At 41.6% G+C, this 144179-nt stretch overlaps 3 protein-coding genes across 4 annotated transcripts in view; 1 reads left to right on the forward strand and 2 right to left on the reverse strand.

Moving 5' to 3' along the window:
• The first annotated feature begins 17236 nt into the window (after positions 1-17236).
• On the forward strand, positions 17237-114204 carry CATSPERD (cation channel sperm associated auxiliary subunit delta). The gene is made up of 21 exons (XM_036739760.1): positions 17237-17307; positions 17692-17764; positions 20357-20471; positions 31014-31081; positions 33175-33288; positions 36237-36320; positions 47979-48132; positions 64433-64525; positions 67058-67144; positions 69975-69980; positions 77126-77292; positions 80292-80405; positions 81286-81375; positions 89518-89576; positions 95504-95582; positions 96832-96884; positions 99504-99578; positions 106544-106678; positions 109731-109914; positions 113180-113337; positions 113925-114204. The coding sequence occupies exons 1-21, from the start codon at positions 17237-17239 to the stop codon at positions 114169-114171; spliced, it is 2226 nt and encodes a 741-aa protein (XP_036595655.1). The 3' UTR covers positions 114172-114204.
• A 16235-nt stretch (positions 114205-130439) lies between these two features.
• On the reverse strand, positions 130440-133300 carry PRR22 (proline rich 22). Its single transcript, XM_036751884.1, has 3 exons — positions 133127-133300; positions 132479-132541; positions 130440-131773 (listed from the first exon to the last, which is right to left on the reverse strand). Exons 1-3 carry the CDS (start codon positions 133248-133250, stop codon positions 130548-130550), a joined length of 1413 nt encoding a protein of 470 aa, XP_036607779.1. The 5' UTR covers positions 133251-133300; the 3' UTR covers positions 130440-130547.
• A 3369-nt stretch (positions 133301-136669) lies between these two features.
• DUS3L (dihydrouridine synthase 3 like) overlaps positions 136670-144179 on the reverse strand; it is an 18393-nt gene continuing 10883 nt past the window's right edge. For both annotated transcript variants that reach the window (XM_036767955.1, XM_036767964.1), the window contains 7 exons: positions 143294-143359; positions 143094-143204; positions 142013-142109; positions 140420-140495; positions 137950-138138; positions 137586-137714; positions 136670-136870 (listed from right to left, as the gene is read on the reverse strand). In XM_036767955.1, coding sequence (XP_036623850.1) covers positions 136798-136870; positions 137586-137714; positions 137950-138138; positions 140420-140495; positions 142013-142109; positions 143094-143204; positions 143294-143359 — 741 coding nt within the window. In that variant the 3' untranslated portion in view covers positions 136670-136797. The remainder of the gene's footprint in view (positions 136871-137585; positions 137715-137949; positions 138139-140419; positions 140496-142012; positions 142110-143093; positions 143205-143293; positions 143360-144179) is intronic.

A 144179-nucleotide genomic window follows, 5' to 3' on the forward strand; every position in this document is an offset into this window, starting at 1 on the left:
TGAAGGAAATGGAATACTATTGTCCCATAAGAAATGGGGATGATACGGACTTCATAACAACCTGGAAAAACCTACACGACATAATGCTGAGTGAGCGGAGCAGAGCCAGGAGAACATTATACACAACCACAGATATATGGATTCTGTGAGGACCAACCCTGACAGACTTGCCTCTTCTCAGTAACACAAGGTACAAAGACAACTCCAAAGGACTCACGATGGAGAATGCTATCTACATCCAGAGAAAGAACTATGAAGTTTGAATGCAGATTGAGGCATACTTCATGCTCGCCTTTTTTTTCTTCTCTTTTGTTTTTGTTTTTGTGTTTTTTTTTTTGGTTCTGTTTCTTCTTTCACATGATTCATTCCATTGGTCATAATTCTTCTCCACAACTTGACTAGTGTATAAATTAATTCAATGCGAAGTTATACGTGGTAGTTATATGAGATTCCATGCTGTCTTGGGGAGGGAGGGGGGAGAGAGGGGAGAAAATCTGGAACTCAAAATTATGTAGAACTGTGTGTTGTAAACTAAAAATAAAAAAAAATTTTAAAAAAGTTTTAGCTAAGTTCAGTTCTCTTGAGAACCATCTTGGAAAAGATGAAAAAGAGCACCATTGAAGCAAAGATTCAATAAAAACAAAGAGAAATAGCAGCAGGCTCCTCCCAGGATTATGAAAGAAGATGACTGGACTCCTGTGAGCATTCTGGTTCAGAGCCCACTATTGTGTCCTAAAGCCAATGCAAGTTCCAGCAAATGGGGCTTGAAGTCAGTGGGATCTCATTCCTGGTCTGTTGGAGTCACCCTATCTTGAATCAAAGCTGTGGAAGAAGGCAGGGATGGGGCCCAGGATCCAACCACCCCATCCAGAACTGTAGCAAGGCAGCAGCAGTGGTATCTATACTGCAAAGGATATATGACAAGGCCCGGACACCCCATCTAAGAGCGCTGGAAGGGGACAAAGTTATGGCTATAGCATAAAGTCCCAGTTTAGGAACTGGGTCTGGAGACATAAGTGAACAGAAGAAAGCTCACAATATGAAGAAAGAATACTATGAGTTAAGAGAAGCCCAGGAGGTAAACTCAGAAGATAAGAAAACCTTCACAACAAATACAAGTACAGAAAAAAGAATGGCCTGGTCTCAAGGACTTTTAAGACTGGACAAAAAAAAAAACACCCAAAAATGTAAAAATAAAATTAGAACTTTTGAAGAAAAATGAGAATAAATAGCTTACACTAGAAAGTGGAAAACTTTACCTGAGTAGGTAGTCCAATAATTCTTAAATTTTCTCTCCTCAATCTATTTTCTAGGTCGGTTGTCTTTCCAATGAGATATTTTATATTTTCTTCTATTTTTTTCATTTTTTGACTTTGTTTTATTGTTCCTTGAAGTCTCATGGAGTTATTAGTTTCCAGTTACCCAGTGTTAATTTTTAAGGAATTATTTCCTTCAGAGATTTTGTACCTCTTTTTTCATTTGGCCAATTCTGCTTTTAAAGGAGTCCTTTTCTTCAGTGAGTTTTTGTGCCTCTTTTACCATTAGACTAATTCTGTTATTTAAGGTACATTTTCTTCAGTATTTTTAGTGCCTCTTTTACCAAGCTATTAATTGTCTTTTCTCTTACTTTAACTCTTCTATGAATTCTTGTTGGACTTGTGTCCAATTAGTATGTTTCTTTGAGGCTTTTGGTTATAGTTGTTTTCATGTTGTTGTCCTCTTCTAGATTTTGTTGTGGTATTCCCTGCCACTGTAGTAGCTTTTTATGGTCAAGTTCTTTTTGTCATTTGCTCATTTTCCGAGCCTACTTCTTCACTTTAGACTTTATGTTGAAATTGAGTTGTGCTCATCTGAGGGTGGGGTAGCACTGTGTCAAGCTTTAGGCTTTTTCATGCTCCTATTTTCAGAGCTAGTTCTGGGAGTCTGCAAGTTTTCGATGCTTTCAAGGTGATGTTATCCTGGCAGAGATGTGGATACTGCTCTCCTGGTCTGCGTTCTGGTCTTTTTCCAGGAAGGGCCCCTGCTCCCCTGCAGCTGCAAATACTAGTGCCCTTCTTTGCCCTGGAACTGTGCCCAGGGTCCCCTGCTCCCTTGTGATCAATCACAGGTACTTCTCTCAGTCCTAGAACTATGACCCAGAACTGCTTATGGGCAATAGAGTTGCCATTTAGTGTCAGTTTTACCAGTGCCAGCAAAGCATCCCCTATAATCTCTTTTTGACCAGTTATCTGACCCCCTTACCATTTCTGGGCTGAGAGCTCCTAAAGCTGCTGTTTTTGTTGCTGTCCAGGCTGCCTCCAAGGCTTATCACTGGTGTTCCTCCTGAGCTCCAGGCCTGCCTCAACCCTGGAGTTATACAACCCTTTCCTGTGGACCTCCTAGGTTATTTTAGGCTGGAAAAATGTCTTCCTCTGACCTTTTTTGTTGGCTCTGTTGCTTCAAAATTAGATTGGAGGTGTATTTTAAAGTTGTTTGGAGGGGAATATTGGGAGAATTCAGCTGGTCTGAGCCTGTACTCTGCCATCTAGGCTCTGCCCTTTTCCAGTCTTCCAAATAATTTTTAACAATTACTGCTTTATAGTACAGTTTGAGATTTGATATTGATAGACTCCTTTCTTTCTCACTTTTTTCATTATTGCCCTTGAGATTCTTGACCTTTTGTTCCTCCATATAATTTACATTACTATTTTTCTAGGTCTCTAAAATATTCTTTAAGTATTTTGATTGGTTCAGAACTGAATAAAAAATCAATTTAGATAGTATTGTCTTTTTTATTATATTGGCTCAACCTATCCACAAGCAATTAGTGTTTCCCAGTTATTTAGATCCATTTTTACTTCTGCAAAGTGTTTTATAGTTGGATTCACATAGTTCCTGGTAGATTTTGGTAGATACATTCCTGAATATTTTCTAGCTTCTGCAGCTATTTTGAATGTAATTTCTCAAAGTTTAAGGACATTTCCCTGCCCCGGATAATGCATGTATTTGTGAGGAAATGTACTCCAGATTTTTGAGGTATCACAGTCAAAATCTGGGATAAAGAGAAAGTTATGAGCACAATCAATTTATTACTATGGCTAGCAAACAACAATAAAATGGATCCAGAACACCTTAGTAGTCAAGGATTTATCTGGCAGAACAATTGTTTTATACAGTTGAAAAGATAGCATGTTATATAGGGTACAAAATAGCCCAGTGATGCAAATTACATTTGCAACTATTATTGGTCTGCCCCAGAGATGGAGGGTGGGCTATGCTTGGCTTGACTCAGAGAGAAGATTTCATAACCCAGGGCAACAGGAAAAAACACAGAGTTGACTAACATCTGCTGGAAAGTCTTGTGGTAGGCAAACATCTTATGACCAGGTTGACTCATTTCCCTCCATGGTCAGCAAATTCACAGATTTGAGTTACAGGTTTAAGGGAGCTCAAACTCACACAATGAGACCACCAACCAATACTTGGTGGATTGATCACTAATACATAATAAATTGACTAAGCCTTATTAAAATAATACAAAATAAAGTGAGGTATCAATTTACAATTTCACAGGGGGCAGAATATTCTTTATAATTTTTAGAAATAAGCTTTTATTGATATCTTCAGTGTGTTACATCATCATAATTATCCCAAGGATCTTCCCCTTCCTACAAGCCATCCTATATAATAAGTGGTATATTTTAAGAGAGGAAAAAAAATCAACACAACTGATCAATCCATCGAAAAAGTCAGAAAACATGTAAAATATATAATTCCTGAGGACCTTCCAACTTTATAAAGGGATAGGTTGCAGGTGTCTTCTCATATCTCTTCGAGTCCTATTTTATCTTTATAATTTTATAATTCACTTTTGATTTGCTGGGGTCTAGATGTTTTTTCTTGCTTATATTCAATGTGATCCCATGTTGGTCAGTCCCACCTATGCTCAATCCTAGAATCAAAAAACTCACTCAGTTTCCATAGTCTCAGAAAGCCTTTGAATTTATTTGGGTGATCACCAGGGAATAACACTTCTGACACCATTTTGTTGTTCATGAGAACAAACCCCAGAATCTGAAATAGTTTCAGAAAGAAATTTATTAGGTTATTGGTAGAGAGAGAGAGAGAGCTAGAAAGGAGAGATGGCTCCTTCCCCCAGGTTCTAGAAGGTTCACATTATGTAAGATTTTGACAAAGGTTTCCAGACACAAGTCACATATGAGGAGAACCCCAAAACAAGTTTAGGTGGACCTTAAACAAGTCCTGGATGTGGGGGTCCAAAATAAGAATGTTTTGGCTGGATTCAGGATCTGGGGGATCCCAAAATTCCTTGTAGCTATCTCCAGCCTCCTTGGAGAGATACCAGGGCAGGGGTGGGGAACTTGCAGCCTCAAGACCCCATGTGGCCACAAGTTCCCCACCCCAGTAACTGGGGTAAGGTCAACATTCTGGGTGCAAACAGTCTCTAGTTAGATTTACACAGTGTGATAATAAGTTTTCCAAACAATATAATACAGCATTCTTTCCACAAAGTATATAGGGACTTTGTTTTTTTCTGTGCCTTCTTTGGGATTTAAGATTGATAATGGAGTCTGGTTCAAAGGGTACAAACATTGTAGTCACTTTATTTGCATAATTCCAAATTGCTTTCCAAAATGGTTTTACCATTTCAATCAGGACTGGCAGTTATTTTACATATACACCCTCCCCAGCCCCCAGCCCCACTCCCAGTAGTTCCATTATAGCTAGATCTATTTCCTTTTCTGAGTTTAGATTATTTAGAATCACTATCTGGTCTTCTGATAGGTTAGGAAGGTTGTATTTTTTAAAGGCATTCCTCTATTTCTTTTATATACTCAGTTTTGTTAGCATGCAACTGTGTATAATATATTGCAATTATTCTTTTTAGCTCTTCTGGTTTTACTGTGATTTCACCTTGGTCATTGTAAAGTCAATCATGGTAGCACACCTGAGGACTGCTGCTGTGAATAACTTTAAGGGTCTGATCGCATAGTATAATAAACTCTCTCTTTATTCAGAACTAAACATTGTTCAGGGAACCAAAGCATAATATTCACACCAACATAACAAAACATAATAACTTATTACTAAGGTGGCCACATAGTCTTAAATAAAACATGTCATTCAGTGTATCTTTTAGCATTTCTCAGAATACTCAGAATATTCAGTAACATTCCCCAAAATACTTATTTACACAAGCAGGGGGTCCCAGGCCAGGGTCTTCCCTAACACAACATATCATCCTTAAAGGGTAGCAGAAAATACAAACATCGTCCACTCCTAAGTCACAGCAAGTTACAATCTCCTCAGTCAACACAGAGTGTCCAAGTAAAGTCCTCTTTTCTCTTGACTCAAGGCTGACTTCCAGACCCTGTGGTTCCTTCTCTGTGGGCTGACCACTCCCAGCTCTTGCCTGGGTTCACATGCAGGCAGCCCTCTGCTCCTGTTCCTTGTCTCAGCTCACAGAGTCTGCTCCATTCCAAGTTCCTCCTGCTCTGGCTTGACAGCAGGCTCCAGGGGCTCCTGGCCACAGCCTTTCTAGGTGAACAAAGGTTAACAAGGCTACAACAATATTTACACATGTTATCAGCACCATCATCTCAATTCACCCATAAAGACCAACAGACAGAACTTCTGACGGACAGAGTGCTGGTATCACAAACATTCTTTCTGTTAGGCTTCCCCACAAGTAAGTTTCCCTTGCCCTCTCATGCTTGCTTCTCTCTCTCAGCTCTGCTTCTCTCTCTCTACCCACACCTCTCCTTCCAAGCCATATATATTATTTTCAATCAAAAACCCAATTCAATCAAAGACTCTTGATTCAATCAAAGGCAAGACTCAATCAAAGGCTCTGGATTGGCTTAGTGCTGAGAAGAACTCCAAAAGAAAAAAACAGCAAAAAGTCCCATTTAGCTTGCCATTGCAGTCATTTTCTGGTTTAGTGATTTTTCTGTTCTTTTTGAACAGATCAGCTAAGAGTTTTTCAATTTTATTAGTCTTTTCAAAGTACCAGCTTTTAGTTTTATTTATCATTTTGATGGGTTTTTTATTTCCAATTTGTCTATTTTTTAAAAATTATTTACTTATTTTTAGTTTTCAACATTTGCTTCCATAAGATTTTGAGTTTCAAATTTTCTCTCCATCTCTACCCTCCTGCAACCCCAAGATGGCATGCAATTTGAGAGAGGCCCCTACATATACATTTATATTAAACCTATTTTCACATTAGTCATGTTGTAAAGAAGAATTAGAACCAATGGGAGAAACCATGAGAAAGAAGAAACAAACAAAAAAAAAAGAGAGCATGCAATCTGATAGAGGCTCTACATATATATTCATATTAAACATATTTTTACATTAGTCATGTTGTAAAGAAGAATTATAACTAATGGAATGAACCACAAGAAAGAAGGAACAAAGCAAAACAAAACAAAAGAGAGAGCAAATAGTTATGCTTCGATCTGCATTCAGACTGCATAATTCCTTCTCTGGATGTAGGTAGCATTTTCCATCATGAGCCTTTTGGAGTTGTCTTAGAACCTTGCATTGCTGAGAGCCAAGTCTATCAAAGTTAGTCATCACACACTGTGGCTGTTACTGTGTACAATGTTCTGGTTCTGCTCACTTCACTCAGTATCAGTTCATGTAAGTCTTTCCAGGTTTTTTTGAAGTCTGCCTGTTCATCATTTCTTATAGCACAATAGTATTCCATTACATTCATATACTACAACTTGTTCAGCCATTCCCCAGTTGATGGACATCCCCTCAATTTCCAATTCTTTGCTACCACAGAAAGAGCTTCTATAAATATTTTTGTACATGTGGGTCCTTTTCCCATTTTTATGATCTCTTTGGAATACAGACCTAGTACTGCTGGGTCAAAGGGTATGAACATTTTTATGGCCCTTTGGACATAGTTCCAAGTTGCTCTCCAGAATGGTTGAGTCAGTTCACAACTCCACCACTAATGCATTAGTGTTCCAATTCTCCCACATCTTCTCCAGCATTTATCATTTTCCTGTTTTGTCATGTTAGCCAATCTGATAGGTGTGATGTGGTACCTCAGAGTTGTTTTGATTTATATTTGTCTAATCATAGTGATTTAGAGCATTTTTTTCATCTTACTAGAGATAGCTTTAATTTCTTCCTCTGAAAACTGACTGTTCATATCCTTTGACCATTTATCAATTGGGGAATGATTTGTATTCTTATAAATTTGACTCAATTTTCTATATATTTTAGAAATGAGGCCTTTATCAGAAACACTGGTTGTAAAAATTCTTTCCATTTTTCTGCTTCCCTCCTAATCTTGGTTGCATTGGCTTTGTTTGTACAAAAGCTTTTCAATTTAATGTAATCAAAATTATCCATTTTTCATTTTCTGATGTTCTCTGTCTCTTGTTTGGTGATAAATTCTTCATAAATCTGACAGGTAAACTATTCCTTGTTCTCCTAGTTTGCTTATAGTATCAGCCTGCCTATCTAAATTGTGTAACCATTTTGACTTTATTTTGGTATGTGGTGTAATTTTTTTTTCCAGTTTTCCCAGCAGTTTTTGTCAAAAAGTGAGTTCTTATCCCAGTAACTGAAGTCTTTGGATTTATCAAACAGTAGATTACTGTAGTCATTGACTACTGTGTCTTGTGTACCTAACCTATTCCACTGATCCACCATTCTATTTCTTAGCCCATATCAAGTAGTTTTGACGATTGCTGCTTTATAATACAATTTAAGATCTTGTACAGGTAGGCTACCTTCCCTTGCATTTCTTTTCATTAATTCCCTTGACATTCTAAACATTTTGTTCTTCTAGATGAATCTTGTTATTATTTTTTCTAGCTCTATAAAATATTTTTTGGTAGTTTGATTGGTATGACACTGAATAAGTAAATTAATTTAGGTACAGTGGTCATTTTTGTTATAGTAGCTTGGCCTACCCACAAGCAACTGATGTTTTTCAAATTATTTAGATCTGATTTTATTTGTGTGAAAAATGTTTTGTTAATTGTATTCATATAATTCCTGGGTTTATTTTGGCAGGTAGACTCCCAAATATTTTATAATGTCTACAGTAACTTTAAATAGAATTTCTCTTTCTATCTTTTGTTATTGGGCTTTGTTAGTAATATATTAAAAATGCTGATGATTTATGTGGGTTTATTTTATATCTTGAAACTTTGCTAAAGTTGTTTATTATTTCAAGTAGTTTTTTACTTGATTCTCTAGGATCCTCTAAGTATATCATCATATCATCTGCAAAGAGTGATAGCTTTTGTTTCTTCTTTGCCTATTCTAATTCCTTCAACTTCTTTTTCTTCTCTTATTGCTAAAGCTAGCATTTCTAGTACCATATTGAATAACAGTGGTGATAATGGACATCCTTGTTTCACCCCCTATCTTACTGGAAATGCTTCTAGCTTATCCCCATTACATATAATACTTGCTGATGGTTTTAGATAGATGCTACCTATCATTTTAAGGAAGACTCCATTTATTCCTATGCTCTGTAGTGTTTTTAATAGGAGTGAGTGTTGTATTTTGTCAAATGCTTTTTCTGCATCTATTGTGATAATCATATGGTTTCTGTTAGTTTTGTTGTTGATATGGTCAATTATGCTGATACTTTTCCTAATATTGAACCAGCCTTGCATTCCTGGTATAAATCCCACCTGGTCATAGTGTATTATTCTTGTAATAAATTGCTATAATCTTTTTGCTAATATTTTATTTAAAATTTTTGCATCTATATTCATTAGGGAAATTATTCTATAATTTTCTTCCTTTGTTTTGGCTCTTCCTGGTTTATGCATCAGTACCATATTGATATCATAAAAGGAATTTCGTAGGACTCGTTCTTTGCCTATTTTCCTAAATAGTCTATATAAGTATTAGAATTAATTGTTCTTTAAATGTTTGATAGGATTCACTTGTAAATCCATCTGGCCCTGGAGATTATTTTCCTAGGGAGTGCATTGATGGCTTGTTCAATTTCTTTTTCTGAAATAAGGTTATTTAAGTATTTCCTTTCTTCCTCTGTTACTCTGGGCAATTTATATTTTTGTAAGTATTCATCCATTTCACTAAGATTGTCAAATTTATTGGCATATGGTTGGGCAAAATAGCTACTAATTACTGTTTTAATTTCCTCTTCATTGGTGGGGAATTCACCCTTTTCATTTTTTATATTGGTAATTTGATTTTCTTCTTTCTTTTTTGAAAATCACATTAACCAAAGGTTTATAACTTTATTGGTTTTTCATAAAACCAGCTCTTAGTTTTATTTATTAGTTCAATAGTTTCCTTAATTTCAATTTTATTAATCTCTCCTTTGGTTTTCAGTATTTCTAATTTGGTATTTAATTGGGGATTTTTAATTTGTTCTTTTTCTAGCTTTTTTAATTGTATGCCTCCTTGATCTCCTCCTCCTCTATTTTATTCATGTAAGCATTTAGAGTTATAAAACTTCCCCTAAGAACCACTGTCTCTGCACCCCATAAGTTTTGGTATGTTGTCTCATTATTGTCATTCTCTTGGATGAAGTTATTGATTGTTTTTATGATTTGTTGTTTGACCCACTCATTCTTTAGGATTAGATTATTTACTTTCCCATTAATTTTTAGTCTATCCTTTCATGGCCCTTTATTACATGTAATTTTTATTGCATCATGATCTGAAAAGGATGCATTTAACATTTCTGCCTTTCTGCATTGGATTGTGAGGTTTTTATGCCCTAGTACATGGTCAGTTTTTGTGTAGGTGTGATGTACTGCCAAGAAAAAGGCATATTCCTTTCTATCACCATTCAATTTTTTCCAGAGGTCAACCATATCTAACTTTTCTAAAATTCTATTCACCTCCTTAACTTCTTTCTTGTTTATTTTGTGGTTAGATTTATCTGGTTCAGAGAGAGGGAGGCTGAAGTCCCCCATTAGTATAGTTTTGCTGTCTATTTCTTCCTGTAACTCCCTTAATGTATCCTCTAAGAATTTGGATGCTATATCACTTGGTGCATAAATGTTTAGTAATGATATTACTTCATTGTCTCTGGTGCCTTTTTAAAAATTAGATCTATTTTTGCTTTTGCTTTGTCTGATATCAGGATTGCTACCCCTGATGTTTTTTACTTCAGCTAAAGCATAATATATTCTACTCCAGCCTTTTACCTTTACTCTGTGTGTATCCCTCTGCTTCAGATGTGTTTCTCATAAAGAAGATATCATAGGATTATGGTTTTTAATCCATTCTGCTATCCCCTTCTGCTTTATAGGAGTGTTCATCACATTCACAGTTATGATTACTATCTGTGTCTTTCTCACCGTTCTATTTACAACCCCCTCCCCATTTATGTTTTTCTTTCTCCTTTCTCCCTTTCCCTCTTCGCTAGAGTTTTGCTTTTATCACTGCCTCATTCAATCTGTCCTCCTTTCTATCAGCCCCCTCCCTTTTCCCTTACTACTTTTTCCCTCCCTTCAATCCCCACCCCCTTTTCTTTCCTCTTTCCCCTCCTACTGCCAATAGGGCAAGTTAGATTTCTATACCTGAGTATGTTATTCTCTCCTTGAGCTAATTCCAATAAGAATAAGGTTTAAACAATGCTCATCTCCCTCCCTTTCTTTCCCTCTACTGTAGCATGTCTTTTGCCTCTTCATGTGATGTAAACTTTTTTTGGAGGGGAGAAGGGAAGGCAATTGGGGTTAAGTGACTTGACCAAGGTCACACAGCTAGTAAGTGTGTCAAGTGTCTGAGCTCAGATTTGAACTCAGGTCATCCTGACTCTGGGACCGGGCTCTACTCACTGCGCCACTTAGCTGCCCTGCATGTGATGTAATTTACCTTTGTCTGCCTCCTCTTTTCCTCTTCTCCCAAAACAATCCCTTTTCACCACTTAATTAGGTTTTTTTTAATCAGCATATCAAAGTCAACTTATACCTACACCCTCTCTCTATGTATATCCCTTCTAAATGTCATAATAAAGATGCAGTTCTCAAGAGTTAGAAGTATCATCTTCCCATGTGTATTAGGAGGGCAGAGTTTATAATCTCAAAGAGGATCATAAACATGTCTGAAAGGTTCGGAACCGCCGGATATAAGAAACTCTCAAAGTAGAAGGCAGAAGAATCAAAACATATTTAGGCTCCACAGTAACCAACCCATGAACCAGCAACCCCATTTTGATATATTGATCAAAAGCTTCCAGGCCCAATAAGTACGCCTTGAAAGAGTAACCAGGAGGCTACAGAAAAGCATGATTGCGTAAAGCAAAATCATGCTTCCCCCTCTATGGTAAAAGATTACCCACTGGCCTGAAGTCCTTGTTCAGCTTCCTCCCGTAGGTCAGTTCTGCTACTGGCAGCTCCTGCTTCAGCTTCAGCTTCAGCTTCAGCTGTGGCTGTGGCTGTGGCTGTGGCTGTGGCTGTGGCTGTGGCTGTGGCTGTGGCTGTGGCTGTGGCTGTGGCTGTGGCTGTGGCTGTGGCTGTGGCTGTGGCTGTGGCTATAGCAGCCTCTGGCTCCAACGGGAGCTGCTTTTAACCATCCAGCTTCTGCGGGGGTGTAAGGTACGCCGGGGAAAGCACAGGTTCTTTCAATCTGCTTAAGCAAGGTGAAGGGGTTGACCAGGAAAGCACAGGTTCTTTCCATCAGCTTAAGCAAGGTGAAGGGGTTGACCGGGAAAGCACAGGTTCTTTCCATCAGCTTAAGCAAGGGAAGCAAGGTGAAGGGGCCGACAAGCTTACTCCAGTCCAACATACAAACAGTATTCAGTTCAGGGGAAAAAGCCAAACTAGTCAAGGGCACTTGTTGACTAAGTGCTAAGGAGCCCATTTTTGGTTGCCAACACACCATGTAGGGATGTAAACAGTTTGCCCTTACTGAATAATATGGGTTTTTTCTTTTTTTCTTTCCTGGTTACCTTTTTATGCCTCTCTTGAGTCTTGTATTTGAAGATCAAATTTTCCATTGAGCTCTGGTCTTTTCATCAGGAAGGTCTGGAAGTCCCCTATTTCATTGAATGCCTATCTCCTCCCCTGAAAGATTATGCTTACTTTTGCTGGGTAGTTGATCCTTGGTTGTAATCCAAGCTCCTTTGCCTTACAGAATATTGTATTCCATGCCCTCTGATCTTTTAATGTAGAAACTGCAAGGTCCTGTGTAATCCTGACTGTGGTTCCACGATATTTAAATTGTTTCTTTCTGGCTGTTTGCAGTATTTTCTCCTTGACCTGAAAATTCAGGAATTTGGCTACAGTATTTCTTGGTGTTTTGAATTTGGGATCTCTTTCAGGAGGTGATTGGTGGATTCTCTCGATAACTATTTTACCGTCTGGTTCTAGGATCTTAGGGCAGTTTTCCTTAATGATTTCCTGAAAGATGCTCTCCACTCTCTTTTTTCATCATGGTTTTCAGGTAGACCACACTGCTAGTGCCACTGCCAATTCAGTCACTCCCAAGGCCTGCTCCTGTTTGCTGGGGCTGGGGCTGTACTAGTGTGGCCTGCACTGGACTACACTCCTCTCTCACCCAGGTCTGATATATCCCTCCTGCTGACCTTCTAAGTTGTCTTTGGCATCTGTGGGCTGAGAAGTGATTCAGTCCTTTGCTCTGGTTTTGCTGGGGCAGGGTCTGCCCTGGCTCAGCTTGTGCTGGACTATATTCCTCTTTTTGATGTCCAGGGGTGCTGGGAACCCTGAAATTCAAGGGCAGCAGACATGGGTCCTGCCTCAAAAGAATACAACCCAACTCTCCTTTCAGTCAGAGACAGAGTTTATTAAAACACTGGTTGAGGTGGGCAAGATTTGAAGAATCTGCACATTTGTGACACTTGTATTGACAAGTGGGCTAGATTCTTAAGGAATCTGAGTACTTTAATGGAGGCAAGATAGACCTTTTATACAGAAGACTGTGGGAAGATCTAGATGTGATCTAGGAGTGGCCAAGTAGTCTAGGGTGCCTGGGAGGTAACAGAAGGGTCTAGATGGAATTAAGGAGTGGAAGTCCAGGTGGGGCCACAGTGAAAGGGCAGTTGAAAGGATTACTAACTGGGAAGGGCTGGGTGCCCCAGGCAAATGCCAGGGACCTGGACCACTGGAGAAAGTCCAGGGCCTTTTAAGAGGTCTGTCATTAATGCCCCATCACCCTCTCAACCTGGTGCAGCAGACCTTTCCTGTAGACTTTCCAGGTTGTCTTGGGCTGGAAATCTGCCTCTGTCTCTGAGTTCTGCCACTCTAGAATTGTTCAGAGTCACTTTTTAAAGGTATTTGAAGGGGTTTGGGGGAGACCTTGCTTTCACTCCTCCAATTTATCTATTTACTCTCTAATTTTTAATTTTCCTCTTGTGTGATAATTTCGTTTATTTGTTGGCTTTCTAATTTTTAAAAATCATTAATCCTGTCTTTTTATGCATAAGGATGTGATTTTCTCCCTGAGGACTGCTTTACTTGTGTCCCAGACATTTTGGTATGTTGTTTTATCTTTATAATTTTCTTCCTTCCTTCCTTCTTCCTTCCTTCCTTCTTTCCTTCCTTCCTTCCTTTCTTTCATCATGTTCAACTATTCATGATCCCATTTAGTGTTTCCTTGGCAGAGATATTGGAGTGATTTGCAATTTCCTGCTTCAGCTCATTTTATAAATGAGAAAACTGAGGCAAACAGGGTTAAGTGACTCGACCAGGATCACACAGCTAATAAGTATCTGAGGCCACATTTGAACTCAGGTCCTCCTGACTCTGGGGCTAGCACTCTCTCCACTGTGCCACCCAGCTGCCCTATCATTTTCTTTACATGGTTATTAATTGTTTCTGTGACTTGTTCTTTGACCCACTTATTATTTAGGATTTCAATGTTAAGTCTCAGTTTGGATCTCTATATTTTGTTTGTGGTCCCATAACCAATTGTTATTTTTATTGTGTATTGTGGTCTGTAAATGATGTATTGACTATTTCTGCCTTTTACATTTGTTTACAATATCTCTGTGCCCTAGTAGAGGGTCAATTTTGCAAAAATTCCATGTGGTGAAGAAAAAAAAAAAAAAATATATATATATATATATATATTCTTTGCAGTCCCATTTAGAAAATGCCATGAGTATTTTAACTCTAGTTTCCCCAGAAATTTGTTCAGTTCCACATTTCCACTTTTGTTTATCTTTCTGTTAGACTTATCCAAAATTGATAGAGCCTCTTGTCATTGTTGTATTACTGTGTGTGTCATCTTGTAGCTCAGACTATGTTTCTTTTGTGAATGTGGATGCTAAGGCATTTGGAACATGTACGTTTATCACTGATATTGGTTTGTTGGCTATGTTTCCTTTCAGTACAATGCGGTTTTCTTGTTTATACTTTTTTAATTTTTTGAATGCTTGTTTTTGCTTTGTCAGATTGCTTAATTTACAACTCCTGATTTTTTGGATTTACTTAATGCATAGTAAATTTTTCCCCTCCCTTCAGTTTTATTTAGTGTACATCTTTACTTTTTAAATATATTTCTTATAAGCAACAGATTGTAGAGTTTTGTTTTCTAATCCAATCTGTCACTTTTTCATTTTATTGGATTTTTTAATCCATTCACATTTAAAGTTATAAGAGTTAGGCTTCTATTTTCTTCCATCTCTCTCTAATACTGTTTTTTCCCAAGCCATGATTTTTCCCTCTTCTGCTACAAACCTAGTATTATGTTCCTTCATTACTTTACCTTAATTTTTTTTATGTTGGCCCTATTACTTCTGGCTGTCTTCTCACCTGTGATTTCCTCTTCTTGTTTGTAACCCCTTTCCTATCAGGGTTTTGCTTATTAGTTCCTTTTTCTCTCCTGCTTTTATCTGATTATATAATTTTTCTCTCTCCACCAACACAGCTTTTACTCTTAACCAAATGGATTCCCTTCTCTTCTCTTCCCCTTCAACTAGTCTTGTTCATTAGTTTTCAGGTTTTTTTGCACTCACTTCCAAAAAGGATTTCTCTCACTCTTGCTATCCATGCTCTCTTTCTGTCTACTCTCTGATTCTCTGATTCATGACCCCTATAATTATCTGGTCTTTTCTCTTTTCTTGATATTCCTTATGAAATCAAAGCTCCCAAGATAATAGCTCTAGGTTCTCCCCTATAGGAGGTTTCTGCCATTGCATTGTATGTCTGTGGTGTTAATGTGATTAAAGATTTTCCTGGCCCATTAATAGGTCTCAGGTGGAGCTAGTTAAGGGAAGCTTGATTAGGGGAGGCTTGTTTGTAGGAAGACCCACACCCTTTTGCTAATTAGGTCAGGAGGGTTGTGAAGCCCCTGGGCTCTAAAAAGGGTGTATATACTCCAAGGGTAGCCATTAAGCTGTCTCTCAGAACTTTGGGAGGAGAGGATGCAGGCAAGCACACAGCTAGGATTCATCAGTGAATATTTACAGGAAGGCCCCAGCAGAGGGGAAGGTCATGGGATGGCTTGGTTCCCTGTTGTGATATTGTGTTTTAAGGTCTTTGCTGTTATACTGATGTGGACTTACTGGTTTTGGGATATAATTGCTGCTATGTTGAATTGGAGTTACTGGTTATTGGTATTGATCCTCTGGTATCTGAACAAATGTTTTACTTCTGCCTTCTATATGTAGAGTCTCTTATATTCTGTGATACAGAACTATACAGGCATATTCATGGTCATCATCGATATTGTGACACTCACCTCACTATTAGAAGGTCTTGCCCCATGGATTCCCCTTTTCCATTGTGTCTCACTTCCAGAACAATGTCAGTTATTGCAGGTATCAGAGAGGATGCTGCCCCCATAGTAGTGTCTTTCCTCTAGTACATCCTTCATCATACAGCCCACCACTGATCTATATCCTCCCTTGGTTACTTTTTTCCACCAATATTTGACTTAAATCTACTCCCTGGATCTGTGTTCCAGTTTCCTCCAGGGGTTCTAATTCCCCAACCTGCCTCCCTGCCCCCTACCTTCCCCCCCCCCCCCCCCCGCTCCCCATCAATGTAGGATGAACAGACTTTTCAAGTACTGAATCTTCTAGGTCATACCCAGTGTAAGGTCCCATCTCTCCTCACAGACCATCTCTCTTTATATATTGCATTCATCAATACCACCCACCTATCTCTAAAGTAAGGCCTCCTTCCTTTCCCCTACTTTTCATTCTCCTCCAACTCCACTCCTAACTTACTCTTCTGAAGGCTCTTTCTGGTACCACAAGGATCACCTTCCCTTTATTTCTAGCCTTTTATTTGACTCTGGCATGTCACATATTCCTCTCTCTCTCTCCTTCCTTCCTTCTTCTACTTTCATGAACACTCCTATGTTGTAATGTAGTCCCACAAAAATACATTGATTCACCAGTAGGCAGACCATCTCCATCCAGATTCTGTCATTAATGCCCCTTGTTTGCCTCTTCACTATTACTTTTACAAGATTTCCACACACAATTTCTGTTTTGGAGAAGTATGAAAGGTTGTGGAGAATCAGAGACAATGTCTAGTTCTCCATTTTGTTGCTCTTGTGCCTGAAGCTAATGGTCTTTTTATTCTGTTTTCTTTGCAGCACCAAAATTGCTGCTCCCCTAAATATGGTTTCCTATGAGCAAAGGATTATAGATTTAGAATTGGGAGGGGCCTTAGAGACCCTTTAGTCCAATCTCTTTTTACAGGTGAGGAAAATTTGACCTCAGTGTTCCAATAATTCATATGAGAAAGTCTTTTTCTCATCAGGTGGGACTCTAGAGCTAACTTTTTTGTTGGTAAAATCAATGATAGCTAACATTTATATAGTGTTTACTACATGCTAGACACTGGGCTAAGCACTTTACAACAACTTTGGGAGGTAGGTATAATTATTATCATCCCTATTTTACAAATGAGGAAACTGAGTCAAACAGAGGTTAAGTAACTTTCCCAGTACAACTAGTTAGTATCTCAGGCCAGACTAGAACTCAGGCCTTCCTGGCCCAACATTCTATCCACTGTACCATCTAGCTGCTCAGGCATTAAAATGGCAGCAAAGGTCAGGAAAAGAAACAACAAACCAGGATATATTTCGTACTTTGTACAAAATGAGTTATTGACTTAGCCAAAGCTAATCCCATACCATTTATCATAATGTTCTCTTGGTGAATTTGAAGAGTTTGACCAAAATGGTAATGTTAGGTCAAGAAGCCAATATTCTAAAGTTTTCAGGATTTCACTCAATTAAAAAAAAAATCCTCTTCTAATTAAATGGTTCCTATTAAGACAGAGCCAAATGCTGAGTGATAGTAATGACCAATCTTGGCCCCCAAAAAGAGGTGAAGAAACATGCCCTTCTCCTTTTAGTACAGAAGTGGGAACTGTAGGGCAAAATATCACATACATGGTAAGATTTAGTCCCTTCATTGGTTGTGTTTATTCTGTTTTCTTTGCAGCACCAAAATTGCTGCTCCCCTAAATATGGTTTCCTATGAGCAAAGGATTATAGATTTAGAATTGGGAGGGATCTTAGAGACCTTTTAATTCTCTTTGTTACAGGAAAGGGTTTATTGAGTGAAAGTAGTGGGGAATATTGGCAGATTACTGTGATGTGAAAACTAAAAACATGTTTAAAAAAACTCCTCACTATATTTTAAAAGACCAGATAGTTCCTAGTTTTAAAAAAATTAAGTAGTATCTCATTCTAGTATTTCAGTTGCTTTTTTGCTGAAAAATCTTGATTTATCTCATTTACTCTTTCTTTCAGAAAGAGACTTTTTTTAACCAGAGATAATTTTAGGAGAAGCCTACTTCCACTTGCCATTCCCAAGAGCTTTCAGGTAATATTTTTATTTAATGATCTGGGGGAAAACTCATAGGTTGTTGTGGGAAAAAATCCTTGGCAAAACAGAAAACCTTTATCTATGTGAGTAGTTATTAACTTTGTTCTTCCCAATTTTTGTTCAGTTGAATTCAGAAAGAAATGGTCTTAGGTCAAGCTGTTATCCTCTTATTGTTCCTTCATGTTTAATGTGTGTCAGATTGTTTTGCATGTGAGTAAAACGATTGATTTTTGTGATTGAATAAAATTATTGAATGTAGGTGCTTCTAAGTCTTCACTGAAAGAAGTACCTTACAGGTAATGTCTCATTTGGTCTTCATAACATGTCCATGTTAGTGTTGAGGAAATTGAGGCAAACAAGTAAAAAGACTTGCTCAGGGTCACATAGTTTGCAAATATCTGAGGCTGGATTTGAACTTGGGTCTTTCTGAATCCAGACCCAGCACTCTATCCACTGTACTACCTAGCTGCCTACCTTCCTCAAAAGAAGACATGAGTGGTTCCATACTATCTTCAGGACTAATTCCATACATGTGTAAAGAGAGAAACACTGTCTTAGGAAACTTCAGACACACAAGGGAAGCTGGATTGTCAGGATTTTCCTGATTGCAGGAAATAATGAAGAACAAAATGAGCAGAACCAAGAGAACATTGTATACAGTAACAACAGTATTATCTTAAGAACAACTTTGAGCACCTAAGTCATTTTGACTATTATAAACACCCAAATTAACAACAAAGGACCTATGAAGGAAGACATTATCTGCATCCAGAGAAAGAACTGAAAAACAGAAGTACATATAGAATAATTTTACATATATCTGTACATATACATACATACACACACACCTGCACAAATATTTCTATCTAATTGTAGCTATCTCTAGGGTGGGATGAGGAGGAAGAAAAAAAGGGAAAAAAAGAAAATTACATGATAACTTTATTATATATTTAAAAGGAATAGCAAGTTACACATAATAGATTTGCAGTTTCATGTGTAATCATTTTTTTTTCTACTATGTTATGGAAATGCTTGTTTTATTTCATAAATTAAAAATAATATAAAATAAAAAGACAAACACAGGAGAGAATGACTCTTAAACAAAGCCTAAAACTGCAGCTTGAATACAAACTCAAATAGAAATCCTGGAAGAAATGAAATGAGTTTTAAAATGTCATTATAAATGAAATGAGAGTAAATGAGGAAAAAAAAGTTTGAAAGTAAATGAGAGCTATGGATGAAGGACTTAGAAAGGGAATTAACAGATTAGTACAAGAGGTACAAAACTTTTCCCCGAGGAACAAATTACCTGAAAATTAGAATGGACCAGAAAGCCAATGATTCCATGAGACAACAAGAAATATTAAAACGAGGTCAAAAGTCTGAAAAAATGTAGAAGAAAATTTAAAGTATCTCACATAGAAAAAACAACAGACCTAGAAAACAGATTGAGGAGAAAAAAATTTAGAATTATTGGGCAATCTGAATGCCACGACGGGGGGAGGGGGGGGGAGGGAGAGAGAGGGAGAGGGACAGAGAGAGCCTAGACATCCTACTTTGAGAAATTTTAAAAGAAAGCTGCCCAGATCACTTAGAACCAGGGGGCAAAGTAGAAATAGAAAGAATCCACCACTCACCTCCTGAAAGAAGCCCCGAAATGAAAACTCCCAGGAATATCATAGCCAAAATCCAGAGTTTCCTGGTCAAAGAAAAAAAACATCCAGAAACATCGAGAAAGAAAGGTTTCAAGAATGACAGAGCCGCAGTCACGATTGTGATGTAATAGCCGCTACTGTAAAGCATCGGAGAACTTGGAATATGATGTTCCAGAAGAAAGCAAGAAGTGTGATTACTGAGAAAAGGCCATTAGGATCCACAAGGGATCATTAGTAATTTTAAAGAGGTCACTTTCAGTTAAGTGGTAAGGTTGCAAGCCAGACTGCAGAGAGTTAAAGGAGCGAGAGATGAGGAAGTGGCAGCATCAGTTATAGATAGCCTTCTCTAGGATTTTAGCTTTGAAAGGGAGAAGTGAATAAGAAGATAAGTAGCAGGGATGGAAGGATTAAGTGAGAGTTTGGAGGTTTTTTTTTCTTTTGAAAATAAGGGAGACATGGCTATGTTTGTAGGGAGAAGGGAAGCAGCCAGTAGGCAAGGTAAGACTGAAGATGAGTAAGAGAGTGGGGATAATAGATAGGAAGAAGCTAAGAGCTCTTCCTGGGCACAGTCTCTGAAAGCCCAATTTGGAGGGTAGAGCAAAACCAGAAGGTGGCAAGGAAGAGTTTTGCCCGGGGAAGGCAGCCTTTTCTCTTCAATATACCCCCAAATCTAGGTCATCAATCTATATGGAATATAGAGCTGAAAGGGACATTAGGGATCAGTTAGTCCTTCTTATTTTACAGATGAGGAAACTGAGGTCCAAATAAAGTTAAGTGACTTTTCCAAGGTTATGTAGATAAAAATTATTAGTCCCAGTATTTGAACTGAAGTTTTCTTTTCAAATATTATTGGCCAAAAAAGTCATGAACATATGTGTCTAGAAATATTGCTTTCATAATTATTAATGTGACTAATATGCATTAACTTTATTAGATTAGCTCTCCAAATGTATCATCAGCTATTTTTTCTGCTACAAGTATATTGTTGGTAGTAAATGGAGATATCTATGGCTATGATTTTGAAGATAATTCCTGGCAGAGTATTCTAGGTATGTTTTTCACTTTATTACATTCATTTGAACTGCCCAATTATATAACTATAGGAAGGTTCATTCATTTTGTAGGACTAAATTACTTTGTTCCTCTTGTTAGTAACCTTTATTCTGAATGAAAAACCAGAAAACAAATGAATTAAAAACCAAAGCTCTTAAGCTCTTACAGCACAGAACGTGCTAATTAATAGAGATACAAATGTAAGAGACATTTAGCTTTGTAGGAACTCACATTCTCATAGGGAAAACTACATATAGGCGGGTTCAGTTACAGGGGAGATGGAAAGACCCAACGACCCTACATTGAAGGAACAATACATCGTCTTTAGTGTCATTTGCACCAATAAGACTCCATCAATTTCTGATGTTAAACCATTTTACCATGCTAAGAACTTTCGCTGCTAAGAACTTTCTTTTAGGAGTGTTTAGTATCTGTGGTTGCTGATAAGGGAAGGACTAAAGTACCCACATTTACCAGGACTTGTCATCTGCTACCCTGGATAGTCAGATCAGAAATGAATATGATGGTTAGGGGGAGCCCATGTAGTGATAGGTCAGTGATCCAGCAAAAGTGGGAGTAATAGATAGAAAGCACTCTCCCTAAATTGGTGTGCTTCAAAATACCAATGGATCTGTTGTGATCTTATGGATTTGGGCACTCCATCAGTGCAGGTTGCAACTTCTCCATCACTTTTCATTTTATCCATGTGCTTCAACAGCTACATCACAGAGAATCTACCCAATGTATTAGAATCTTTCAACCCCTAGGCTTTTTTACAACTCATGGGTACCAGGGCAGCACTTGGACTATCCACATGTTATCTCTTACTTTCTTCACATGACTAGTCTATTTCCTTTCCTGATCCTACATATACTCAATGATATCCTTATATCATTAATAAAACCATTTTAAACATTTCTTTAAAGTCGGAAGTCCAATTTCTTCCTGTCTCAGCACCTCCTCCATCCATTGACAAGGCAAGCAATGTGATACCCATTATACATGTGAAATTGTGCAGAACATATTTCCGTATTAGTGTCACAAGTAAAGTTTGACAAAGGTAGGCTGAAGTCATTCTCTTCTAGCAAGATAGCATTTTATTAGCAGGGGTGCTCTCTGGCAATAGAATAGGTCAGTGGCTTGCCTCAGCTTAGCCCAAGATCCCTAGATGAAGACTTAACTTGTTTTTATAAAATTAGGGCAAAGAACAAAATAGGGTAGGTGATATCATGTGGTTGTGGACAACGTGATTGGTTGGAAGTTGGGAATGAAGGACTAGCAATAACCCCTTCCTTCCCTCCTGTGACTAAGAAATGTTCATTGTTTGAGTTCATCTGCAAGGTTAAAGATAGTGGGCCAGACTTATTTGGATAGCAAACCAGATATCCTTGAAGGATAGCTTGGTGGCATAAAAATACTAGACCAGATTCCCTGGTGCCCACTCACATTCTTCAAGGATAGGAGATTTCCTTGAGGCAAGAATAGGACAATGATTAGCAGGAGAACTAGATTTTTGAACAACTCTTTACAAGTCATCTGAAAGTCTACACTGATTTCAGAGACAAAGAACCATGACTTAGGCAATTACAGGACAAAACCAATTAAATGTAAATAGGATTAATAAAAATGATACAGATTCAATTTAATCTCATTAGCCATGTTACAAAAAAAGACAAGAAAAATAAAGCAAAAAAAATGCTTATACCGTTTAATTGTAGATGATCATTGGAAATATGCTATAGCCTGCTGGTGCCAACCAGGATCACTCCATTACACTGGGGTCAACTATATCTTTAATTTTTTGGAGGCTATGATGTCCTAACATTTGTAGCCATATAGCATACATTACTTGGGAGGATATTTATGTTGAAAATATAAATCTTTGCGCCATGAAGTTCCTTGGGATAATTAAAAGCGCTATGTAAATTTTCAAACCCTTGCTGTCATCCTCTTCAATTCTGTGCCCAACGCATTGTCACTCTGCAGTGCCTACCTCTAATATATGAACCAACCTGATGGATTGTTCATCCAACTGCAAGTCATGTTCTGAACAATAGGCATTTTTCATCCATTTCTTTGTTCTATGTGGACTATCAGGATGATATTCATTGAATAATTATGAATCACATTTAGGAGGCCTTGTAATGTTTTGGGGCTTGATGCACTCAACACAGTGGCATCCTCAAGCAGGAACATGTAGAATATCTTTCCATCTAAAGGAAATTCTTCTCCTTGGATCCATGTGACATTAGCAGATACCTCTGAAGACCATTCATCTCCTTTTGTTATGCCTTGATTAATATGATTAATTAAAGGATCGTTGGATAAAGTGATTGCATTTGTCAGGGAATCTTATATGATTTTAACACATGTATGAGAGACTCTTTGGTGGAAGAGAACCATTAAGGATGCATTTTATTCTCACAAATGTAGGGTTTTCTCCCCAATCAATAAAAAATAAAATAGGATCTTGTATTTTCTATACTTTGAAGTCAGTTGTATGACAGTAGATCTATAGTCTCCCATAGGTTTATTATCCTGGAGAACATTTGTGGGGGAAACTAGCTAGACAACCATAAATATTTATAAAATGGAAAAAATTACAAATAATTCTAACAACCTCTTTTCATCAATGGCAACAGAAAAAAACATTACATTTGGACCACCCTCGATTCTCAGTCCCTAATGTGCTGTATGAAGAAGTAGAAAGAGCACTTAGGATTAGGAGTAAGAGCAACTCAACTAGACCAAGAATGTGTGGAATAAATCCATGCTGGATTCACAAAGAATTATTTTACAAAGTATCTTGGTTGAGGGAAAGATATCAAAATGTCAGGGAAAAAACCACATGTAGGAGTTCTTCTTTAACTGGTGGTATGAAATATTTTCTAGAAACCCAACCCTCCAATATATACTCAGGCAAAAATCTAAAAAGACCATTAGACTACATACAAGAAATGCAAAGAGAAACAACAGAAAGTGCCCTCAGCTAGCCCATAAATAAATAAAGATTTAAAAAAAGGTTACTCAAAGCTTGAAGGACCTTCCATCAGGGAAGTTGGTAAGCTCAAGTAAACAGACCAGATGTCTAGCCAGTGCTTTATCCTTGGAATCTTAGGCACTTTGTTTTTGGGAGCCAAGAAAGTCATACATCAGGATTGAGAATTCAGGAAAGTCAGAAATTTATAGCACTCTGATCATGGAAATGTAAACCCTTAGCACACTGATTGGAGAGCCCCATGGAATCCATCGCACCTTGACCTGAAATGGTTCAAAGTGTCATGAAAAACAAAGAGGTCTAGATCTGGAGGGGTGCCTGAAACCTATCAATACAGATAAACCAGGGAAGTGGAAGCCAGAGGAAGGAGCCCAGGAAGTCAAGGTGAGTATCAAACAAGGCTTGTCCCAGATTGTAGGATGGGGAAGATCCTGGCCTTGGAACAAAGCCCCAAACCAGAAACTAGGGCTGAAGATATGAGCAAACAAAAGAAGACACTGAACACTGAAGAAATATTCTGGAGTAAAAAAAAATGCTCAAGAGCTAAACCCATAAGAAGAGAGTAACTTCACAACTACAAGCAGAGCCTCAGATTAAAAAATTAGTTGGCCTCAAGGGCTATCAGAGTACCTGGAAGAAATGAAGGAAGAGGTAAATAAATGAAGTTATAAGTGAATAAAGAGCTTTGGGGTAAAGAGTTGGAAGGAGAACAACTTAGAACAGAAAGGAGAAAAACTTTACCCAGACTTGTGAAAATTAGAATAGATTTGGAAAAGAACTCAATGACTCCAATGACACAAAAAATATTAGAACAAGATATAAAAATGGGAAAAATAGAAAAAATGTAAAGCATCTACAATCTAAAACAACTATCTTATAAAAAGTTAAGGAGATCTAGTTTAAGAATCATCAGAGTTCTCGAAAGTCATGACCAAACAATCAACATGGACAAAATGTTTTAAGAAGTTATAAGTGGAAACTGAGTAGATCTGTTAGAACCAGAGGGTAAAGCAAAATGAGAAAGAGTCCACCACTCACTTCCTGAAACAACCAACCAAAAACTCCCAGGGGATATTGTTGCCAAAATCCAGAACCTCTGGGTCAAAGAAAACATACTACAAGATACTAGAAAGAGTACAAGTACCAGAAACAAAACAAAACAACCCCTCCCCCCCAAAAAAACCACCAAAAAAACCATGGTTAGAATTATATAAAATCTGGAAGTAACTACTTTATCTTGGAACACAGTTTTGTAAAAGGCAAGAGACAGAAACATATAGCCAAGGGGGGAGATGGATCTTTGATAGAATAGAGAATTTTCAATCACTCCTGATGAAAATGACCAGAGCTTCATAGAAACTTTGAAATTCAAACCCAGGTGTCAAAGGAAACCTAGAAAGGGAAATATATGTGAGCAACTGGAAGGGCTAAATTGAGAAAGGGCTAATATTGTAATATATTAACAGGGAGAGAAGACACAAGGGTTCCCTTCAGAATCCTAATGATTTCAGTTGTCACAGAGAAATGAAATAAAAAGGAGGGGAAAAGAAGCACATTAGGGATAAAATAATGAAAAGTCTAGAACTTACTATTTCTCATAAATGGGGTGCTAAAGAAAAAGATGGAGAAGAGAAGATGGAGAAGAATGGACGAGAGGAAGCAGATATCTCATGAACCTCAATCTTGTTTCCATGGACACACATATTTCAAAATGTGTTAAATTCAACAAGGAAACAGGTGGGGACGTGGAGATGGGGAGATATGGATTTAAGAGGGAAAGTAGAGTTGGGAAAGCAATACTCATAAGGAAAATTGTAGAAGGGGATTAAAAGGGAAAAAAGGATAAGAACTAGTGATTGAAGTCTGAATAGGAGAAAGAAAAAGGGCAGTGAAATGGAAGCAGATGCTTCAATTGCAGATAATTAGTGCTGGTCACTTTCCTTCTATTTCACAACTTTGTTGTAAAGGGGGAAGCAACATAGAAAGAAAAAAAGTATAACAGGATATGATGAAGAGAAATATGCAGTTAACAATAATAACTGTGAGTGGGATAAATTCACCCATAAAAAGGAGGAGGATAGGAGAATGGATTAGGAAACAGAATCCAACTATATGTTATTTTCAAGAAACATGTCTAAAGCATAAAATTTCATATAAACAAATGAGGGGCTGTGACAAAATTTATTATGCTTTATCATACTTGAGCATATGCTTTAGCAAGAATAGCAACAATATCAGAAAATGCAACAGTAAATAACGACTTTGTTGAAAGAGATAAATTACAGATAGAGAGTAAAAATCATGATACTTGGGGCCTCAATGTGCCCTTTTCAGATTTAGATCTAACAAAAAGATAAATAAGAATGAAGATAAGGACCTAAAAGAACTTTTTAAAAGTTATACATGATAACTATCTGGGTATTAATGAATAGGAACAGAAAGGTATACTTCTCAGCTGTGCATAGCACCTTTACAAAACTTTCTACATGTTAAAGCTTTAAAAACCTCATAAACAAATATAGATAAATTAAATATATCCTTTACTGGCCACAATGCAACAAAAATTATGTTCTATAATGGGTCTTCGAAGAAAGAATTTAGAATTGGAGACCTTATAATTTATTCCTAAAGTCAGCAAGTCAAGTCAAATCAACAAACATTCATTAAGCACCTGCTGTGCGCCAGGCATTGTGCTAAGAACTACTGGAGATACAAAGAAAAGCAAAAGAAAAATAGTCCCTTCTATCAAGGAGCTGAGAGATTAATAGGAGAGACAACATGCAAACAACTATGTATGAGCTAGTTTCTATATACAGGATAAATTGGAAATAATCAACAGAGGGAAGGAACTAGAATTAAGAGAGGTTGGAAAAGCTTCTTGTAGAAGGTGGGATTTTAGCTGGGTTTGGAAGGGAGTCAGAAAAGCCAGAAAACAGAGATGAGAGAAAATTCCAGCTATGGGAGACACAATGCAGTTTTGAGATGAAGCATTTTATGCAAGGAACAGTAAGGAGAATGGTGTCAATAGATCAAAAGTGCATGAAAGAGAATAAAGTATAAATACTGAAAAGGTAGGAAGTTGGCCATGTTATGAAGGGCTCTGAAAACCAAACAGTGGATTTTGTGTTTAATGCTGGAGGTGATAGGGAACCACTGGAGTTTATTGAGTGTGTTTTGGGATGTGGTGTGTGATGTGATCAGACCTGACCTTTGGGAAGATCACTTTGGCAGCTGAAAGGAGGATGGACTGGAGTGGGGAGAGACTAGAGGCAGAGAGACCAACCAAAAGGCTATTGCAGTGATTCAGGAGTGAGGTGATAAAGGCCTGGACCAGAGGGGTGGTCAGAGGAGAGAAGAGGAACTTATATAAGAAATACTGTGAAGGCAAACTCAACTGGTATTGGCAACAAATTGATTGTGATAGGTGAGAGAGTGAGAAGTCAGGGATGACATCCAGGTTGTGAACCTGGGGACTGGGAGTATGAATGCCTTCAACAGCAATAGGAAGTTAGGAAGAGGGGAGAGCTTAGAGGAAATGAAGATGACTTCTGTTTGGGACATTTTGAATTTAAGATGCTTATAATACGTCCAGTTGAAGATATCTAATGGGTTTTTGGAGATGAGAAGCTGGAGGTCATCAAGTTGGGGCTGGATAAACAGAACTGAGAATCATCTGCATAGAGATGATAATTGAATCCATGGGAGCTGAGGAGTTTCACTAAGTGAAATAGTATAGAGGGAAAAAAGAAGGGGATTCCAACCAAGCTTTGGGGGGATACCCATGGTTAGTGAGCATAATCTGGATGAAGATCAAGCAAAGGTACTGAGAAAGCTTGGTTAGAAAGATAGGCAGAGAACCAGGAGAAAGTAGTGTCAGGAAAACCTAGGAGGAGGAAAGTTTCAAGGAGAAGAGGGTGATTGATAATGTCAAAGGCTATCAAGAGGTCAAAAAGAAATTAGGATGTAAGCTCCTTGAGAGCAGGAACTATCTTTCTCTTTGCTTGCATTTGCATCTGCAGCACTTAGTGCAGTGCCTGGCATATAATAGGTTCTTAATAAATGCTTATTGTCTACTTGCCTATCTTGACTCCTTGCTCAAGTTGACCGTTTCAGTTCAATACTGTCCTCTTCTCTTGAGCCACATGTCCCCCTATCATATCACTAATCTAATTCTCCCAAGCCTCAGCTTTGGATTACTCCCACTATCCCCTATCTTTGAGCCAACTCATTACTGCTGAATGAAGCTAGAAAAAAAATCACGAAAGTCTATTGCTACAGCAAGGAAATATTTTTATACCTCCTTAATCGATTCACTGTCCCACTCACCATCACAGTTTTCCCGAAACTTTTCATTTCTCTTTAAACCTCCCATGGCTCCCTCCTCCCTCCACCCTTCCAACTAAAAACCTTGCTTCATATTTAACTGAAAAAGAATGAAGGCCATTCATTTTATCCAGAAGCTTTTTGGCACTGTCTCCTTCATTCCTATTTCAAATGAAGAGGGGGCTCTTCTTGTGAAGGCCAACCCCTCTACATGCACAAGTGACCTCATTCCATTTTGTCTCCTCTGGCAGATTGACCCCTTGACCACCCCCATTCTCTTATTTATCTTCACTCTCAGTCTACTGACTGCTTTCCTACTGCCTACAAACATGCACATGTCTCCCTCAAAAACCCCTCCTTGCTAGATATCTTCTCATATTTCTCCCACCTTTAATAGCTAAACTCTTTGAGAAGTCCATCTACAGTTGGCACCACCACTTCCTTTTATTTTAGTTCTCTGAAGTCTGGCTTCCCACTTTATCATTCAACTGAAAGTTCTCTCTCCAATGTTGCCCATGATCTCTTAATAGTTTAATAGCTGTGTGGAGAGACTCAAGATTCTAATTACAGTATAATGGATTGAGAGGTGGGAGAACCCTTGAGAAGAAGAAAGGAAACCTCTTCCTATGAAACAGAAGGAGCAAGAGAATGGGTAAAAAGATAAAATTTTGAGGTAGAGAGAAGGGTGTAAGTAATAATAGCTCACATTTATATTATATTACCTTGATCCTCATAGCCATTCTGTGAGGGAAGGAATGCCAGTGTCATCACAACATTAGAAATGAAGAAACCAAGACTCAGAAAGGTTAAGGGACTAAGGAAGACCAAGAAGCTTAAAAGAGGCAGGAGGAGGCTGAATTGGAGTTTAGCATTTATTTGTTCTTTTGTTCCATGTGTGTTCATTTTCTCTTCCTTTAGGTAGAATGTAAACTATCTGAAGGAAAAAATATCATGTTTTATATTGTGCTTCTCCAATATGTCCTTCAACACTGCACCAGGGCAGAGAACACATTGGTTGATTGATTAATTAATCCTTGCTCAAAAAAAGGAAAGGGCAAAATATCTCATCGGAAAAACAACTGACCTGGAAAATAGATCCAGGGGAGATAATTTAAAAATTATTGGACTACCTGAAAGCCATGATAAAAAAAGAGCCTAGATATCATCTTTCAAGAAATTATCAAGGAAAACTGCCCTGATATTCTAGAACCAGAGGGCAAAATAGAAATTGAAAGAATCTACTGATCACCTCCTGAAAGAGATTCCAAAATGAAAACTCCCAGGAATATAATAGCCAAATTCCAGAGTTCCCAGATCAAGGAGAAAATATTGCAAGTAGCCAGAAAGAAACAATTCAAGTATCATGGAGCCATGATCAGGATAACACAATATTTAGCAGCTTCTAGCTTAAAGGGTCGGAGGGCTTGCAATATGATATTCCAGAGGGCAAAGGAGCTAGGATTACAACCAAGAATCACCTACTCAGCAAAATTGAGTATAATCCATGAGGGTAAAAAATGGATATTCAATGAGATAGAGGAATTTCAAGCTTTCTTGGGAAAGGACCAGAGCTAAATAGAAAACTGGACTTTCAAATACAAGACTCAAGAGAAGCATGAAAAGGTAAACAGGAAAGAGAAATTATAAGGGACTTATTAAAGTTAAACTGTTTACATTCCTACATTGAAAGATGGTAGTTGTAACTTATAAGACCCTTCTCATTATTAGGGTAGTTAGAAGGAGTATGTATATATATATATATATATATATATATATATATATATATATATATATATATATATATATATATATGGCACAAGTGTGAGTTGAATATGAAGGGGTGATGTCTAAAAAAAAATTAAGGGGTAAGAGAGGAATGTACTGGGAGAAAGAGAAAGGGGTTAATTATCTCACATAAAAGAGTCAAGAAAAAGCTTTTACAGTGGAGGGGAAGAGGAGGGAGGTGAGAGGAAGTTAGTGAACCTTACATCAGAATTTGCTCAAAGAGGGAATAACATAGACACTCAATTGCGTATAGAAATCTATCTTATAGTGAAGTAGGGGGGAAGGGGATAGGACAAGGGGAGTGATAGAAGGGAGGGCAGATTGGGGGAGGGGTAGTCAGAAGCAAAACACTTTTGAGGAAGGACAGGGTGAAAGGAGAGAGAGAATAGAATAAATGGAGGGGGAATAGGATGGAGGGAAATATAGTCTTTCACAACATGACTATTCTGGAAGTGTTTTGCATGACTACACATGTACAACCTATATCGAATTGCTTGCCTTCTCAATGAAGGGGTGTGGGGAGGGAGAAAGGGAAGGAATTTGGAACTGAAAGTTTCAAAAATGAATGGTAAAATTGTTTTTACATGTAAAAATAAAATACTAAATAAAAATAAAAAGCAAAAAGGAAAGGAAAGGGAGATAGATAGCTACAAGGGGCCTATTCCTTTTCTGTCTGACTTGCCTGTCCTAAGCATCCTTTAAGGTCCAGATCAAATGCCGCTTTTCCCCCAGGAAAATTTCCCTGAAATCTTTTAGTCAGCAGTAACCCCCTAGACTGTGCATAGCCCTTGCCTTGGGTCTTTCATGCACTTATCTTATGCAATTATCATGTATAATTTTTTTTTATCACAGTTAATTGTATATTTCACATCTCTCTGTTCTATTGAGGGTAGGGATTTCAGTAGGTAGGTAGTTTTATTTCATCTCATTTGATACATCCTTGTTGAAGTTGCTTTCCACTGATTTTGGGGCATATCCAATGCATGCCAGAACCCTGTGTGTGATTAACCACCATTTTCCTCCCCTCAGCTGAGTGGCTTATCTCCAATAAACAAGTGAGTTAACACTCATAATTCAGAGCTTTTAGGTGAAATGCAGAATGATGTCCATACTATATTAAATTATACTATGTTATTATTATATTATTCTAATGCATACTTTATTATTTATTAACTATATTATATTATTATTATTAAACTAGCATACTTACCAAGGATAACAAAGGGTTATAACATACAAAACTAAGTCAATGGAGCCTGGCAGAAATCGCTTTGACTATAGTTATACATATATCTGTTTTGACTTGGCCTCTTGGTTAAAGTGGTCATTGGTATAACTATTATCAATATAAGAAATATGTTGGTGTTCTGTTTATAAATTTTACAAATTCCAGGGCCTTATCCTCATGCTTTATGTCATATTTCCCTTTCAGTTACAGAAAAACACCTTACAGATATATATGCAGAGTACTGTTGCTATAGTACTCATGTTTCTTGCCAAGTAAGTATAGTGCCTTAATTCTTCATTAGTATGAAACTAACCAACTAAATTATCCAGCCACAGGCCATTCATTGCTTCATTAATCAGCAAATAATTACAAATTATCTCTTTGTTCAAGATGCCAGGATAGAACAAGGATAGGGAGAATATAGGCTCTGTTTTCAAAAATCTTACAGTGGAATAGGAAGGGAAACATTTGAAGAGATCCCTGTGGGACTCAGGAGAATTCACTAAGAGTGAAGGAAACATTTAGACAAAGTGCTAGGGAAGAGAAAGGGACCACAAAGTACTATGGGGAATTTGAGGAAAACAAGAGCTCAAATGTGGTGCAGGGGGTATAGGTTCCCGCATCACTGGATAGTTTTCAAGTATAGATGGGATGACCACTACTTAGCCATATTCTAGATGAGATTCCTATTCAGGCCCAGGTTGGACTAGGTGATCCACAAGGTTCCTTCCAACTCTGAGATTCTGTCATGCTGTAACTACCATTGGTTATGCGGACTTGGACCTTGAAGAAAGGCAGGGACTTTAACTGTCTTGCCTGCCTCCTCTCCCTTCCCATCTCTTCACTTACCTCCATGGCCCTAACCTTCTTGCAGTCCTGTCCTCTCCCTAGTCTGTCCTTTACAGAGCTGATAAGACAGCCTTCTACAGGTTGGACCTCTTGCTCAAAAGTCTTTCATGCTTCCCAATAAGGTGGCCCCTATGATAAAATAAAATACAAACTCTCCAGGCTGCTATTTAAAGTTCTCCACAATCTAGTTTCAACTTGACCTTTTGGGGCAGGGGTTAACATTACTCTGTGTTCTAGTCAAGGTGGTGTATTTGCTAATGTTGTTCCCTACACAGCTAAGGGGCTCCATGGATAGATTGAGGGGCCTAGAGTCAGGAAGACCTAAGTTCAAATCCACCCTCAGACTGGATGACTTTGTGTGACCCTGAGCAAGTCACTTAACTTCTGTCTGCCTCAGTTTCCTTAATTGTAAAATGGGGATTAATAACAGGGTTGTTATAAGGATCAAATGAGATAATATTGATAAAGTACTTAGCCCAATGGCTGGCACATAACAGGTGCTTAATAAATGCTTGTTTCCATCCTCTCTCCCTCTGTTTTTTATCTCCCACTTCCCTACCTCATGGGTCCTCCTTCCTCACTGCTTAGAATCCTTCTCTTCCTTCAAGGCTCAGCTGCTGGTATCACTCAAACCCTTTTGTGAAATCTCCATGTCCCAGCTTTTACTGTTCCTTCCCTCAAATTATCTTTTACTCACTTATCTATGTACAGGTTTTATACTTCAGTAGAAAGTAAGTCCCTTGTAGGCAGGACTATTTTTGATTCACTAGTACATAATACTGTTCCTGGCACAAAGTAGGTGCTTAATAAATGTTAGGACAAAGATGGAGAAGACATTCCAGGTAGAAGGGATGGAATGAATATTAGGAGAGGACAAGGAGAAGAATGGGGAACTGAGGGTAGTCCAAAGTATAGGAGATAAGCCTGGAAAGTCAAGCAGTCAATAAACATTTATTAAGCACCAACTTGTGTCAAGCACTATGCTAAATGTCGAGCATACAAAGAAAGTTAAAAGGTAGTCCCTGCCCTCAAGTAGCTTCCAGTCTAATGGGGGAGACAATATGCAAACAACTATGTATAAGTGGAGACCAGTATCACTGGATTGAAGAGTAGGTAGTGATGGGAGAGGGAGAGATGTAAGATGTAAGAAGATGGGGAAGGTGGGGGGAGGGGCAGGTTATGAATGGCTTTGAACAAACAGGATTTTCTATTTGATCTTGGAGGTGATAGGGCCCTCAAGGGAATGAGTAGGAAAGGGGACATGATCAGGCCTATGCTTCAAGACAGATCATGGAAGACTTCAAATACCAAAATCACAAGTTTATAAATTATCCAGTAGACATTGGAGCACCCAGGAAGTTGAGAGACAGGATCAGTGACATTAGGAGATTACTTGGGAAGCAATGGGAAGGATGGCTAGAGAGAAGAGATACATAGAGAAATAAAACAACAGAATGACCTGATATTAATGCCATACAATCATCTATTATTTTCCTCCAAAAACTTGTCTTTTCAGTCTATAAGTAACCGCATTTTAGCATATAGCGTTGGACAGCCTACATATAATACCACCATATATATGTCGAACAGTCTGGGATTTCATTTCGAAGAATTATTCATCCCTAAACTGGTATGTTAAATTTTGTGAAAATTCAATTTAATTTAATTCCAAAAACATTGATTACTTGTTTACTATGTTCAAGGGGCACTGTGTTATGAATTGGGCATTCAAAAAGAAAAAAAACAAAAACAAAAACAGTCTTTTACCTTAAGGAGTTTGTATCTTAATTGGGAGGAATAGGACGTGTGCGCTATTAAATAATTTTCTTGTTTTAGTGAATAAAAATCTTTTTTCTCTTCCTGTTACCTCTTCCACCCATTGGGGGAAGGGGGCAAAAAACTTTTGTAACAAATATGCCTGGTCAAGCAAAACAAATTCCTGAATTTGTCATATCCAAACTGCATATTGCACATCCTTTCACAAAAACAGAGCACATGTCCCACTGGAAGGGGCCAGACAGAGTAGATCCAGCTTCATGGGCCATCTAATTTAACATCTGTTCCTCTCTAAGGCAGCTAGGTGGTAGAGTAGCCAGAGTGCAAGGGCCTGGAGTCAGGAAGACCCAAGTTCAAATTTGGCCTTTGATGCATACAAGCTGTGTGACCCTGAACAAGTCAGGAGAGAGAGGTGGCCAAAAGTTATGAATGAAGAAGAGCCCTAAGTTCAGCCATTTGGGAGGGTTATCCAAATGTATGAATTATTAAATTCATAATAGCTCATCAACCCTCCAGGTGACCTCTAGCCCCCAAGCTGGAAAGGAGACTTCCTAACTGGTTAAATTCCATTTAGCTCTCTCTATTCCAGCAAGATACAAATATGCCATACACAGCTCTCAGGTCAATTATAGATTTTATATACAGAAAAAGTCAAAATCAAGGTAAAATACAATTTAAGGAAATGTAGGAAAAGGAATCACATTAAAAATGCCTAATAATGACTATGCACGGATGGGAAGGATTTAAGTCAGAGAGAGGAAACCTTTTCTAGAGTTTCCTGAGATCTTAATGGGTTGTCATCCAACAAGTTTGATCTGAATTCTTTCATTTCATAAAACAAAAATTTGCTTTGAGGCCAGCCTGCCACCCTTAGTCCAAAGTCCTAGACACATACCACAAAGTATCTATAAGGACTTTCGGGCCATCTTTGTCTCTCATGTTTCTTCTCCACTTCATCTCTCTTAATGTCTTGTGAAGCATGAACCTTTAAAAAAAATCTCCTTCCATGTTGCCCTGCTATTTAACCTCTAAAATCATTCTCAGTCTTACCCAAGGCATTTGGCTGCTACCAAATGTTTAGCTAGGACCCCAACTCTTAACCTTCCCCTTCCCTTGTGGGATAGTCAGTTCAAGACCTGACATACCTGCATGTATGTGTTAAATGACTGGGGAAGTTAACCATTGATGGGTGATATCCCTCCCACTCTAGGAGACCAAATGACTGAATTTAAATTACTCACCACTGGCTGTATGGTTAGGGGACCAGGATTCATAGCCCATCTCTGATACTATATTTGTGAACCTACTTAGCATCCCTAGGATTCAGTTTCTTCATCTTTCAAAAGAGGGTACTGGACTAGATGGCCTCTCTTTCAACATGGCTCTGCTTGTCTTTTTCTCATGAACTTCTGCTTTCTTCTGTTGGCTTTTTAATTATTTATTGAAGCTCTATCTTCCTTTCTCCTTCTTCTTTCTAGTATCACTGTCAATATGTACCCATTCCCAAGTCTCTGCCCAACACAAGAAAAACAAAGTTTCTTTATTGAAACTAGTAAGAATAATCACACAAAACAAATTCACACATTGTTTCTAAAAATGTAGGCATGATTCTGTACTACTAGTCCATCATCTCTGTGCTGCAGGGTGAGAAGCATGAGTTATCATCAGTGGTCCAGAATCAAAATTGACCATTGCATTGACCACAGTTCCTAAATCTTTCATAGGTGTCTTTCTTTTCAATATAGATGGCAGATAAGTTGTGCTTCTAGCTTTGGTCACTTTATGCTGCATCAGTTTGCTCATGTCCTCCTATAACTTTCTGAATCCATCCCTTTTGTCATTTCTTATTCTCAGATCCTCAAATGGATCTAGAGATTCAGAAATTCCCTTCAGTGATGTAGATCATAACCCATCTATGGCTGCCCACCCTGTGGGACTGTGTCCTCCTAAACCAACATAAGTTTCTCTGTATATTGTAAGAATACTAAGTTGCTCACCGTGACTATCCACCTGTTATCCCTTGCTCTGGGCTGTACTTTACAGTAATAATTACTTTATCCATCAAAGTTGTTTTCCTTTACAATATTGTATTTGTTGTATAAATTGTCCTCCTGGTCAGATCACTTCATACAATATAGGTTCATATAAGTTCTCTCAGATTCTCTAAATCAGTCCCTTCTGTTGTTTCTTACAGCACAATAATATTCCTTCTTCTTTTAAATTTGCTTCCATGTCCTTTAAGTCTTGAATAGAAGCTGAATATCAATGTCCCTTTTCTTGATCAACTTAGTCCATTGATACTATATTTAAACTGATCTTTCTAATTAAAAAACTTTTTATGCCTATATAATATTTTTGAGATATCTTTCCCTTCCAGGGTGACATATACAGAGAAGGGTTTTGGGGTCTGGGTTTTTTTTTTAATTCTCTCAAATGACAATGTCATGGTCTTTTTCTCATCTCCCTTACTCCCCTTTTCAGTTTTAGTAAGATGTCTGAAGGCTTTCCCAATCAAGACCAAAATTCTTCACTACTTTACAAAGAGTTTTATGTATTTCTTTGCCCTTCAGCAATTCTGTTGCTAGAGGCATTCTCTTCCCTTCCTTCTATCTGTCCCACTTGTTTTAGTTACTGTGTTTTATGCTTTCCTATAAAATGGAGGCTGAAGATGAGACTTGACTTTATTTTAGCAGATTGGGAAATCTGGAGTTAAATTGTAAGTGTTAGTGCATAGGATTCATGCTTAGGCTCTTATGCTAATACTCTTCAGTCATTTACTTTATTCTTTAATTTTTCCTTTAGGCACTACTTAATGGAACTTTGGAAGGTTTCTTTTTCTTTCATGCTGTGGCCAAGTTTGCAGTGCTCCTGAAGAGAGGCAATGTAGTGAGTTTCTCTTTGATTGGAAAGATTCATTTGAATTGAACTGGAGGCAAAGCAAATTGTTCACTATTTTTGCATCTGTACAGTTGTTTCATGTTAACTTTTGAAGGATGGAACCTGTTTTGGCCAGATTTTGTATGCCAATATAACCTGCAGCCATCTGCTTCCAGGCTCTGGAATCACATGGACTGGGCCTGATATTAGGGACAGCCCTAAAAGATCACTATTTCTTTGACTCATTATGCCCCCACCCAGAATTTACTCTTGGAAAATCTCCAAATAGAGCTTGGATCTAGTCCTTCAAGGATGTGAGTAAAGAGGGCCCAGATCCCATTGATGCACTTAAGGTAATAATGCAAATGTAGGGTGTGGAATAGCCTTTATTTTGTTCCAGAGAAAATGCAAAGGGCTCACAGGGGGCCATGAACAATTGTAGAAAACAGGACTTACTACATGAAAGGGGCTGAACCACAACACAATCATTCTTAGGTCTTGAGTAAGCAGTTCCCGTGCTTGACATTCCTTGGGCCTGGATCTTGTGGGAATAGTCTTTTAAGTCTCAAGGGTTGTCAGGCCTTGTGATCATTCAGTAGGGTGTAGAATCAGAGTTAATGTGACAGGAGCAGGAGTGCAGTATCTGGTTTAGTTCACTTAGTGGTTACACCATTTCCTTTTCTTGGGCCTAATTTCCCCCTACCAGTCAAATAAAGGGAGTGGACTAGAAAAAGTCTCTGGAAAGTAAGGATCGGCCATTTTTACACTTGTGTTCCCTTCACTTAACTCAGGGCCTGACGCAGAACGGGTACTTAAGCTTGTTGTTGATTGACTGACTTCAACCTGGAAAATGTGACTCTCCTGAAAGTGTGCAGTGTAATTCTTTACACTCTCTAGTAAATCCTACTTTTGACTAGGATCCTAAAGTCAGTTAGTAAACATTTATTAAGTGCCTTCTATGTGTCAGGCACTGTGCTAAGTCCTGGAGATACAAAAGAGGGTAAAAAGTATTCCCTCCTCCTCAGGAGCTTATAGTTTAATGGGAGAGACAACATGCAAACAACTCTGGACAGACAAACTATATTCAGAGTAAATTGAGTATGATCAACAGAAGGAAGGCACTAGCATTAAGGGAGATCAGGAAGGACTTCCTAGAGAAGGTGGAATTTTAACTGGGACTTGAGGGAAGCCAAGAACGCCAAGAGAGAAGATGAGGAAGGAGAACATTTCATGCTTGGGGGACAGCCAACCAGTGGAAAACATCTGGAGTCCGGAGATGGAGAATCTTATGTGAGGAACAGCAAAGAGGCCAGTGTCACTGAAGAGTGATGGTGGGGAGTGAGGGGGTACCAAAAAGGGTGAAGGTCTAAGAAGACTGGAAAGGTAAGATGGTGCTAGGTTATGAAGGGCTTCGAATAATAAACAGAAGATTTTATATTTAATCTAGAGGGTGATAGGGAGACACTGGAGTTTATTGCATAGGGGGTAACATGGTCTGACTTGTACTTTAGGAAAACCTCAGGAAAACCACTCTGATGGCTGAGTGGATGATGGACTGGAGTAGAGAGATACTTGTGGCAGGCAGACCCACCAGGACCTATTGCACTATTCCAGGCCTGAGATGATGAGGGCCTGCACCAGGATGGTAACGGTGACAAATGAGAGAAAGGGAAATATTGGAGGGAGATTTCAAAGGTGAAGTCAACAGGCCTCGGTAACAGATTGTATATGGGTGGTGAGAGAGAGTAAAGAGTCAAGGATGACACCTAGGCTCCAAACCTGCGTGTAATTCTTTGTGGATTTCAAAGAAATTTGTTGTGCGGCTAAAAGTTAAAGAAACCTGATTGTACCAAATGTGGTCTACAGTTCACAAAGTATTATGCCTTTGTATATTTTAATTAACCATTTATCTAGATCAGGAGTAGGAAGGTTCAGGTTTTTTTTTTTAAGATAACATCAAATACGTTTATACTGTAGTTATGAGATTCTAGAAAGAGGTCAGAGAGATGCTGTTACCACCACATCACTAGAGTATATTTCCCTAGCTCTACTGGTCTAGAATTTCAATGATAAGCTTATTGAAAAGTTGTCAAGCACTGGCATAAACTGGCCCACATTCCCTAAGTTCACATGTAACCACTTGGCATAGTATGGAGCAGGCCAAAAAGTGGTATGGGGGCCCCTCGCTTGTATCCCAAGATGTGGCAAAAGGTGACCAATCACAGCCAATGAATCCAGGAATAGAGCTTAGGCTACCACTGGGGAAGAGGTAGAGGTGATGGCTTTTCAACTGTTGTTGAACAAATGTAGAGACCATGACCCATGACAAGGACTGCTTTGTATCATGGGAAATCTCCTTCTATGAGGGAAGTTTAAAGGAAAATTAGAGGATTTCTTGGTTAGCATAAAAGATCCGAATTGAGATGGCCCTGCTTATTCTAGCATAGTGTGAATGCTCAAGAAGTAATTCATTCATTCATTTATTCACCCATTCAAGGAATCTATGTCCCACATTCATTGGCCAAGGGTCTGTCCTATATGCTACCCACTTGTATCTAAATTGCCTCATCTGATTACTACAAGTAGCCCTTTAATCATTACATCAAAAAAATCCTTGTTTGCTTCAGGCAGAATAGAAGGTCAGAGTGGGAATGTACCTAAGGTACCATCTAGTCCAATATTCTCAGCTAACAGTTGAAGAAACAGATGGAAAGTGACTCGCTCAAAGTCACAGTTAGTTGGTGGCAAAGCCAGGATGTTTTGAATCCAGATTTCCTGATGCCCATTTTAGTGCTATTTTTATGCCACTGGGTCTTTCATCTTGATGACCAAAGCAGCTCAACAGGGGTGGATGTTTACCTCCCACTGACATCACATACCTAAAGCTTAGCCAAAGCAATTAAATTAGAATTCCAGGGTACTTTCTATTTCTTTCTATTTTTTTTTTACTTAAGTTTTGGACCGACTTTGGACTTTTGGTTGTTGAAATAGAAATGATATGAACTTTGAAAGAAAGTGACCATGACATCCTAGTGTTCTCAGAGCCAAGGAGGGGAATGTTGGGCAGATTTCAAACAGTTCAGAGAAAAGATTGGCCTGGAGCCATAGTCAGAGACTGCAAAAGAGAAATGACTCAAGGAGAATAGGAGACTTTCAAAAATGAAATTCTAAGTATTCACAGTGAGGAAGAAAAAGGACCCAGTGGCTGTATAATGAGATCATATTTTAAAAGGATGGACCAAAAATGAAAGGAGGGGAATAGAACTAAGGACAAATACAAACACAGTCAGTCAGCAATCATGTATTAAGACATTATTATGTATCAGGCATTGTGCTAAGTACTAAAATACTATTTAAAAAGTCTCAGTTGAAATCCCACTTTCTGAAAGAAGCCTTTCCTGGTCCTCCTTAATCTTAGTGCCTTCCCTCTGAGATTATTTCCAGTTTAGCCCATTTATATCTTGTATGTTATCTTCTGCACGAGAAGGTGAGCTCTCAGAGGCCATGGTCCTTTCTTGTGCCTTTCTTTGTATCACCAGCACTGAGTACATAGCAAGCTCTTAATAAGTGCTTCTTGACTTGACTTGAATAGGTAGAGAAGAAAGGAAGGGTATTCTTGGCAGGAAGACAGCATGAACAAAGACATAGAGGTGGCAATGAGTATGGTGTGAGGAGGACAGGGAAGAAAACCAAAATAACTGAAAGCAAAAGGGCATATTGGGGAGTAGCAAGAAATGAAACTATATACAAATTCCAGATGTCCAGAAAAGCAGAGAAGCGTGTTTGATGCTCCAGGCAATAGGTAGCTTGTGTGCACCGGAAAGAACATTTGATTTAAAGTCAGAAGATGTGGGATCTGAGCCTGGCTCCATCATTTAAAAGAACCTTTCTGAACTTTATCTATCTTCTACATAAAATGTGGGGGAGAGGCAGCAGTGTGTTACAGTGCATTGCCTTGGAACCAGGATGACCTTCCTCTGCTGGTTGTGTGACCTTGGCTAAGTGTGTCAATTAAATGCTCAGTGCTCTAGACCAGAGGTGCCAGACACTTGGCCAACTGCAGGCTATCCACAACACTCCTAGTGAAATTGGGGAATAGCTATGATAGTGAATAGCTAACATTTATACAGCATTTACTATGTGCCAGGCACTGTGCTAAATGCTTTACAAATAGCATCTCATTTGATCCTCACAACAACCCTGGGAGGTAGGTGCTATTATTATCCCTATTTTACAGTTAGGGAAACTGAGGCAAGCAGAGGTCAAGTGACTTGCCCAAGGTCACACAGCTAGTAGGTGTCTGAAGCTGGATTTTAACTCAGGCCTTCCTGACTCCAGGCCCAACACTGCCCACCATGCCACCTAACTTCCTCCAAAAAAAATAAAAATACAATAAAACAGATAACATTACATTTTAAAACTAAGTCAATAAGCAATGGAACTTACTGTCCTTATGCATGGATTAATGGCCCCTGTTAGATACCAGTGCTCTTGGAGCAGATGTTGTGGAGAAGGTACTGACCTCCTATATCAGCAAGGCAGTAATCACAATGTAGATGATAATCATCAAAATGCCTACGTGGTTCTGTATTGCACAATATACAAGACTCTCCACATAGAAGGTAGCAGAAGTAAACCATTTATTCAGACACCAAATAACCAGATCCCCAAACCAATAAGTCCACAACATCACAGCAGAGAACCACTCTATCCCACAACCTTCTTGGGGCCTTGCCACCAACAAGCAAAGTAACAACACAGCTATCACAGTCTGCTCTCTTTCCCTCAGCTCTAACTGTAGCAACTGCTCTCTCAGCATTTCCTGTGACAACAATTTCCTTTTCCTCTCAGCAAGCTCCTCCCACAACATGTGACTTGGGCTTCCTGTGATATAAGCAGGTTGCATGGCCTATTAATGGGTGGGAAAGATCTTCAAATCTAAATTGCTAGTAGTTTTGGCCCCAAGATCTTATCCATTACATAGGGCAATGGGAGTTTGGGGATAGCTGGTGTCAACAGAACTTTCCACAGCAATATAACAGGGATAACACAAGATAAACATATAAAACAATGTCATCATTCCCCCCTCGAACTAATGGGGTTCAAAATCTTGGGGCAAGGGGTAAAGGTCTCATCCTCCAGAGCTTTTTGCTGCTGAAATTGAACGTAGAGCTGTCCCTGCCCCAAGAGGTCAGGAGTCCCATTCAAGAGGTCAGTTCTTTAGCTGGCATCCGAAGCTTGGTCAAACTAGGTCTAGGATGACACATCACAGTTGTGGACAGGTCCAAGGGTGACACATCATAGTCATGGACAGGTCCAGAGGTGACATCTGAACATATCAGAGGGTGACATCTGCCCTAAGCAATCAGGCATCTGCAGGTAGATGGTACTAAGCCTACAGGAAACAAATCTAGCAAACAAATTTAACAGACAAAAATCCAAAAAGAAAGAGACTATCATAGCCTCATTCACAGTAGAATACATGAGTCAAGGGTATAATTTGGAAATCATCTTCTCCTGAATAAACAACAATTATAGTATTATCTTTCCCATGTGCTACAATTTCCACAGCCTTTGGAACATCTTCCGGCTTCCCCTTTACCCATACCTTAGCTCCCAATTTTATTCTATCAGTAGAACCTCTTCTTTTCCTCTGCTAGTTATTTTGGAAGGAGGGTCAATTTTCACAAGGGATATTGTTTCACAAGGAATAGTAATCAATTGAAATATTCTATCATTTTTTACAAAATTGCATAGGTTCTTCCCCCAAATTCTGGAATGTTACAATAATTCCTCCTTGATAACCAGAATCTATCACTCCAGCCAATACATATATTCCCTGTGCTGCTAATCCTAATTTAGGTAATATCTGTCCAAAATATTTCTTAGAGTTTTTCATATATATTCCAGTAGAGATATTTCTTATCTCTTTTCTATCCAACCAAAAGTTCTCTAAACAATGTAAATCATATCCTGCCAAACCAGGTATTCCTGGATATGGTGGTGGGACATCTTCCCTCATAGTCCAATACTCAATATTTTGGATCTTATGTGTTTGCTGTTTTCTAATGTGCATATTTGGGGTCATCATTCTGGCAAGAGGTGTATTTCCTCTTAATGGTCTATTATGCAAATTATGTAAAACAGTGACCAAATTATCCTTCCAAGGTTGATATGAATTATTAGAAGTTAACTTTCTTAACAGTTCTTCCAACAATCTGTTAATTTCTTTCTATCAACCAAGATGCTTGTGGATAGTATGGAATATGATATATCCACTCTATATTGTTCAATACACAATATATCTTCATCTCATTACCTATGAAATGAGGCCCATTGTCACTTTGAATATGCATTGGGGTTCCATAATATAGACTTATAATATCTAGAGTTTTACAGGTGTTTTTCTGGGTTGCATTCTTATAACGACAAGCCACTAGTACACCTGAATAGGTGTCAATACAAGTACACATAAATTTACATCCTTTGTCTTGGGGTAGCGGTCCAATGTAATCTATCTGCCAAATCTGGGCTGGAACTTTTCCTCTTGCTATTTCCCCAGTTACTACCCAAGGAACAGTTCGTTCCTTTTCTAATTGACATATATAACATTCCTCTGCTACTTGCTTTAACAATGAATGAGAGATACTAATATCTCAATCTTGTGCCCCCTGGTGTGTGGCCTGGACCTCTAAATCACCGGCCATTTGGTGGACCCATTTTGTTAGTACCGGATCATCAGTTAGTGTCAGAGTAGGGACAACATGTTCAGTAGCAATCTTTGCTAGTTGATCAGCATGTACATTGTACTCTATGTTCTGGCATAGTGAGGACCATGTGAGCCTCTATATGAAAAACTGACAAATTATCAACCAAAGATATGTCTCATATACCTTCCCATAATTCTTTACTCCAAACTTGTTTACCATGAATTTCCCAATTTTGATTTTTCCACATTGGCATCCATGTAGCTAACCCATTAGCTACTGCCCACAAATCAGTGAATATATGACACTGCCCTCCTTTCTCTGTTTTAATAGCTTGATGTACTGCCATAAGTTCAGCATATCAACTACTTCCACCTATCCCAGTACTTTCCAAAGCTCTCTTAGTACATGGGTTATAGGCTACTGCTTTCCAATGTCTTTTATGGCCCAAATATTTTGCTGTTCCATCAGTAAACAATACATGTTTCTTCCGTTCTTCAGTCAATCCATCATATCCGTCCTTCCATTTTACCAAGGATTATACCAACTGTTGCCTTGGTTCAGGGGGTTTGTCCTTTCCGTCAGTGTCTGTATTTGCTATGGATTCATGTAGAGCAGAAACTCCACTTTTGCCTGTTTTAGATCTATTCTGAATATACCATTTCCATTTAATTATGCTAGCCTCTTGTGCATGTCCAATCCTGTGAGAAGCTGGGGTACCCGTTACCAAGGTCATAATCAGGATTCCAGGCCTCAATATCACTTCACAGCCCAAAGTCAGTTGTTTACTCTCTATCAACGCCCAATATACAGTAACAGCTGCTTCTGAAAAGGTGTATAATGTATTCTAGATGAAGGTAGTTTCCTTGACCAAAATCCTAAGGGTACATTTTGGCTTTGTTGTTTCTGCCATAAACTCCAATTCACATGGTCATCTTGTACAGTCACTTATAATTCCACTGGGCCACTTTGCATAGGCCATAAATCTAGAGCCAATTGTATAGCAGCTATGGCTTCTTCAAAAGCTTTACTCTGTTCAAGTCCCCAATCAAATTCATATTTTTTCCTGGTAACTTTATATAAGGGTTTCAAAATCTGTCCTAAATGTGGAATGTGGTATCTCCAATATCCAAACAGTCCTATGAACTTTTGGGCTTCTTTCTTATTGGGGGAGATAGGAAAATCTTGAATTTTCTGTCAAGCTTGTGGGAGAATTTCTTGCAGTCCTTTATTCCATTGTATACCCAAAAACTTTACAGTTTGAGCGGGTCCTTGAATCTTTGCAGGGCTAATTTCCCATCCTTTGCTTTTCATATTCTCAATTAAAAGTATCAAACTCTTCTCCACTTCTTTCACATTTTCTCCCTGTATCATAATATCATCTATGTGGGGGGTAAGCTGTATACCAGGTAACTTTAATTCATCCAGGTGTTCAGCCACGATCCTATGACAAATAGTTGGACTATGCAGATATCCTTGTGGCAATCAGGTAAAAGTATATTGTCGACCCTGCCACATGAAAGCAAGCTGGTCCCATTGTTTGGAGTCTATTGGGATCATAAAGAAAGCATTGGCCAAATCCAATAACTGCGTGTAAAGTCCCATCATATTTCTGAATCCTTCATATTAAGGTAACAGTATCTGGAACAGCAGCATACAAGGGTGGAGTCACTTATTCAATTGTCTATAATCCACTGTCATTCTCCATGTTCCATCTCACTTTTGTACTGGCCATACAAGATTATTCCATCAAGTGGTTGTAGGGACTAACCACTCCTGCTTCAAAATATTCCTTTATGGTATTGGCAATTTCATCTTGCCCACCTGGCATATGATACTGCTTCAAAGTAATTACTTTAGAAGGTTCAGATAAAGTGATTCAGTCCATTTTTATTTTTCCCACTAAAACTGTATTAATTCCTGTCTTCCTTATTGCAAATTGATATCTCCTCTCAGGTAAATTCAGAGTCATTCCTTTCAATATATCTGTTCCAATGATGTATTCAGGAATAGGTACAATGACCATGGTATATTATTTCTTAGGCAATGGTCCAATTTTCATCATCAGTTTGACTTGTTTGGCTGATATTTCAGTCCCTCCTAGCTCTGTGATGGTAATAGGAGTTCCATCCTGGAACTTGTCAGGATTTCCATAATCTGCCCTAGTGTCTATCAATGCCCTAGTTATAGTATTTGATCAATTTTTCCAATATATAGTCAGATTAATATGGGGTCTGTAATCCCATCTGTGTGTTTCTGTAATCTGAGCTGGGGCTTAGCCTATTTCCTAGCCTCCCTGAAGGTATCACCCACTTGGATACAAGGGTTCAAGATCTGTAGGGGCAGGTTTTTTTTTATATTTTTTGGAGGGGGGAGGCAGGACATTTGGGTTAAGTGACTTGCCCAAGGTCACACAGCTAGTAACTGTGTCAAGTGTCTGAGGCCAGATTTGAACTCAGGTCCTCCTGACTCCAGGGCTGGTGCTGTACTCACTGCACCACCTAGCTGCCCCATGTAGAGGCAATTCTTACTTCTCTATTCCATCTGCTATTAAACCTCTTATCTTGGTACATTTTGTATAACTCATTAGTTGGAATACCATCTATTCTTTCAAAATCTATCCCTGCTGTCAATAGAGCAATAAACATTGCCTTTCTTGTCACTCTGTTCTGATGTTGAATCTGCTGGATATTCACTCTTCTCTCTTGAGGAAATTTATCTTTTCCCCAGTCTCCTAAGTCACTTAACTGTGAAATCCTATCCAGCACCTCTGAAAGATGGTTCCCTACCTGCAATTAGCGGAGTCAGAATTAGGTATTTATAAGCAGGGGGAGCCATCTTAACTATTATATTCCTATGAGAGACTCCCAAGGGACTATCATAATAAACTCTGGCATTCCCCAACATAATAGCAATCTTCATTACCTCCTCCTTTAACTTTTTCATACAGTTCCTAAGTAAATATGAGGATCTATCTGCACTTGGCTACATAGAATCAGCACGATATTCTCTATTACAATCCACTGCAGCTAAAGCCAACAGATTGGTTGTTTGGTTGCCTCCTTGTTAATGCCTATCCCTAAAAACTTGCTGTACAAAAGGATTCTGACTAATACTTATGAATCTCATATAATCCACAGTATCTACAGATATTCCTTCGGCCCCTTCATGACTGATTCTTGCCATCTAAGATATTAATGATTCTCCCATTCTCTGGGTGAACCTATTCAAGATAGCTGTGATTTCCTGCTGTGTAAAATCCTCCAACATTTCTCTGAATACTGTATTATTTGGGCTTCTTGCCTCTTTGGCTATATGAGGCGCACTGCTTTTTGAAGATATAACAATATCTCATTCTTCATGTGAGACGTAGCATCCTGTGCCTCAGATTCTGATATTGTATCATTCTCTCTAGACTCTCTCCTCCTGTCACCATGGCAACCAGACTGGCAGTTAGAGCAGTTAGACTCGACCCAGGCTGAACTGAAATGCACTCTTGACCTCCTTGTCTCCCTTTTTCTTCTAGCCAAATTAACAGCGAAAACAATAATCTGTTGTTCTGCCACCTGAGATCCTCCATCTTGCTGTGGTATAGAAATATTCTCATTCAGGCTGTTTTAGTAACTGTCTGGCTCTGATTTCTTTCCCTTAACAATCTGTCCCTGCTTTCATATATAATATAATACACTGTGAGTAAAATCCAGTATCATCTAGAGATTTCTGTTGGCAGTTCTCTCCCTAGCTTAACTTTAATTTCTTTCAAACATCTCTCCAAATCTCTCGGTTCTCCCCTCTGTAACTTCTGTTCCCAGTTTTCACACAAACCGGTGCCTTTAGCCCGTTGACTTGCTAGGGAGGAATAAGGTACCTCATCCCATCCTAGGATAACCATTTTTTCTTCTAAAGCCCTTCTCCCTCCAAATAGAGATCTTATACCTTGCGATCCTGTTCGTGATGCCAAATGTATCAGCAAGGCAATAAATACAACATCTACAATTATTGTGAAAATGCCTACGTAATTCTGTATCTCAAAATGTAAGAGAGACTCTCCATATAGAAGTAAAACATTTATCTATTCAGACACCAGAGGACCAGATCCCATAACCAAGCAACCAACTCCCACAACCAGTAAGCCCACTTTATCTTAACAGCAAGGAACTTAAAACACAATATCACAGCATGTAGCCTCACCATCCCAAAACCATCTGCCCTCCCCCTGTACCCCCCCCTCCACTGGGGCCTTCCCAAAAACTCACAGCCACCACATGGCTGTTCTTTCCCTCAGCTCTAACTGCTCTCTCTGCATTTCCTGTGACACAATTTCCTTTTCCTCTCAGCAAGCTTCTCGCACCACATGTGACTTAGGCTTCCTGTGATGTAAGCAGGTCACATGGCCTATTAATGGGTGGGAAAGATCTTCGAATCTAAATTGCTATTACACCTCCACTATTATACTCCCTTAGGGGGAGTTCCCTCTTACTAATATGTAACATGCATTGTCCCTGACTTGCCCTAGGTCTCTGCATCATCTGTAGGTATTTACAACATATGTGTAACAGGGTTCTTGGGGTAGGACAACCCTTCATGTAGCAATGACTAGGGGGAGGGGATGAAGGAACCCAGGAGAGCCTAATTAGAGAGCTCTTCTCTCTCAACCCATGTCATCTCAGGCTTCTGGTTTACAACAGCAAAGGTCTAGAAGAAATGTTTGGCTTTAGACGATATCACTCCCTCTCCTTTTATTTCTGGTGTTTAGTCACCTCAGGCTGCCTTAGAAAACTGGGGAATTTCTGAGGAGAGCCTCTGTCTGGGTCAAGTGCTTTCCTGCCAGTAAATGAGAGGAGATGAGTCTACTATATTCTCCCAGGTTGTGTTGACTCTCACTAATGTCACCCAAATTTGATGATTTTCTAAAAACAACTAAGATTCTGTTTTGTTTTGTTTTGTTTTTGTCTTTTAGGGAAGGTTTGTTTATATAGACCGCTCATTGGAAGGCTTCACCTGGGGAATGATTTTTCCCATGGAACATCATCATTACCTGATTAATCTTCCAGGTTTAAACGGTTTTTTGATTATCTGGGATGAAGATCACCTGTTCTTCTCACTTAACAGTGGTGAGTTACCATAATAGTAATCCTTTAAAATTATAGGTTCTTTGTGGTTACTATGATGACTATTTCTTTCTAGAAAGAAAAGAACTCAATGAGATTCTTAAAAAGTCTTTGGTGACATCTCCTAGGCACATTTTTTCTCCTTGACTGATTCAATGGATTCATTTGGTAAGTGGTGACACAAGCAAAGAGAACCAGTATTTCCCTAAACCTAAGGATCTGGAATGGTTTAACAATTTCCTTTATTTGGAAATCTTTCAGTTGCTAATGAACATGACTTTAGTGTGTAGGAGAAATGTAATTCAAATCATCAATCATTTAGTCAGTGCTTCCAATGAGCAAGGCTCTGTTCTAGGCAGTGGGGAAATAAAACAAAAGTAAAACTGTCTTTGGCAATGGCACAGTGTCTGACCATATTAATTAACGAGCCCCTGGGGCTCTCACTCTGGGCTGCTATTTGATATGTGCCCCCCTAAACCCTCTAGAATCACAGAATCTGAGAGTCAAGAAGGGCTTGGGCAGTCATATCATCCAGTTGTGTTTACATGAAAGTAACACGCACTCTGACGTACGTACCAGACAGGTGGCCTACCAGCCTGTGCTTGAAGAAGGTTGAACCTGCAATGGCCAGCTAGCAAGGCATCCCATTCCACTTTTGGAGAGCTCTAACTCTTAGGAGTTTTTCCTAACATCCACCTGAAATCTTCCTCTTTGCTTAGACAGTGAGCTCCTCAAAATCTGGCAGGGAGTATCTGTTGCCAATCTTTGTGTCTTCAGTGCTTCTCACAGTGCCTGACACAAAGTAGGTGCTTAACTATCACTGCTGACTGACTTCTGCTGAAGGGGATGTGGAAAAATTGGGACACTAATGTGCTGTTGTGAACCAGCGCAACCATTCTGGAGAGCATTTTGGAACTACACCCAAAGGACAAGAAAACAATACCACTGCTAGGTCTGTATCCCAGAGAGATCAAAGAAAAGAAAAAAGGACATATACATGCAAAAATAATTATAGCAGCTTTTTTTGTGGTGGCAAAGAATTGGAAATGGAAGGGATGCCCATCAATTAAGGAATGGCTGAACAAGATTGTGATGGAATAGTATTGTGCTATAAGAAATAACAAAGGGAATGGTTTCAGAAAAACCTGGGAAGACTTCTATGAACTGATGTGAAGTGAAGTGAACAGAACCAGGAGAGCATTGAACCAGGAGAACAGTAACAGCAATATTGTAAGAATGATCAACTGTTAAAGAATTAGCTATTCTGATCACCACAATGATCCAAGACAATTCCAAAGGACCCATGATGAAAAATGCTACCTACCTCCAGAGAGCAAACTGATGAACTCTGAAAGCATATTGAAGCATATTTTTTAAACTTCATGTTTCTTGCTTTTTATTTTTATTTTTTGCAACATGACTAATATGGAAATTTGTTTTGTATGGCTTTACATGTATAATTGCTGTCAAAATGCTTGCCCTTCTCAAGGGATGGAAGAAGGCTAGGAGGAAAAGAATTTGGAATTAAAAAAATTTTAATGAATGTTAAAAATAAAGAAAAAAATTTTAAAAAAGGAAAAAAAACTCATTGTAATCCAAGTTCAAAGCCCATTGGCATGGGACTCTCTTCTCATTCGTGGAGATTAATACCCTCCTTCTGCATGAGGTGTGGGGCAGAGTTGTTGAGAGCAGAAGAGGTGAGAGAAGTCTGGATTTCCTCTGGGTGTCTTGAGTCTCTTTGGGGCACTTCTGGATTCCAGCTTCAAGAGAGATGATGGATGATGCCAATCCCACTTCATGTTGCTGAAGGGAGAGAAGACTCTAGGAAGAAACCAATTTAAGTGGAGTTGGCATCCTCCATCATGTCCCTATCCCCAACTTGCAACATTGGAGACCTCAGGGAATTTCCCCTGTGTATGAGATCAGGGACTCTCTTGCTTAAGCTGACTTCTATTGCTCCCAGTGGGAGCGTTCTTTTGCTCTGTATTGTCTGGTATATAATTTCCTACGTATACTTTCTCTGATTTCTGTTTTGCTATCAACTTGGATAAATAGGTTTCTTTGCTGTTTGTTAAGTGCATGTTCATTGTGAAACTGGTATTTGGTGGGAAGGGGAGTCAAAGCTTACATAGAGAGTTTGGGGCCTTCCTTTGGCCACTAATGCCCAGTGATCAGAAGTTTAGCTGAAATCTGAAAACTACATCCCTTAGACTAGTAGTATTGAAGGGAACAGATAGATATAATTCTAGCTTGGTATCCCCTCTCTCTGAGGACAGCAGAGTGGTTAGCCTCTCCTTTCTACTTCCTGATTCTCTGGGCAGCAATTAGTCTACCTTGAAGAATATTTATAGTAGCTCTCTTTGTGGTGACAGAGATTTGGAAATTGAGGGGATGCCCATCAGTTGGGGAATGACTAAACAAATCCCGGCATATGAATGTAATGGAATACTATTATGCTATAAGAAATGATGAGTGGGATGATTTCAGAAAAATCAGGAAAGATTTTATATGAACTGATACAAAGTAAATGAGCAGAACCTGAAGAATGTTGTACATAGTAACAGCAATATTGTACAGTGATCAGTTATGATTGACTTAGCTCTTCTCAGCAATACATTATCCAAGATAATTCCAAAGGATCACAATAAACACCCAGAGTCCAGCACCATAAATTTCCACATAGGCCATATCCAAAAATTCATGCTTCATTGTGGTCCTTAAGCCTATTATCTCTCTGGCAGGAAGTAGGTGGCATAATTCATCTTCAGACCTTTGGACTTATGGCTTTCTAAAGGGGGGATGATTGTATGATGTTTGTAGGAACTGTCGGCGGCCGAACGGGATGTGCCCCACTTTGGCACCCCGTGCTCCCCGACTACCGCCTACCACTCACCCTGCCCTCGGGTCTTCGGACGTCTCCGGCTCCTCTCGGGGGATGCGAGAGGAGAAATCACCAGGCAGTACACCGGACTCGGACAAGCAGCTTTATTGCAATGGCGTACCAGAAGTCCCACAAATCCCACTGACCCTCTCTGGGGAGCGCCTTATATTGGGTGTTTCGGGTTGGCTCCTCCCCAGTTCCTCCCCGAGGGTGGAGCTCCTCCAGTAAGAGCCGCCCCGGTACTGACGTGGTGGAAGCCACACGGGCACTGCCGCGTCAGCAGGTCCAGACTCTCTGGCGTCTCACTACCCTCTCGGGGGGCCTAGGTCCAGAGCGCCCCTAACAGGAACATATACATGTAGGAAACATATACATTCAAAATACATGAGAGTAGGTAGAAGGTAACCTTCTAGAGGAAGAAGGCAATAACAACTGGGAGCAGGAGGTGTGCTAGAAAAGGCTGCCTGTAGAAGGTGACATTTGAGTTGAGTTTTAAAGGAAGTCAGAGGTGCTAAGATATAGGAGGTGAGGAGTGCATTTAGAGCATGGAGACAGCCAGTACAAAGGCACAGACTTTGGAGATTGAAGGGTTTTTTTTGTGAGGAACAAGGAGGAGGCCAGCATGACTGAATTGTAGAGTATGTGGAGAAAAAAGTAGGCGTGTAGGAAGGGGCCAAACTCCGACAAACTTTCAATGCCAAACAGAGGGTTATATCTGAACCTAGGGGGAAGGGAACGGAATAAGCATTTATATAGTGCCTACTATGTGCCAGGCACTGTGTTAAGTGCTTTTTACAATTATTATCTCATTTGATCCTCAGAGCAACACTGGAAGGTAGATGCTGTTATTATCCCCAATATACAGTTGAGAAAGCTGAAGCAAACAGAGATTGACTTGTCTACGATCATAGAGCTAGTAAGTTTCTGAGGTCCGATTTGAACTCAGGTTTTCCTGGCGTCAGGCCCAGTGTTTTATTGACATCTTTTTGCATTGTATGTTTTCCCTTCAATGCCAGAGAATTATTGGGATGCTTGTTTTCTCAATTAGACCTTACCTTTTATAAATCCCTCATTAGGAGCATATCAAAATCAGGACTACAGAACCACCTCATGTCTATTACAATCTTTTAAAATCATTTTCCAATTAATTGGCTTATGGCCAGGATTCCTTAGCAAATTATTAGCCTTAAAGAAATGCCAAAACCCAATGCACCCTCTATGCATAGGCAATCTGCAGCATATAGAGGTATTTCCTTTTAATGAAATGCCTTTCTTCTCAGCATGAACTTCCCACAATATGAAGTCAAGCCCCACCATCCAAGTTCTGATTTGGGCAAGATATTATTACATCTGCAAATTGCTCTCAGCCTGTTTTGTTTTTCCTCATGAGAATTGGCTTAGTGTGCTTGAACTGTGAGGACATCATTGAGTAACTTACTTTGCATGGCCTTTTCAGAGAAATCTCCTTGAATAGGATGGGGAAAGTCATCTATGTCTCTTCCCAGCTCTTTGTGACTGCTCTCCATGCTTGGTGGGGATGAACTCTATTTTCTAGAGCAGTCTTCAAGCTTGATAGGGCTTGTGACATGGGTTCTCCCCTTAAGATGGCAACTTTCTAATTTCAGAAAGCTATGTCCATGTAAATATTTGGTGTGTGGGTGAATAAAATGGCACAGTGTTTTTCTTCTACAACAAGTCTCTTGAATTTACCTAACTTTCCACTAAGTTGCTCCTTACAGCTCTCACCCAAACACCTGAACATCTCAATTCACTGCATCTTTGTTCCTTTGGAATTTATCCAACTTCTGGGGGTTCAGAGGTCAAACTGGGCTTATCTGAATTGATCTACTTCATAGGGCTGGCCAGCAAATAGTCACCAAAGAGGAAAATGATTAGGACAGGTAATAGGTGAGAAACTGGTAGCAGCAGGCTACCACCACGGACCTTTGAAGCCAAGCCCAGCAAGAGAAGTACACACTATCCAGAAATATACAGACACAGAGAGAGGCAGTGTTCAAGCAATGGGACCTCTGGCAGTGGCAAAGAAGAGAATCAACTGACTATGGATTCAAGAGAGAGAGATCCCTGACAATCAAGAGTTGAACTACAGAGAGGAGAGGACCCTGGGAATCCATCTGAGAATCCTTGTGCAGCAGGGACTTGCCCTAGAATAAGGTGTGTGAGGATTCCAGAAGGAGAGGGGATATTGAGATATTGAAGTACCAAAGGGCCACATGTGTGTTTCACTATCATATTACCCTTAATTGTATGCCCACTCTTCCTATGGACACCTTGTATATTTGTGCAAGTACACTTGAGGCTTATGAGAGAGGTGGGGATGTTTGATAGCTAATATTCTTATTATGCCATTTTGGTAAATTATTTTGCTAATCGTGTTTACTGGCCACGAATGAGAAGCACATTGGTTGGGACTCATAAATATAATTTTTGAAATGGATACTTGGACTTATTCCCCTAGGACCCAAGTTAGCAGCTCCTCTTTGGGTTGCTGCCTTGAGCAACCAACCAATACAAACGCAAGTTGGGCAAGTATCCCAGAGGGTGTGCTAAAGAATGAGACTTTGCTAGATTTAGGAGTTAAGAAAAGCTTGGTACACTTGAAGAGAGCGGTTTCAGTTAAGTGATGGGGTTAGAAGCTAGATTGCAAGGGGTTGAGAAATAAATGGAAGGTGATCAAATGGAGGCAGAATATGGACAATCCCTTACGTGATAGTTTCACTTATGAATGGAAAAGGAGAAATAGAATAGAATCTGTAAACTATAGACCCGTGAATTTGGCTTTGATTCTCAATGAAATCTTAGAACATGTGATTAAAGAAATGATTACCAAACACCCCCCAAAAGAAGTAGTCCTAACCAAAAGTGGGGAGGACTGCCTTAGAAGGCATTGGTCTTCCACGTATTTCAGGTCTTCAACTAGAGGCTGGATAGCCATTTGACAAGTATGTTGTAGAGGGACTTTGGGGAAAACAGGGTTTGGATTAAACATCCACAACATATCTTCCAACTCTGAAATCCAGTTGTTCTTTGACAATAGGTTGAGGAGATAGTAAAGTCAAGTGACTTCTCTTAAAAATATGGAGATGTGGGTATGTTTTCAGGTTGCACATTATTTCTAGTTTAGGTTTCCAAAAGTAAATTGCTAATCTTCTCCATGGGCCTATCATTTATTCTGCTCAGATTTCAATATTTCATGGATTTTGTGTATATCTTATATATGCTTAATTTTTTCCCCTGAATTTCTTTTAAGCATTTTTTTTATTTTAAGCTTAAATACACCAAAAAAATATTGAAACTTAAATACAAAATAAGAAAAGAAAAAAAAAGCATTGTTATGTGCACAGCAGAACATAAGAAAAGACTCAAAATATATAGCAATAAATTTCCATTTCAAGAAAGCCTATATACTGAATACTATGCGTTGTGTTCAGAGCTGTCCATCTTTTCTTTGCTTCCTTGTAAGTTTTCTTTTGTTCTTTGCTGCGTACTTTTTGCATTGTTCTTTTTCCCCTTCCTCCTACAATTAAGTGCAAATATACATATATACACACATATATATACATACACACATATGCACATGCCTACAGATATACACACATACATATATACACATATACACACAAAGATATGTACACATACATATATACACTTACATATACATGCATACATATACTTAGGTATTTATAATCATATTTATGTTTGTGCATATCTCTTATTTCCTGTCTCTCCTGATTCCTCCTTTTACCCCTGCTCCCTTTCCTTCCCATTACTTAACCTACCCCCACTCTCTCCAGGGACCCCTCCCTTGTCCTCCTAATTCCATTAACACCCTTCTATAGCGCCCCTTATCCTATTCCCTCACCCTCCCCTCTAAAAATTCCTCTCTTATCCTCTCTCCCCTCCCTATCCCCTTAGCCTTTTATTTCTTTCTGAATTTAGAAGACTTTTATACATACATACATATATGTATATATATACACACACATACATATACACACATATAATATGTATTTCCCTCTTTAACCCATTCCCAATTTGAATAGGCTTCCAGAACTACCAGCCCTCCTTCCCCATCTAATTCCTCTGTGTCAGTTCTTCTTCTCGTACCTCATTTGTATAAGATAATTACACTTTTTACCTGTTCCTAAACAGTTTTACTTTTTAAAATCATTTAAAATATTCAGGCCTACCCCAATATTTCTTATGAACTACCTAATTACTGATACCATTCTTAGGCATACATTTAACATTTCCTCATATAGAAGGTAAACAGTCTGTCCTTATTGAGTCCCTTGTAATTAGTCTTTGATATGAACCTGATATTTCTTTCTTGCCCAAGGCTACATCTCCAGGGCACTGCTGGGTGTGGAGTTCCTTATCAGCAGAGGTTGTCTGCTCAGATACCTGACTCCCTTCACTGTTGGGGAGGTGGAATTTCCTGTGGCTGGGGTGGAGTCCCAGGGCTCACCACTTGCCACTAGCCTGGAGGTGTTTACTTTTCACAAAACCTAGGGCTGGGACTAACCCTTATCATGGGATTTTTCTTCAGATCTTCTCCAAGATTGTCCCAGGAGGACCACGTTCTGCCCCAAGTCTTGTTTATTTTTAATTGTTCTATGTTCACTCTTTTATCTTGTTTGTGGGGGAAATCTGGAGAGCTTGGGATTTTCTGATCTACTCTGCCATCTTCCCAGAATCCTCTCTATTTTGTATATACTTTAGTAATGGGCCTTTGGGGCTACTCTCCCAAATTGTACCTGTGCTCATGGACTAGATCCCCAGGGGTTGGCTGATATCTTGGTTTCTAGGGTTAACTTTGTAGGGCTGTACTCTTAACTGTCTTACTCAGAAGCCCCCATCAGTGTTCTTCCCACTAACAGATTTAACTAGTTTTTAGCAAAGGCATTTGCTGAGATGGTACAACATGAACAGTTGGAATGAAAAATTCTTCACCACCACCACCAAAACGAAAAAAAAAAAGCCTGGGGTGCATTTTTCCAAAAGCACACAGAAATTCATAGGAAGCGTGGACTCAAAGTTAGAATGCAAAGCTAGTGTGGCACAAGTAGGGAACCGGTGTGGCAGAGAGGTAAATCATAATTCCTATTCTTGGAAGTTCTTTCTCCCTCCATAGAATAGTCACTCAGCTAGTCTTGAGTGTAGCCCTCTTCTGTCTGTTTGTCTCTGGGGGTTTAGATCATACTTTCTAAAGCCACTTCCGCCCTCTGATGACAGTCCTCACTCCTCAGTTCTCAGTGTGTCCCTCTGCTTCTAACTGAATGAGCTATCTCCCTCTGGTCTAATCTCTCCAATGACACAAACAATGGGAGATAAAGAAGAAGAAAAAATCCTCTTCCTTCCTATTAAGAGTGATTGCCTGAGTTTTCAGAGGAAGAAATTAAAGATATCTATAGTCATATGAAAAAATGCTCTAAACCACTCTTGATTAGAGAAATGCAAATCAAAACAACTCTCAGGACCACATCTCTCCTGTCAGATTGACTAACATGTCAGAACAAGAAAATGATAAATGCTGGAGAAGATGTGGGAAAATTGGAACACTACTGCATTGTTGGTGGAGTTGTGAACTGATCCAACCATTCTGGAGAGCAATTTGGAACTATGCCCAAAGGGCTATAAAAATGTGCATACCCTTTGACCCAGTAATACCACTTCTAGGGCTGTATCCCAAAGAGATCATACAAGAGGGGAAAGGACCCATATGTACAAAAATATTTATAGCAGCCCTTTTTGTGGTGGCAAAGAATTGGAAATCAAGGAGATGCCCATCAATTGGGGAATGGCTAAACAGATTGTGGTATATGAATGTAATGGAATACTATTGTGCCATAAGAAATGAGGAACAGATGGACTTCATAAGAACCTGGAGAGTCTTATATGATCTGATGATGAATGAAGGGAGCAGAACCAGGAGAACATTGTACACAACCATAGACACATTGCTTCTATGATGATTAACTTTGATAGATTTGGCTCTTCTCAACAATGCAAGATTCTAAGACAGCTCCAAAAGACTCATGATGGAAAAAAGCTATGCACATCCAGAGAAAGAATTATGGAATCTGAATGCAGATTAAGGCAAACTATTTGCTCTTTTTTTAAAATTTAATTTAATTTTTTGTTTTATTACATCTTTCTCATGTTTCATTTCATTGGTTATAATTCTTCTTTACAATTTGATTATTAGGAAAAGAAGTTAATGTGAAGGTATATGTAGAACCTATATCAGATTACATGCTGTCTTGGTGGGGGGAGGGGTGTAGAGAGGGAGGGGGAGAAAATTTGGAACTCGAAAACTTGTGGAACTGAGTGTTGTAAGCTAAAAAAAATAATTAATAGAAAATAAAATTTATTTAAAAAGAGTGATTGCCTGGTCTTTCTCCCACTTCTGACTTTAATTCCTGAATCTGAACTCTTTGATTAGCTATATTGATAAAACTCCTCCAACTATTTAGAGCCTCCTGAGACATGGCTAGCCCACCTGCATAGCCAGTTGCTGTTCCCTTCTCAACTCAATCAAAGAGGTTTGCATCAGGTTTTTTTGGAGGCAGTGGGGTTAAGTGACTTGCCCAGGGTCACACAGCTAGTAAGTGTCTCACACCAGATTTGAACTCAGGTCCTTCTGACTCCAGGGCCAGTGCTCTATCCACTGTGCCACCTAGCTGCCTTGAGTATTGTGTCTTGAAAAAGGATATTTAGTTGTAGACTAATACTTTTTTATAAATTAAAACTTCCTCATGTTACGAACTAAGTGAGGATTTAATGAAGACTAGGGGTTATGACTTCCTCGTCTTCCACATGTTCTCTCCTCTAGGCACATTCTTCCCACGGACTTCTGTCTGTTTTTGGAAAAACACACCCCATTTTTGAGGTGAAGGAGGGGTACTTTTAAAAAAAATTATTTATGTATTTTTAGTTTACAACATTCAGTTCCACAAGGTTTTGAGTTTTAAAATTTTCTCTCCCTTCCCCCCATCCCCTCTCCCCAAGACGGCATGTCATCTGATATAGACTCTACATATACATTGATATTAAACATTTTCACATTAGTCATGTTGTAAAGAAGAATTATAACCAATGAAACGAACCATGAGAAAGAACAAAAAAAGAGAGAGAGAGCAAATAGTCTGCTTTGATCTGCATTCAGACTCTGTAATTCTTTCTCCGGATGCGGATAGCATTTTCCATCAATGGGGGCATTTTGTACCAACTGTGCATGTTATATGCATGTTATTCATTGTTACATGTTGTTTAGCTTTATACTGAACACTGTGTGATTACATTCTGGGCCTTCTGTAATTATGTAAATTGAAGCTGGGGGGCAGAGCTTGCCCCTTTTCTTTTCCTCTCCCTTTTTTTTTTTGTCTCTCCCTTATTCTTAATTTGTGTATACTTATATAGGCATATGTTGTCTCTTTCCCCCATAGAATGTAAGCTCCCTAAGGTCAGGGAATGTTTCACTTTTGTCTTTGAATCCCTAATGGTTTTTTTTGCATGATAATTTTATTATGTGTTTAAAAGGAATAGCAAATTGTACATTATAGATTTGCATTTTCATGTGTGATCATCTTTTTATTATACTTTGTTATGAAAATGCTTATTGTATTCCATAAATTAAAAATAAAATAAATTTATTTTTTAATTTTTTTTAAATTTTAGTTTACAACACTCAGTTCTACATAATTTTAAGTTCCAGATTTTCATCCCTCCCTCTCCACCTCCCTCCCCAAGATGGCATGGTGCATTGAACTTATTTACACACTAGTCAAGTTGTGGACAAGAATTATGACCAATGGAATGAATCATGAGAAAGAAGAAACAGAACCAAAAAAAACTCCAAAAACAAAAGAGAGGGGGAAAAGGGGAAAAAAAGGCAATTATAAAGTGTGCCTCAATCTGCATTCATACTTCATAGATCTCACTTTATTTGCGTGAAAGCTGTTTCATAATTATGTTCATATAGTCCCTGGGTTTGTCTTGGCAGATAGACTCCCAAATATTTTATAGTGTCTACAGTAACTTTGAATGGAATTTCTCTTTCTATCTCTTGCTGTTGGGCTTTGTTAGTAATGTATAGGAATGCCAAGGATTTATGTGGGTTTATTTTATATACTGCAACTTTGCTAAAGTTGTTTATTATTTCAAGTAGTTTTTTACTTGATTCTCTAGGATTCTCTAAGTAAATCATCATATCATCTGCAAAAAGTGATAATTTAGTTTCTTCTTTGCCTATTCTAATTCAATTTCTTTTTCTTCTCATTGCTACAGCTAACATTTCTAGTACCAAATTAAATAGAAGGGGTGACATGGGCATCCTTGTTTCACCCCTGATCTTATTGGGAATGCATCTAGCTTATCCCCATTACAAATAATGCTTGTTGATGATTTTAGGTAGATGCTATTTATAATTTTAAGGAAGGCTCCATTTATTCCTATGCTTTCTAGTGTTTTTAATAGGAATGGGTATTTCATTTTGTCAAAGGCTTTTTCTGCATCTATTGAGATGATCATATGGTTTCTGCTAGTTTTGTTGTTGACATGGTCAGTTATGCTAATAGTTTTCCTACTATTGAACCAGCTTTGCATTCCTGGAATAAATCCTGCCTGGTCATAGTGTACTATTCTCATGATAAGTTGCTACAATCTTTTTGCTAATATTTTATTTAAAATTTTTTGCCTCAATATTCATTAGGGAAATTTGTCTATAATTTTCTTTCTCTGTTTTGACTCTACCAGGTTTGGGTATTAGTACCATATTTGTGTCATAAAAAGAATTTGGTAGGACTCCTTCTTCACCTATTTTCCCAAATAGTCTACAAAGTATAAGAATTAATTGTTCTTTAAATATTTGATAGAATTCACATGTAAAACCATCTGGCCCTGGAGATTTTTTCCTGGAGAGTTCATTGATGGCTTGCTCAATTTCTTTTCCTGAGATGGCATTATTTAGAAATTTTACTTCCTCTTCTGTTAACCTGGGCAATTTATGTTTTTGTAGATATTCATCCATATCCCTATGGTTGAATCCCTAATGTTTAATAAAGCACTGGGCACCTAGTAGGTAGCTAGGTTGGACAGTGGATAGAACTCTAGGCCTGACCTCAGGAAGACCAGAATTCAAATGTGGCATTTATTAGCTATATGATCTTGGACAAATCATTTAACCTTTAAGCCAGTGAGCAAACCTGGCATCACTGAAAGCTCAAAGCAGTTTCTCAAATTTGATCCATCCCAGTCTCCTCCTGTAGTTCTGGGCTCAGTTCATCTTCCTTCTGTGGCACTGCAGACAAGAATCTATATTCTCAAACTACATGTCAGTGTGTTTTTCAGCCTTGTATGTTCCCTGTGTGGATGGACAGGACCTGTTTTGAGTGACAATGGGTCTCATTGAAAAGAACTTGTAATATTCCAGGGTTTAGTACCATTAACACAGCAATGCATCAACAGAGCATCTGGAGAATCTCTCAACTGAGAGGAACTCTGTTCTGTTTGAATTTTGCTCAAGATAAGACTCTCTGACGTTTGGACAGTGCCCTTGATGAGGCTATAACTCCCTATTTGGTCCGTTATTTGATCTATATATTCATCATGTGACTGAATGAAATTATTTCCATGGTTGCATGGGTTATATAATTTTATATGTTCTTAACATACTCATGGATCTGCTCATTAGTCAGAGAAACACAGCACCATTTTGAATTCTTGTTGGAGGTACATAAACCTATTTTTCTAATCATCAAAAAATATATTTCAGTGGTATCATGAACACCTCCACTAAAGTCCTACTCTTGTGAGAAGTTATGGTGTGGATATGAGACATTTTGCTTTTGAAGTCTGTTGCAGTGGGGTACAGCCTCTGGCAGGACCTAACCAGATTGGAAAGGCTTTGAGTATAGTCCCAGCATTGGATTAGATTGTTCCTTGAAGGACAAGTCTAGCTAAATGCAGAAAGCCTTATCTTCGAAGGTTGGCCCCAAGATATTGACTTTTTCTTTTTTTTCAAACATAGTAATTCAGGAAACTATACACTCAGATATTTAAAGGTTGCAGTTTGCTTCACTGGAAGCAGCTCCCCACAGTGATGAAATAACTTCTGATGTATTGAGCCACTGAAAATGAGAATGTTATTTATCTCATGCAGTTCTGTGGCTATCCTTATCAAAAGATTACATTTGATTATTACAACAATAATTACAATAATAATCAAAATTACAGCAGTTGTCCTGGGTCAAACATTTCATCTTTATAATGTCACTTTGCCAATATATTTCCCAGTTATCTTTTGAATTATTGTTACTTCCCCCCTGGGCCTGGGGTGATAATGATAATTAAAGAAGAGAGAGAATGGTAATATAGTTTTTGATGATTGACATATTTTCCCCTTCCCTGGGAAGTCTGGGAAAGAAAGCGTGCACTCGAATTGAGTGAAAAATGACATGATAAAACAAAAGATGACAAGAACTGTCTTGTATCTACTACTAGTCTGGACTTCCTGGTTGCCATATGGGCATGGGAAGAGTGAGAGCTACTGAGACCCAATTGATACTGAGGGATTTCTTCCATGAGGCAAATTGGCTGTGCCCTGAGACTTTGAGTGACTGATGACCTGGACTGCCAAGATCACTCTGGACTGAGAATGGGCAGCCATTGAGAGTCTGTTGGCTGATAAGGAAAGAGGTAAAAAAGTCAAACATACTTTCTTCCCTGTCTTCCCTGTTATTATACAGGGATACAATTCCTGCATTTATTCCCTTTTAAAACCTGAAGGTGTGGACTCAGGAGTTTCCCCTGCAACCTTAAAGATCTCGGAGGTCAAGAAGAAAGAGGTTTAGTAAACAGTTGGAAGCAGATACCTCCATATAAAGTGCTTTACTTTTTTTCCCCTTTCTATTTTGCTATGTTCAATAAATTTTGTGATTATAGTAGGCTGAATATGTCAAGTCCTGTGAAAATGGCAGGTCATGACTAGAAAGGAAAAAGCCCAAATAATGGGGAGAGTGTGGGACACAGTAAAGTTGTGTATCAGATTTCATAGATTTCATTTTTTAAAATTTTGTAAAATATGTTTATTTTGTTAAATATTTCCCAACTACATAAAAAATTAACATTCATTTAAAAACAATTTTTGAGTTCCAAATTCTCTACCTCCCTCTTGCCCCTCCCCCACCTCTTGCCTTTTCAGGCAAGCAATATGATATTTATTACACATGTGAAATCATGCAAAATATATTTCCATATTAGCCATGTTGCAAAAGAAAACACAGAAAAAAACCCAAACAAACCAAGAAAAATGAAGAAAGTGAAAAAAGTATATTTCCCTCTGGAGGTGGATAGCATTTTTCTTCAAGGGTTCCTTGGAATTGTCTTGGATCATTGTCTTGACTAAATGGCTAATTCTTTCACAGTTGATCGTCCTTACAAATTGCTGTTACTGCGTATGATGCTTTCCTGGTTCTGCTCATTTCACTTTGCATCAGTTCATAGAGGTTTTTCTGAAACCACCCCTCCCTTGTCATTTCTTCTAATACAATAGTACTCCATCACAATCATATACTACAACTTGTTGAGCCATTCCACAATTGATGAGCATCCCCTAAATTTCCAGTTCTTTGCCACCACAAAAAAGAGCTGCTATAAATGTTTTTGTACAGAAAAGTTCTTTTTCCATTTTCTTTGACCTCTTTGGGATATAGGCCTAGCAGTGGTACTGCTAGGTCAAAGGATATGCACAGTTTTATAACCCCAGGAGTATAGTTCCAAATTGTTCTCTATGGTTGGACTGGTTCACAACTCAATCAACAGTGTCCCAATTTTCCCCATCCCCTCCAACATTTGTCATTTTTCTTTTCTGTCACATTAGCCAATCTGGTAGGTATGAAGTGGTATCTCAAAACTGTTTTAATTGGCATTTCTCTAATCAGTAGTGATTTTTTCATGTGATTATTGATAGTTTTGATTTCTTCTTCTGAAAACTGCCTATTCATATCTCTTGACTATTTATCATTTGGGGAATGGTTTTTAAGTTTATAAATTTGGCTCAGTTCCCTATATATTTGAGAAATGAGGCCTTTATCAAAGAAACTTACTATAAAATTTTTCCCCAGTTTCCTTCTAATTTTGTCTGCATTGGTTTTGTTTGTGCAAAATCAAAATTCTTTATTATACTTTGTATGATCCTCTCTATCTCTTATTTGGTCATAAACTCTTCCCCCTTATCCATACAGTCAACATGCTCTCCTAACTTTCTTCTCATCTCACCCCTTAAGATCAAGTTGCTTATCTACTTTGATCTTATCTCAGTAAATAGTGTAAGATGTTGGTTTATGCCTTGTTTCTTCCAAACTGTTTTCCAGTTTTCCCAGCAGTATTTTTTCACATGGTGTATTATCAAATGCAAGATAACTATGGTCATTTACTACTGTTTATCATGTACCTCTTCTGTTCCACTACTCTATTTCTTAGCTAGTACCAGTTTTGATGATTACTGCTTTGTAATATAGTTTGTGATCTGGTATGACTGGGCCATCTGCCTTCACATTTTTTTTTCATAAATTCCTTTGATACTCTTGGCCTTTTGTTCTCCCAGATGAATTTTGTTATTATTTTTTTCTAGTTCTATAAAACTCACAGATCTCTCTGCCCTCCTGAGTTGTCTTGGGCTGGAACAATATCTCACCCTGACCTTTTTTGGCTCTGCCACTCCAGAATTCTATTTAAGGCTTTATTTCAAAGTTCTTTGGAGGTTGTTTGAACATCGGGAGAGCTCAGTTCATGATGTCATGTATTTTATATTTTGAGAACTGTGTAACTTCCCCCCGGCTTAGATTCAAGCCCAGCCAGCATGTGTTTGAATTGCTCCATGCAACAATTTATGACTATGAGCTGAGGTGATGTAGGGAGTCCCCTAGACAGAGTGACTTCTGGTGACCAGAGAGGAAACTTTAACCATTTGATAGCAAGGGAGAACTGAAGTGGCTACTAGGCTGGTGGCTCAAAGAAGGGACCAACCTCACGCACAACTCACTGAATAATTAATATAGTGACATGTTATCATCCTGTAAGTTTAAAAATGGCAGCCTGCTGGCTGATTTACTGTAATACCCCAGGTATCACATGGCCTTATACCAAGTGTCAAGTAAAGAGACATACAAATTGTAACCCCAATTTTTTTTTAAAGAAAGCAATCTAATTTATTTAAAACACCACCACCACTACAATTTTCTCTGAATTGAATCTTGAGTGTATATAGTTCTTTGGGGTTTATAACTCAGAGCTACCAAAATCAGAGTTCAAAAACCCTGTTACTTGCTGTAGCTTTTCTCTTAAGAAGCACCTTGACCCTAATATTTGTTGTGCATATATTTGTTTCCTCCCACCCAGGTCAGCTTATTGAAGAGGTTCCTGCTAGACTAGATGAAGACTTTTTAACTGAACCCTTTCGTGGTTCCATGAATATCTACGCCGTTGCTGTCTGTATGTACCTTCCTTCACCCCATTCCCCACTCCTCTGTGGGAATTATAGTCTCTAGAACATGGAGGCATCTTGTGTCTCCGAGTGAGACACATCTAATTCCCCTGGGTTAGAGAAATTCACAGCTTTAATTGTCCTTAAATAACTAGTTACAAGTTATTGAAGCTAGTTTTTAGCCATAGGAAAGACCTAGAACCAGGTGGCTTTAGTTCACTGTGGGACATATCCTACTTTTCTAAACACCTTTAACTGATGATTTACTCTTGCTTTGGCCTGGAGAAGGCACCTAGCAATTGGGCCAGGCTAATTTAGTTTTTGTGTTTCTTGTGAGGGCCCCACCATCATCCTAGTGGCCCAGGTTCACCATCTTAGAGTAACCCTTGGCTCTTGGCTCTTCCCTTTTCCTCATTCCTCCCATCCAGTATGTTTCCCCTCTTTGCTTCTCTCCACTCACACAGCTTCCACCCTGGTTCAGGCCTTCATCACCTCTCGCCTGGTCTTTTCCAATAGCCTCTAATGTCCTCCCTGCCCCCAGCCTCTCTTCTTTGTAAACTGTCCACTTGGCTGCCAAGTTGATACCCCCAAAGAACCAGTCTGATCACATCCCTCCACTGCCCAAGAAACTCCAGTGGCTCCCTTCACTCCCCTGTCTCTTCTGGAAATTAGAGCCCTTTGTGATCTGGCTCTGACCTACCTTTCTTGGTTTTATGTATATCACTCTCCTTTAAGTATTCTCCATGCCAGTCAAATTAGCCTGACATTCCATCTACCACAGCCACACCTTTGCTCCAATTTTCTCGATGCCTAGGATGCACCGTTCACACACAGAACACTCAGCTCAAGTACCAAGTTTATCTTGACAGCCCCCCTCTCCACTCACAGTTAATTACTAGTACTCTATCTGCTGTTCATCTCCAGAAATGACTTCATAGGTTTTAGATCACAGAATCACAGATGGAGAGTTTGAGAGGACTCAAGAGGCTATCTAGTTTTAAAAAATAGTCAAATCCTTGTATGTATTTTGTATTTACTTTTCTATAACAGTCCTTCTGTCAAGACTTGACCTGGCATCCTTGCAAGAGGGCCTAAGTCAGCAAAGACCCTGGGAGCTGTATTTCTCTCTAGTGTAGTAAGAGAGGAAGCTAACAGGCCCGGAGGGTGAGGTTTTCTCCCTACAGTGGGAGTCTTTGAGGATCTCTCTAGGAGGGAAGTGACTGGGTTTCCTAGACACACAGAGCAACCTTAAAGATATCACCCACACCTTTTCCTGGTAGAATGAAAAAGCAGAAGCTAAAATGGAAAGGCATAAAATTATGAGATTGGGGAGGGGGTAGGGGTGTTTGTTTTACTTTTCAAAAATCTATAGTCCTTGCTTAAGGCACTGGGGAACTCAAAACAAAACAAAACAAAAAACCAGACACCCCCAAACCTTACTTAAGATGGGTACAGTTGGCCCTAGTTTCTCAGCATATCTAATCTTACTTCTCACAAACACTCTTTCCTTAGTATTACCCTATGCCCCTTTGGGGTATGAAGGTGCAGGACAGCTCTGGGAGGCACACAGGGGAGAATGAACTTCAAAACCACCCAATCCATGGCCAGAATTTTCTCTCTGACTCAGGGACAAAAACCATTGATATGTTTAATGACTATATTCTATATTTCCAAGGATGGAATTATTATGAAGGTCAAATGAGATAACATGGAAATGCTTGGCATATCTTAGAACTACTAGCTAGATACATTTAATTACTGTTAGCTATTATGAGCCTAGCATCTATCAAACTCCCTTAAATCATAAGACTGCAAGCCTAGCCTGTTGCCACCTTCTACTGGTTGGTCAAAAGTTGTTTTCCCCAATAACACATAAGATCATCAAGGGTAGAGTTTTTAAAGTGCCTGGCAGACAGTGGCTGCTTAATAGATCCTTTCTGATTTGAACTGAATTGTGTATGGTTTACATGGCTCCATGAACAACTTTAAAATATTCATTTTGAGGCAATTGGAACAGTATTGGTGTAGTCGAAACCTTGGCTTTGGAGTCAAAAGAGCCCACTACTGCTGGTTACCCCTTGTGTGACTTGTGAGGGAAGCCAAGTCATTTTTCCTTTCTAGGTCTCACTTTCCTCATCTGTAAAATGAGGGAACTGGATTAAATTATCTTCAAAGTGTATTTTAGCCTAAATCCTTTGGTCTAGGAGTGCTTACTAAAAAGAGTGTCTTTCACATGCCCTCCAAAACTACCTTGTACCACTCATTCTGCATAAACTTATGAAAGGGTCCTTAAAAGGACCAGGATCTAATCACAGAAAAGGGGCCCATAATGAGGTATTCAACCAAGGGCTTAGATTACCAACTGCACAGTCAAGTGCTTTCAGACAGTTATTATCAAGAATTTAAGAATGTAAGAAACTGATAGCAAGTAGGAAATCTATCAGAAAAGCCTAGATATGACTATTACCCTTTCATTATTCCAGGTTGTTATTTTAAATATTCAAAATTTGAAAATTAACATCTGTGTAATTCTTTCCTAGATGACAATGAGTTGGCACTTATGACTACAGATTTTGGGTTTTTTTATGGCAGTCTGGGATTGCTAGCAACTTCTATAACTAAAGTAAGTATTTGTTTTTTTCCTAAAGAAAGACAAGAGTAAAAGACAGCTCTTAGTCTGTTCAAGGACCATTTACTAATTGCTGGGCATATGCAAGACACAGAGTTGAGGGCCAATACTCATTGCCTGTCTGGCCATGGATAAGTCATTTCCTCCTTGGTACTAACTTGCACTTTTTGTTGTTCAGTTATTTCATTAGTGTCTAATTCTTCATGACCCCATTTGGGGTTTTCTTGGCAAAGATACTGGAGTGTTTTGCCATTTCTTCCTCCAGCTCATTTTACAGATGAAGAAACTGAGGCAAACAGGGTTAAGTGACTTGCCAGGGTCACCCAGCTAGTAAATGTCTGAAGCCACATTTGCACTCAGAAAGATGAGTCTTCCTGACTCCGGGCCCAGAGCGCCAGAGAGCTGCCCAGCTTTTCAGCTTCCTTTTAAGGCAGCTAGGTGGTACCCCAGTGCACAGCACCAGTCAAGATCTTTGTTCAAATCTGTCCATTCAAATTTATTCAAAATGGGGATCATAACAGCACCTACCTCACAGAGGTGTTGTGAGGATATAATGAGATCATCTTTGTAAGGTGATCTCACTATTCCTGACACATAGTAGGCATTATAATGCCTAAATAAATAAATGTTTATTCCCTTCTCCTTTTTAAGTGTTGTCTTCCCATGTTGGAGTGTAAGCTGGTTGAGGGCAGGTGCTGTCTTCTTTTTCCTTGTATTCCTATCCCCCGTTTAGCGCAGTGCCTGAGGACACATAGTAAGCCCTTAGTGAGTGCTTGTTGATTTGTTCTTAACATTACTCTGCTGCTATCTCCTGACGCTCAGTCAGCTTATCTTGCAGAGCTGCTCTGTTTAGTTCCCTAGGCTTGGAGTCATCCTTCATACCTCACTCTTGCTCATTTCACATATCCTATTGGTTGCTAAGTCTTATCGTTTCTTTTTCCACAACATCTCATATATGCATCTCCTGTCTTTACTCACAGAAACACCATCCTTTTTCAAACCTCCATTACCTCTTGCTTGAATGTGTAATAACTTGCTAACTGGTCTGCTTGCCTCAAGTTTCTCTATACCCCAAACCATCCCCCACACAGCCACCAGTGCACGTTTCAATAAACTCCAGCATCGCCTTATTACTTCTAAAATAAAATAGGAAATTCCTTTGTGTGGGTTCTTTTCCCAACCTGGCCCCTTCTTACCTTTCCAGGTTTCTTACACATGACTCTCCTTCATGGACTATATGAGCCAGCTGCACTGGCCTGTGTACACACACACACACACACACACACGTGTCTTGTGTGGGATGAGGATTTTCAAATAATAGGAGAGACATCTTTAGGAGAAGCAAAGTAAATTTATTTTACAAACCTTGCAAGATTTGGGCACACCTCCATAATGGAGGAGGCGAGGTAAAAGGGCACTGGTCTTAATTTATACTCTTAATGAAAAGATTCCCACCCATCTCTATCCCTTCTCACCATTGGCTGGGAGGTGGGCTTACAGTCTAGGCAGGAAAACTAGACAGAGGACCAAGGTTGATCCGGTCCATTCAGGTTTTCCCTGTCGGAACTCAACTGCCGGGGTGGTGTCTGAAAGTCTAGGAGAAGAAATGGGGTGGGGGGGAGGAGAGACCTTCCTGGAGCAGTGAACAAATATCTCACCGGAAGTTCATTATCTTCTAACATCTGAGAGGGGGGGAAGGGCATGCCCACAGCTCCAGGCCCTGACCTTCCAGAATCACAAGGCCAAATCCCAAACCTCTCCTGCTCCCTTAGACATACCCTGTGAAGTCTTCACAATTATCCATCCCATTCGGTCTGTAACATTTATGTTTTGGCCCTCCCCCAGAGCTAGGCAGGCTACATCTCTCTTCGGGGTTCCTGGGGATAAACCTGAAAGGTTAGGTTGTCTTTTCTCTACCGCTATGAGCCTGACACCCACCCCCTACCCCCACTCCCTACTGACTGTGTTTCCCCCATGACTCACTCTCCAGTTCCATTTAACCACTTTTGCAAAGGGATATTTACTTCCAAGATTGGTTGATTGGTTGGTTAGTTGTTGTCTTTCATTCTCGAAGAGGACCAACATGACATCACTATGCTAGAGTCAGGTTTCCATGTGTCTGACTGTGGCTGATCAGACCAACACAAGCTTGGAATGCTCTGCCGCAGGTCGCGCACAAATATGTGAACGTTTTGGGGTGGTGTATCAGTAAGGTGATAATAACAATGTAGATGATAATTGTCAAAATGCCTATGTGGGTCTGTATCGCAAAGTATACGAGACTCTCCACGCAGAAGGTAGAAGTAAACCATTTATTCAGACGGCAGACAACCAGATCCTATAAGCCATCTACCCAGTCCATCGGAGCAATAAAGCATACAACACATAATATCATAACATGGAGCCTCAAAAACCTCTCTGACCCCCTGCTGGGGTCTTCCCAAAAACAAACAGTACAGCTAAGTCAGCCTGTTCAGTTCTAACAATGAGGACAGCCATTAGTAGCCATAACAGCTCTCTCTCTCTCTCTCTCTCAGCATTTCCTGTGACATCACTTCCTTTTCCTGTCAGGAAGCTCCTCCCACCACACGTGACTTAGGCTTTCTGTGACATAAGCAGGTCACACGGCCTATTAATGGGTGGGAAAGATCCGCAGATCTAATTGCTAATACAGGTAGATATTGTAAATGCATTTCCTTTGAGCTATTTCAATTCTGCTTTGCTCGTAGAGCGCAGCACCGTGCCAAGAACAAAGTTACACACGGTGTTCTCCCCAACACCATGGGCTGGGGAAATAATCACCCATATACCACCTTAGGCCCTAAGAGAAGAGGGTCTTAGAGTCGTAATTTAGTTCACTTCCTACATAGGATTGGTGGACACATAGGATACATGGACACAGCATGGCTGTTAGATGAGAAGGACTCATCCTGCTCCGGGGCTGAAGATCATGGCACTGATGCTGTGCTATCTACAAACCCCAGCCTGAACTCCTGTGGCTCACATCCTGACCTTTGAAATGCTCGAGTTCAGAAACTCCACTCGTTTTACCTAGAGTAGAAAAATCAAATGAAAATGCCAAGGACCAAGGCCTATTTCTCTTGTGCTAGGTGGTGTCAGAGAGGAGAAAAGCCCTAACATATCTTCCCTGATAGCATGATCTCTCACCAGATGCCATGGGTGAAGCAGTTGCCAATTGCAACCAGCAGACAGGGCCAAAGATGACTCAAGCCTATTTGAAGATGCCAACAGTTCTGGCTATGTAACCAATCCAAAAAGCCTCCCCCAACCTCATGGTTAGCCAACTGAAACTACTTGAAGAGTGCTCTCCAGTTTCTCCAAGATACTTCCCTTACATACCATCATGAGTCTCCCAGAAGCAAGTTCCCCAGTTCCTCCATGTGGAAAGGTTATACCAATCTAACAAGCTAATGAGGTCTGCACATGCGTGCACAGACACACACGTGCATAACTCTCAGTGACTTCATTAGTTCATTACAGAGATGGGAGTATAGCAAAAAGTATATTGGAAAATATAGCTCAAGTCTGACAAATTTAAGAGGTTTGTAGATGCTTCAGAAGGCTCATACCTGAGCTTTAAAAGAGAGTCAGAAAGCATTGAACATGGAAAGCATGAAAAACATCCTTTTAAAAAAAACGAAATTGAGTCAATGACTGATGTGGAAATCATAAAAGAAACACATATTCAAAACGTTGGCTAATTACAACAAAAGTTAAATCAACATCAAACTGGAATGAAAAATAGAGCTTTGACCTGACCTGTTCAGACGAACTGTCTATGCTAAAAATTGGGAAATGGAAGAAGGCAAAGCTCTGATTATCATCATTTTCTTCATAAGTTTGACTAATATAAAGCAGCTGTCAATTGAGGAAGGCAAAAGAAAAAAAAATCCCAGAAGTCACTTTAGCCAGCAAATCCTTGAGCTCTTTGCAAAATAGAAGGACATGACTTTCAAGGGCAACACTGGTTTGGAATTTGAACGCATGGATAAAATATTGCAGAAGAAAATGGGAGGAAGTTATAAGAGAGAAAAAAAATTAAAACCAAGCTTGATAATAATGCCCAAATGAGCTACATTATCCCAAGAACATTCATAGTTGAATTTAGTAGGAAGACAACAAAAAGATGAAAAATGGAGCACATTTGTTGATATATGGGTGTGTGTTATAAGAATTGTTTAAATTAAAGTTAAATTATTGTATTTGGATTTGACACCCCAGTTCCAGTTGTATTATATGAAAAAAATTAAAATAGTACCTTTTATGGGCCAGACTTACATCAGGGATGTACAGTAGTTCAAGCTTAGGAATAGAAAGCAATGAAAAGCTTGTGTACCACGTAACATCCAATCAAAATAAGTTAACAGTAAAAGAGGGATTTAATAAGGATGGAGATTAGTTCAGTGGATGCCGCACATCTTGAGTTCTACATTTGTTACATCAATGGCAGTGGCAGTGGCAGTGTTTAGCCAGAAAACTGTATAAGAGTTCCACCAATTCCTTATAGACTGGACGTTTTATGTCCCAAGGCAATCAGGAAACCCTATCAACAGCTAAAGCCCCACTACTCTAGACCAAATGAAGTCCAAAGGACAATTCCTGGCCCCTTTAAGGAAACAAAATAGCCCTTTCTACATGAAACAAATGTTGATCATACCACATCTCACTACAATCATTTCCTGATTTATGTTCCCACCATTAAGCCCTTCCTTAAAAACATTTTAAGGAAAACTTACCAACAAAATTACCCCATCTCAAAGCATATGCAGCATATCATATTTGCAGTCATCCACCTCTCTACTGAGAGAAGGGAAATATGTTTTATTATCTGCTTTCCAGGACCAAGATTGGTGATTGTAATTCAGCTGTCGTTTTTGTTTTTGTAAAAACAAAAAACAAAAAAACCTAAAAAACAAAAAACTTCACTGTTTTGATGTACATTGTTGTAGGTATTATGTATGTTTTTCCTGATTCTGCTTTCTTCACTGTGTTTGAGTTCATACAAGTCCTCCAACGTTTCTTTGAATTCCTCATAGTCATTTTTTCTTATCGTGAAATAACATTCCATTACGTTCATATAGTATCATTTGTTCAGTCATTCCCTGATCTGTTTCCACTGTTTTGTTTTGTTTTTTGGTTTGGTTTGGTTTGTTTTTCTGCTGCCGCAAAGAAAATTATCAACAGTTTAGTGAATTTTCTCACTCTCCCACATATGTTAAGATTATTTATGCAATATTTCTTTGTACATCAAACCACAGAGATACCAATTACCTTCTGATTATTAATGTTAAGTAAGATATAAAATAGGAAAGTATATACTCACCATAAATGTTTGCCATTGCCATGGAAGATGCTCTGTGAAAGGTCCAAATAGAAGAGGAATTTCCCATAAATGGCTAAGTCCTCCAGATACTTTCTGTTTGGAAGTCAATCCGCTGCTCTGCTCCAACACTGTGAACATCATGTCTCCTCCAGGATAAGCTCATCACCTGAAAGCTCATCCAACGGGAGGTTGATTTCTGCTCTGTTACTCAACACCTTCTCAGCACTTTCGATACCTCTCCTCTCTAACTGGAGGGCTGGAGGGCAAAGCAAAACCTCCCAAAGCCTTCCTTTATAGAGGGCTCAGAACTTTCTAGCTAAATACATTTCCCATCAGCCACTTTGCTTGGTTTCAACTCCATACGAAAGGGTACTCTCTGGTGGCTTCTCTTCTCCCCAACTTTCAGCTTTCTTTTATGTATTTTTCCTTCATTTATAAGCTTCTTGAGGGCAAGAACTATCTTTTCCTTTTCTTATTTGTATCCACAGCACTTAAGCACAGTGCCAGACACATAGTAGATGCTTAATAAATGTTTGTTGACTATTGTTTGTGGATGATATTTTGTTGATCGCATCAAGCCCTCAAGATTTCTTTAATAAGATCTATGATTACTCATCTTCATCATCATTAGATGTTACCTACATCATCTTCCCATATAAGAATGTAAAAATTTTAACCTTATTGAGTCCCTTTTGAGTTTCTCTCATTGTTACCTTTTTATGCTTACCTTGAGTCTTATATTTGAAAGTCAGATTTTCCATTCAGTTCCAGTCTTTTCGTCAGGAATGCTTGGAAGTCCTCTCCTTAAATATCCATTTTTTTTTTTTGCCTTGAAGGATTATCTCCATTTTCCTAGGTAGGCAGGCTATGCTTGGTTGCAATCCTAGTTCCTTTGCCCTCCAGAATATAATTTTTCAAGCCTTCTGCTCCTCTAACGTGGAGGCTAATAAATCTTGTGTGATCCTGACTTTGGCTCCATAATATCTTAAATATTTCTTTCTGGCTGCTTGGATTGGAAGGTCTGGAATTTGGCTATAATATTCCTAAGAGTTTTCATTTTGAGATCTTTTCCAGGAGGTGATCAGTGGATTCTTTCAATTTCTATTTTACCCTTTGGTGCTGAGATGTTGGGGCAATTTTCCTTGATGATTTCATGAAATATGATGACTAGGCTCTTTTCTTTTTTTATAATCATGACTTCAGGTAGTCCAGTAATTCTTAAATTATCTCTCATCAATCTAATTTCCAGGTCAGTTGTTTTTTCTATGAAATATTAAACATTTTCTTCTATTTTTCATTCTTTTTACTTTGCCTTATTTTTTCTTGATGTCTCATGGAGTCATTAGCTTCCACTTGCCCAATTCTAGTTTTTAAGGAATTATTTTTTTCAGTGAGCTTTTGTGCCATCTTTTCCATTTAACAAATTTGGCTTTTTAATTTTCTTCAGTGAATTTTTGTACCTCCTTTTTCATTTGGCCTCATTTCCTTTTAAAGCAGTTCTTTTCTTCAATGAATTTTTGTGCCTTTTTTCCCATTAGGCCAATTCTGGCATTTTAAGGTGTTGTTTTGTTCAATATTTTGTGCCTCTTTTGCCAAGCTGTTAATTCTCTTTTCATAATTTTCTTGCATCTCTCTCATTTCTTTTCTCAATTTTTTCTCTACCACTCTTATCTCTTTCTTTAACTCTTCTAGGAATTCTTATTGGGCTTGTGTCTAATTAGCATTTTTTGAGTCTGTGTCTTGGTCTTCCCTGCCACCATAGTAGCTTTTTATGGTGTGGCAGGTGAAAGACGAAATGACTGAGGAAACAAGTTTGATAACTGGCTTACAAATTTTTTCTTCTCCAACTCCTGCCCTCATACTAGGAGACTTCAACATATGTATTGGTTCTCTTATACCTAACCACCCTAACCACTCAGTTCTTCAATCTACTCTCCTCTCATGAGTTATTCATCTCAACCACGAACAAAGATGGTCATACCCTCAGTCTTGCCATCATCTACAAATACACCACCTCCGTGCTCAAGAATTTCGAAATCCCCTTATCTAATAATAATCTATTGGCTTTTTACCTCTCCTTCTGCTTGCCTTTACATAACCTGCTGTTCATCCTCACTGTGCCCTCCAGTCCCTTGACCCCTCAATTCCCACTTAGGCCATCTCTTCTACTCTCTCTAGGCCACCCTCTTCTTCTGCCCTTCTTGACTTCTTGGTGAATGAATTCAATTCTACACTGTCTTCCTCTCTTGAATCCCTAGCTCCCTACATATTGCCAATTATGTCCAGCCAGGCCTCAGCCTTCCAACCATTTGTGGCCTTCACTCTTCCTCATTCTGTCCACTGAGAACCTGGCATCATATTTTACAGAAAAAGATTTTGAGGCCATTTGCTGTGAACTTCCTCATTTTCCTTCTTTCTCATCTCCTATCATTCAGGTGATAGTCTGCACTCTTTCCTCCTTCACCCCTGTTTCACATGATGAAGTGGCCTTACTCTTTTCCAAGGCTTGGTACCCTCCTATGTGCCTACATGATCCCACTCAATCTCATCTCTTCCAACAGATTGCTCCCTCTTGAACTCCCACTTTCAATTATTTTCCATCTCTCTGTCTTTACTGACTCGTTTTCTACTGCCTATGAACATGTCCGTGTCTCCCCCTTCCTCAAAAAAACCCCCAAACCCTCAGTTGATCCCTCCATCCCTGCTAATTATCATCCTATTCTCTTATGCCTTTACTTTTTCTCCTCTCACTCTGTTCTTAACCCCTCACAATCTGTCTTTCAACCTTATATTCCACCAAATCTTTCTCCACAGTTACCAATGATCTCTTAATTGCCAAATCCAGGGGCAGTCCTCATTCTCCTTGACCTCTCTGCAACCTTTGGCACTGTTGGTCATTCTCTCCTCCTTGATACTGTCTTCACTCTAGGTTTTTGGGACCCTACTTTCCTATTTTTCCTTCTACCTTTCTGACCACTCCTCTGTCTCCTTTGCTAGATCCTCCTCCAAATCCTACCCTTTTTTTAGGTGTCCCTCAGGGTTATGTCTTGGGTCCACCTTTCTTCTCCCTCTATACTACTTCACTTGGTGATCGCATCAGCTTCCATGGATTTAATTACCATCTTTATGCTGATGATTCCCAAATATATCTTTCCTGCCCCAGTCTCTCTGCTGACCTTCAATTTCATATCTCTAATTGCCTTTCAGATATCTCAAACTGGATGTCCAGTAGACATCTTGAAGTCAATATATCTGCAACAGAACTCCTTATCTTTCCCCCTGAACCCTCCCACTCTCTGGCTTTCCCTATTACTGTAGAGGGCAACACTATCTTCCTAGTCTCTCAGGCTCACAACCTAGGAGTCATCCTGGATTCCTCACTGTCTCTCATCCTCCATATCCAGCCTGTTGCCAGGGCCTGTCAATCTCAACATCTCCCATATCTGTCCCCCTCTCTCCTCTGACACTGCCACCACTCTAGTGCAGACAGATCCTCACTACCTCCCATCTGGATGATTATATAGTCCACTGGTGAGTCTGCCTGCCTCAAGTCTCTCCCCACTCCAGTGCATCCTCTAGCCACTAAAGTGATTTTCCTAGAACACAGGTCTGATCGTGTCACCTCTCTCCTCAGTAAACTCCATTGGCTTGCTGTTGCCTCCTGGAGCAAATAGAAAATGCTCTATGTAGCATTCAATGCCCTTCATAATTTAGCCCACTCCTTCCTTTCTAATCTTCTTACATCTTACTGCTTGATCTATACTCTTTGATCCAGTGACACCAGCCTTTTGGCTATTGTTCCATGAACGAGACTCCATCTTTCAGTTTTGGGCACTCTCTCTGGCTGTCCCCTCATGCCTAAAATGCTGTCCTTTCTCTGTTCAAACTCCTGATTTCCCTGGTTTCAACAGGAAACCTTTCCTTACCCCTGTTTGAATGATATCCTATCTATTTTGTAAATAGCTTGCACTGTATATATTTATTTGCATGTTCTCTCTCCCATTAGAACGTAAGCTCCTTGAGGTCAGGGACTGTCTTTTGTCCCTTTTTATATTCCCAGCACTTAGCACAGTGCCTGGCACATAGTAGATGCTTAATAAATGTTTATTAAATTGAATTGAATTAATAACAGTTATAATGACAGTCATAAAACTCTCATGGAACATAATAAGAACAGTAAAAGTGGATGAGAGAGGTAAAAACTTTTGTGAAAGCTCAGATGAAAGTTTTCACTTTCTTTTTTCTTCCTACGTGCTAGCCCTTAGGGCTCTAAACTTGCCAAAAACTAAGGAGGGCAAAGACTTAACCTTCTGGTTCCCCAGACCATTCCCTTTGCCTAAGCTACTATTATGTTGTAAATTAGTCACCATGGGAAGTTGTGGCATAGTTTTCAGATCATGCTTAGACCTTATTCCTAAGGCATCCTCTCTGGCAGTGAATGAAATACTTAATCTTATGGCATTTTGGCTTTAAATAATTTTCAGCTTTAGCTGAAAACTATATTAAGCTGAAAAAGAGCCAACTTATTAACAACATTTCATATCATTTAACCCTTACCTCCAAAGTGACATCTTAATTTTCAATATGAAATAGAATTCATTTAATCTTAGCAATTGTTTTCCCCTAAGATTTTAGAATATCCTACAATGTCAGACTCAGCAATAATGTTTGGTGGTGCTGGACATGTTATAATGGTAACTCCAGGAAAAGACAATGAATATGAGGCCTATGACTTCTTCTTATGTGATGTGAATATGCAGATTGTGCTCAAGAGTCTTGAGATTGCCGTAAAAGATTGCAAGGTATGGAATAATATAGTTTATGTTCACTGTTTTTAAAATGTATCCTTAAGTTTTTTATTCCTGTTTATCAACAATGATTTTATTTATCCCTTAATCAACTGTGAGTTCAGATTGGTTGTTGGGAAATGTGAGTTTGCCCCTCATATGATGAATGATGACATAAGGTTTTATGGAATGTAACGTATATGTTACATTCCATAAAACCTCATATGGCCTTAATAGAGGGGCCAGTTTGATTTTTTAAAACTTTTTTAAAAAAATATTTTAGTTTTTCCAATTACATGTAAAGATGATTTTTTAAACTATTTTAATATTCATTTTTAATAAAATTTTGAGTTCCAAATTTTTTTCCTCCCTCCCTACCTTTCCCTCTTCCCTAAGATGTTAAGCAATTTATATATAGTGTATATATGTGCAATCATATAAAACCTATTTCCTTATTGGTCATGTTGTGAAAGAAGAAATAGTTTGCAAAACAATTATAGTTTGCAAAAGGAAAAAAAAACCACGAAAAAAATGAAACTAGTGAAACTAATATACTTCAGTCTGCATTCAGACTCCATCAGTTCTTTCTCTGGAAGTGAATAGTATTTTCCACCATTACTCTTTTGGAATTGTCTTGGATCATTCATTGTATTGCTGAGAAGAGCTAAGTCAATTATAACTGATCATCACACAATGTTGCTATTACTGTGTACAATGTTCTCTTGGTTCTGCTCATTTCACTTTGCATCAATCCATGTAAGTTTTAATGAAAGCTGCCTGCTCATCATTAAGAAATTATTAAAGAAATTCTTCTTCTTCTTCTTCATAGTGTTCCATTACATTTATATACCACTACTTGTTCAGCCATTTCCCAATTCTTTGCCATGAGAAAAGAGCTACTATAAATATTTTTATAAAAATAGGTCCTTTCCCTTTTTTTTAATCTCATTGAGAAAAGACCTAGAAGGGCCTCCTACAGAAGGTAGGCTTTGAGCTGAGTCTTGAAGAAAGCCAGGGAAACCAAGAGGTGGAAGCAAGAAGGGAAGGGCACTCCAGGCATGAGGACAGCTGCTTCAAAGACACGGAGATGGCAGTGGAGTGTTGTGTTTGAGAAAATGCAAGTAGGCCGGTGTGTTGAATGATAAGAGTACACAGAGATAAATAAAATGTAAGATGGTTAGAACTGTAGGAAAGGGCCATGCTATGAAGGGCTTTGAATGCTAAATAGAATTTCTATTTGATCCTGGAAGTTATAGGGAGCCACTGAAACTCATTGTCAGACCTGTGCTTTACAAAAACCACTTTGGCAGATAGGTAGAGGAGGGATTGGGGTGAGGTGAAACATTGGGAGACTATGCAATATCCCAGACAAGAGATGAGGAAGGCCCAAACTAGGCTTAGAGAGAGAACAGGGCTCTCCTAGTAAGGCAAGGTTGGAAGCCAGATTGCTGGGAGTTGAAAAGTGAGATGAAAGGATATAGACATAGGAGTAAGCACCTTCCTCCTCCCCCCTCCCCTAAGTGTTTGATTGTGAAAGGGAGGAAAGATGCAGAATGATAGCTTGGGTTGGGGGGAGGGGAGGGAAGAGCAGGAAATAGTAGGTATAGTAAGGCTTTTCGTTTTGTTTTGTTTTAAAGATGAGGGATACTTGAGCCAGTTGGTAGGCCCAAGAATATACAGGAAAAAAACCTAAGCGTGGGGGTGGGGGCAGTCTTCCAGAAAAGATGTTGCAGGCTGGATCAAAGTACATGTAAAGGGGTTGGCCTTAGCAAGAAGGGCCACCTTTTCATCAGAAACTAGAGTCAAGGAGAGAGATTGAGGAATGATGTCAAAGGGCTTTGAGAGATGTAGAGAAGGGGAAAGGAGGAAGGCCACAGCAAATGCGGTCTCAATTTGGTGGCCAGTTCCATGTCCTATAATGACTATCCCTGTTTTGTATAGTCACATCTTATGCTAAAAACCCCTAGGAACCAGTGGGTTCCAGAATAGATAAATAAAGCACTTCTTAGGCCCTTACACTGGGGCTATAGATAGAAAAACTAAAAAGGAGTCTTAGCTTTCAAGGAGTTTTATATGCTAATGGATGAAGTCAACATAGCAAGGAAACAGTAAAGGGAGGGGGGAGAATGGAGGAGGGTAGGACAAGACTTCTGGGGCATAGATAGAAAATTCCAGACAGTGAATAGCAGAACTAAGATGAACTGGGTGCCTCATGAAATGGTGGTCCGAGCCAGGGTTCACCAGTCAGAAGAGAGGGCCACAGGGTAGCAGCGTCTCCAGGTTGAGAGGAAAGAAGGGAGGAGGTAGAAAAGTCCAGAGATGGAGGACTGGAGCTGAATACTTTGGTTTTTTTTTTTAATTCAACAAACATTGAAGTTATCACTAATTATATACAAGTTCCTGTGCTTGCCCTTGAGAATTCAAAGATGAAATAGGTCATTGTCTCAGGCTTGGAGGAGCTCACAGACTACTAAGGAGGCTCTGACTTGAATTAATAAGTATAATACGGCAGCTAGGTGGTGCAGCAGATAGAATATGAGACTTGGAATCAGGAGTACCTGAGTTCAAATCCTGCCTCAGACACTTACTAGCTGTGTGACGCTGGCCCGATTGACTTAACCTCTCTAGTCTCACTTTGTTCATCTATCAAACGGGAATAATAGCATCTGCCCATCCCCCTCTCGCCCCCCAGGGTTGTGGTGAGAACCACATGAGGTAGCATGGAAGCAGTTTGTAATCTTCAAAGAGCCCTTGAGATGCTAGCTGTACATCAGCTTATTGTTCCGTAGTTGGGAGAGTATGGTAAGGGAGTAAAAGAGGTAGATCCAGGCGAAGTGGATCCCATTTGTGGTGGGAAAATCACCTTTTCATCCAAAGGATCATGTGCAAGCTTCTCGGGTGGGGGAAGGTGGCGCGTGAACTGAGCTTTGGAAGAGGAAAAGGATTTCATTCATCATTCTTTTTAACTTACCAAATCTCTCCTTTTTTGGTCTCATGATTACATTTCTAAATAGGTAGAAATTTTACGTGGAGATTTTAATAAAAAAGTGCTCGTTCTAGATATGGGTGAAACCTTGCAATTGACTGCTCAGCTGGTGTTCCAGCCATCCCAATCACCGGTTCCAATAGTAAGTATATTGTCTTCTTTGTGGAGTGCATGTTTCTGACACCAGCACCTCCCTTTCTTAGCCCATCCTCAGTGGATTTGTGTGCTAGCTCTCTCTGGCAGCCCTGGAGCTACCTGGCATTCTTATGAAGGATGACCAGGCCTAGGACTCCAAACCACTTAATTAGTTTCTTTATCCCTTGAAGAAGTTACTGCCTTGTTAGAGGCATACACTATGCCCTCATGCCCCAAGGTGATCAGGCCTAGAACTGGACTGGACAAGATGGTTCTGGGCAGGCCTTGGCACATGAGGAAGCCTTGTTTTGCTCCAACAAACATAAATTGCCCTTCTGGATTCCACCTCACTTTTATTTCTCGTATCAGAAAAGCTCCTAACCTCCTGGAGCTCAATCATTCCCCTTAGCCTTCCCCCGTCCTATCTCCCCTTCTGCACTGGCCTGTTTTTACAGAGTCACTGCCTGCCTTCAACCTTTAACCAGCCTCAGCCCCCCATGCCCCTTCACCAGGCCTAAGCTCAGCCCTTGCTCCTGAACAGCCATTCCCAATACCTGCTGGCCAGACCTGGCCCACTGCCAACCTGGCAGGAAAGTCAGACTGGATCACTACTAGTGCTTCGTCTTCTCAGGAAAACATACCATGCCCTCAGAAGTCCCTGGGGGCTTCTGCCTAATTCATCTCCAGTGGGATGAATAAATAGCCCTAGGGACCTGACAGGCTCTAGTAAGTCAATAAGTGAGATCGGATGAAGAGAGTTATGAACCAACATAGCAAACACTGGTCACACTCTGGTGAATGAAGGTCCTTCTTACCTAAGTGATGTTCTTTGTGCCCATTTGTTTTACACAGGATGTTGTTTTGTATTTTCTGTTCTTTTTCCAAAGGTAACTGTCAGTAATCCCCATTCTCTTGGATTCAAAGTAAAAATGTATGAAGATGGCTACACCTATGATGGAAACACAAAATATGCAATAGTAAGCTGAATTCCCATAATGGTCTTATAAACCTAGCTATAATTAGAAAATGGACAACTAGGTGGCACAGGGGGTGGAGTGCTGGGCCTGGAGTCAGGAAGAGCCTGAGTTCAAATCTGGTCTCAGACACTTACTAGGTGGGTGACCCTGGACAAGTCACTTATCCCTGTTTGCTTCAGTTTCCTCATCTGCAAAATGAGCTGGAGAAGGAAATGGCAAACCACTTGAGCATCTTTGCCAAGAAAACCCCAAACGGGGTCACAAAGAGTCAGACACGACTGAAATGGCCAAACCACAACAACAACAAATATAAAATTTGTGTTTAATGGAATTTTCCCTCCGGGATTCAGAATTTTTATCAGCAGGCACTCCTTCCCCTAATATCCATTAGAGCCCCTCCATGTGTTTAGAAGATGTTCTTTGCATATTATTCTATATGGCTAAAAGTCCATCCTCCTGCTGGCCAACCTTTGTGCATTTAGCCAGGCTTGTTCCTAAACAGTAGATACACAGTCTCTCAGCAGCACAATTAGGGAGGTTCTTCCAAGGTATCCAGGCAACAACCAGTGCTACCTTTGAGAAGCAAGTGTTATGTCCTTACCATGACAAGACATCAGAATACAACTTCAGTAACAACAACAGAAACAGCTCACTTTTGTATAGTGCTCAAAGGTTTGCAAAGTGCTTTACAAATATCTCATATTATCCTTGCAACAAACCTCAAGGCAAAATCCTCAACCTGGCATTTAAAGCCCTCTGCAACACGTCTATTACCAACCTTTCCAGCCTTGTCTTTCTGTTCCTCCCTAAAATACAATCTCTTTTAGTCAACCTGGCCTACTAGTTCCTTTCCATACATGTCATTCAATCTCCCATCTCTTGTGTCTTTGCATAGGTTGTGTTCCCCCTCCTGCCCTATAAGATAGACTGTCCCCAGTTTTGTCTCTTAGAATTCCTAACTTTCTTCACACTATACCTCCTCCATAAAGCTTTTCCTGACCACTCCTGATCATTAGGGTTCTGTCCTTCTTGACAATATCGTATGTATAAGGGTGCATTTACTCATGCAGGTGCTTGTTGTGCTTCCTTTAGGAGAATGTATGTATTCTCACAATCTCTCATATTGCTTCTGGAACAGTGGACATTAGCATTTAAGAAATGTTTCTTAAATTGTTGGCTTGACTGATGAGAATTCTTATTGGAGCACCAGGACAGAGATGTCTTAGCTGAACCTGTCATTTTACATAAAGTGTATGTAACTCTGTACTATATACTAAACAACTCCATGCCTGTAACTCTGTACTAGACACTAGGTAACTCTATGTAACTTCATACTATATAACTCTATGTCCAGCAGACATCTTAAACTCTCTGTGTCCAAAACAGAACTCATTATCTTTCCTCTTACACCTTTCCCCCCACCTCCCACCTTCCCTATTACTGTAGAGGGCAACACCATCTTCCTGGTCCCTCAATTTAGGAACCATCCTGGATTCCTCACTCTTTCTCACCACCCCAACCCCCATATCCAAGCTCTTACCACATTCTGTCAATTTTTACCTTTGCGACATCTCTCATATCTGCCCCTTCTCCTGTGACAGTGTCACCTCTCAAACACAAGCTCTCAACACTTCATGCCTGGACTATTGCAACAGTGTCTATGCCTGCCTTAAGTCTCTCCATCCTCATTCAACCACTAAAGTAATTTTCCTAAAATGCAGGTCCAATCATGTCTACCAACAGCTCCCTATTGCCTCCAGGATCAAATACAAAATGCTCTGTTGAACAATTGCACAGCCCTTCATAATAGTCCCCTACTACATGTCTAGTCTTTTTACACCTTTCTCCACCATATAAATAGACATATTCTTTGATCCAGTGATATTGGCCTCCTGGCTATTCCACAAACGAGACACTCCATCTCTTGGAGTTTTCTCTGGCTATCTCCAATGCCTGAAATGCCCTCCCCCCTCTGCTCTCCTCCCTGGCTTCCTTTAAGTTAATTTAAATAACCTGATGGACTTCTTTCAGAATCCCCACAGAAAACTGGGAAACAGGGCCCTGAATGAGGCTTGTTCACTTTTGAGTAAGAGGGACTGACAACCCTGCTTCCCAGCACAGCATCCCACTCCAAGAAGAGGAACCTACTCCCTCCTGAGGCACCCCTTCCCACTATGGCCAACAACAACATCAAGCCAAAATTGGCTTCTCAGAAATTTCTACCCATTGCTCCTAGAGACCTTTGGAGCCAAGCAAAACAAATCTCATCCTTCTTTTAGAAGGCAGCCCTATACCATTGCACATGTCATGACCAGCCTATGCCAAGTATTTTCCCCACAGCTTCCTCTCCTTCTGAACTTCCCTATTCCTATTTTTATTTTTTAATTCAATTTTATTTTATTTTAAATCAATCCCACCTTCTACAGGAAGACTTCCCCAAACCCTCTGAATTCCAGTGCTTCCCTTCTGTTAATTAATTACTTCCAATTTATCCTGTATGTGGGTTGCTTGGTATATATTTGTTTGCATACTCTCTCCCCCATTAGACTGCAAGCTTCTTGAGGGCAGGGACTGGTTTTTGTCTCTTTTTGTATCCCCAGCACTTAGCACTGTGCCTGGCACATTTGTTGTTCAGTTGTTTTCAGTTATTTCTGACTCTGCACATAGTGAGTGTATGGGAGGAAAGATCCTCACCAATTAAAAAATTAATTTTTAATAAGGAGCCATCTCAGGGTGGGAACAGAAATAAAATTTTATTCGATTCTCATGAGAATAGGGTATCCTCTGCCAGAACAGAGCTAGCAAGGGAGGACCCATACAAGGGGCAAAGCACCAATAATTATACCTAACACAAGAGAATTCCCTCCCACCTCTGACCCTCCTCGCCATTGGCTGGGAGGTGGGCTTACAATCTGAGCACAAAAAACTAGACAAAGAACCGGGAAATCGAGGCACAGAAACTCCAATTCCCATTCCCTTAGTTAATGATTACAACTGAGGTGACATCTATAAATCTGAAGAAGGAGAATAGGATAAGGGGAGGGGGAGACCCTCTCCATTCTTCTACAGTACTTTTACAGTAAAGGAAAGCAGGACACGGTGACCCTATTCTTACTTTGAACCAGAACTAGAAGAAAGAACAAAAAGTTTCAGGGTTTAAAAAAAAAAAAACTTTCCCAGAAGCTGAGCAATCAGGCTCTTACGGCCTCAGAATTTTTCCACTTCCCTATTTCCCTATTTCTTGATTTTTAAACATTTCTAAGTATAGCTATGAATATATAGATATAGATATAGATATGTATTTATACATCTATATTCCCTGCGAAGTCTTCACGTTTTATTTTCTCACTACCTTGCACAATCCTCCCTCTCCTTGACATTATTTTGAAGACTTCACACACCATTACTGATATGAATTATCCACCCACCTATCTTCCTCATTCATCACACTTTTATATCACATTTTCTTTCCCATCATACTGGTATCCCCATTACCCTTTATAGTAAATTTGGGAAGGATTGATCTATGTATTGACAAATCAAAGGGGGCAGTCCCCTTTATAAGTACAAATACAGAGACCCAAAAGAAAACAAAAATACAGTTGTCCCTTTAAGTTTCAGAAGTCTCTTCCCATACAGCTGTCTGGAAGGGAGCATCAATGAAGTCTTCTGGTCCTTGATTGTTCCAGCCACTTCCACAGCTTCTTCTTCTCGTAGGAACCAGCTTTCTGTCCATCCTGCTACAAAAGTTATCTTAGCACAATTTTAAGTTACCATTTCTAATAATTATACCCTGATCATTTTTACAAATTCAAAATTGAAACTTTAGCCAGATGCCATGTTTAAGAAATTCACATCAGAACCTAAATTCTCATACTTTACATTGACTCATTATTAATTTCCCCACCAGGAGGATGAGACTCCAGTACATACATAAATACATTAACTAACCAATTTTTAAAACAGTACATATAAATCTTAACCTCTTAGTCATGCCATGTTTCTTTGACGGCATTACAAAATAAGACAGGGCCACACACAGGAACACTAGTCCCAGGCCTATGGTATTACAGGAAAAAAAAATACTACTGCTCTTAGAATCCTTTTAAACAAAGGGAAACATCTTAGGGTGAATCTTAAGCAGTTTGCATAAATTTCTACACATGTTCTAGTTTTAGGTAAAAATAATATTAGACTGCTCAATAAGACAACACAAAAGAGCTCATATCTTTTACTGACTACTTGCTCTGATCACAGGTACTTGCTATAGAAGGAGAGAAAGTGGGAACATGTGACATGCCAAATATGACAGGATAAAATGACTTTGTTTAAATTGAGATATAGTTACAGTTCATGCAGTATCTGTTCCACCTCATGGCTAAACTCAGGAATAGTCAGGTGGGAACATTCCTTTCCAAAGGAACACAAGGGGGAAACTGAGCCAGGAGGATCCCATCCTAGATTGAGGCTAAGATTGTCTCCTCAGCTTTTTCCCAAATGCAGACCTCCACCTGTTAACAATACAGGATCACATTCCCTCTGAGTAGCTTGTGGCATTTCTCTCAGATACTGATTTAATTCAGACAACCATACTCAAATTTAAATTCAAAACAAAATTAGTCATTGTTCTGGGTGCCTTTTGCCTTAAACAGCAAGCTTCACTAATCACAGCTAATCAAGTTCCTCCTTTTTTACCAATTTGGTACACTTCAATTTTGTTGGGTACACTTTACATTCTAGCCTCCTCTAACTATAACTCAATTCAAACAGCCACATTTAGCTTTTCCCATCAAAGCAAAAATATTCTACAACTTATCTCTCTTTAAAGAGACTTACATGGAAATTTTTTTCCCTAAACTAAAAATGTCTCTGATTTAGTTCCAGGAATTAATTACTGGTAATTACTGGTAATCAACTACCATTTTTAGTAATACCTAATTGCTCTTATATCGCTTTAAAACATTTAAACCTTATCCTACATAGATACAATGTAACATTAAATCCCAGCCTTAATCTATAGGATAATAGTTCAGCATTACATTTGTATCCTTATCCTTTTATGTAGTTGTTCCCATTAATATTTAGAAAGAATGTTATCCTTCACATGACTATACAACAGTACCAATTTACCCAATTATTTAACTAAAAAAAGCAATATTTCACATATTTGCATCAATCAAATTTTCCATTCCCCCCCCCCCATTGTTTTCCCCCAAGGTTTCTTCTGGGTCTTTGGGTATCACAACTTCACAATAATAACTTTTTCTGACAAATACCTTTCCTTTTATCACTAGATGGAAAGTCTCATTAATCAAAGCTTTACCAGGACCCCACAATCAAATTTTAATTTTTAAAATATGTCCTAAAAGCCAATTACTAAATATTAGTCCTATTGACTTTAAAAGCCAGGTTTAGAGGTCAGCTAGTTTCTGACCCCGCTGTTCTCTCTCTTTCAGTAAAACTTCCAGGCTTTCCCAACTTATTGTACAAATAGAGATCGCAGTAACTGCTGCTACAAAACTTGGGAGTTTATAATTTCTTAAATTAAACTTCTTTAAAAGACATGGTCAAATAAAATGACTTAACAGTTTCCTAATCCCTTCATTATTTTATAATACAATTTTTAACCTAACAACACTTGGAGAAATTGCCTAACAACACAGATGATACAGTTGTTTACCAAACAATATAACAAAATTTTTAGAAATACAACAATATCATAAACAGATATCATGTATTTAAACCTTTTAAAACCAAAATTAATTAATTACCAATCTGGGCTGGGTGTGTTTCTACCTTCATCCCATCACCATTGATATAAACTTCACATCTAAGCAAATCCACATATGAAGTGTGCCAAATACTTTTACAATTATGTGATTCCCATATTAATTTTAGGAGTGAATTCCACTCTCATCCCCTCACTGAACAGTGAATTAACTTTCTTGGGGCCATACAATTAACAAATTTTTCAATGCCAAATAGTAATGTGTTATAATACCCCTGGCCCTTAAAAATTATTATCCACAATTTCATATATTTCCTTAGTTTTTTCAGTTCCCCATTCATGTCCACATTTTCTTGCAAAAGTTTTACAAACAATTTTGAATCACCTGTTATAACCAGGTCAATTTAAAGTTTAGGAACTTTATTCATATTAAATATGGACCAATATTCATATTAAATTTAATAGAACCCACCCACAGATCTAGCCCGAAAGGTGAGTGGACATAATTCCTTCCATCTCTCCATAAATTCATCTATTAGTTTTTAACTCAGGCTATCAAGCCTTCTACTCTAAGCTGCCTGCTCAAGATTTTAATTAACTAATCTTCCTCTTTTATCACAGTCTCTCCTTGCCTTTTCCCATAAACTTTAGTGTCAAATAGTAAAATGAACTCTAATTTATCTTAAGCATTACATTAAGAGTGCCACATCTTCACTTCTCACATTCTTAAGTGTAACTAGAATAAATTCAATTTCTTTCTGGTTGGGTCCCATTACACAAAAACTTTTCTCTTTCAGGTAGGCAGGAAAAGGGTTAAAATGCTTGTCTAGCCTGCCTCCCTTTGATCTGAGGGAAAAGATCCCCCTTTTCAACATAAATCAATCTCAACCCCCACAACTGGGCTTTCACTGACAGTAACTTGTGGGTGTTTCTCCTTACAATGGTAAACTTTAACCAGACTACAACACACAAAACAAAACTGAATCACCTTCTCTGCTTCACCCCGCCCCCCCCCCCCCCACTCCTTCCCGCTGCCACTGCTCCAACCTGTCTCCTCAGGAGTGCCAATGGGATAGGGAGGGGCAAGGGGGAGTTTACTGACCGTTCTGCTGCTGCTGCTGCTGACAGGCTACACTCATTCACACAGACACACAAGAACACAGACAGGTAGGTACAGAAATCCAAAGGCTTTTTCCCTAAAGGACTACCTACCGATATATCTGGAAATCCTCTCTCCGAAATAATAGACTTTGATTAATTTTTCCCCATTTCAATTTAGACGAGGTCCATCGCCAGAGCCTCCGAGTCAGTGACTCTAATTAAGACCCTAGGGCTCCCAAGTTTTTGCCCTCCCCCAGGTTATACGTGTATATCTTACGTGACTGCTCTCTCTCCATCGGCCAGCCGGAGTTTCGGTGGGGGAATTTTAATTTTGGAATTGAAGCTCTTTGGTTTCTGTTCCTCTGAGTCTCTCCTTCTTCGGGACTTTGCCCAGCCAAAGCAAAAATGCCGGAACAGGTCCAGAGACTATTGGAGAAATCTCCAAGTACGCCCCAGTCTCAGAACCAATCAGGAGTCTTGCTTACAAAGTGGGCAGATCCCTGAACGAGCCTCCAAAACTGTGTGGGATGAAAGACTCTCACCAATTAAAAAATTAATTTTTAATAAGGAGCCATCTCAGGGTGGGAACAGAAATAAAATTTTATTCGATTCTCATGAGAATAGGGTATCCTCTGCCAGAACAGAGCTAGCAAGAGAGGCCCGTACAAGGGGCAAAGCACCAATAATTATACCTAACACAAGAGAATTCCCTTCCACCTCTGACCCTTCTCACCATTGGCTGGGAGGTGGGCTTACAATCTGAGCACAAAAAACTAGACAAAGAACCGGGAAATCGAGGCACAGAAACTCCAATTCCCATTCCCTTAGTTAATGATTACAACTGAGGTGACATGTATAAATCTGAAGAAGGAGAATAGGATAAGGGGAGGGGGAGACCCTCTCCATTCTTCTACAGTACTTTTACAATAAAGGAAAGCAGGACACGGTAACCCTATTCTTACTTTGAACCAGAACTAGAAGAAAGAACAAAAAGTTTCAGGGTTTAAAAAAAAAAAGAAACTTTCCCAGAGGCTGAGCAATCAGGCTCTCATTGCCCCAGAATTTTTCCACTTCCCTATTTCCCTATTTCTTGATTTTTAAACATTTCTAAGCATAGATATGAATATATATATACCCTGCATTTTATTTTCTCACTACCTCACACAGTAAGCATTTAATAAATGTTTATTGATTTATTGCTTGTCTGTAACTCTATGCTGTACAATATATGAGTATGAGTCTGTAACACTTTCTAATCAGAGTGCTCTCTCTCTCTCTCTCTCTCTCTCTCTCTCTCTCTCTCTCTCTTGCAGAACATCACCCTGATGCAGCAGTATCTCTCAGGCAGGGCTGATAAGAACTTCATTTCCGAGTAAGCCCTTTCTTTAGTACTTTCATATTTGTTGATTTGGGATCAGGCTTGTGATGCCATTGGTGAAAGGAGCTGTAACTGAGGAAACTCCAGAGTAGTCCCTGCTTGGCAACTTAGAGTCTTAGAGAGCTACCTGAAGGACTGAAAGGTTCAGTGTCTGCCCACAGTAATGCAGCCAGAATTTGTTAGAGGAGGGGCTTGGACCTAGGTTCCTGATACCAAATATAGCTCTAGCCACTTAACTAAGTTACCCCTCATTAGCCTCTTTACCTCCCCCCAAACTGGCTATGAGGACTTGAGTTCCTTTTCTGACAGTATCTGGAACAGGATAAATGTCACACTGTCATTTATCATTTACATAGCCACATGTAGAATAATTACAGACCCTATCCCTGGGCACTGACCTCTTGGTTTAGGGCATTACGTTACTGGAATCAACGATGGACTCCCTTCAGAAACCCCACAGCAAACTGGGAAACAGGGCCATGAATGAGGCTTGTTCACTTTTGAGTAGGAGGGAGTGACAACCCTGCTTCCCAGCACAGCATCCCACTCTAAGGAGGGGAACTTACTCCCTCCCGAGGCACCCCTTCCCACCATGGCCAACAACAACATCAAACCAAAATTTGCTTCTCAGAAATTTCTACCCATTGCTCCTAGAGGCCTTTGGAGCCAAGCAAAACAAATCTCATCCGTGAAGAGGGCAGCCCTACACCATTGCACGTGTCATGACCAGCCCATGCCAAGTATTTTCCCCAAAGCTTCCTTCTGAACTTCCCTATTCCTATTTTTATTTTTTTAATTCAATTTTACTTTGTTTTCAGTTCTGAATTCTACCCTTCCCACCTTTCCATCATGCACCCATTGAGAGAGCAAGAAAAACAAAACCCATTACAAATATGAATGATCAAGTAAAACCAATTCCTCTATTAGCCATGTCCAATATGCACATAATATCCCTGATTCTGCCCTCTGAGTCCATCACCTATTTGTCTTTATGATATTGTTGTCCCTTGCAGAGGGGAGGAACCAAAGGAATGGCTGGAGATAGTGTCACACCCAAGGGAGGATTAACCTAGTTCACAAAAAAGGTGGGAAGATGAATGAGAGGGACTGACAATGCTGCTCCAAGTTGTTTGTTTTTACAACATTGTTACTGTTTTAATTGTTCTCCCTTCACTTCACTTTGCCTCATCAGTTCATACAAGTCTTCCTGGGTTTCTCTGAAACTCTCCCCTTCCTCATTTCTTACAGCACACTAGCTTTCCACCACATAAATATTCCATAACTTGTTCAGCTATTCCCCTATGCATGCTTCCCTATTACAGGGCGCCAGCTGGGTTCCAGCCACCCAGGCCTAGAAACTTGGTGACAGCCTTAACTCTTCACTCTCATTCCCCCCACCATGCTCAAATCATCTCCAGGATAAACATTTCCAGTCTTCCAACTTGGTTCCTTAAATCCAGTTAGTCAGTCAGTAAGCATTTATTAAAAGCTTTTACTATATGCTAAGCACTGGGGATACAAATAAGTGGGGGGAGTGGAGAGAAACCCAGGTTGAAATTGCCCTCGAGGCCCATATATTCTAACAAGGGAGAAACATGTGAATATCTAGATACCTAAAACATATTTCCAGAGAATATGAAAGTAACCTGAGAGAGCAAGGCACTAGCAGCTGGGGGACCAGGAAAAGATGCCTGCCAAAGGTGGAGCTTGAGCTGATCCTTGAAGAAAACCATGGATGTCCAGAACTAGAGGTGAAAGGCTGGAGCATTTCCATTATGAGGGAGAGCCTGTGCAGAGACATGGAGATATGGCATGTGGTGTGCTCTGTTGGAGGAACTGCAGGATCTGGAGGCCATTCACTAGCCCAGTTGCTCTGTGGTTTATCAATGTCTTTGAAAGGTAGTACCTACTATTGCATTGTTGGTGGAGCTGTGAACTGATCCAACCATTCTGGAGTTGGAACTATGCTGAAAGGACAATAAAAATGTATATATCCTTTGACCCAGCAATACCACTTCTAGGGCTGTGTCCCAAAGAGATACAGTGGAAAAGGACCCATATGTACAAAAATATTTATAGCAGTTCTTTTTGTGGTGACAAAGAATTGGAAATCAAGGGGATGCCCATCAATTGGGGAATGGTTAAACAAGTTGTGGTATATGAATGTAATAGAATACTATTGTGCTATAAGAAATGAGGAGCAGATGGACTTCATAAGAACCTGGAAAGATTTATGTGATCTGAATGAAGGGAGCAGAACCAGGAGAACATTATACATGATTACAGACACGCAGTATCTGTGATGACTAACTTTGATAGACTTGGCTCTTCTCAGAAATGCAAGGTTCTAAGACAGCTCCAAAAGACTCATGATGGAAAAAGCCATCCGCATCCAGAGAAAGAATTATGGAGTCTGAATGCAGACTGAAGGAAACTATTTGCTCTATCTCTTTTTTTGTTTGTTTGTTTTGTTTCTTCTTTCTCATGGTTCATTTCATTGGTTATAATTCTTCTTTACAACTTGACTATTGTGAAAATATGTTTAGTGTGAAAGTATATGCAGAACCTCTATCAGATTACATGCCGTCTTGGGGAGGAGGGAGGAGAGGGCGAGGGAGAAAATTTGGAACTCAGAAACTGGTGAGTGTTGTAAACTAAAAATAAAAAATTAATTTTAAAAAAAAGGTAGTGCCTAGAACTAGACACAGCAGAACAGGGACAGCGTAACCAGGGCCAAGCTCGGTAAAACTTTCACATCCCTTGTCACAAAATACTCAATGAAGAAATTGAGACTCACGGAAGTCTTTGACTTGCCAAGATCTTTGAGCCAGTGCCTCTCCTGAATATTCCTGCTGCTTCTTAGGCTGGAAGCTCCCTTGAGGCCCATGCGTTCCAGGGAGCAGAGACTACATGTCTCCCTGAAGCCTCTCCTATGGATCATGCACCCTTATGGGCACCAGCGAACGGAGATGCTTCAAACAGTAAGGCAATAATAACAGTATAGATGATAATTGTCAAAATGCCTGTATAGTTCTATATCGCAAAGTATTCGAGACTCTCCACATGGAAGGGAGAAGAAGTAAACCAGTTATTCAGACAGTAGAGAACCAGATCCTACAAGCCATTTATCCAGTCTGCCACAGCAGGAAAACGTTCCACACACATTATCACAACACACCAAAACCTCTCTGACCCCCTGCTGGGGTCTCCCCAAAACGGCCACTGGCAGCAGCCACCAGCAACCATAACATCTCTCTCTCTCTCTCTCTCTCTCTCAGCATTTCCTGTGACATAACTTCCTTTTCCTGTCAGGAACCTCCTCCCACCACATGTGACTTAGGCTTCCTATGATGTAAGCAGGTCACATGGCCTATTAATGGGTGGGAAAGATTTTCAAATCTAATTGCTAATACCATGCTCAGCACAGATGTTGGCAAGGCAGATGAGAGAGACCAGGAGCGATTCCTACATTCCTCACTCTCTGAATTCCTTTCTCCAATTTTGTGGCCTTCTCTCCCTGGAAGATCACTCTGCCACTGAAGCCCCTTCCTCTGATTGGTTAGTTCCTGCATTTTTAAAGGAAGGGTCATGCTGGCCATATTTGCTCTTTTCTTCTCCTCTGGGGTCCTCTTCTTACTTCCTGGACTTGTTTCTGCCTCCACCATCCCCAGAAGCCTTCTCAGATTGAAATATCATTCCATCCTTGTTACCCTTTCACTTTGGAAGCTTACTCTGCCCCTGCAGCTTCTTCCTCTGGTTGGTCAGTTCCTCCCAGAAGCTCCATCTCAAGGAAAGTGCCCTGGCCAGTTACAGTCTCTCCTTCATTCCTTTTCAAGCTCCTCCGTTATGTCTCTGGGATGTCTTTCTTTACCATTTCTCCATTCAGTACCTTCTCTCTCTCTTCTTCTGTCAAAAGTCTCCCACATTTCAGCTTCTTTATACATGTTGTCTTCCTCCATTAGAATATGAGTTCCTTGAGGCTAAGGACTAGCTTTCTTTTTTGCTTGTATTTGCAATGCCAGTGCTTAGCATAGTGCATGGCACATGGTAGTGCTTAATAAATGCTTGCTGATTTGTTGACCACTAGGAGGTTTTGTAACATGTCATACAGCTGCAATGAAACCAGGGTAATGATGCACACGCAGTTGGCAGGTTAGGGGGATCTGATCGAGGTGATGGTGCATACTCTGATTACCCTTCTGTCAAATGAGAGGGTTGGACCAGATGACCTCTGAGGTCTCTCCTAGCTCTATAGCCATAGTCTTTTACAGTAGAGGGACTAGAGGATTATGTTTTCATTTTCTAGACAAGAAAGAAGTGTTCATTTTTAAAAAATGGAATGGGAGCTTTTATGTGTATCTGAGGCAGAGGGGAATCCTCACTTGTATCGGCAAGGTGGACAGGATGAAAATATCACACTGGGGGAAAAGGTAGAGTGAACCATTAGAGCCAGGAAACAAAAATGAGCTCTTCCTAAAGAGGAGAGAAACAAACTCCAAAGATGGAACAGTTATTTGCACTCTAAGGGATGATAATACAGATCCAGAGCTGCAGCCAGTCAAGAGATCATCCAGGAGAAGGGGAAGCGGAAGAAGAGGAGGTGAGAGTCAGTGCTTGGTGACCCCCTGCTGAAGGGACAGAAGCAGCAGTTAGTCCAGTTGACATCCCCAAGAACGTATCCGAGACGTGACAGAACATCCCAAGATTTGTCAGGCAGCATGACTAACTCCTTCCTCTCATCCACCCCCACTTCTGCTGATCCTGGTGGGCACCAATGGTGCCAGAAAGAACTGAGAAACTGAGAAAACATGGCCAAAGATACCAGTCTTACACAGAAAAATGAAGGCCTGGGGGCTTGGGTAATATTTTCAGCACTACTTCCCTTGGAAAGCAACAGCTTCAGAAGTGAAAGGCATATTTAGGAAATGAGCAACCAGGAAGACGGTGACCAAGAATGGTATTTGACAATTTTCTCACCAAAAAATAGGGTGAGTAGGCTAAAAAAAAACTCTCTTGTGCCTCTTCCAACTCTGCTGATCCTATAAATAAATGTCAAGTGATTTAAGGAGAGAACACGAACAGGACATTCAGAAAAGGCTTCCCGGAAGAAGAGATACTTGAGGTAAGCCTTGAAATGGGATGTACTGTGCTAAATGTCTGCTGACTTTATATTAACTGCTTCTGAACTTTTGCCAAGACCAACTTAGCTAATTTCAAAGCATGGTTGGGGGGTGAGGGGAGGGGACGAGAGGGGACAGTCTGTGCAAAAGTATAGAGACAGAAGATTGTATGTTGCTTACAGAAGAGTTTGGCTAGAATGCCTCTGGGATCCTATGAGTCTATGAATATAATTCACACAAAGTCAGAGTGCAGGAAAACTGAACAGGACTTCAGAAATGTTGCCAGTCAACCCATAGCCAAGCAGTAACTTCCATTCTATCAGTTTCAACAAGTGTTCTTGTGGTTTCTTTCTCTTTAAAAATAAATGAGAAAGGTGGGGGGAGTAAGAAGAGAAGTTAGGTTGTGCCTCAGTATTTCAGGGGGCATCAAACTTATAGAGACTAAAACCATCTTGGGGGAAAGGGGTCATGTTTCTATGACCTCCTTTTACATGGTGTTATAGAAGATAGAAAATCTGGGTCCTAATCTGGCTCTTACCTTCAACTAGCTGTGTGACTTGAGACAAATCACCGCTCTGGGCTATAAAACACAAGGGTGCTCTCTGATGCTAAATTTTCATAGACAATATATAGTGTGATTTCCCTTACCATCTTAGGAACACTGCCCCTCCCCCCCCCCCACAGGCATTTTGGAATGTGCTAGTTTATGAATGTCCTTTCTAAAATGTGGTATGGCAGTCAGTGAAGCATGGTCTCTGGTTTCATTCACTTCAGAAGCTAATGCTCTCTTTCCCATTATAGAATAAAAATTGCCAGTTTATCTTCTGTCACTCTGGATATAATTGACAGAGGAATTTCCTGTATTGACTTACAACCTCCGGTATGTATGAAACGTTCATTCTCTTCCTTGTGCTACCCTCATTTGCATTAAGGATTAAAATCAGAGGACCAAGACACATGGACACATGGATTTGCCTTTGGAAAATCAATGAATTGGGGTAGCTATGTGGCACAGTAGATAGAGCACCAGCCCTGCAGTCAGGAAGACTTGAGTTCAAATCTGGCCTCAGATGGCTGTGTGACCCTGGGCAAGTCACTTAACCCCGATTACCTCCAAAAAGAAAGAAAGAAAACTAATGAATCAGTAGTCTAGTAGTCTAGTAGTAGGAAGCAGGGCTTTGCTGAGGTTGGAGAGTCAGAGATATCTGCCTAGCAACCTCTGCTGATATTGATCATGGTTAGTCTATCTGTTCTGGAGAGGAGAGGAGAGTAGGGGAGGGAAGAGGAGAGGAGAGAGAAATCTTTGTAACAAATATAAATTGTCAAGCAAAACTAATTCCAACGTTGACCATGTTAAAAACAAGTCTCTGTCTGAACTCTGATGAGGTTTATCACCTCTCTGTCTCAGCTGTGGGTAGTATGTTTTATTGTGGGTCCTCTGGAATCACGGGATAGACTACCGTCAGCTACATTTGATAAATCTTGTGGCCTCTACCTGTCATTTTTAAAGCTTTACAGTTATTTTGTGAAGTGAGGCCTGGTTACAAAAATATTTCCATAAGTTTTGTACCTGTATATCATGTCCTCTGAGAATATCAGTCTTCTTCCTGTTTTTCAGTGAGGAAGTATTCCTCTTTATCATTTTTATGATCATCATCCCCATAATCATTTACTATGATTAGGGACCAAGGATTTCATCAGTGTAGATATAATAACCTTGACCTAGATTCAACTTAAAAATCTTTGACTTCCTCAGCCATGGTCCCAGAACAAATTTGTATCTGAAGTGGGACCTGGAATCAATGCTTCCCCATTCCAAGGCTGGTTTTCTAACCAGTTGCACCACCCTGCCTCTAAGTATAACAGTAATTATCAATATTACAATAATGGGATGGGGCCTGTTAATAGAGTGGTTACCAACTAAAACCACAGTGATCCTCTTTGTCAGGGAATGTATAGCACTACCTTTCTGAACCCTCTAAGCTCAACGGAACCATTTCAGAACCATTGCTATAGGCGAAGGGAAGACAGAATCTGGTAGTCTTTGATCTTTGCCATAGTCCAAAAGGGCAGCTGGGGATAGTTCCATCCAGGGGTGTGTTAGTAACTTTGTCTTTCTTTGTCTGTAGTCAGGTCTCATTTCCATTGGTTGTGACTGGGAAAAATATATCGTCATTCATAGGTAGGTTTGTATTTATTGTTATTATCTGATTATTCCTCCACTAATTAATTGATCACAGAGAGTAGAATCTAGTCATTGAAAGGAACTACAAAGACATTTTTGGCTCTGCATCCCTTGCAGATAACTCAGGGCCTATTACATGCTTAACAAATTCTTGTTAATTAATTGAGTCATATCAGAACAAAAATCCTCTCTAAAACGTTTCCTCCCAAAGATCTTCTACCCTATGCTGGAAGGCTTCCAGGGAAGGAGAGCCCATCCCCTTCCAAAGGAGCTCCTTCTAGTTTTGGATAGTCTCATCCTGAGGAAACTCTCCCTGATCTCAGCCCTTTGCTCTTTTCACCCATCACTCCAACAGGACAAATCTATTTCCCTTCTCCTGTGACAAGAGCCATAGATACATGAAGGTAGATTTCACATTAGCCTCTCTGTTCCAGGATAGTTGTGAGGATGAGATAATATTTGTGGAGTACATTGCAAACCTTAAAACTGGCGTGTAAATGTATTATTGTTGTCATTATCAGTTTGTCTTAAAAGGGGTGTTTTAGTGAATTGTAAGCTCAATACACATCAGATGAGCTCCTTACACATCCCTAAGTCTTTTTTTCTTCCAGCTAAACACCCTGAGTTCCTTCAACTTTGGTTTGGGTCTGGACGTCAAGGCCTTTCACACCCTCACTTGCCTTCCTCTGGCTACATCCATTTCTCACTCCTCACCAGCTTATTATCAGTGTTCCTCACCTGGACCTGAGCACAGTCCTCCCACTGTTCTCCAGCAAGGGTAGCATTATCACCTCACCTCCATTGTCCTGGTTATCCTGCTTCTCAACACAGCCCAAGATCACATTCGATTTTTGGTTGCCTTATCACACTATCGATGTGAGATTTATTTCATATACGTTACTAAACTTTAGGTGAACCATAGGGACAGCATTTCTCCAATATATTAGCCCTGTCCAAAGAAGAAATGTCAGGGCAACTTGCATTGCCAGGGCTATGTCGCTGAGGAACCACCTCCCTGCCTCCAACACTGCTGCTTACAGCTATCTCCATAGTCACCGGTATCACTGCGTGTCTACTGGCCAATTGTCCTGCAACCTCCTCAAGTTCCGGTGACCTTTCTGTTCAGCAACTCTTTCAGAAGGGTTGTCCTTAGCACTCTGTCTGCTGGGCTAGCTTCTTCAGGTCCTCTGTTGCTCTCTGCTGTCATCTGCTGGTCTTCTATTGGATTGCAATTGCCGTGGGGGGATGCTCCCCACAGGTTACTGTTAGGGAAAGACTGAACTCTCAGTCATTAACTTCAAGTTATTTCAGCTCTTTTGGGGAGTTTAGGTCCACAGCCATATGCAAGCAGCCAGAAGAAGTTTTCAGGATCATGGGAATATCTATTTAGAACTGGGAAGGCCATCTAGTCCCATCTTCTCATTTTATGGTTGAGGAAAGTGACACCCAGAGATTAAATGACTTGCCAGGAGTCACCAAGCTAGTAAGTGTCTGATGCAGGATTTGAACTCTTGTCTTCCTGACTCTTAAGTCCAGCACCCTATCCACAATGCTTTTTGTATGTTTTTCTGTTTCAGTTTCATTCTTCTTGAATTCTGTGTATTCTTTGAATAATTTTTTTTTTTTAAATCATGGTGAAAGGAACAGAAGAAAAATCCCTAGCTCTGGAGTCAAAGACCTCACTGAGAGATGGTTCCTACCTCTGTGACCTTGCACAACACCCAATAATTTTTATATATACTGTCTTCAAAAAGCTGTCAATGACTATCAGGGTTTCGGGATTTGTGTTTTTAATCACTCTCTCCATGTTAAGATCCTTTGGATCCCCCATGAAAGGGAAGGAAGAAAGCAAGGAAGAGAAGAGGCCAAGTAGAGCTGTACCATAGTGCACAGAGTGGCTCTCATCTTCCTGAGTTCAAATCTGGCCTCAGACACTTACTAGTTGTGTGACCCTGGGCAAGTCACTTAACCCTGCTTGCCTCAGTTTCCTCATCTGTGAAGGGAGTGGCAAACCACTTGAGTATCTTTGCCAAGAAAACCCCAAATAAGGTCAGAAAGAGTTAGACACCACAGAAACAACCCAGCAGTAGCAGTAGCAGCAGCAGCAGCAGTAGCAGCAGCAGTAGAGCCATTCAGGGAGGCATCTCTTGAGACCCTTGATCTTTTGTTCCAAATTTCTATCTTTATTATATCTACCCAGTAAGAAGCTCTTATATATTTTAGGAAGGCCATTAACAAGCTAGAGCCTCCAGAGGATGGGGCCAGAATTGTGAGGGGGATCAAAATCATGCCATCCAAAGACCCATTCCAGAGATGAAGGATGCTCAGCTTGGGGAGAGAAAACCAGGGGCATGCCAAAGCTGTATCTTGAAGCATTGGAAAGGCAGTTGTGTGGAAGAGGAATTAGCTCAAGAGGGCAGAACTGGGAGCTCATGAGCTATCCCAAAGTAGAACTTCCAGTCTGTTCAGGTAGTGAGGTCTGCCAGCCAAGGCTAGATAAGCACTTGTTGAGATTGTTTTAGAAGGGATCTCTATATCCATAAAGGTTAAATTCATCACCTTTGCAACCTCTTCCAACTCCAAAATGATGTGATTCTCACGCTTTGATCTCCACAGCGCTCTAACTGCATGTTCGAAACACTTCCTGAAACCTGAAGAACTGGAGGACGATTATGTCTATGTGATTGAAAAGTAAGTAGGAGGCTATTTAGATTAATCTTATTTGCTTTCTATTGTTTTCCTTTATTCATGTGTCAAGAATTGCCCCCAGATGCCCAGGGACTCTATGATCTAACTTGATCAGAGGCCTGAAATAGTGTTTACTTATAAATCTAGCATTTACTAAAGGCCTACTATGTGGCAGGCACAGAAATAAATCCTATTTATGGAGCCCCTGTCTCCTAGGCCAGAATTCTGACAAAAAAGGCTGTTGCTTGGCTGGCTACTCCCAGGAATGCCTTGACTATCAGGGTATTAGAGTGTAGAAGAACTGTGAGTCAGAAAGCCTAGTTTCTTGCTATTAATATAGGCAGCTGATCCAAGTTCAAATCCTGCCTCAGGAACTTGCTAGCTATGTGACCCTGGGCAAGTCCCTTCACCTGCTGTCTGCCTCAGTTTCCTCATCTGTAAAATGGGGAGAACAGGAGCACCAAACTCACAGGGTTTGTGTGAGGATCAGGTAAGACCATATGTGTGATGCACAGTGTCTGGCTGTAACAAAAAGAAGATTTTGCAATCCTACCTACGACATCAAATCTAACAGCAAGCACCCTGGCACATCCAGGATGGCCTGCTAGAACAGGTTCTTTGATCTGCTTTTCGAGGAAAGACTACTCAAAAAGGGGTCAACAATCTTTAATTACATTCACTGGTTCAGGGGACAGGTAAGCACCCCGAATGTCAGAGAAAATACAAGCAGAGAAATTAGCACAAAGACCAATAGACAAGGCCCTAATTGCCTGAATCAAAGCAATATTGCTTTACACTTTACATACATCATTGGATCAAGAGAGCCTTTACATCTGAGCAGTAGGAGGGCTCTGAACATACAGCCACTCAAAAGTCCAGGGAATGAAAAGATCCCAAAGCAAAATACCAACTCAGTGTGTGTAAATATATATATATATATATATATATATATATATATATATATATATATATATATACTTCTCAGAGCCAGAAGACATCACAACCCTCATGACTCAATGCTTAATTAACTTAGTATCAAAAGGTGTGAAAGCCTTCCTACAAGTAAGCCTCCCCTAAGCAAGCTTCACTTAAGCAAGTTCCTCCCCCAGTGGGCTCTATGTGACTCAGGATGTATTACAGCTGTGAGTCGAGCCAGAACTCAAAGCAGGTCACATAGGCCTATTAATGGACAGGGAAGATCTTCCTGTTCCATTAACATTGCACTGGCACATACTAGGTGCTTAATAAAGGCCAACTGTTGTTACTAATTTGGATAAGCCATTTTAACCTCTCTAAGCTTTGGTTTCTTACTCTGAAATTTTAGGGGATGGGGGTGGGATGAGGTATTGGTCTCTCAGGTTCTTTCCCCATTTGATATTTTGTGTTTCCATTATAATAAACTCCTAAGGGATCTCCCTGACTCTGCCCACCCTTTCATAGCTTCCAGATTAATCTCTCTGAAACATGGCTTTTGTCACGCCATTCTCTTGTTCCAAAGTCATAAATGGTTCTCTGCTGCCTTCAGGATGAAGTCTAAAGCCTGTCATTCATGGCCCTCTCCAACAAGCTGGTCCCAGCCCACTGTCACAGCCTAATCTTCCAGCTTCCTCCAATGTGACTCCTATGCTCCACCCACACCAATCTACTTGAGATCTGTCCAAAGGATTCCTGCTTTCCTGCCTCCATATTTTTGCTCACACTGTTCCCTATCCCTTCAACCTCTCAAACTCCTATTTGTCCTTCAAGGCCCAGCTCAATTCCCACTCCCATGAAGCTTTCAGAGGGCCCAGTCTAACCCCCTTTCTTTCAATAAGGAATTCAGAATTTAATGGATTGGGGCTTCACATCTCCCTGACAGCCCCTTAGTACTCTCTCTTATAATCAAGTCAGCATTTATTAAGTGCTTCCTGTATGACAGCTGCTATGCTACACACTGGAGATACAAAGAAAAGAGTCCATGCTCTCAAGGGTCTCATGGTCTAATGCTAGAAACAACATGGAAGCAACTACGCACAGACAAGATATAGCCTCTAGGATAAATTAGAGATAATCCTAGAGGGAAGGCAGTAAAAGTAAAGAGGACTGGGAAAGGGGGATTACAGAAGGTGGGACTTCAGCAGAGATATTCATTAGGGAGTTAACTGGGTACTGCATTGATTGGTATTCTGCATTGATGATGAATTCTTATGTTGTTGCTCTGACTTTCTTGATGTCCCCAGAAGAAAAGGGGAGGCAAGGGTAGTAGAGTGGGAAGAAGTCAGGAAACCGGGGCTCTGGTCCTAGGTCTACCCTTGGGTAAATCATCTAATCTCTTCTAACCTCATCTTCCCCATCTATAAAATGGGAATACTTAGAATTTCATTATCTACCTAATAGAGTTGTTATAAGGATCAAAGTGAGGGAACTGAGGGGATTAGGACTGCAAGCAGTTAACTGTGGGAACTGAGTGAACCTCCTTGACTTCACCTTGTGGCTTGCTTCTGGGGCTAGCTCAGTTCCCTTTCTATTCAATTATGGGTCTGGTCCAAGTTCTGTCTTGTGAGAAAACTTTACTCAATTGTGGGAATTGGGAGAAAACCATACTGTATTGTCTGAACCTAGACCTGTGTGGCCGGGAAGCTGGATGACCTCTGCTTTAACTTGGGACCTAGATTGTGCTGACCAGAAACCCAGTCAGATCCAAAGACTGATACAAGTTCTCATAATTGTACATCTCGGGCAACCCATATGTCTTTTTTGAAAACTAGCCTGGTGCTGATGAATCAGTTACTGTTTCTATGTTCCTTCGATTCCAGGGAGGAGACACCTGTTCCCCTCTCCCAATTTAGAAAGTCCCTAATCTTTCACCCAATTAGAAATCAGACTACCTAATGTTGGATTGTTTTCTTTTAATTAATTGTCCTTATTTGATTAATTGTTCTTAATGTCTAAAAGTTTGTGTTCCCCAGCATTCGGGGGCCAGCTCCAAGCTGAGGGTGGGGCCTGGGCCTGGTTTGTTGGGCAGTTGGCATGCATTGCTTGATAAAGTGATGTGCTCAGAAGATCAAACCTTTGTTTCCTTAGTGATTTCATCTTTCACCTGCCAAAAAAAGGAAATGATGTGTGTAAAATCCTGGGCAAATCTTAAAGCGCCATATAAATCCTTTTCTAATGTCTTCATTATTCCTCACCTACACTGTGAGTTCTTGGAGCACATGGACCTCATACTTCAGGAAACTTTTGATTGGCAGGGTCCTCCTGCCTAGGATTGTGGGCCATCGGGCCATGCCCAAGAGGACCAGGAGAGTGTGGCCCAATTGCCTCATCATACCTCTTCAGTGTACCCCAGGGACAACATCAAGAAACAAAACTCTTCCTGGAACCACATCTCTTGGGAAGAAGGAGAGAAAGCATTTTATGTGTTGGATTCCATACAAATTATGTTCTGTCCTACCTATGCTTTACCTCTCCCTGGTTCTTCTTCAGAATTTTTCTTCTACTAGGACTGATGCTCAAAGACCTCTAGCTATAAATGAAGACATTTGTTCCAGGGGCATTGGAGTATCTCTTTGCAGTCTTGCCAGGATCCAGGGCTTCATGAGTTTATTTTAAAAAACCTGAAAAGTGTCTCAGAGATTGGTTTTTTGGGTGGTTAGTATTATGAAGTTTTTAACAGCCCACCATAGAGTCAACCAGGAACCATGCTGAACTCTTCCAGAGTCTTCTGTGCATATCTTCCCTTGCTTTTGAGAGCAAGCTCTGTCTTTTGCCTTTCTTTGTGTCCTCTGCCCTTAGACCAGTGCCTGGCACATAGTAGACACAATACATGAATGAATGGTTTATCCTCCTTTCCACATAACTATTACTAATTCAGAAAAGCCTCACCAAAGGAACAAGTCCAACATCGTATGCAGTGTTCCCCCCCTACAGTCCCTCACTTATATAAAGAAGGGAGAAAGAGGCATCCTCATAGGGTGGCCATCATAATTACTCAGCATATTTGTTACTGTTTTTGCCATTTTCACTGCTGTCATTGTGAAAGTTGTTTTCCTGGTTCTGCCGATTTCGCTTTGCAGCTGTTCATTTAAGTCTTCTCATACTCCTCCGTACTCATCATGTTCATCTATATTCATCAAGTCTTTAACCTCTGGTCTGAAGGGAAGGCAAGGGGGAAGGAAGAAGTTTCCAAAAAGGTTAGGCAGAGCCACGCTTAGATGCCACACACTCTCTTCAATCCTGCCTTTTTTATGTGTATGCAGTCAATGAGCCTCCCTGGATTTGAACACTTCTTTACACATAACAACCATATGTAACAACCTTTCAGGGCTAGTGCCTCAAAGAAGCTATTTGTGAAGAGGATGGCATGATTTGTGAATCCCATCTGTATATTTATATATTTAAACAGCTCCACTCCAAGCACATATCTTTTTCTTACCAATTTATTTATTTTTAACATTCTTTTTTTTTTATTTTGAGTTCTAAATTCTCACCCTTCCTCTATCCCCCCCCCACTCATTGAGAAGTCAAGCTCTATGATTTCGATTATACAGGTGAAATTTTACAAAACATATTTCCATATTAGCCATGTCACTACAAAAAGGCAATAAAAATAAAAGTTAAAAAATTATACTTCATTTTTGTAGCAACAATTTGACTAGCAGCTACTGTGGCTGTGTAAGACCAATAACACCAGCATACAGAAGGGCTGCTAACAGAGCTTCTTTGATCTGCTTTACTAAGGAAAGCAACTTTAAGGGGTTAACAATCTCAGTTTAATCAAACATACATATACTCATATCATTCACTTAGTTCAGGGGGAAAAGATCAGCCCTCTGAACTTCAAGGCAAATACAAACAGAAATTACCAACATCAACAGACAGACCTTGTCTTATTCAAATTACAATTCATAGTTACCAGAGAATCACCAACATCTATCTGGGTTAGCAAAGCTGAGGGGCAGTTACGGCTTACCCAGAGTCTCAACACTCCTTCCATGAGTATGCCCCAAAAGTCAAACACCAAGGTAGGACCTTATATACCCAGCCTTGGGGCACTTGATTGCCTCAGTGCTGAAAAGCACTCAAACAAAGAACAGTGGAAAAAATCCCATTTAGGGTGTGGGAAAGTTAATCCCTAGTACCACCATATACAAGTCAATGACTCCTGATTGTCTACCTGCCCCATTCAAACAAAGGCCAGAAAAAGTCCCACCTTAATGACTGATACAATTTTGCACTCCGTTTATCAGTTCTCTCTCTGGAGGTGGTTAGCATTTTTCATCTTGGGTCTTTCAGAATTGTCTTAGATGATTGTATTGATCAGAATAGCTAAGTCATTAACAGTAGATTATCATGACAAGACACGTGAAATGTGCAAATTTAGGGCCATCTCCCTCTCGAATAGTCACGAAGACTACTTGTGCCCAGGCTGTGGTAGAGCCTTCCCAGGTCGTATCGGCATGACATCAGCTCTGACCTGGTGCTGTCATTTTGGTCCTTGTGGAGCACAAAGGACAAATGACAACAACGCATTGCTGTTACTGTGTGCAATGGTCTTCTGGTTCCACTTGGTTTACTCTGCATTAGGTCACATAGGCCCCTCTCAGGTTTTTCTGGAACCATTCCCCTCATCGTGTCTGACTTCTTCTTCTGAAAACTGCCAGGTTTAAGCACGTCAAGTCAGTTGTACAAGTTATCCCCTTTTATGGATGAGGAAACTGAGGTTCGCGGATGTTAAGTGATTTTTCCCCTGTCACAGTGTAGCCAGAATGGACTTTGTTTTCTTTGAATGACTCAGCTTGCCTCGTTGAGCTTCCCTGGACGCTGGGGCTTGCTCTTCCGGGGCAGGACCAGAGCTTCCTGTGTGATGAGTCGTGGGGCTGGCTGAGGGGAAGTGTGTTAACGTGGTCTACGCTAGGGGGAAGGGCCAAGTCAAGAACCAATCGGCCCTGGTCGTTCAGGCGGCGTTTGATGATGTCAAAAACTCTATAAGAGGGGAGAGGACAGCTTGAAGATCCTCCTTTCCTTTTCCAGTTGGAGCCAGAGACACCTACAGCCGAAGCTGAGCTGCCGGTAGCAGAGCTGACTAGAGGCTAGTGGGTAATCTTCTTACCGTAGAGGGGAAGCATTATACGATTTTGCCTTATACCATCTCTCTTCTCTGCGGCCTCCTGGTTACCCTTATAAGGCGCACTTATTGGGCCTGGAAGCTTTTGATGAAAATATCAAAATGGGGACGCTGGTTTGTGGGCTTGTTATTGTGGAGTGTAAATACATGCTTTAGTTCTCCTGCCTTCTGCCTAGAGAATTCCTTATATCCTGTGGTTCCGGACCTTTTAGGCACATATGAAATTCTCTTTGAAATCATAAATTCTGCCTTCCTAATATACACAGCTAGTAAATGTGGCAGCTGCAATTCAGACATGGGTTCCCCTGACTCTATGCCCACCAGGGCTCTTCCACAGTTATAGACTACTTCTCATGTTAAGGTAGGGCTGTGCACCACCACACCAGGTACTTTGCATTGTTATCAAGAAATATTAAATGGGGCAGCTAGGTGGTGCAGTGAGTACGGCACCAGCCCGGAGTCAGGAGGACCTGAGTTCAAATCCAGTCTCAGACACTTGACACACTTACTAGTTGTGTGACCTTGGACAAGTCACTTAGCCCCAAATGCCCTGCCTTCCCCCCTCAAAAAAAAAAAAAGAAAAAGAAAAAGCTCAAAGAAATATTAAATTATAAAAAGGACAGAGCCTGCACCTGTGATTTCATCAGTATTGAGAATCCATAGCTGAGAAAACTTCCTGTGCCAACGCAGCTCTCCACCTTCTCTACAATCAGTCTTAGAGTTGCCTAGAAAGGTTAAGTGATGCGCCCAGAGTCCTAGAGGCAGGCAGGAAGTGAACCCGGGTATCCTTCCTCTCAAAATAGCAAGAGAGCAATTAACTATGTGCTAGTGACAAAGTATTATTCTTGTTTTCCTTGTATAGGGAGGCATATGACCCATCTTACCATTTCCAAAGTAAGCCTGATAATGAAGACATAACGGTGGGGTATGATTATGAGAGCCTGGGATGCCCAGGCCTGGTCTACTACAACACTCCATGGAAACCAGTGATTGAATTGTAAGATATCGTGGCATCATTTTGTGGTAGGCGACACCGTAGCAACAATTTGGCTAGCAGCGGCTGTGGGGGTATAAGACCCAACAAGACCAGCCACAAGAGCCGCCAGCACAGGTTCTTTGATCTGCTTCACTAAGGAAAGCAACCGTAAGGGGTTGACAATCACACATACTTATATATAACTCACTTGGTTCAGGAGGAAAAGCCGGCACTCTGAACTTCAGAGCGCATACAGATAGAAATTACAAACATCAACAGACAGACCTTGTCTGATTCAAATCTCAATTCATAGTTACCAGGGTTTAACAAGGTCTCAACATCTGGGTTTACAAGCCAGGGGGCTCTTAACAACGGCTGCCCAGAGCCTCTTCAAGTCACATGATACTCTTCCAGCGAGTGAGAGCCCCAAAGGAAAAATGCCAACCTCTGAGTTTATATGCCCTGTTCAGGGTCAAAAAGCATCACAACATGCCACTCGAACCCTTGTAAACTAGGCTTTCCCTTGAGGTAAGCAGGTCACCAAAGACTCTTGGTTTAATCAAAGACACAAAGGCCGGAGTCATCAAGGGCACTTGATTAAATAAGTGCCCCAAAGAGAAAACAGCAAAAAAAGTCTCACCTTAATCACTGATATGGACACATTCCCTCCCACCAGTTTTCTTTTGTGGTCACTTTAAGTTTATTTCAGATCCTTATGAGGAAATGGAAATGGAGAGGTAGCTCAGAAACTTGGGTTCATAAAAATGTCATGAGATTTTACTTACTTATTTAGATTTATTCAGTGGGTCTCAGAATATCACCTAGGAAGAATCATAGACTCTGTGCAGATCATTCCATGAGGCTAACCAGGACAACTAACTACCCAGAAAACCTTGTTTCACGTTTCTGCTCAGTAGAGGTGAAATGTGAAATATCAGATTAGCAGATTTATAAAACTATACTATGTCTTAATGAAGCTTACTACTAACTTCACAACAGGTTGTAATGTGACTATAATATAAATCGAGCTTCTGAATCCTGTTTAAATGATTCTGTTAATTTGTGGTGGAATTTTCTTATATTTACATTGCTTTAAATAAGACGGCTGTTCCATACCACCATCTCCCCCACCCCCACCCCACCACCCCAAAAAAAGCAAAACATAAAAACAAAAACCTAGAGGCAGCAGACGACAGTGGATGAGATCTTGTAACTCGTAGGTGAAGACCACCTGCCTCTGAAGCACATTAGCGATGTGATTCTGGGCAAGCCATCTAATTTCTTGGTGCTCTAGACCACTCTCTTAAGACAGAGGTTCTTAGTCTGGGGTCCATGAACTTATTTTTAAAAAATATTTTAAATAATAATAAAAATTTTAAAAATATTTTGATAATCGTATTTTTAGTATAATCAGGGGAACCTGAGTGGCTCAGTGGCTCAATTCTTCCAGAATTCAAATATGACTTCAGATACTTACTAGCTATATGACTCTGGGCAAGTCACTTAACCCTGTTGGCCTCAGTTTCTTCATCAGTAAAATGAACTGGAGAAGGAAATTGCAAATCACTCCAGTATCTTTGCCAAGAAAATCTCAGATTGGGTCATGAAGAGTCAGACTCATATGAAAAAACAACTAAACAACAACATTAAAAGCTTGATCATTCAAAAAATATTTGACTTACACTCAACCTCTGTGCTATCTTCCCATAGCCCAGTTAGTACATCATATTTCTGTCACCTCAACATTTAAAGAATATTGAACTAGGAGTCAGGTAGGGTCATGAAGAGTCAGATATGACCAAGAACAATTTCAAGAGAATTACTTTCTGCTATAATCCCGTGTACTTTATTTTGTGCGTTAATAACATTTTTTTCTGGGAAGTGGTCCATAGGCTTCACCAGCCCACCAGAAGGATCCGTGACCCCCCGAAATTAAGGACCCCTGCTTTCAGACTATGTTTTGTAGAAAAAGGGGATGACCTACATTCATAGAGATAGTTTCTTCACTGGGACTTCCTTATGCCAATGAAACCACAGGTGCAAGGCTTAGCCCTATCCTTCCTAGCTGCCAGCAGTAAAAGGGAGTCCTTTTCATTTCCAAGTAGGACTTTAAGCCTAAAAGGGGGAACCCAAGATGCCAAAGAACACAATTGTGAGTCACAGCAGCTAAGATATGTTAGAGTTGGGGAAAAAGGGGAACCAGCACAGAGAAGGAAGATCAAGCCCTCATATAGACTCCCTTCAACTATTTAAATAAAGATGCTTTCCCCCCAACCCCCATCCGGTCCCCTTAATGATCTGGGACTTTCTTAAGGAATAAGGAACTCCTTGAGGAATAAGAGGCATGGTAGCTGATCTTCACCTCCCAAACTCAATAATAGGTGAAAGGAGGAAATCTTATTGTTTAAGGGAATGAACGATTAAAGATCAAACAATTTTGGAACCACTCCTTTGCAGAAGTGGGAAGTCCACAGGGTATAACATTACATATGTTTTCATACTTTTTCCAGTGTGCTGATTGGCTTTACTAATCTGTTTTCTCTTCTTCCTTTTTCTTTCTTTCTTTTTTCTTTAAAAAATATGTTTTGTTATATGGGATGGCTCTCTGGGAGGGAGAGATGCTGAGAGAAATTCTGGTGATGCAAAAACCAAAAGTTATCAATAAAAATTATATTTAAAAAGTTTTGTGGGAATCCCCCTTGATATTTAATAAAAGCTGCCAGCTTGCCTTGTTTTGTTTCTTTAAAAAAAATAGTATCACCTGATTTGGAATCAACTTTAATTTCATTTTTTCATCATGTCCCCACAAATTCACTGTTTAGTCTAATTGGTACCAGAAAGAAGTTAGTGGGGGAAAAAAAGCCAATCCTTCAGGAATAGCTAAAATAAAAATCCTAATTGATTTACTGACTTCCCAGAATTTGATCTTTGCCAGTATTTGTAATTTCCCTAGCCAAAGCTCTTAGAAGCCTCAGATGTAGATTTTGGGATTATATCCCAATCGTTCTGACCTAACACTGTCTTTGCATACTCCACTAATTTGCACACACCTTCTCTTTGTGTCTGTATACAGGTGGAAAGGAAAACGCTTTGTGGAAGTCGTTGACACTGAATTTGTCATGATAGAAATAAATGGATTACATACTTACAATTATTCTCTGACCGTTGGCAAGGCTGCCTGCCTATCACAGGCCCAGAACTGGGTTATGATGATAGAGAGTTCTCCCAACGAACAGACACGTGCATGGCATAGAAAGGTAATGCTCATCCTTAAGTTAACCGCTTTAAAAAGAGAGTGTGAAAGGGCAGCCAAGGTTCTTTTACATCCTGTATTAAAAGCTTGAGGCAGAGAGGTGATGCAGTAGATAGAGCCCCAGGGCTGGACTCAGGAAGTCGTAGTTCAAATCCAGCCTCAGACCCGTACTAGCTGTGTGACCCTGGGCAAGTCACTTAACCCTGTTGGCCTCAGTTTCCTCATCTGTAAAATGAGCTGGAGAAGGAAATGGCCAACTGCTCCAGTATCTCTGCCAAGAAAAGCCCAAATTGGATCATGAAGAGTCGGACACATACAAAAAACGACTATACAACAATATTCATCCAAAAACATGCACTCGGTCTCCATGCTTCCTTCCCATAGCCCAGTTAGCACATGATGTGATGAAGAATACAGAGCGTATTCACATTTCTATCCCCTCTACACTTAAAGAATATTGAACCAGGAGTCAGGAGGCTCATGTTCTAGTTCTGGCTGCGCCACTTATGAGCCTTCCCATATCTTAATAATCTTTTTCCCTCGTCAGTAAAGTCAGGAAATTAAACTTAATCTCTAGCTAGGTCCTCTTTCCATAGCCTAGCATATGGTGCTGCGGAAAATACAAAGGACATCCATGCTTGTGCCAGCACAGAGGAGGCGGGTGCTTCTTTGTCCACAAACTTCATTGCCAGCGTGTATCCCAGGGCATCAGAGACGGGACGACAAAAATACCATCCATTACTTCAGTGACATTTCATGAAATGAGACTACTCTATGGGTGTCTGGAATTGCAGAGAATGGGCCCATGAGTTCCACTGAGAGAAAGTTTGTGATGAGAGGCACTGGCATCTACACCAAACCCATGTATTTTACTGTCTCTGTGAGTCTTCACCCCACTTAAAAAATCATTGGTAACTTTGGAGCTGGGTGGCACAGTGGGTAGAGCCCCAGGCCTAGAATCAGGAAGACTCATCTCTGCGAGTTCATATTTGGCCTGAGGCACTTAATAGCTGTGTGTCCGTGGCTGAGTCACTGCTGGCCTCAGTTTCCTCATCTGTAAAATACCTGGAGAAGGACATGGCCAACCACTCCAAGAAAACACCAAATGGGATTGCAAAGAGTTGGACATGACTGAAATGACTGAGCAACAATAACTTTGGAGAGGGAAGTCTCAGTGAGATGGTGAGGTCAGAACCCAGATTGTGAGGGGTTAAGAACCGAGCAAGCAAGGATGGCCATGTGGCCCCGGAGTCAGGAGGACCCAAGTTCAAATCCGGCCTCAGACACTTGACACTTACTGGCTGTGTGACCTTGGGCAAGTCACTTAACCCCAGCTGCCCTGCCCCCCCTGCAAAAAGCAAACAAACAAAAAGAAGTAAGCAGAGACATGGAGCACAGACAGCCTTTTCAAGGAGTGTAGCTACAAAGGGCACAAGAAGAAGTATATGACGACAGTAGGTGGGGATAGAAGGATCAAATGAGCTTTTTCAGGCGAGAGGAGCACATTGTTGTAGGCAGTGGGGAATGAGCCTCCAGTAGGTAAGGAGCTACTGAAAACAAGGGAAAAAGTGGGGATGCATCAGTTGGGGAATGGCTGAACAAGCTGTAATGTATATTTGTAATGGAATATTACTGTGCTATGAGAAATGTTGAGCAGGTGGATTTCAGAAAAACCTGGAAAGACTTATATGAATTGATGCAAAGTGAAGTGAGCAGAATGAGAATATTATGCACAATAACAGCAATATCATATGATCATCAACTGGAAATGACTTAACTATTCTCAGCAATATAATGATCCAAGACAATTCCAAAGGACTCATGATGAAAGATGTTATCTACCTCCAAAGAGTCTGAATGCAGATGAAAGCATACTATTTTTCATTTCCTGTATTTTTTCCCCTTTTTCCCTTTGGTCTCTGTCTTTTTTCATAACATGACTGATATGATCATGTTCTACATGATTAAACATGTATAACCGATATCAAGTTGCTTACTCTCTCAGGAAGGAGGGAGGGAAGGAAAGAGAGAGAATTTGGAACTCAAAAAAGATTTTTAAAATAAATGTAAAAAATTGTCTTTACATGTAACTGGGGAAAAAACTTTTTTTAAAAAGAAAGAGTAAGGATCACAGAGAGAGCAATCTGTTGGAGGAAACTAGATGGACTAGAATTGTTTAAACAAATAGAGATATGGGTGAAGGAGGAGATGGTGGCAGAAGGCATCTGAGGGATAAAAGATGAGGCAGAGGGGAAAAGACATAGTTCACAGTGAATGGCTTCAATTTAAGATTCTCATCTGAGAGGATGGAGGGAAAGAGAGTCATGGGAGGTTCGAGGAGGGATGAAAGGGTTTGGAAGAGCTGTGGTGGAGTTGATAAGGGAGGTACAATAGGATTGCCTAGCAGCAGTGAGGACCCAGTTAAGGTTATGTAACATCAATCTATAGTGGATCCAGTCAGAACTGTTTCAGGATTTTCTCCACCTTTGTTGAGCAGCACATGCATGGGATTGAAGGTGGTAGATAGTGGGAGTCTTCCAAGGCTGAGGCTTGGCAGGGGACAATTGGTGATGTGATAAAGGGGTCCAGGACTCCAGAAAAAAGGATGGAGCAGAGTTCAACTGATTCACAATGGGATCAAGATGGGAAAAAGAAGAGAGTGGCTAGTCCGGAGGAGATGGCCTGGGAGAGAACAGAAGGGTCACAGGATTGGAGGTCATAGTGCAGACCAAGAGTTGGGTTTTGGAAGGTAAGGCAGACAGAGAGATGGAAAGTTCATAGATAATGGTCAGAGAAGATTTCCAAATTCTTGAACATGGTGGTGGTGTACTTGTGGATGATGATAAGATCGAAGATATGACAATTTCTGAGTACTGTTGAGGTAGGGTGGAGGAGTGGCTCATGAGAAATGAGTAGATTGAGCAGCTGTGTGTTGAGGGTGTTTGAGGGAGAGTCAACATGTATGTTGAGGTCCCCTAGTATGAGGGCAGGAGTTGCAGAGGAGAGAAGAATTATGAACCAGGTATTGAATTTATTGAGGAAAGAAGGGAAGTTACTTGGGGTTCTATAGGCAATAGCCACCAGGATTTTGATTAGGTGGTAGAGATGAATAACATGAACCTCAAAGGTTACTGAGTAATGAAGGTAGGGAGAGAACCATGTTGGTGGCAAGGGAAACAAGGAATATTCCGACTCTCCAGTATCAACCAGTGAGCCAAGGGGAATGATGGGCCTCTTAACTAATTCAAAATTTCTCTCATCTTTCTTAGAATTATATCAGCTGCCATGAAAAACATAAAGACGCTCCATTGTTATGGCCTAATGTTGAATACCAGGTTCTTGGGGGAAGAACAAAAAATAGCATCATTTTTGATCAAAGAAATGGAATTTATGTGTTTTTTTTACGTGTTGTGGATCCCCTTTACAGGTCAGTTGAAGAACAAAAGAGTTCACTGTGGAGATTAATCTTTTTCTAGGGCAACAGGTTAGGAAGTTATTGTGAGGGGAATGACACACAGATATTGGCCACCTGTGTATACAGCTCCTCCTCCCCACTCCTCCCCTTCATCCTTCATGTTGAATGTTTGGCCAAAGACCATAAGCCTTCCAGACTGGAAGCAATAAAACTCTAATAGTGGGATGACAGGCAGCTTCATCTCATGTTCTTCCCCTCTACCCAGCCTGGAATTCTCTCTTCTTTGCACCTTCCTTAATTCTGCAGCTGGTTATAATCTAAAACCATGGGGGAATGGGGAGGGTGCCATTTGGATATAGAGAGAAGGGGAAGAAAAAGGGTCATGACTCTCTTCAATTCTTGTAGAATCTTGAACCTTTTCTCTCTGCTGGCTTGGGGTTCCTGCCAATAGGAAAAGTTCTGGTCCCTCTAAATTCCATGCTTTCCCAACCCATCCAGCCCCCATCTCACAGAGTGAAAAAAAGCACTTCCAAATGGTGACTTTGAGATCCAACTGTGAATCTTCTGGACTCACCTACATTTGTCCTTTTCTCTTATAGCTACTGTGATCTGTCTACCACCTTCAGCATATATGTGTACGGTGCTTTCCCAAAACAGGCGCTACCTCATTATTGGGTTGCCATAGGTATGTTGGGCTTCATGTTGTTTACACTCTGGCTTGGATACATCATTCCAAAAATGTTAAAATCAGAGCGTGGAAGAAAATTCAAATCATTTTTCCAGAATTTATGCCACAAGAACAAAAAAGAAAAACTCAAGTTTCATATGCCAAAGTTCAATAAATAAGGTGTTAGAATATATGATTATTATATATTGTTAAAATATTATAGGCAAATGTTGTTACAAATAGCTATGATTTTTCTTTTTTTTTAATTAAATTTTCTTGTTATTCCAATTAACAAGCAACCCATCTCTCTCCTTCCCACCTTCCTCCCCATCTAGGGAGGTGGGAGTGAACAAGAAAAGCAAGGGCCCTGCAACAAGGATATATATATATATATATATATATCTCAAGTGAAAGAAAGTAAAATAAAGTGAAATAAACCCCTCCACAGGCCACATCTACAAGTCTATGATTCATTGTGCCCATTTGGTACATCCTCTCTATGTCAAGGGGTGGGCAGTGCTCTAAATCATTAATCTTCTGGAATCACGGTCAGTCTTTGTGCTGATCATAGTCTTTCAGAACTATTCAATATTACAATATCATATCATAAATTGTTCCCTTGGTTCTACTCACTTCATTCCGCATCAGTTCAACGCAAGGTTCAAGTGACACCGCTTCCTCCACCTTGTTTGAATAGACTTCTAATTGTATTCCGATTTAGTGACATAAGTTCTCTCCCCGTATTTCTCCCCTTTACTTTCCAAGTATCCTCTCCCCTAATTTTAAGATCATCATAATACGAATAGGCAGTTTTCAGAGGAAGAAATCAAAGCTATGAATAGCCATATGGAAAAAATGCCCTAAATCATTAATAATTAAAGAAATACAAATTAAAACAACTCAGGTACCACCTCAAATGCATCAGATTGGCTAAAATAACAAATAGGAAGATGACGAATGCTGGAGGACATGTGGGAAAACAGGTACACTAATGTACTGTTGGTGGAGCTGTGAACTAGTTCAGACATTCTGAAATACAATTTGGAACCATGCCCAAAAAGCTATCAAATGGCGTCTATCCTTTGTCCCAGCAATACTAGGTCCATACTTCAAAGAGACCAAAGAAAGACAAAAAGGACCCATATGTACCAAAATATTTATAGAGACCCTTCTTTGTGCTGGCTAAGAACTGAAGACTGAGGGGATGCAGAAGAGGGAACATGAAACTGAAAAGCTTCTGCACCGACAACATTAATGCACCTAGAGGTGAAGTGGTTGATTGGGGGGAAAAATCATTATCAAATTTCTTTGATAGAGGTTTGGTATTCAAGATACATAAACAAACATATATTTATAAATATACAATATATAAAGGTACAATACATGTATATATACATGTATATGTGTTTACATGTACATATATCAATACACGTGTTATGTGTATGCACATATACGTATATGTTGTGTACATTCGTGTATACATGCACATACACACGTGTGTGTGTAGCTGATAGCCATTCGCCAATAGATGAATGGTCAAAGGATACAAAGGATACAAGCAATTTTCTTTTATTTTTTTTTACAAGCAATTTTCAAAAGAGAAACAGATAAGTGCTCATAATGATGTGAAACAATACTCCAAATCACTAATAATAAGAGAAATGCACATCAGTACAACCCTGAATTTTTCACATACATCTTGCAAGTTGGCAAAAATAACAAAAAAAAATCCCAAGAGTCAATGGAGAGGTTATGGAAAGATAATCACACTGATACATTGTTGGTGGAACTGTGAAATGGTATAACCATTTTGGAAAACAACTTGGAATTATGTAAATAAAGTGACTAAAATGTCCATACCCCTTAAACTAGAGACTTCATTACTGAGATTATACACCAAGGAAGCCATTGATAAGAAAATAGTTTCCATATACTGCAAAATATTAATAGCAGCACTTTATGTGACAGGTAAGAATTGGAAACAAAGTAGATGCCCATCAATTGGGGAATGGCTAAACAAATAGTGGTACATGAAGGTCATGGAATATTACTGTGTTGTAAGAAATGTGTGTGAAGAATACAGAGAAGTATGGAAAGATCTATATGAACTGATGCAGAGTGAAGCAAGCAGAGCCAAGAAAACAATATACACAGTAACTACAATAGTGTAAATGGAAAGGAAAAAAAAAACACCTAAAAAGTAAATATAATAAAATTATAAGGATCAAACAGGACTGAAATGAGAAGGCACCTCCAACCTACCCTTTTTTGGAGGTGGGAGGCCCATAGGTGTTACATATTGCACATTTTCAGACTTTTTCTATGTATTGATCTGCTCGGTTTTATTCCTCTCTTAAAAACATTATTTGTCATATGAGATGGCTCCGAAGGAGGGCAAAGGGAGAAATGCATATGGGATACTATGGTGATGTAAGAAACAGAGAATATCAATAAAAACTTACTTTAAAAACTTCCGAGAAAACTGGAAAGCAGTCTGGCAGAAATTAGGCATAGACCAACACCTTATACTATATTCCACAATGCATTCTAAATGCAATATGTGACTTTAAAGATCTTATTTTGACAACCTTAGAGGAAAAACATCATATACCTCTCACAGCTATGGGTGGGAGATAGATTCTCAATTAAACGAGAGAGAAGCAACTACAAAAGATAAAAAATAGACAACTTTGATCACTTGGAAGTGAAAAACTGCATCACAAACAAAATTACTGCACCTAGGATAAGAGGAGTAGTTGAATGGGAAAAAAAAAATCTTTGTATCAAATTTCTCACAAAGAGTTTGGTATCCAAGATATATAAACAATTAACAAATATAAGACTAATAGCTATTCCCCAATAGATAAGTGATAAAAAGGATATGAACAAAGAGTTCTCAAAAGAAGAATTATAAAGTATTCAAAATCCCATGAAACAATGCTCCAAATCACTAATAATAAGAGAAATGCAAGTCAAAACAACCCTGTGGTTACCTTACTTCCTGAAAATTGTCCAAAAAATGAGCAGAAATAGCAATAGTCAGCATTGGAGGGGCTGAGGAATGATAAACGCGCTAATTGCTGATAGAGCTGGGAAATGGTCTAATCATTTTGGAAAGCAGTTTGGAATTATGTAAATAAGGAGACTAAAATATCCATATTTCTTAAACCAGAGACTCCAGGAAGCCATCAATAAAATTTTAAAAAATAAAAAAATAAATCCCCACATATACCCAAGTATTTGTGACAGTACTTTATGTGATAGCTAAGAACTGAAAACAAGATAGATGCCCATCAATTGGGAATTGACTAAACGAATTGTCGTACATGAATGTCATGGAGTAATTACTGTGCTGTAAGTAATAATGTGTGCAATGAATACGGAGAAGTCCCTTGTCCTCTCAGTGCTCTAGGAAACTATACAGAGACTGTAAGTTCCATGGCCCACCTCCTCATCTGGGAGATCCCTAATGGAAATGAAATCATGGGTGGAGTCCCTGTCTCTACAAAGGATGGGTTATTGGGCAGAAAGCATGAGGAAGGTATATATTCAGAAATAAAACTGATGTATTAACATAATATCAATTTTAGAAGTTTAATGCTTTGCATATATTTATCTGGGCAGCTGAGTGGTGCCTAGAGGGGAAGTGGTTGATTGGGGGGGAAAATCATCATCAAATTTCTTTGATAGATAGAATACAGGGCCTGCAGTCAGGAAGATTTATTGTGATGTGTTCAAATCCAGCCTCAGACACTAGCTGTGTGACCCTGGGCAAGTCACTTAATTCTGTTTGCCTCAGTTTCCTCATCTGTAAAAGGAGCTGGAGAAGGAAATGGTGAACCACTCCAGCATCTCTGCCAAGAAAACCCCAGACTGGGTCACAAAGAGTCAGACTTGACTGAAACGGCTGAACAGCAATAACAAATGAGAGGGACCCCAGGACTTCCGGGAACAGCTCTTTAGGTAGCCCTAATGGTTAGAACGTTTTCCTATTATCCTCAAGGTAAAGTCTGCCTCCCTTAACTTCCACCCGTTGTTCCTACTTGTGCCCTTGGGGACCAAATAGAACTAGTTTATATTTCCCCTACTCCTGTTAACAGGATTTTACTGAACCAGTCTCTAACCCGAGAATGTATTCATTCAGCAGGGCAGAGACAAAAAGCCAGTAATCAGGCAACTGTTTAATCGGTTTCATGATGAGGAACAGATTTGCAAATCGGGAATTCTCCTGATCAGAATTCCACTTGCTGAAGTGAAGACAGAGATTATATACATAAATCACAAGTGGGAAGGTAGGGAGGGAAGGTGGATTCCAAACAACTTTTTCCTGAGCTTGAGTCCTTGGGGGTCGTTACTCAGCGGATCACAGGACCAGAGTTCTGTGATGGGAACAAGGTTCTACAGTCTTTGATTCACTTCACTTCAGGTACACAGGCAGAAGGAGGCCAGTGATTGTGGGAGCATCAAGGTTTGATCAGTTCAAGCTGCATTCCAAGTACAACTTGTGAGAGAGGCAATTCTGAAAAAATCCGATCTATTAGTATATTCATTACACATATCTATTATAAAAATCATAATTCCCTCCACATCCATAATATCCCTTACAATACTTGAAGACAGTTACCACATCTTCCTAATAAACCATTCCAAAGTCTTTCCCTCTCCAGGCTAGCCAGCCATCCCCATCTTGTTTCATTGATCCTCAGATAGAATGACCATCCTGGCTTCCATCTTCTACTTATCAAGGTCCTTCTTAAAATGTGCCCAAATAAGCAAAGGTACAGACTGAAATAGTTAAAACTGGAGGGGCCATAAGAAGGCAATCACATAATACACAGTTGGTGGGATTATGAAATTGGTCTGACCATTCTAGAAAGCAATTTAGAATCACATTCAAAAAGTGACTGAAATGTGTGTCCATACCTTTGACTTACAGATCCCAGTGTTATGTATACACTCCCAAGGAAGAGTTAGAAAGGTCCCACAGGAGCCAAAATATTCATAGAAGCATTTGATTTTTTTTTCAGTCAATAGTCAATAAACATTAAGCAGCCACAATGTGCCCGGTACAGTGCTAAGTCCTAGGGCCACAAAGAAAGAAGTCTCTGCTCTTAAGGAATTCACAACTTAATTGGGGTAGGGAGATGGTGGTATGGGAAGACAACTCATAAAAAGAAGCTGAAAGGGGAGGGAGGGAAGGTTACCTGGTGAAGGCTTCTGATGGAGTCCTATAGCTGGGGTAGGAAATGATCTTAGATCTTAGGAGGTATGAGTTTCAGAGCTGATTTCGGCTTACAGAATGAGTTTTTGGAGATGCTGAAACCCAGAAGGTCAGCTGGGTGGAAGATCATGATTCATCTTTCCTGAGTGCCTTCCTTAAATGATAGAAGATGAGGGAGGAGCTCTGCAAGGTCCAACCTCCACCCTCTCCAATCAGAGGGAGGGAAGGGTCCCGCCTGAGGGCAAGGGGTACTGGACTTGTGAGTTTCGAGGTTGATTGATTCTGCAAAAAGATGAGTTTTTGGAGATCCTGAAATCCAGGCAGTCAGTCAGTGGGTGTTTTTTTGTTTGTTTTTGGCTGTGGTAGCAAAATAGAAGGTCATCAAGTAGGAAATGCCAAGATATGTGAATGTAATATTACTGGGATGTGATAGGTATGGATAAACATGGGAAGACAGATGAGCTGACGCAGAATGAAATAAGCAGGGGCAGAGCCAAGATGGCAGAGTGAAAATAGAATGCAATAAGCAGTTGCAAGAAAATTGTCTATGCAGTGACCTCAACCATATAAGCTGAAAGAACGCTGTATAATTTTAATGATCAAGCTTGACCCTAGAGAAGGACTGAGAAAAATGGACCTCCCTTCCTTCTTTGCAAAGGTGAGGGGATGGAGTGTACACTATCAGACATGGCACTGAGTGAATCGGTTGGGTTTATTTAATTCCTTTTTTTTCCCCTTTGTTACAAGAGATCTCATTGGGAAGAGAAGAGACAGGGATATATTTGGAGATAGAGGTGTTATAAAAACAAAGGATATCAAGAAAAATACAAGATTGAAGAAAGCAAGCATTTATTCACTAAGCGCTAGGGCAGCTAGGTGGTGCTGAGCATTGCACTTGGAATCAGGAAGGCTCTTTTTCCTGAGTTCAAATTCAGCCTTAGATACTTTCTAGCTGTGAGACCCTGTTTGCCTCAGTTTCCTCATCTGTAAAAGGAGCTGGAGCAAACCGCTCCAGTATTTTTGCCAAGAAAACCCCAACTGGCACCAGGAAGGGTAAGACATGACTGAAACAGCTGAACAACAAGGATGCACTGCCCAAAAAAACCAGCCCATACTCTCAAGGAGCTAACATTCTACTAGGAAAATAAAATCCTGTTGACTCCACACTCAATAGAACATGGCTCCTGGAAGGGAGGGACTATTTCCTTCCTGCCTTTGTATTTACAGTACTTGGCACAGTAGGTACTTCTAATATTTGTTGAATTAATATTGAACTTGTGGTCCAGAAAACTATCATCCAGGATCATTTTGCATACCTTGTACCTGTGAAGTTGGTAGGTTTATCTGGATTAGATGAGATCTTATTAGATTTGCTCCCTATCCCCACTTTAGAGACAAAAGCGACTTTCTCAGTTTCACACGCTAAACTAAACGCAGAGCCCAATCTTCTGAGTCCTTCAGGGTGGGGAAGATGATGGTCAGGAAAAGGCCTTTTTATGGGAGCTCGGAGGAAGCTGAAAGACAAAATCCTGGGGATTCCATGGCCCCAGCTATGAGAGAACAAGAAGGAAATCAGGGTCACCAGTCCTATTGCTTTCCCCAAAACTGACCATTACCTACCTGGGCAAGGCAATTCCTTCCCTGGACCTTGTGTGGGATGAGTGAAGACCTCTCATAAAAAGGGAAGAATTAGATAAATAGAAATAAGTAGGATAGCAAGTTACTTAGATATTCTCTTTTCTGTAAGGCCGTTTCTCTACTCAGATATTTTTCCTTCTACATTCTGCAAGCTAAGCTAGTGACCGTAGGGTCCCGGGGTTAGGAATCGGACACTGGATATTCCTACCCTGTGTATTTACCTAATGGCGAGAGGCCTGAAAGAAAGAAGGGTTGAGGTGAATAAGTCAGCAACCATAAAATTCTCTGAGGATAAGGATAGGACACAGGATGCTCACCCCCTGTATATTGACCCCAGGATGAGGGAACCTCCATTTGGGAGAAGAATGGATGAAAAGCCGGAAAGCCAGGTGCAATGTAGACGTGCAAGACCAGTTAGGTATAAGAATGATGGGAGGCAAGGTGTAAGGGTACTGGGGATATCCGTCGTAGCCACAGATGTGAAAATGAAGTAACTAACAACTAATTCCTGCCTGTCACCGATAACCGAACTGTTTGTTCCTTGTCATTGTCCCTGGGATAGATTTATCATGTCCAGATTGTACCCTCAAAGCTTACGTCTGCAAGCTGAGAGGAAGGAGGTTGGGAGGGGAATTGCAGTTAGGGACCTATATAAACACCCCAATTTTCTGTGTCCAGCGCGCTCTGACACTGAGAGAACTCCGGTGCTCCTGGTGTCCGAGTGGCCCTTTCCCGGGATCGTAATAAACTTTCCTTTCTACTTTCACCTTGAGACGCCTCTGTTTTTAATTCTTGGATTTGTAAAATCCATCCCAAGCAGCCTCAGTCTTCCAGTCTTTAAAAAGGAAGAGTCTGAATAAGTGTCAATCTCAGACCCCTTTTGGCTCTGACTTTCTGTACTTGGGCTACCCAGATAAGATTTTGCCTCTCCAGTTTAACTGTGTTCCAGTCTCAGCTGGGAAGGGGATACTAATCTTACCCATTGACACCTGGGGCAATGACCACCTGGAGTCTAGGCTTCCCCATACCAATCACCTTCCCCAGCTTAACTGGGCAGGCCAGAAAAGGGCCAAGGAGGTGGTGGGATTTGGAGGTGAGGAAGTCATGTGAACAGGGCTGTATCCTCTGCCCTGGCCCAGGGTCTAGGTTAGTGTAAAGGGGTATCTGTGTCCCCTCCCTCTCCCCCACACCTGCAGGGTGTACCTAGCTTAAGAAGCTGCTTGGAAAGGGGGAGGGGGAGGATGGTAGATGTCTCATTCCAACTACCTAAGTGACTATGCCCCCTTCCCCAGGTATACCGCCCCTGATAAGCCAACAGACCCTAGGGGTAAGGGGGAAGAAGGGGAGAGTAAGGCAGCTATGGGGATATCTCTGGGAGTTGGAATGTCAGGAAAGGGACCTCAAGTTGGAGATTATATAAATGAGGAAATTAAGACCCAAGGAGGGGAAGGGCCTTGTGGTTCCCCAGCAAGGTAATGAAGAGAACCCAGATGGAAGTCTAGACCTGGTTCCGATTCTGGGCGCTCTCCATGCTGTTCTCCTGCCTGGGCTCCTCTCTTCTTCTTCTCCAGCCCCCCTTCCAGGTGTGGCCTCATGGCCTCTGCAGGGCTCCAACTCTGTCCAAGGCTCCAGCCTCCCTCCTGCCACAACAAGGGCTATGCCACTGAGCTCCAGACCATCTGCTATGCCTTGCAACCTCCACAGCAGCGGAGGCCTGGGGACAAGGCCCCCAAAGGGTAAGTCTGGCTCTGTCTGTAGGCTTTACCTGACGGGTGGAGGGGATTGGGCATCCCTCCTTCCACCCAGGGGCAAGTCTTGTGAACTATGGAGAGAGGTTTGATTCTGGCCACTGCTGCCCCAGGCAGCCTAGGATGGTGAACAGAAAGCTAACCACGTCCAAGCCTGCTTCATGTAGAACTGGCTCTGGGGTGCTGGGCCAGGCACTTGACCAATCCCCTGGCAGTTCTCCAAGATTTAAGGTTTTCATCTGGGTCAGCAGAATGAGTCTGTTATCTAGAACTCCCCACACTCATCTTCCATCTTGCATGCCTCTCTTCAGCTCTGGCTCTCCTTTCTCTATGGTGCCAAACATGTAGGGGGGTTGGTCATGGGAGGCTGGATGCTTTTCTAGGCTCTAACTTCAGGCCACCTTCTCAATGCTACCCTACTAGCCTGTGTGTGTGTGTGTGTGTGTGTGTGTGTGTCTAACTGTCTCTGTGTGTGTTTGTATGTGTGTCTGTCTGTCTCTGTGTGTTTGTGTGTGTGTCTGTCTATGCATGTGTGTCTGTGTATCTGTCTCCACGTGTGTGTCTGTCTCCGAATGGGTGTGTCTGTCTGTCTCTGTGTGTGTTTGTGTTTGTGTCTGTCTATGTGTGTGTGTGTCTGTGTATCTGTCTGTGTGTGTGTGTTTGTGTCTGACTCTGTCTCTGTGTGTATGTCTGACTCTGTGTGTGTGTGTCTGACTCTGTCTTTGTGTGTGTGTATGTCTGACTCTGTCTGTGTGTGTGTGTGTCTCTGTCTGTGTGTGTGTGTCTCTCTGCCTCTGTCTCTCTGTCTTTGTCTCTGTGTCTGTCTCTGTGTCTCTGTCTCTGTGTGTGTGTCTATGTGTCTGTCTCTGTCTCTGTGTGTGTCTCTGTCTCTGTGTGTGTGTCTCTGTCTCTGTCTCGGTGTGTGTCTCTGTCTCTCTGTCTCTGTCTCTCTGTGTGTCTCTGACCTGAAATTCCAATAGGTAGCATTCAAGCAGTGATTGAAGGTCTGCAAAGCACTTTATAAATGTTATCTCACTTGATTACTAGGAGAACCCTAACAGTCTGAGAAAGATTACGAGTTGCCCTGGTCAGCTAGAAAGGTAGTCAGTAGGATTGAAATCTGAGCTTCTTGCTTTCCAAGGCCATTGCTGTCCATTACACTACCTAACCACCTCATGGTAGAAATCTAGCCTTCCTGTAGACTTCCCTCTGGGCCTACAAGCCCACCCTGATTCTGAGGCCCCTTGGAAGGGACTAACTGGCTATTGACAAAGTCACAGAATGAAGATGGCTCCAGTAGCCCCACTGCCACCACCAAGACTAGCCACATGCATTTATTAAGTGCCTACTATTTGCTAGGTCTGAAGGCCTTTAGGAATCACTAGGGTGATCTAAACTGCGTCTGTGGCTTGTGTCCTCTCCCCCCACCCTCCAAGAGCTGTAAGCTGGGTGACTTCCTGGTGGCAGAGGCCCTGATCTGGCCCAGTGGAGTCCCTGACCCCCAGCTGGTGCAGAACATCGTAGCCCAAGTGGAGGCCTACTTCTCCCACGAGAATCTAGCCCAGGATGCCTTCCTCCTGAAGCATGTGCAGAAAATCAGGCTGGGCTTCGTCAGCATCAAGTTGCTTACCTCCTTCAAGAAGGTCCCTCCCTCCTTTCTTCTTCCCCCACTCCCTCTGGGCAGGGCTGCTGGGCCTCTAAGTTAACTGTTCATTGTACCAACTGTAGGCCGAGTTCTCTGTTAGGCGATGGGGATAGAAAAAAACCACCAGTCCTTACATTCCAGGGGCCTGCATTCTACTGAGGAGAAAAACATCCTCCATTCAGTAAACATAAACTTTGTGTGAACATTCAGAGGTAGGGAGGGCACTGGGGGGCTGGGGGGGGGAGGGGAGAGGAGAATGAAGATTGGCCTTAAGAGGCACCACTTGAGCTGAGCTTTAAAAGAAATTAAGGATTTTAATAGATTGAGGAGGAAAGTGTTCCAGGCTGGGAGCAGGCTGGGCTGAGAGGTAAGAGATGTGATCTCAGGTTTGAGGAGCACAGTGCCCTGGAAGGTGAAAGACTGGAGGAGAAGGGTGTATTTTATCCTAGAGGCCAAAGGTTGAGTGTCTCAGGTGCTTCTTAGAGTGGCTTTAGGATTCTCAGGTCAGCAGCCTAGATCACCTCGGCTCCTTTCTGAATCTCACACCCTCTGATTCTCCTTATTCTAAGCAGGGGCTCTGGCCTAAATTCCATCCTTCCTTGATGTTATGGGAGGGTGGGGCTCTAGTATGGACATCAAGGGCTGGGGTGCTGGGAAATGGATGCCAAGTAGGGATTGGAGGGGGTGGAATTGTTGGGGGAGGCTTTATTTAGACTTCAAAGGAAGGCCCTGACAGCCTGGAAAACACCCTGCTTTGGAGGGAGGGGGAGGGGAAAACACCCTGCTTTGGAGTGGGGGGGAGGGGAAAACACCCTGTTTTGGGGTGAGGGAAGGGGAAAACACTCTGCTTTGGGGTGTGGTATGGGAGGAATCCTCTTTCCCTTAGTCTCCTCTCAGGAGCCTTAGCCTGGATTTGGGGATCAGACCTGAATCCCAAGTCTCTGTCCTGTCAGCACAGATCCCATGTCCTTGCTTCCCCAGGTGAAGCACCTAACCTGTGACTGGCACCTAACATGCTATGCCCTGCGCTCCTCAGCCCTGCTGGAAGCGAATGAGGAGGGCACCAAAGTGCGTTGAAGGATCCCAGTCCCCAACTGGCTCTTGGGTCTCTAACGCACCAAGTTGCTTCTGGTGTGGGAAAAGCCAGAGCCTGGGTTCCTTAAGGAGGCTCATGTACCAGGAACTGCCCTTGCAACAGCTCAGCCCGCAGGCTTCCTGGCAGCTCTTAGCAGTCTCTTTGGCCCCTCACCTCCCTTTGTGTCTTGAGGCCAGGCAAGAAGCTCCCCCCAGATGTGCTGGCCTACACAGCCTGCTATCCTGAGGTTCTCCATTGCCCCTCTGCCCTGGTCCAGTTCGAGAGTGTGGAGGCTGCTGGCCAGGCCTTTACCACCTTGCAGGAAGACCCCAAGGGCTTCCATGTGGTGAGGCTGACCAAAAAAAACCATCTCCGGAATAGGACTGGGGTGGAGGAAGGCAGCACCATTCTGGCCCCCTGTACCAACTCAAAGGCTAATGGGCCCAAACCAGCTCTCTCACCTCCTAACCTGCTGGGCCCCTTACCCACTATGGCACCTTCCTGGTCTTGGGGCCTCAGCCCTGTTTTGCCCCTGCCCAGGTTCAGTGTGAGTCGTCTACCCCACGGTCCTGATGGCACAAGAGGTTTTCACCACCACATTGGACATGGGCTGCAGCCCTGAGCCCCCAGAGTAGGCCAGAGCTCAGTGAGGAAGGGAGTGGTGGCAGTAGCGAAAGGTCTGTTCAACTTGCTCATTTTTGTGACTATCTCCAATAAATGATGCCTCAGTTTCTGATTCTGCCCCTAAGTTTAGGAAGTTGGATGTACTTGCATCTCTGTATTCCCATCAGAACCCTGACTTGGCCTTGGTATCTTTGGCTATGAGGGGAAGAAGGATAAAGGCTGGGAAGCTGGAGTCATGACCTGAGCCTTTCTCTTCTATACCAGATCCAGGGTCATGGTTCCTTAGGGGTGTTAGAAAGGGCCAGCATACTTGGGCTCAAGTCCCAGCACTGTCACTGATCAAGGTCCCTTCCCTATCTGTTCTCTACTCCAATCAGCTAAGAGAGCTCCACTGGGGACAAACTGTCCTTCCATTTTCCTGGGGTTAGCAAATTCCCATCACCTGCTCTCCAGACTCTTATGTTCACAAGTATTTACAGGAGCAGGGATTTTCCCCCCTCAGTGCTTACTAGAATTTAGTAATTAATGCTTCTTGATTTAACCCTAGGCCAAAGAGAGGATGGTTCCAGGTAGACCCTCCCTTTGCCCCTCCCCTTATCTTCAGCCCTAACCTTCTGGTGCCTTCCACTGTTAAGACTCACCTTTATCCTAGAGTTGTTGATCCGCTCCTTCCATTTTCCTTATTTTTTCCAGTGTTGATAGCGCCTCTCACATCTTTCCATTTCTTACTCCCACCACTAACATTAGGTTAAGAGGCCTAAGCATAGCACCTTCGAAAGCCTTCCACCCTACCCACACTCTCACGTAGTTGTTTGCTTCCCCTTTGAGATTCACTTCCTCTGTCTGTACACCAGCCTATCTACATCAAAGTTCGGTAATCAAGTAATGAGCCAGCAAATCCCATATTTGCTCATTCTTCCTTTTCAACCCAAAGCCTGCCCTCTCATCCTCCATGATTTCGGTATTCATCCGGTCTCGATGCCCTGGCATTCCAGTTCATGGACCTCCATCTCCACTCTCCCTCAGAGGTGGCCATCCCCTTTCTAGATCTTTCCAAGATTTTGAACTTGGAAAGTCTTCTCCCCAATAGCATCCTTCGGTCATTCCACCTCCCCCATTCCCTCCCTCCTCTTTAAACCTGCTTGGTTCTCAGAAACAAAGCTCTGCTTGCTCGGCCTCCGAGAGGAGAATTAGGAGCAAGGATTTCAGAGAAGTAGATTTAGGTTCAATGTCAAGGAAAACTTCCTAAGACAGTGAGACATTTAAAGAGGGAATGGTTACCCCTTAAGCAACAGAAGAGTGAATGATTGCTTTTAGGGAATGTTTTAGAGAGGATTCTTGGTCAGGTATGGGTTAGACTAGGGGACCTTAGCACTTCAGTCCCTCCAGGATAGCTCAATCTATCCCCTCTGTTCTGATCTCACCCCTACTCCCCTTCACAGACTTGATCCTATAGTTAGCCAGTACTGTCTCCCCACCCAGAATCCCTTGGGTTCTTGTTCTGTCCGTAGCCTGCTAATCCTCCGTGCCACAACATCTGCCTTCTGTAGTCCTGTGCTACTGAAGCAGGGACAGCACAGAATTGTGTTCACTGGATTTCTACTAAATTCATGTTATTTATCTGGCCTCTCCCTGGTGCACAATCCATCTCTTCATTCAACAAGAATTATCTATAGCTATTATTTCAATGGTTCTTTCACCCATTCTCTTCTCAGTGGATATTTTAATGAGATCATGAGCTCTCTTCTTTTTCCCTCCCCTTCAAAATCTCTAGGCTTTCATTCATTTCTTTTGAAGCAGAGGTGGTCCTTTGGGCTAAAGTCAGCCCTCCATTTATTCACCTGAATACATCCTTTCCCATCTTTGAGGGGGGCACCCCATTAGCCATCCCTACCTCCATCTGTAATCTGGCCTCTTGCTTTGGTTCCTTGCCTGTTGCATACAAATAAGTCCAGTTCTCCTCCCTACCACCACTGTAAAATACCCTCCTTTGATTTTTGCTATCTCATCAAACCAGTATCTCTTAAAAAACGATGACAAACTACACTCTGCCCTCACTTCACTCACCTCAATTCCTTTCAATTTAGCTTCTGGCCCCGTTCACAAACTTCTCCTGGAGGTCCAGAATGATCTTCTAGTCACTAAGACTAATGGCTTTTTCTGAAACCTCATCTCCCTTGACTTCCGCAACTTTCAACACTGTTGTCCATCTGTCATCCTGGCCTCCATGACCCAGCTCTCGCCTGCTCATTTTTGTGTTTGACTATTCCTTCTAAGACTCTTTCATTAGTACGTCTTCAGCATGAATCTCTCTCACAACTGTCTCTCGCCCTCCTCTCACCAGCTTCCCACAGATTCAGTGGTCACTTCTACAGAGATGATTCCCCATTCTATAGATCACCAACACTGTCCTCTTCCCCTGTGCTCCTGTCTTCAGCCAACCACTTCTGCTTGGATCTTCTCAAAATTCATGTGGAATTTCTCTTTCTTCACAAACCTGCCCCTTCCTCCAATTTCTCCCTTTCTGTTGAGCCTGGGTATACAGGATTAAAACCTCAAAGGCATCTTTGGCTCTTCTTCTCCTTCACATCCAGTTAATTTGCCAAATCCCGCTTCCATAACATTTCTTGTAGCTGTCACCAAGTCAACATCTTAGTCCAGGCTCTTAGAAACTCTCTGGACTGTTTAATTGCTTTCTGTTCTCCCCGCTTCCAGTATCTCTAAAGCACTGTTCCCATAGCTGTCAAAATAATTCACTTGCCAAGTCCTGTAAATTACACTACCACAATGCTGTCTCTCAAATCTGTTCCCCTGTCTCAGCTCACATGGCTACAAGCCTAATTCATGCTCTCATGTTCTCTCACCTGGACTATTGCAACAGCCTCCTAATTGGGCTCCCGACCTCCAGCCTCTCCCTTCTTCACTGGATCCTTCAAGTGGCTGCCAAAGTGATGTCCCTGAAGCAAAGGGCCTGGCCAATCCCCTGCTAAGTAAGTTCCAGGAGCCCTGTTATCTCCAAGATCAAATACAAACTTCAGTTTGGCATTTAAACCCCCTTCACAACTGGCTCCAATCAACTTTTCCACATGCTTATAAATAACCCTCCTTTATACACTCTGCATCCAGCCAAGTTGTGAGCTCCCAACACGCCTCTCTTACCACCCACTATGTCTTTGTATCCATGGCTGGCGCATAACCTTAACTCCCGACTCCCAGAACCCCTCCAAGTTTCCTTAAAAGCTCAGTTCAAATGCCACCTACTCTTAAGAGGCTTTTCTTTATCCCTGCCCCCCACACACCAGTGTCCCACCTCACCATGAAACCACTTTGGGTTTGTTTTTCTATACCTGTTCATACATTTACACATCCTCTCTCCCAATACAACATAATCTCCTTGAGGGTGAGACCCAGTGCCTGACACAGCGGCACCTAATAAATGCTGGTTACTTATGATCTTTCCACTTTCCTTCTTAGCAACCATCCATGGCTCCCTCCTTCCTCTAAGACACAGTACGAACTCTTCAGCCTAGACTAGTGTTTAAGGCACTGGACAATCTAGTGCCAACCCACCCCCCACCCAACTCAAAATCTACAATTTGACCAAAAATGGGCCACTAGTTGTTCCTAAAACTTGGTAAGTAGTCTCCCTCTGCCATTCATTCATTCGTGGTGACCGTCCCCTATGCTTGGCATGGTGTCCTTTTCTCATCTCCAGCTCTCGTTTTCCTTCCTTCAGCACAGGTGCCTCCCGCTCAATGAATTGTTCCCTCCCAGCTTAGCTCTTCCTCCTTACACTTGTCCAGAGCACTTTGCCCGACCTCTTTGTCCCCCTCACCTTACTTCCAGGCAAAGGTCAATCCATTGAAGGCAGGGATAACGTTGGCCAAATTTGCCCGATTGCCCCTCTCCCACTTGCTTTGTATCGACTTACTGCACAATATTCTTTCTGCCCAGTAGAACCTAAGGTTCTCAAGTGATTACTTCCTTTTTGGCCCAGGTGATCCCCAACACCAAGCCCAATCCCTGGTGGACAGCAGGTGCTTAATAATGCTTGTTGAGTTGAATCGGTCTTTAAACAGAGGGGTTGGTGTAGACAGTCATGTCAATCGGGTGATACTCTATGATGTAAGCTGTTCTCTTCTCCACGGGCTTAGAGCATTCTCAGTTTATAGGGATTTACTCCCCTTTCTGCTCGGGGTGTTTCACAGGGCAGCGGGGAGAGGGCTGCTAGAAAGAGCCGAGGAGTTAGAAACATGAGATCTAGTTCCAGTTTGGCTACCACCTCATTGTATCACCTTGGCCCAGTCCTTTCACCCTCTATGGGCCCCTTCCCTTATCTGTAAAATGAAGGCAGCTTTGGGATTAGATCATCTGAGGTCCTTTCCATCTCAAGGATTCTATGATTCAGCCCATCCTTGCCCTGGCTCTGGTACCCGCCTGCCCATGGGAGCCCCCATCCTCAGGTCTTATTATGGGGCAGGGAGGATGGGCCAGAGCTATATCAGATACACTTTAATAGAATTTTGGGGACGGACTGGCCGTCCACATGCACTAGGCTCCCCCCTCCCCCGGCTCCCCTCTATTTCTTTAGCCCAAAGGGCTTGTCAAGGGTCTGGCCTGGGCCCCAGGCCTTTCTGTCCCCCCTCAACTGGGCCCGTGGCCAGCTTAGACTTGACTCCAGGCTTTGCCTTCTTGGAGGCAGCACCTGATTTCTTCTTCCCAGGGGGGTCAAGCCGTGGAGTTGGGGGGGTTCCCCCACCTGGGCAGGCCTTGGAGGTGGGTGGGACAATTGCTAGGTCCCACTTGATCTCCTCATCCAAGGCTTTGAAGTTGTAGAAATAGTCCATATTAGAGACAGTGTCTAGGATCTCAGGAACACTGTAGTCAAAGGAGAGCAGCTCATCGGGAAGGTTGAGGGATCGGATGTCGCTGGATGAATCGTCACAGGTCCCTGGTGGAGGTGGAGGGCCGGGGCCATCCCGAAGCAGGCCCAGGCCCCCCAGACCCTCCCCGGGGGACCCCTCAAGCTCCGTGTTGGCAGGTGAGCAGTCAAACAGCTTCATGGCATCCTCCAGTAACACCTTCTCAGGCAGCACAAAGGGCTTTGGTGCCTCCAGGGCCTTATTTTCCTCCAGCAGGGGGGACTCCTCAGCCTCCTGGGGGGCCTGGGCTGGCACCGACTCCATGGCTGCTGGGGGAGGCTGCTCCCCAGGACAGCAAGGAGTTGATGGGAAGATAAGGCTGGCCATAGCCCCTCCACCACCACCATCCTTCATCTCCTTGGACTTGTCAGCATAGGCTGGAAAGCCCAGTGGTTCAGGGCCTTGTAGCTGGCTCAGCCGGCCCTTGAGGTGGCCATAGGCCCCGGGCTGAAGCAGCGGTTCACCGGGCAATGTGATGAGCAGCTGAGGAAGCTTGTTCTCCTTGGCAGCTGGGGGCCCCAGCCCATCTTTCTGTAGGTGTGGGGGTAGCTCCAGGAAAGAAGGAGGCACCTCACTCAGTGGTCCTGCCACAAAGCCCAAGGGCTCAGGGGCTGGGGCTGGGGCTGGAGTGGGCCCCTCAGGTGGAAAGTATGGCACCAAGTACTGGGGTGTTCCAGGCACAGACTGGTAGTGGGGGTATGGTGTGGGCTGCACTGGTGCCTTGAGGTAGCGTTGAGGGTCCAGGAGGTAGCTGCCTGGGGACCCAGCCCCACTGCCCCCACCGCCTGCCCCGCCGCCCCCACCAGTGGCCAGCTTGTACAAAGACGACTGGCCGAAATCTGTGGTGGCCCACTCAATCCGGTAGATGCGAGGGTCAAAGAAACAGCCGCATGGTGCCATCTGGAAACCTGGGGCCGCAGGACAGGACAGGCAGAGTTGTGGGTAGGGAGGAGACATCTCTAGCTCCCAGGACCCTCCCTTACCCTCTTCTAATTTTACCAAAGGTTTGGTTCCCCGAGACCTATGGGAGTTTCCTTTGTCCCAGGAGGGGATGCTGCCTATCAGGCTCTTAAGGTCCCGTGGTCCCCCAAGGCTATGGGCCCATGCAGGCAATCCTATTGACAAGGGTAGACAAAGACGCCTACCACCGGGTAGCTATAGTTGGCCACTCATGCCCTGGAAACCCCCAAGCTCAGGCTCAGCCCCTACTTGGTTGTGGTACAATTTAGGTCATAGGACCATGCAGAGAAAGAGAATTGATGGAAGGGAAGTATTGTGGCTAGCCTGGCGGGAGGAGAGGCTGAGGGCATGTAGTGGAGCCTTACCCTCCCTACCATAGTGTGGTCCCAGAAGGAGCAAACTGTACTGTGTCTCTCCCCTGCCTGGCAGGGAAGGGCCTGGGTGGCCCAAGCCTTTATTGGCCTCCCAGGAGGAGTTAGGACAGCAATACCAGACATTAGCAATGAGTCACCAGCCTTGGGGTGGTTAGGATCAGGGCTGACTGGTGACTGCATAAGGGGGAAAGCAACAAGGGGCAGGGGCCTGCCCCCATGGGCCAGGAGCTCCTATCCTTGATTCCCTCCAAGCAGCTGGACCCTGGGCACAGAAGGTACCTGCCGGCGGAGACGGAAACACTTCTTTCTCCTGATTTTGGGGATGGTATAGGCTGGATGATCCTGAGAGGTGAGAGCAGCAGAAGGAGATGTAGGGTAAAGGGCAGAGGAAGGAGAGAGGGCTTTTAGGCAGGGAGGTCAGGGGTCAAAAAGACATGCAGCTAAGCTCTAGGGAATTCTATGGTCCAGGAATGCCAAGGACAGGAGACTGGGGGTGCTGCTGGGCTCCAAATAGGAAGGCTCTCAGCAGGACTTTCCTTGAGCATAGCCCTGGGGACCCCACCAAGTGACAGGTTCTGGTCAGACTGCTCCTAACACATTACTGAGCCATCCAAGAACAGCTTTGAGACTCTTATTCCCAGCCTTAGTCCTCTCTCTGAGAACACGGCCCTACAATGGTGACTCGGAGTAGGGAGGGGAAAGTAGCAACAGGACCTCAGATTCTCCACATCCCAGACTCTGAACCCCAGGATCCAGACTTTGGAGGACCTATTCTCCCCCTCTCCATTCCTTTTGGGATTCTGTCCATCCCCAGGCAACTTCTGGGTCTACCTCAGCTCAAGGTCTCTGAGAGCCTCTGCTGGGCTTCTGCTCCTGGCTGAACCCACTGTAGAATGGATGATTGATAAGGATGGTAAGAAAACTTACCAACAGAGGGAAGGGGCTCAGGGAAGGCCTGGACAGGCCGGCTCGCTGGGCTCTCTGGCTTGTCCAGGGGCCGGGGGCTGTAGGTCTCATGAGCTGCTGCATAGAAGGCTTTTGGGTGCTGCATAACTGAGGTGCCTCCTGGGCAGGAGGCTGAGCCCTCGCCCAGCCCACGGGCGAGGTGGGTGGGGAGAATGGGGTCGGAGTGTTACAGGGGGCTGGCAGGTTCTGTTTGCATGGTTACTCCAGAAGGAATTCCGGGTGGGTCTTGGAGGTTCCGAGATGCCCAGTCATGGGCTGGGAAGGGTGGGAGTGGAGGTGGGGGATCTGGTCCCAGCCTTGTGAACTGGTCACCTCTTCATGACAGGCCAAGAGCTAAGACATGCTTGTCTTCTATCCTCTAAGCGTAGGCATGAACTCCAGTATCTAAAGGTGCTTTGAGATCAGCAGGGGAGGCTCCAGGGGACAGAGAGGTTTTACTAATCAGGAGACTGTTTATAAAGGCATCTTGGAAGTGTAAGGATGATGAGTAAAGGGAAGAGGGGCGAGGAGAGGAGAGGCTGGATAGCTGGTGCGTGTCCTCTGTGGTATATGCGTGGGATTAAGCAGCAGAGTGGAAAGGAGCCCTGGGTTTGGCTCCTGCTTCTACTACTTACAGTTATACAGTTACAGAGTAAAGGTGGGCAGGTCATTCCATTTGAGCCTCAGTTTTCACATCTGTAGAATGAGATATTACTACCTTCATTTTACAGATGAGAAATCTGAGGTTAAAAAGATCACCCAGCTAGTAAACGTTGGAGGCAAGATTTGAACCCCAGTTTTACTGACTCCAAGTCAAGTTATGGTAAGGAAACACAGACAGGAAAAGATAATAGCAGGAGTTTATATGTAGGGGCCAAAAGGGCACTTCCAGTGTTTTGGGTCCTCCCAGCACCCCAGGGGCTGAGAGCTGCCTCCTACCAAGGGGCCTGGCAGGGACAGAGGAGACCCTGACTCTGTCCATCTGACTTGGGCTCTGCCTTCCTACAGACAGATGGACAGATGGCTCAGTAAAGAATTACAGAGTCTCAGTGCTGGAAAGGACCTTAGGAGTCCATCCGGTCACACCCACACCCGAGCAGTAATTCTTTCTACAATGTCTCAACAGCTGATCATCCAGCCTCTGACAGGGAACTCACCACCTCCAAAGCAGCCTGTTCTGCTTTGGAACAGCTATGACCGTGAGGCAGGATTTTCTGAAATCGAGCCAGTCTCTAACACGTAGGAGCTGAGTTACCTGGATTGGTCTGCGGTGGGGCAGGCTAACAAAGCCCCAAGTCACTTTCAGTTCCAGATGGAGAGGGCTGCTGGGGGCCAATGATAACAGAATCTCAGTTCTAATGCAGGGGTTCTTAACCTGGGCTCCAGGACCCTCAAGTTGCTGATGAATAGATTTCATGTGACCTGTGAACTTATATGGGAAAATGACATCCTCCTTACGAGCCTTAGGTCTCCTTTGTAATACTAGGGATCTTGTTCTATGCTTTTTAAAGAATTCTTCTGAGGAGTCCATTGGCTGGGCTGGGCTGGGCTGCCAAAGAGGTCCCCACCACAGGAGAAATGAAGAACCCCAGGGCCATGTGCCCCAAGGTTCACAAAACACTTTCCTCACAAACAATCCTGGGAAGAATTGGTGCAAAGATCACGATCACTGCGTCCTATGGCCACCCTTTAGAGCTGGACCCAGACCTCACTCTTCAGGTAGTGAAAGTGGACTCAGTCTCCAGGATGAGTCCTTAGGAATGGCCCCACCAGATGGTACTGATGATGGAGGAAGGAGGTGCCATGTCACGATCCCACCAATGTCATTGTCCTAGGGTAAATCTGACTGCCACGTGGTGGTTAGGGCTCTGATCCTCGCTCTGCTGTGAGGTCTTGGTTGGGTCACTTTTCCAATCTTTGCCTGAGTTTCTTCATCTGTCAAATGGGAATAAATATCCTTACCTGCTGAAGACCAAATGATAGTGTCTGTCAAAGTGCTCTGGAAGGGAAGATGTGCTCCACAAACACGTGGGAAGAAACAAGTGATCTTTATCCAGAGTCCCAAAATGTCAGGGCTGGAAAGGCCATTAGAGACCATGTAGTCCAACTGCCTCTTTTTATAGATGGAGAAAAATAAGGCCCACAAGAGACAAAAGAATCACCCCCGGCACATAGCCAGTAAGGGGCTCAAAACCAGGACCCAGAGACATCTTAAATTCAACACGTTCCAAAGTGAGTTCCTTATCTTCCAACTAAAACCCTCCCCTCTTCCTCACATGCCCATTACACTGGAGGGCACCACTACCTTCCTAGTTACCCAGGTTCAAAACCTACATATCATCAGCTCACTCTCATCCTCATCCCGTTTGTTGCCAAGCACTGTCAATTTGTTGTTGTTGTCGTCTTTTGTTCTCAAAGAGGACCATGACATCAGGGAGGTGATGCCCTGACTTGCAAGTGAATCGGATTGAAGGTGGCAGGGCTGTGCCAAGTCACCAGCCTCACTCTCTCCTCCAGAGCCATCTGGGTCCAGTGTCGGGATATAGATCAGGATGACTGCAGATGGCCCCCATGAGGTGGGAGACCTTGGCCTTTTTAAGTTAAGGTCTTTCCCTGTCCATTTCACCTTTGTAACGAACACCTCCCAAATTCTTCCCCTTTTCTCCTCTGACACTGCCATCCCTCCAGTGCGACAGCCTGCAGGTGAGTGTGCCTGTCTTAGTCCCTCCCCACTCCAATCCATCATCCACCAGCTGCCAAAGAGATCTTCCTAGATTGAAGGTCTGCCCATACCACCCCTCACCCCACATTCAAAAATCTACCTATCGCCTCCAAGATCAAATATAAAATACTCTACTTGGCATTCAAAGCCCTTCATAAGCAGGCCCCTCCTTACCTTTCCAGTCTTCTTACACTTCAGTCCCCTCCCCTTTTCCAACCAGTGACATTGGCCTCCTTGTGAATCCTCAAACATGACACTCCACCTCCCAAATCCAGGCATTCCCATCGGCCGATCCCCATGGCTGGAATTCTCTCCCTCCTCAATCTTCATTTTCTGGCCTCCTTCAAGTCCCAGCTAAAAAAAACCTTACCTTCTAAGGGAAGCCTTTTTCAAGCACCCCCCCACCCCCTTACTGCCTTCCCTCTATTGATTTTCTCCAATTTATCCTGTATTTCTCTTGTACATATATAGTTCTTGACATACTGCACCTCCCTCTGAGCTCCCTAAGGGCAGAGTCTATCTTTTGTCTTTCTTTGTACCCCAGAGCCAGTGCCTGGTAAATAGCAAGCACTTAATGCTGTCTGATTGCTGACTGACCAAAAGTCTTTGTCCCAAATCAGACAGCTTCAGAAACATAGCTTAATACAACCTACTCACCCTCCTTTCTTTACAAGAGGGTTGGGGTCTGTGTATGTGACAGCTGGAAGAAGCTGGAAACCCAGGCATACAGGGAGATGCAACTAAAGGGTTAGGGGTGGGAAGACAAGTCCTAGTCACCAAGGAGATTCAAGCAAACAAAACTCTTGGCTTTACAAAATATTAAAATTTATTTCTCTAATGAACCTGTTAGGCCCAGAACCCTCCTGGGATGTGTGCTGAAGAGAGGGCAGGGCAGGGCAGAGTTGCCCCCTTGTGGCTCCACTTCAGACTGCTACCTGTAGGAGTTGGCTTTGTGCTTGGGCAGGAAGGTGAAGGCAGGTGGGACTGGCCCCAGGAGCATCTCACTGAAAAGAAGCCAGGCATGAATGTGAGGAAAGCCTCTGGCTGCCTACTGCTCCTCCTCCCTACTGCACAACAGCCCTGCCTAGACTCAGGGGCCCACAGAACCACATTGTGTAACAGGCCAGATCTCAGAGATCATTTCATCCAACCTCACCTGCTTTATAGGTGGGGAAACTGAGTCCTAGAGAAGTATGGAAGGAGCTTCCCACACTCGCACAGTAACAGAGCCAGGACTCACACCCAGATCCTGTGCCTACCAGTTCAAGCTATGAGGTTCCCACTCTGCCCTCCCCAGATCCAAAGCAGGGCCAGATCTAGGCTATGCTTTGATTGTGTCCTGGAGCTGAGTGAGAGGTCAGAGCTCACAGGACATTTCCCCTCACCTAGGTCCCTCTAGAGGAGGACCCTAGTGTGCAGCAGGCACTCAATCAACAGTTTCAAACAGTAATGACAACCCAGCATGGGGCATCAAAAACAGACAGGGAAGGAAGCGGCCACCGGCCACCCCGGCTGCATGACTGGGGGGAAAGTTCCTTCTTCTTGATGAACCTTAACTTCCTTCTCCATAAAATGGGAATAATGAGCTCCGCCTTTGTGTTGTGAGGCATGAGACTGGCCGTCAGGGAGAGAGAGCCCAGACAGCCACAAACCAGAGCAAGGCCGAGGGCTTGAGGGAAACGGAGGAAATGTGGGTGGTGGGCCGCATCTGGGACAAACCTGATAGAGATCCAGTCGTCCACATTCTGGCTGGCCATCAGGGTCTCCAGGTGATCCCGCCCCAAGTAGTAGGGAGGTCGCTCATTGATTTTCTGAGGCAGATGTTCCAGCAAGCCCACTGGGATGTACCTGTCCATGCCAGAAACAGAGCTCAGGCGAAGGTATGAGTGAAAAAAGGTTAGCTCAGTCTGCCATGGGATACATGGAGAAGATGACACTGACCCAGGCTCCTTCCTCAGCACTTGTAAGGCAGGTGAGTACTCACTGCACCCTTGCATTTGACAGGGGCCAGGTCCACCTGTGTAACTAGAAGACCCCTCCCCCCAGGTCAGCCTTCCCCCTCACCACTCTTCCTGATCTGCACCTGCACAAAAAGGACAGCCACTCTAGCAGGAACTTGCGGGTTTTCTCCACACCCTGCGTGTCAGAGCCCCAGTGCTCCAGGCCATAGTTGGTAAAGTCCCGTAAGATGTTGAATCGTTCCCCAGAGGAAATGTCCCAGTGCCGCTGCTCCTTGATCTCAGTGAAGAGCCACGGTTTGATCAGGGCTCCTCTGCAGAGCAGATACAAGCGCATCAGTCAGCAATTTATCAGTCAAGCACTTCTCAGGCACCCGGATGTGGGCACCGGCCACTGAGCTGGCCACATAATGAAGCCATCCCTGCTCTCCAGGACTTTTACTTACAACACACACCTGTTAGGGGGTGGTCGCCAGGGAAGGGATCTTGGGTACAGAGGCCCAATGGTGGGGAACCTGTGGTTTCAAGGCCACCTGTGGCCCTCTAGGTCCTCAAGGGCAGCCCTTTGACAGATTCCAAACTGCACAGAATAAATCCCCTTAATAAAAGGATCTGTTCTATAAAATGTGGACTCAGTCAAAAGGCTGTACCCAAGGACCTAGAAGGCCACAGGTGGCCCCGAGGCTGCAGTCACCCAGACTGGGAGCTAAGCCACAGAGCTGTGAATTGCTATGCTCTCTGGTAGCAATGGAGAATCAGCTCAGTCCAGGCTTCCAAGAGAAAACCAGCTGCCCAGTCTCCACAACCAAATGACTAAGACCTCATAGTCTTATAACCAAGAAGATTCATGATACCCTTTCCTCTTGACCATCTTGTGAGGTAAGGGGCACCATGATCATTATCCCTACTTTACAGACAGGGTCAGTGAGGCGAGGGATCAACTAGGAGGTGATCAGGGTGTAAAAGGAGCCCAGATGACCCTGACTCTAAACCCCTTACTCTTTTCTCCACACCATGCTGCCTCTCCCAAGCCACTAATGCCAAAATTAGATACTCCCCTTAAAATGATACCTACCTAATAACACCCAAAAAGAGAACAAAACACTAGACTCTGAACTACAAACTAGACCTTCACCCTGTTGCAACAATTGGGCAAGCAGCTGCTGTGGGGGTGGAAGACCAACACAAGCCCAACAAGGAGAATGCTGCCAGCACAGGTTCTTTTGATCTGCTTTACTAAGGAAAGCAACGTTAAGGGGTTAACAATCTTATTTCAATCCAACAGACAAATATCCCTCACTTAGTTCAGGGGGAAAAGCCAGCACCTGAACTTCAGAGCAAATACAAACATGGACAGACAGGCCAAATACAATTCCTAGTTACCAAGAAGGCATCTGGGCTCACAAGCTGAAGGGCTCTTAACTACGGCTGCCCAGAGTATGCACATCAGCACTCCTCCAAGAGTGAGAGCCCCAGCAAATAGCTCTGTTCTCTCTGTTTATACACTCTTTATACAACATCACCAAACGTCTTCTAAGTGACCAGAACTTAGGCTCTGGTCTTAGCAACTCCCCTTAGGACCCTGAGGGCTTCACGCCCGCATACGCTTAGCACCTAGCAGACAGGGGTTTGCACCTAGCGAGGCTCAATCAAAGGCACTTAATTAATGTATCATTCTAAAAGAGTAAAAAAAAAGTCCCAACTTAATTGATATTACACACCCAAATGCTACAGCTGCAGGAACTCCAAAGCTTGAGTCCAGAACTGTGACTTTGGCCAGCCCCTCCCCCAGAAACTGAGGCTCTCAAGGAGCGCCAACTGAGTACCAAGCTCTGGGCTGGGCTGGCTCTCTGGGGAAGCACACAAGGTCCAAGTCCTCCTCCCGAGAGCCCACAGCACAACACCCAGATCCGAAGAACCAAGCCTTACTTCTGAGAAGCAGCATTTGCATCAAGGGGTCAGCCCTTCACAGAATCATAGTTAGCAGCAGGGACCTCGGGGGCCACCCTTCTGTCCATCCAAGCCACACCTCCATCACAGCCCCAACAAGTAACCTCTGGAGCAGGAGAGCCACCACCTCCCCAGACAGCCCACCCTAATTCTGGACAGCTGCCCTTCTGAGGAAGGATTTTCCTCTATTGTGCCAAAATCTGCCTCCCTCAATGACACAGACAGCGGCCACTTCAGGGCTTAGCAGGCATCTTTACTAGTCGCTGGGGACAAAAACATGCCCAGGCTTCTCCCAGCCTGGTTGGTCCAAACTTGAAGTCTGTAAAGCCAAGTAAGAAATGCCAGAGTTCATGCTGTATTGGCATGACTTTCAAGACCCCAGGGACCTTCACATCACATCAGGTATCAGACCCAAGTGTGGTCTAGGCAGGTACTTTCAAGGTAGCAGAAACACTGCTCATCTATGGCCCTTAAGTCGCCAGCTGGGGGAGCTCAAGGTCTATGCGATGGAGGCTGAGATAGCAGCTAGAAGGTGCCAATGCTAAGACTCATCCTTTTTTTCCTAACTCTTGTTCCCACAAGCCCTCCACCAGCCCCCCTTCACAGGTCCTCCAGCTTCAGAAGGAAGGATCGCCACTTACTTACCGAGCAATCATAATCCCAGAAACACCAGTCCGCAAGGCGAGATTGGCATCTTCATAAGATAAAATGTCTCCATTTCCTGTCGTGGAGAAAACACAGCACTTAGAGCTCTAAGTGCCCTGGGGCCCAGCCCTGCCCTGTAGAGGAGAGAAGGACAAGAGGCCCTAGAGAGTATAATGACTTTCCTAAGATCACAAAGTAGTCAGCAGCAGAGCACCAACTTAAATCTAAGTCTCAGGATTCTACACTCAGTTATTTCCACTGCAGGATGCCAAGAGATGCTGTGAGCCCTGGAATATATCAGCCCATCTCACAGGAAGCCAAGTACAGCTTGAGACCCCTCCAAGGCTGCTGAAGTGGGCATCTCCAGGCACAGGGCTGTCCATTTTTGGGTTGACCATGAAGCCAAGCATGCATCTAAAGCCTTAAGCCCTCCGCCCGTGAATTACAGATGTCATTGGGCCCTGCTCTCCATCTCCTGACATTACCTTTGTTCAGATGAAAAATGTTCCTTGTGGCCCTTTGCCCTGAGCTGCCCGCTTCTTCTAAACATTTAGTGTCTTCCCTGAGCCCCTAAGCTGCATCTGCATCAAAGCCTTTCAACTTAGCATACAGCAGAGGCTCTTAATTTGGGGCTGGATATAGGAGGTGAGGGCTGGAAGGGGCAGTTTTTGAACTTGGATGGGAAAAACTACACCTTTAAAAACTGGTTTCCTTGGTAATCCTACGTATGTTATCTTGCACACTTAAAAATGTCATTCTGAGAAAGGGTCTACGGACTTTACCAGACTGTCAGAGGAGTCCATGACACCAAAAAGATTAAGACCCTTTTGGACGGAACTATCTTGGGGTGGGCACTCTATAACAAGAGAATGGTATGCTCGGGATGGGAGGACGCAATAAAGTCTAACAGAAAGACCATTGGATGTGAGTCAGAAAAGAAGTCTGAGTCCTGGACAGCCTTGAGAAAATCAATTCTTGTCCCTATTTTACAAATGAGGAAATTGAGGAAAAGAGAGGTTATTTGACCTGTCCAGCGTCACACAGTTAAGTATCTGAGGTGGGATTTGAACTCCAGTTTTTCTGACTCTTAAGGCCAGCACTCTCTCCACTACGCTACCTCTCCTGTAGGTAATGGAGATCCATTTACAGTAGCTCCTGCGGTTCCAGGTGGTGTTATGTGATCAGGACAGAACTCTGAGAACAGGATTCTGGCCATCTATACAAAAGAAGTGAGGAAGAGAGAGGAAGAAGGGGAAGGGGCACAGGACCTAGAAGGTGACACAGGCATACAGTGTACATGGACTTGGGGACCTGGGTTCAAATCCCAGTTCTGCCAATTACTAGTTATGTGACCTCTGGCAAGCCAGTTTTGCAGTCCTGGCACCTAACACAGCACCTGGCACACAGTAGGTGCTTAATAAATGCCTGTTTACTTGACTTGACCCAGATGAAAAAGGAAGACATTGAACTAGATAGTTTCCTAGCTTTATTTAAAATCCTATTATCCTCAGAGAGACAAGAGTGATTCATGGAAGACGGGACTAATGGGGGAAGCTGTGACACAAACCAGTGGCAGGTCCAGGACATACATACCAAAAAGGGGCATCGGGCTGGCCACATCTACACAGTGCTGTATGTACTGCCAATCGGCGCCCTTGGTGTAGCGCTGTTCCCGGGAGCGGCCATGGAGCTGCCCACAAGCAGGGGTAGGGAGAGAGAGAAGAGATCATCATCAATGCCCTAAGATTCAATAGAGAAGGAAGAAGGGCAACTCCCAATCAGGAGCATGATTCAGAACTGTCATGAAGGTACAGGAGGGGTCAACTTTGCCAAGGGCAGAGCTGGTGTGAGACAGGAGCCTGGAGGCCTCAAAATCAGGGAAGGCAAACAGCCTCCAAAGAAAGGGAGAAGCCTTTGGAGAATTCATATTGATCGTACAGTGGTTAGCTCCCCTGGGATTCCTTGTAACTTGACTCCTGATCTAACATCACAGATTAGAGCTGGATAGAAGGTCATCTTGGAGGTCATCTGGTCCAACCCCCTCATTATACAGATGAGGAAACCAAGGCCCAGAGAGATTCAGGGCCTTGATCTTAGCAGCTCTAGGGGACCTGAGGTCACACAGGTAGGAAGTGGCAGAGCGGAGATCTGAACTCAGATCCTGACTCCAAGTTTAGCACTTTAAGTACCACCTTCCTTCATTCGTCCATGCTGCCCACCCCCCCATTCCTAGTGTTTCCCTGCTCATCTGCATTTGGACGTTAGCCCTTGGCAGACCCCCAGTGTTGGTGAGGCTTTGCACTCTGGTGTGCAGAGGCTCGGAGGCATGAAGGAACCCTGAATTCTGAGGACTTCCCCTCTCCAGGACTCAGTTTCCTCAGCTATGCCACAAGAAGGCTGGACTAGATGGATCTCTAAAGTGCTTTCCAGATCTAAACTCTGTGCACCTCCCAAATTTAGGCCATATCCCCTTCCACTCCAGGTCAGGGAGTGGATCCTCGCCCCTTACTATGGGTTTGTGCATAGGCCCTGCCTCGGCCTGGATGAGGCATTGGGGCAGAAGACAAACAGGTGTGAAGCCTCAAACTACAAGGAAGAATAAAGCCTTTGTTCCACCCTGGGATCTAGGAACCACTCCCCGCTCTGCCACCAGGCCAGTGTGCCCCCCCCTCACCGTTGCAAGGGCCACTCCCCACTCTCGAAGTTCAGGTAAAAGTCGATGGGCCAAGTTAACCTTCTCCTGCACCCCTGTCCTGATCTTCACAGTCAGAGGCACATCTAGCACCTGGAAAAGAGAAGGCAGGGGATTACGACAGGGGTCACCCAGGCCTGGACTCTCAGGGTCAGGGCTCAGAGACAAGTGCAGGCACTTACCTGATTCATCCCTCGAACAATCTGCTCAAATTTGTTGGAGCGATTCATTAAGGCACAGCCCCCACCCTGTGAAAGAAGCATTGGGAAATTCTGAGTACTATTCGCTAGACCAGTGGTCTCCACATTTTTTTTGATCATACACTTCTATAGTTAAAAAATACATGAGTATATACCCCAATGTGTAGGTTTACTTATTTGTAAATTACATCTGTGTACATTACAAAACTGACACAAAAAATAGAATTAGGAAAAGAATGAGATGAAGATGAAATATTTGACCCTAGAGTCAGTAAGCTGTTGCTGGAGTTTACTGAGTGGGAGAGATGTGGTTAGAACCACACTTTAGGAAAACCACTTTGGCGCCTGTGCGGAAGATGGGCTGGAGATGGGAAGACCTGAAGCTAAAAAGGAGATTACAGAAACTGTCTGAGTGAGAAGGCAAGGACCTGCACAAGTGGGTGGCTGTCAGCACAGAGAAGGGGATGGATGCTGGACTTGTGGAAACAGAAATGACAACCTGTAGCAACTGAACTGATGTGTGGGATGAGGGAGAACACCAGAGTTGTGAATGTGGGTGCCCGGAAGGCTGGCCGCACTCAGGACAGTAATGGCTAAGGTGTCAAGAGGGAAGACTCTGAGTGGAAAGACAACGTAACAAGATCTGTGACCAGCCACAAGCTCTCCACGTCTGCTCCTCTTATGCGACTCACTCGTCACACCTCAAAGAGAGATGGGGGAGATGGGGCAGAGCAGAAACAGGGTGCTAGAATTTGGCACCTATGAAGCTCTAACGTGGAGGCCCAAGAAGAATGTAAGTTACAGGTGTGGTTTGAGGGGCCAACACCCGCTCAGGGGAGTGAGAGAAGCTGGGAGCTCGCAGAGAAGA

The sequence above is a fragment of the Trichosurus vulpecula genome, chromosome 1 (genome assembly GCF_011100635.1).
Source record: "Trichosurus vulpecula isolate mTriVul1 chromosome 1, mTriVul1.pri, whole genome shotgun sequence".
Lineage (NCBI taxonomy): Eukaryota > Metazoa > Chordata > Mammalia > Diprotodontia > Phalangeridae > Trichosurus > Trichosurus vulpecula.

Bases quoted from the DNA above. Each gene is read 5' to 3' on its own strand.
- CATSPERD (XM_036739760.1), top strand. From the start codon at position 17,237: ATGACCAATCTTGGCCCCCAAAAAGAGGTGAAGAAACATGCCCTTCTC. The intron at 77,293-80,291 runs GTATGGAATAAT...ATTTCTAAATAG, and splicing joins TTGCCGTAAAAGATTGCAAG to GTAGAAATTTTACGTGGAGA. The intron at 109,915-113,179 runs GTAATGCTCATC...CATCTTTCTTAG, and splicing joins CACGTGCATGGCATAGAAAG to AATTATATCAGCTGCCATGA.
- PRR22 (XM_036751884.1), bottom strand. From the start codon at position 133,250: ATGCAGCACCCAAAAGCCTTCTATGCAGCAGCTCATGAGACCTACAGC. The intron at 132,542-133,126 runs GTAAGTTTTCTT...CTCACCTCTCAG, and splicing joins TGAGCCCCTTCCCTCTGTTG to GATCATCCAGCCTATACCAT. The intron at 131,774-132,478 runs GTACCTTCTGTG...CTGCGGCCCCAG, and splicing joins GTTTCCGTCTCCGCCGGCAG to GTTTCCAGATGGCACCATGC.